Below are 141699 nucleotides of genomic sequence, written 5' to 3'. Positions count from 1 at the left end.
TGGGTTGTTTTGCCAGAATAAACCTAGAATAGTGAAGCCAACAGGAGTTGTTGCATCTGCTGTTGTCTCTTTTGTTGTGGCGTTGGCCCGTCTATGAGGATGAAAAGAGGCGGAATTATCCGCACAGGGGGGGTAGACAGATATGATTACAATCTTCCCCTTTTTAAATTATTAATTAAAATTTCCGTTTGTTGGGCAATGTGTCTTTTCTAGTTTTGGTATTTTATTTCACTCCCGTATTTTTCCCAGACCGAGGCGCGGACAGGTACGCAACTAAACCTTTCCACCTTCCCTCAACTCCTCGGTCTGCCATTTATCAACTCTCCGTGTACACGTGCTCCACGCAGACAAAGACAGAGCTATTTGATCAATGATTAGCCTGTAAAGTAATATGCTGGAAGTCAGCAAGATTTGTCCAATCTCTTTTGTGTTTTTCAACCTAATCTGTAAAATCCCGGCCTGCAGGGAGGAATGTTGCTAATGAGGGATAAAAGCTTAACATACGTTTGCACAATGGACTGGTCAAGCAGCGGTTGCTAGGCTACTGTGGCCAGAAGAATGGCTAGGACTCGGAGGGTCTCAAAGCCCTCGTTTTGTTTTGTTCAGTTCATATTTAATCTCCCAGAGAGCAGCGGTACTCTTTTATTGGCACAAACTGAGGGGGTTTCCCCTTTTACTTCGTTATTTTTCTCCATAGTTACCTTACCTCTCTTGGTCCTTTCTGTTCCCTCTTGCTCCTTGTTATTGTTCATGTCTACTTTTTGGCCTACGCAATTTTTGAAACTTAAAATACTTTTTTTTGTTGTCATGAATCGAGAAACTTCCCAAACACATTACAACCAACCTTGAATTTATCCTGCAAAGTATTGTCTGTAAAGCTGCAGCCTTTGTGCCATGGAGATCTATTATTATCCATGTTTACTTATACCGTTGTATTGATGTAGTGGCAAAGGTATTCATTAATAGGAGTATGGGAAATATAACTAGTTGTGTAAAAAAGAAAACAACAGCCATGACTCTTTCTGTGGCTCCAGGTGGGCGAGCTTAGAAGAATAAGATACACTTCAATGTAATGAATGAATGTGCTCCCTCTGTAGCATGTTAGCAGAGTCACATGCTGTGTGGATACATAAGTTATGAGGTCAGTAGGAAACATTTATTGGGGTATTCCTTCTTCTGTTAACCACCTTGTTCTCGTATCCATTTCAGTGACCTCTCCTTTTTTTCCATCGTACAACTTGGATTTAAACTTTTAGTCAACAAAGCTGTGGAAGTTTTCATAGAGCAAAAAAAAAAAACCCCCACTGAAACCTGGCCCTGAGCCAGCACGCAGAGCCCACATTAACTTTGCATCTTGATGCAAGGGACGGTATGCCTGGAATGTGTGCTTGAATGCCACTAAGACGGACTGAGTTCAGTGTGGAGCGCGTGCAGCAGCATTCTCCCATCAATCTTAAGCTATTGTTCAACTTCATCACGCTGGATCTGTGACCCCCCCCCCCCCACCCCCCACCCCCAACTCCCCACGCCGCTCCATCATCCTGTAGGTTTGACGTATAGCCGTTATGGGAAGGACTGTCCAGACTGGAAGTAGTTGACTTGCATGTGTTTATGTGGTGGTGGTGTTGTTTTCCTTAAATAGGCTTCTTAAAGATGGATGCACCTCTCACACATTTCCTGTCCTCAAACCCAATTAAGGGAATAGACGGACTCCGACTGACCAGTTCAATACCCGTGCTTAATTTAGTCTGTCTTCCTGCTGTTGGGTGTGAAAAGACTCAGGTTTATTTGAACAACCTCACGTCTGTGGGAACAGCAAAAGCGACCCCTTAAATCTTGTTTTTCATTACTGGGTGATAATAAACTCTTTTTAACAAGGGAGGTAGAGTTGTTTATCTCGCTCAATAATAATATAATATATCATTTTTTGCACGTGTAATTTTTCTATCATAATTAGGAACTCAGAGGAGTTAGCAAAGCTTGACTAGGTGTCGCAGGGACGCTTTTCTCAGGCCTCCCACAATTACCCCCGGTGACAAACGGACAGTTACTGCCTGTCTTTTCTGTGACGAGAGAATGGGCAGAGGGGAGAGAGGAGGAGTGGAGATGCTTTCACTGTTGTTTTTTTATGACCTCTCCCTGACTGCACCTATTGTTGGGTGGAAAGGGAAAGGGCCCACAGTCCGAGAAGAGCCGCTTTTCCCAGCCGACCAATCCCCACGCGGATGGATGCTGACACGGCAAAAGGTACGCCGCTGTACGCCGTTTTAACATTAGTCATGTTTTCAATCAAGCGCGGTTCTGGGTTAATTCAGGCTTACGGCGCACCCGGACCAGCGGAGGAAGGGGGGGGGGGACGGACAAAGAGCAAGTGGCCCCGGAGAGACGTGACCATGATGGATGGATTCAGCCAGCCATTAGACCCTGATCCTTTTCCCATCAACCAGAAAGCCTCGGGGGGGGGGCACTGTGGTTGCAGCCGGCAGAGACGGACCAGTCGGGGAATGTTTCGCGGCCATGTTTCTGCTTACGACAGGAAGCCCTCTTACTCTCGCGCTAAGTCTGTTGGCACAGTTACGAAAATACCGCCGCTGCAACTCCCCCAATATTTTTACAGCGACCGCGTTGCCTCGACGCGGAGTCCGGAAAGAGCCCTCAGGAATATGCTCAGGTGCTGTTTAATTGGAGACCTTTGTTGTAGTAGATGAGTGAACCCCTTTTTTAAAGTTGTGCCATGTAGAAGAGCGTTTTTTTAGACCCCGTTGTCCGTAAACAAAGAGCTTCACAAAGGGGGCTGGCTTTGCAAATGCATTGTTCAACACTGAAGACGTGCTCTTCTTGGATGTGCATATTTTATATAGAATGGAATACTTTAGGTATGGATTTAGCTACATATTTTTAAATCTGAAAAGTACAAATGATCCCAATTTAAACTTGGACTAAGCAATAGTGCCAAGTTTATTTTTTTTAAATCAATCACTGGTTTCTGAAACACCTGCTGCAGCTTTGCAGAGCGTTACACCTGGGGTATTTTAGTTTTGTTGAATAGAGAAGAAATGGTTTGCCGAAGACATTTTTTTTTTTTTGTACCTTAAGGGGGAAAAGGCGATGGGAAGGAGCGTGGGAGCCGCTTTGAAGGCAGGCAGCTCTGCTTCTGATCTGCCCACCGCTCCACCCTGAAGGATGTGTCCGCCTCAAGATCCACTGTTTGGGAAAGGGAATTAAAGGGGGGGGGGTTGGACTGAGGGCGGGGTCTGCCTGAGGGGCATATCCATCTCCAATTGCATTACGCTGCTCCTCTTCAAAACCTTTTCTTTTCAAAAGAGTAAGAAACTACACACCGAGATCTAAATGCATCACAATACTTTTTGCAATCTGCAAAAGAAAAATGTAGTTGATGCAATTTGGTAAACCTGATAATATAACCGCAATGATAAGATTATGGAGGACACAGCTTTTATTCCATTTTGGAGATACATTTTACTTTTGTGGATATAGTGGTTATATTATTTTAGAGAATTCTCTAGTATATCAACCAATTCAAAGTGCATTTACGGGGCCTATATTTAGACAGAATTCAAATCATGAGATGCATCAGTAATAATTAGCTTTATCTAATACCCCAACAGAACTTGTTTAACATATCTTCCAACAATACCCTTGACTGCATTACACCACTGTGAAGGCTCTAAAATGTGCCAACTTTAGGGCGGGGTTTGGCCTATAGTGCTTGACTTCTAGGATTTCCCAAAATAGAAGTTAACCAGAACATCTTGTTCCGCTTTTTGAATGTAATCCAGGTGTTGTTTCAAGAGGCCATTTGGTCACATGTAGATAGCGGAAACTGTTTTGATACAGAAGTAAGCTGTGAATGTTGTTGACTGGTGTCCGTGATGTCTCTAGGGGACGTTTCCATAATGTGACGAAAGATGCCGATTGTGAGAGTAAACATGTAAATAATAAACCACATTTACATAGGAGAATTCATGCATACAATGACACGCTATGTAGCCCTGTCAAAGACTTTTTACAATCCATTGACAAAAAAAACTCAGGTCAGGTTAAACAATATTCTAAGTAGTTGTAGTCGCAGCCCCAATTACGTGTCCCCTATTTTTTTTTTAGCTTTGATCAGAAACTTCTCTGGTTGACACTTGAAGACACACGGCGCTACAAAGGAAGTATTCTATCGGCCAATCGAAGCAGATTACTGTGGTTCCAGGTAACTAACCCATCATCCTATGCTGGGAGGAAACTGCGGAATCCCAGAGCGGGAACTTGACAACAGGAAGTAGAAGTATATCAACGGTCTGGTGAAACCTGTTTGTAATGGGTTTCCTATTGTTGCAGCCCGGGCAGAGGATCCCCTCCATGCCCGAGGGAGGTAATGGCACCGACACCCCTGTTATTAGTAGACACCCACAGGTGTCACACTACGCCTAAAACGCTGCTTGAAATCAGTTCACCCTCTGAAGATGTGTCTTCAGTGCAAGGGAAATGCCAAACAACCATTGTTTACTTCAACACATGTTTCTGTGTCCATTGAGGTCAGGTGAAATAGTTTATTTAGGTTGTACAAATTAAGCCGAACTTTGGGATCAGATGATGCCTGTAACCAATAAATACTCTGAAATAACTTAAATGTGCAACGTGTAATTCCCAGACAAAGATTTTGGATAATTTCCACTTTGTTACTGAGCTCATGGAAAAAGATTGGTCAAAATGTTGCACCTTTTTTTTTTTTTTAAACTGGTGAAACTGAGCTGCTGAACAGGGGCTACGTCCGCCAGCATGAGGCAAGGGGGGTAAAGGGGGGGGGGGGGGGGGGGTTCTTTTCATTGTTCATCTTTTGGATTTCATCCAATAAACAAACGTTCAAAATTCCCACAGATTATGGACGTACTTTTCTCTGGACTGTGTGCAGAACTCTGGAGCACAAAACATAAGGTTTTTTGATATGCTCGTTTATTTCTTTTAATTTTAGAGCGAATCTCACGCGTTGCTCCTTCCATCGACCAGTTTTCTGTCTACACCCGCCCTGCGTCTCAAACACGGTGGAATTGTAGCAGCTCGATTTAATGGATATGATTGAATTGACTCGATTAGAATGTGTGTATGAACATCTTAAAAGTCAAGATGCAGGCTTTAAGCCTCACTTGAGTATTGGTTGATACTACTGTGTGTGTGTGTGTGTGTGCGCGCGCTGCGATACGCGCCACAGTTTGTTTACCTTCCCACCTAAAGTGACTCTCGTCAAACCACTTTAAGTCAATCCACAGCTGATAGGACGTGTCCACACTGACCTAAATCGTGCAATGAGACGGCTTGCGATGCCAAACGCACATTTCGATAAATAACCGCGAGAGGAGGAGGAGGATCAAAGAGTGTTGACTTTGGCGGCTGCACCCCTTGATGGGAAATGTTGCGTCTTTTTGACAGTGAGCGGACTGTCCATCTGTTGCTGTGTCAGCGCATTTTGGCGAGCGCCTCGTTCGCCAGCTGGTGGAGGAAAGCCCGGTTCAACAAGCTTAGAGTGTGTTTTAATAATATCGGGACGTGTGTTAATCGCTGTTCGCTCTACTGAACTGTAAAGGACTTCCTGGCTGTTCAGTTTGTTTAATGATATTTCAGTGCCTTTTGTTATACTGTTATAATTCTTTTGGTTATGTTTCCTCACTCGGATGAAACAATTGAATAGAAAGTTAATCTGGGATTTATTTTCTGCTTATTGCCGTTATTAAAAGTTTTGAACTGCTGGTTGGACAAAACAAGACATTGAAAGATGTCTTTAGGACATTATTAATTGGACTTTCTGACTTTTTTTCCATATACCATCATATTAAAGCAAACTTTTTTTTAGTTGCACCAGGCCTCATGATTTGCAGTTAAAACTGGTTGAAAATGAAAACGTTTCTATTAGAACATTAAATTCACGTCCGTCACTAAATGGGTGAATAAACGAGACTTTGCACATCTGCGGATCGTGTCTTCACTGTGCCGGAGCTCCTAGCCCTAGTTTAGTGTTACATGCCAGTTTTGGTGGGGGGGGTTGGGTCTTTAATGTGTTGAACAGTAGTTCGGAGGGCAGGTGCTGTGTGGCGTTGTCGACCTTCTTCTGCAGGTCCCGTCACATCTGCTCCTTTCACCCCGGTCCCGTCTTTCCACAGTCCCCCACCCCCCTGCTCCCCCCTGCTCTCTTTTACGGCCCCTCCCTGACGAGTCCCTCTCTCTTCTCAGTTTTATTACTTGAAACGATCGAGAACGACGACATCGGAAGGAAGACCCTGAAGATCACAGATTTCGGCCTGGCGAGGGAGTGGCACAAAACCACCAAAATGTCGGCGGCGGGCACCTACTCGTGGATGGCCCCCGAGGTGATCAAGTCCTCTCTTTTCTCCAAAGGCAGCGACGTCTGGAGGTACGAACAAACACGGCGCCCCCCCCCCCCACCGACCGGTGGTGAGATGTGATTTGCTCAATGTGCTGCGTTGTCTGTGTGCTTTGGAACAACCAGCTACGGCGTGTTGCTGTGGGAGCTGCTGACGGGGGAGGTCCCGTACCGCGGGATAGACGGCCTGGCCGTGGCCTACGGGGTGGCTGTCAATAAGTTAACGCTGCCGATCCCCTCCACCTGCCCCGAACCCTTCGCCAAGCTCATGGAAGGTGAATGTGTAACTCAAGCTGCGGGATCCAGGGAAGCGTTTTAACAATAGCAAGCCATTTGTTTCTCTATGACTTGGGCAGTCAAACTAATTCAATTCCAAAAAGTTACTAAATGTTGATCCCGTGTGTGTGTGTGTGTGTGTCCCCAGAGTGCTGGGACCAGGACCCCCACGTGCGCCCCTCCTTCTCCTGCATCCTGGAGCAGCTGTCGGCCATCGAGGAGGCGGTGATGGCCACCATGCCGCAGGACTCGTTCCACAGCATGCAGGACGACTGGCGTGTGGAGATCCAGGAGATGTTTGACGAGCTCAGGACCAAAGAGAAGGTGGGACGCGGCGCGATGAGACGCACAGTTCACGTGGCGGACCTTCCATCCCTCTGGAACATTTCAATAGTTTGTTTTGTTACACGTTGACTAATCTATTGCTGAGATTTATCTAAGCTTGAGGCAGCTTTTTATGGACTTAATTGGTTACTTTCAGTGAAAAAGCTTAACGCGCGTTAGACAAAAAGTGTGATTAATGGCCGGGCGCTTCAGTGGGCTCCCCTTGTTAAAACCTTAATCTGCTTCCTGTTTAAGTCTCCCATTGCTGGCTTAAAGCAGGGGGGGGGGGGGTTTAATTAGTGTTTGTAGAGACTGCAGGATCAGCACAAAGAGCCGAGTCAACAAATGGTGAACAAAATGACACAGATACTAAAAAGACCTTTTTATTTGATAATCATATATTTTTAGTGTCATACATTCATTTGTTAGAAATGGTCAGTTATGTTAATCCAGCTTTATGTGTTATGTAACTAAAAATCATCCCAATTTATTACTTAAGGACTTAAAACGCCCTATAAAGCTTTTTTGTTGTGTAAACTTGAATTAATCATGAGAAGGGAGTGAGTGAGTATTCTCTCACGTCTACACATGGCATATTTCATTTGATTCCCCCTAAACGCCCCTCAGTAAAGCTACTTTATGCGAGTCATCCAGTAAGGATTATTATTACTCAACTGTGAGCAATTAAAGGGAAAATAGGGGGACATGACTGGTTAGCTTTGTAAAACGGCCTGAAACAGCAGGCAGTAATCTCCAGAAGGAAGCGTTATTCAATACACGCTGCTGCCCCCTTTCTTCTGTTTTTCCCACTTGTTATATAGGAATCATGAGACTCGTTACCACCTGATTTGCAATGCATTCTCAGGGGACATTTAAATCAATTTTAAAAAAAGTACAACCTGTCAATTAGAAAGGCGTGTCTGGGCGATCTAACGGCGCCCGGTTCTTCCAGGAGCTGCGCTCCAGAGAGGAGGAGCTGACGCGGGCCACGCTCCAGCAGAAGTCTCAGGAGGAGCTCCTGAAGCGCCGCGAGCAGCAGCTGGCCGAGCGGGAGATCAACGTGCTGGAGAGGGAGCTCAACATCCTCATCTTCCAGCTCAACAAAGACAAGCCCAACGTGAAGAAGAGGAAAGGCAAATTCAAGCGCTCCCGCCTTAAACTGAAGGACGGGAACCGCATCAGCCTGCCCTCAGGTGGTTTTTCTCCCAATTCCACCACATGACAAGTCCCACTGCAAGTTCCTCTTCAAATATCGATTTGTTGTATCCTGCACTTTGCAGACTTTCAGCATAAGATCACCGTGCAGGCCTCACCTTCCATGGACAAGAGGCGGAGCCTTCACAGCACCAGCTCCTCTCCTCCCAGCAGCCCCACGCTCATCCCCCGGCTCAGAGCCATTCAGCGTGAGTCCTGCTCCTTTTGTTCTCTCAAGTAGTCAGCAGTTCTGGTGTCCCAGTGAGCGAGAGCTCGCCGAGCCACCAGCAGCCAGTTGTTTGGACAGTTTGGTCACGCACCAACGCGCCGGCAGTAACAACTTCCTGCTGAGCGTCTACGCTTAAATGATGATATTCAGAGAGGAGGAATATAAACAAATGTGCACAAAACATGGAGTTAAATGAAAAGCAGATGTTTATTCTTACTACCAAGAAACCTTATCCCACTAAATGGATACATGCAATTTATTATAACAGTGTGTACTATACTATAAAAAAAAGCCCAAAATAGTATTTATATAAAAATATATTATTTTTATACTGGCATTGACTCTCAACTACATTTTAGTGGAATAAAAGCAGGTCCACTTGTCCACCGTTGGTCAGCGGTAACTCAACTTTATTTATAAAGCACTTTCAACCCCACAAGTGGAACCAAAGTGCTGTACAGAAGGTAAAACAAACAGTAAAAACCACAAAAAAACATTAAAAAATGAATACATAACATATGATATACAAACCTTACAAAGCATTATCAAATGCTAAAGAAAACAAGTTTTAAGTGCACTCTGAAAGACGCCCAATGAAGAGGAAGATGGACAGAGGAAGGTTCCAAAGCCTAAGAGCTGCAACAGAAAAGGCCCGATTTACATTTTAAACGGGTTCGCAGAACCACGAGAAGCAACTGATCATTTGAGCGTAGAGATCTACGGGATTGACACCTGCTGATTAAATCAGTAACGCACTCAGGATGCAGAGACTTAAAAACATACAACAGCGCTTTGTGTTGGATTCTGTATCTCTACGGGTAACCAATGTAGTTTAATTAACACCGGAGTCATGTGATCTCTCTTCTTAGTACCAGTGACTGGTATGCTTCCCTCCCCAGCCATGTCCCGCGTGCGGAGGGACAGTTTGTATGTTTACCAACAGGACGTCGATCTGAGCAGCGAGCTCGCGGCCTCGCGGGGCCTCGGGAACAAAGGCAAGCTGTCGGCTTCCCGCCCGCCCGCCCGCGCGCGCCGACACACACACACACACACACACACACACACACACACACACACACACACAGACCCAGGAGGGGGTTCGATGCCCAGCGGCGTCACATCTGTGGGGATTATGGCGGGTGATTGAGGTTTTTTTCTAATGCGGTGTGCTGGTTTTTCTTCACTGGTATTCTCGGAGGACTCCTACAAAATTTCGATATCAATCATATCAGGTTTAGGCCTTGTCTTTTTTCCGTCACAGCTTCCCAGACTAACCTACAGCTAGAAGAAGCTTCTGTAACAGCTTTGGGGGTTTGGTTTTATGCTTTTTAGGGGCTTTAATTTCCCTTTCAGAAATGAGTTTACCGTGGCAATATTTCCTAATTCAATGCAATTATTAAGGTAATTAAAAGTTAAAATCAATCCCGTTTTTATGAGAGAATACCCACAACTTATTTGCTTATTTAACATTTCTAAGTACTCTTTATAACTGTAATTACTGGGTTTTCACGGATGGCGCTGTACATGTAAAAGTAATCTCACTAACGTGTCTGCACTGGATTCTCTGGTCGGGGCTGTGGTTTCGCTGACAACATCCCTCTCGCCGCCTTTTGGTAACACTTGTGCCTGTTGCCGCGTGGACAGTAACCCAAGACGAGAGCAACCGCACGTGGGGCCGCAGCGCCCTCTTCAGGCCAGAAGAGTTCGATGATGTGAAAAAGGGAATCAAGAAGAAAGGCAGAACCTGGGGTCCCAGTTCGGTGCAGAACAAAGAAAGACCTGCTGCTGCAGAGAGGTAGATGGTACACACACACACACACACTAACAGGCACAGACACGCACACATCAAGCTGGTATTTTGTGTTTGACGTTTTCACACTCCTCTGTGTCTTCAGAGTGCGTCCCCTGTCGGACGGCAGTAACCCCTGGTCCACCAGCCTGGTCAAATCCCAGAAGTCTGTCCCCCTCTCGGCCCTGTTTGCCGAACAAAGTGAGCTGAGAATCCTCACGTTGTGATCTTCTGTATGCGTGTGTGTTTTCGCACTTATTCCGCGAATTCTGTTATTTTTGCTCGACACTTTTAAAAAATATATATTGTGTGCTCGTTTACTTGTCGGATTTGAAACAGGGTTTAGTAGCCCTCGTTTTGTCTGTCACACAAACACAATTCGGTATCTCTCCTTTTGCTTCTGCTGGGAAGGTGATCCGTTTGGTTGAGTTATTCCCTAATGGCTGATTTCCACCTGTGCGTCTTCAGCGGCGCCTAAAGACGAGGCCTCCTCCCCGGAATGTCCCGACAGCAGCTCCAAGCCAAAACCGCTCAAGTTCCCCAACCAGGTGTACATCGACCTACCTCTGTGGAGGGACGAGCAGCAGCCCCAGAGCCCGGGGGGGGCGGGGGACTCTGGGGTCGGGGGGGTGGCGGTGGCGGCGGGTCGGGGCGGCACCCCTGAGACCCCGGAAGACCCTTACACCACGACGTCCACCTCCTCCACTTCCACCACCCCGCAGGTCACCCCCACCAACAGCCTGAAGAGGGCGTCGGCCCGCCGCAAGACCGACTCGGCGCTGTACGGCTGCGGCTCGCTGCTGGCGTCGGTCGTGCTGGGCTACGACATCAGGGAGGCGCTCAGGAACTCCGGCCCCGGGGAGGAGTGCGAGCCGCAGCGCGAGGAGAAGGAGAAGAAGAAGAAGGAGGGCCTGTTTCAGCGGGCGACCCGCTTCCGCCGCAGCACCTCGCCGCCGGGCGGTCGCCCGCGGAAGGAGGAGGGCGCCGCCGCCGGCCAGCCGGTCAATCTCATCTCCATGTCGGCCATCGCGGAAGGCCACTCCAACAGGTGCCCCCCGCAGTCCGCGGAGGCGGCGTCGCCCCCCCCCAGGTCCGGGAAGGACGAGCTCGCCGACGCCAATCACCACGCGGAGTCGCCCGGACCCGCCAACGGGCGTGTCGACGGGGCCGCGGCGGACGCACGGACGCCGCTGCAGAGCGACCACAACACGGGAACCCGCCTCCGCAGGAAGAAATACGCCAACCACACGAGTGAGTGACAAAAAAAAGAAGTAAAGTATATCAAAAATATATATATATATATGTGTTCATGCTCCAAAAATGTGCTTCCAGCGAACGGCGCCCCCGCTCTGCCCCCTCCGGCCTCGCAGAGGAAGCACGAGAGGGAGCAGGGCGGCCCCCGGGGGGGCGGGGGGGAGGCCTGCCCCCGGCCGCGGCCCGCCTCCTTCCGGGCCAAGCCGCACACCTGGGCCCTGCTGCGAGGGCGCAACAAGAGCTACTCGCTGGGCCACTACTCCGGGGGGAAGGCGGCCCAGAACCTGAGCGTGGTGCTGACGGCCGACGGGACGGGCTGCTCGCTGCTGGACGTGGACACCGAGGGGCAGAAGAGGGACTGCACCGTGCCGCTGTGCCGCATCCAGAGCTCCCCGGGGAGGACCTCCGTCTTCGAGCTGGAGAAGGAGTTCCTCTCGTAGGAAAGCCAGAACCAACCAGTTTTCTTTTTTAAGAAAACACTCGCCCCCTCGTCCCGATTTCGAGAAACGCTTGCGAGCGCGGTTCACAGACCAAAGACCGGCGGCATGAAGACGGATTCGCTAAACTCCTTGAAGTGCGACCCCCCCCCCCCCCGCCCCGGTGGATTATTTTTAGCGTTACAGTGTTACAGGTGTCATAAGGTTTCCGGCCGCCGTGGTCTCTTTGGTCTGGACTGCCATGTCCGCACGGAACCAACGGCGCCCCCTCTGGTCACTCGACGCTCGCCCCCCCCACCCCTCATGTCTTTTTTTTGTTTTGTTACCTTCCTCCTCTGTCGGTGCAGCTAAACGTTGAACGCCGCTGCAGCTTTCGCAACACAATACCCTCACCTTTTTATTTATATATATATTTTTATAGGTAATTTAATATGAAGAGACTTAGCGACCAGCGGGACGACGGACGTTCTATGTCCGTTTTTGAAGTTTTAGATTTGTTTTTGGACCCGAGAATCATGCATGCGTGTACCCTTAAAATGTTGAACAAAAAAAAAAAAACCCAACCCGTGTTCTATTTGTAAATATTTCTTTTTATCCCGGTATCGGCCTAATGCTGATGGCATTTTTTTTTTTTTTTCCATTTGTGCTATTTTGTGTTTTAAAAGTCAGCGATGCTGCAGTACCGTTTGTGTTCCGGGGACAGGCTACGTACTGGAGCGTACGTTTGATCCCACCGAGTCCTCAAGCTGTTTAGAGAAGCAGGTAGAAAAAGAGCGACGAAGCCGACGTTGATCCGTTTTGGACAGTTGACCTTCGTATTCATGTGTTGAGTGTATTTATAGAACATCGTTTTTTTGGGGGGGGGGGGGTTGATGTTTGCTGTATTGCAGCAGAATGGCCACGAATATGTCAGAAAAACCTGCTCCAAATGAATGAATTTCTAATCCAATCCACAAGGACGCCGCACAATCCCAGATTAATATTGTGAAAGATCAATACGGAGCCTTTCGAACTCAGTGCATGAAATAGCAATACTTGTACCCTGAAACAGACCGAATGTGTCTTCAATGCTTCCTTTCTCACATTCTTTATCTCTCCAGTTTGTACAATTTGAGGTTCCTTTCTTTCTCAAAGCTGAATATTGACACGAGGGCTCTTCATCTCAGTGTAATTCATTTAATTGACCTAACTGGTTTTGGTTTGTTTTATGAAGCATTAAACAAACCCGTAGCCAATAGCCTTTTCATGAAGGTCAGGAAGGAGAACCGTTGTCATGTAAACCAGGTGAAGGACTTCCTTTGCTCCTCAGTACGCTGACTGCACAAAACCTTCCTCAGCCGAAAGGTCACGCTCTTAAAGTCCAACAAATGAACTTAACCGTGTAACTTTTGACGGATTCTATCCCTCGACTTTTTACTGCTGTCTCAGTTCAACTTGTTGAACTTTCCCACTATTTGAAGGACAAAACCAAGGTCGTTTACAGTGAGTTGTGAATATAATTGTAATGCTGACGTATCACTGGCATCTTGTGGTCCTTTAGGATGGGAAGTATCCCATGTTCTGTATTTTCAACACTGTAAAAGCCTTACTAATAATCAAGCTGTTAAAAGGGCAGTTTACAAGCCAAGATATCACTGGATTTACCTTTTTTTTTAATGAATTACGGTTATTTGTAAATACCATAATGCACTGGTGCTGTACCCCCCCCCCCCCCCCCTCTCAAAATGTTGTATTTCTGTTTGAAGCCGAGTTCTGCCGCTTGTCGTCAGGCGGCTTCGTCCGTCGAGGCCAACGACGCCTCGACGGAACATTCCAGTGCGGCGCGGCGCCTTCGGGCCTCGGACCAAATCTGTCTCCCCCAGCACTGCGGCCTCCGTGTCCTCGGGACCAAAACCACTAAAAAAAAAAGAACCAACACCTCGCTCAGAGGAGCTCAGAAGGACAGCGGGACGAGATCCGTGTCAGTGGAGGTTTTTAAGTGTCATTACAGTATTGGTTGTTTCACGCCTATTTTGAACAAGTTTATCAACATTTTGAATAAAGTCTAAATCAAGGCTAATGTTGACTTTTTTGTTTTTCTTTTGAAATAATTTGATTTTTTTTTTGGGGGGGGGGGGGGGGGATCACAATTTGATGCTGTTTTCTTCATTTTTGAAAGGATTTATGCAAAAGTATGACGGAAAAAAGGCATAAAAAATCCATGGTACAAAAAGTAACTAAAAATGATAGTTTAGCAGGTTGCAAAAAGTCACAAAGTCTTAGTTGTTACAACTGCTTTTAATCCTTTTAACAAAATATAGCACAGTATGTAAAGAAATTCTGACAGAATACAGTGATATTGTGGCTTTTATTTTTGACATGATACACAAATACACAATTCCATCTCCGTGTTGGAGTGCGGACAAAAAAGTACAAATAGTTTGAGGTCACTCAGCAAATTGTTAATGTTTTCCATTTAAATGAGACGGAGAACAGAAAATTGTTAAATGTGCGAATCAAATGAAAAAAATAATGATTTGTGCTTTTCTGTAGTCAGTCAACACAAACTGCTCTACTTCATTGTGCTTGTAGTGTGTTTGTAGTGAAAAATGAGCTGAGCTCCATGAAATCAACCAAAAAAAGTACATATATACAAAACTCAGGTTCCACTTGACACCATGTTATCATCATCATCATCAGGGAATTCACTGAGGGGAAAAAGCTGCACAGTGGACCTTGAGTTAAGATTAGCAACAATAACAATTTAACTAAACCTAAATAAATGTGAAGCGATGCAGTGTCAACTGACCAGGACGCTGAAAGTGACAGGTCATCAGGGCCTTGATGCTTTTCAAAATAAAGTGCAGCACTTGCATTCGGCGAGGTGGTTTATGGCTGCTGCTGTCGAGGTAGCGAAGGGCGATTGAAGCTGAACTGACGGATGAAACGTCCAGCGTTGTCTCGCGTGTCTGCAGCCAAGATGAATGAATGAAAGGCACAAATCAAAAGGACTTCCATCACCACAGCTCCACAAACCTGACAACAGTGCCACAGGTGTGTGTGTGTGTGTGTGTGTCTCCGTACCTGTGCTTGTCACAGCGTGGTGACGCACTTGACGGCGCCCCGGGCGCTGCTCTTGGCCTGCAGGGGGATCACGGTCTGCCCCTGCAGGCAGTACGTGGCGTTGTGCCTCAGCCTCTTCAGAGGCAGCTTGCTGGAGCAGCAGTCCATGAGGAACACCTCCTGCAGGAGGAGAGAAGGTCGGCGTGACGCAGCTCTTGCTCTTCTGCTTTTAACTCTTCTGCTTCCTCTTTGTAAGCATAATAGTGATAGTGTTTAAACAGTGTGCACACATTTCATTATCTTTATTGGTTTGCTACCCGTTAGTTGTGTGTGTGTGTGTGTGTGAGTGTGTACCTCCTGCCCCCCGGGGTGTGTGAGGTAGATCTCGTAGAGCAGACCTCGGTGCCTCTTGCGAACCGTCTGCCTGGGGGGCTTCACGCGGACCACGATCCCTCGCTCGTTGACGTTCAGCCTCAGGACCGGGGGGCTGATCTGGGCTGCGGGGGGGGGGGGGGGGGGCGGTAACACGAGGATTCAGTGTGACGACGACAGGAGGAGGAAGACGGGGGGGGAGGGAGGAAGAGGAGGGTGAACACTCACTGTCCCAGCGCGGGCTGAACCTCGGGGAGAGGGCCCAGGCCGACTGGCCCGAGGGCCGCGAGGAGGCGTGCACTCTGGCGTAGTACCACTCTCTGGGGTCAGAGGTCACGGCGCTGAGGTCGCAATGGGTCCTCTGGATGCGCTGACAGCCGGGCGCGTCCAACCACTGTGGCTCGCCGTAACTGAGGAGCAGAGAGCGCATTTAACTCTCCGCTCTGTGTGTGTGTGTGTGTGTGTGTGTGTGTGTGTGTGTGTGTGTGTGTGTGTGTGTGTGTGTGTGCGTCACGGCTCACATCTTCCACTGGACGTGGTACTGCAGGGAGCTGCTGTTGGTGGTGGGTGGAGTCCAGTGCACAACGTTCCTGTAGTCCACAGAGTCAAACCTCACCTTGGAGACGGGAGCGAGCATCGGGGGAGCTGAAGAAGTTACTGATGCCGAGATAAAACCATCAATTCGTTATTTTCATTTTCTTTTCTTTTTCTTCATTGATTGATTAGTTGTTTAGTAGAAGAACAACAGAAGTTATTAGAGAGCAATTCTTAAGTTAAGAAGAAAAACCAACATTTGGAATTAAGTAGAAGCAGCAGTATATAGGAGTCGATATGTATATGTATATATACAGTATATATATATACATATATATATATATACATGGCAGCATGGAGCCTCATGCACTCATGGCCCATCATGAGGTCACTTCTGAACCATAAGAACCCTGACAGTACGTCAAGCCCTGTTCTGTGGCTTCTCACATTGCTCTGTTATATTTATAAATAGCAAAGTATTATTCGTAGCTTACAATAAATAGTGTTATAATAGAGACCAATACAACTTAAAACCTGTGAAGTTAAAAGTGTTTAAAACTATTTATTTTTTTAAAACACCATCATCAAATCAGTAGGAAACAAATAACGATCCGTTACCTTGAGCTGTGACGCCCAGGTTTCCCAGCAGCACGACTCGGAGCAGAAGGTCCGTCATGGCGCCGACGGGTCCGAAGTCACTGGACTGATGCTGCAGAGGACGCGGGCCACCTTTCATTTAAGAAACGCCAACTTCCTGTTTTTAAATGCCATCGCGGGCCGTTTACGGCATGTGACCCAGAGGCCACGTGGAACGTTTCCACACAGAAGTACTTTAATCTCTTTAATTGGAAATAATGTAGAAGTAGGCATGAATGTTCTCATTTTTCACTTCAAACAGAAGAAAACGTATTCATCCCTCTTCCACTCAAATGTATATAAATAAACTCAAAAGGCCGTCGGCTCAACTCGTTTTATTATTGAATGAATGATTCCCATTAATGAATTCTTGATATGAGAGTTTACTGGAAACGTGTTTCATGACGATTCTCATTGAGCACAGAGCCACCTTATCTACTTCTTTTTTTTTTTGCACTTCGTGGTTCCACATCCATATATATGAAACAGGTATATAAATATCTACAGAAGCGGTCAGAGATTGTATAATTGTTGTTCTGAAAAAAAACCGCCAAATAAATCATGACCGTGCAAATGTGATATTCTGTACATCTCCTTCCAGCTGGACTCCGACCCGAGAAACGATGTATTCACACGGTTGTGAACACTTATATACTGTTAGTCAACAGTCAACATAATCCTTTTCAAATATTAGAAATGACCATTGGATTAAGAAAACACAAAGTAATGCAATAAACCAGCTGAGTCAGCAATCGATGGACCAGGTTCCCTACGTTTGTTATGTATCTACATGATTCGAGGCGAAAAGAGAGAGAGATTCAGAAAAGGTCTGTTATGTTTCCTTGAAGTGGTCATGCATGTGTCCAGGTGTGTACGTATTCTATAAATAAACATTACACCCGTAGAGAAGTTGAACTGCACACACCCTTTCACGTGCAAACCAGATACCAAACATGGTGTATGAGGATACACAGCAGAAAGTTACTGGAACAAAAGAGGTCTCCCTACTCCCACACACTGCCAGCAAAGAGGAAGGAAACATCCCTAACACACACACACACACACACACACACGCAGACACACAACAGGTCGCCCTTATCAGACTTCAGAAGAAGGAACGACGCGTTGCTGAAATGTCGTGACGTTTCGGCAGATTCACTGAACCGAAACAGCAACTTCCCTCCGTGAACAGTTTGTCTTTCAATGAACGTTTTCGGCGAAGCTTCCGAGAGAGAAAGAGTCGTCTGAGGTTTGCGTACAACGGCGTGGAGGAAGTGCTCAGATCCTTCAGTTGAGTAAAAAGGACACATGAGTATTATCAGCCACTGAAGGACTTATTCTGTTCACTCATTAGTTTCCTCCGTTATACGCTGCTGGCCAGTTTAATGTCGTCTGTAGCGTTTCCGTCTCTTTTCATCAGCTCAGAAAAACAAAACTGGTTTTCAGGTTTGTGATCATGCATTTGACAGCTGATCCAAAAAGGGTTTGTAACTATGGTTTAAAAAAAAACAAAAAAACAAGAGTATGTGTACGTAGTTTCCATCATTACAACAGGATACAAGCAGAAAAGCTCTGATAAAAACTGGGATCTTTATTAAAAGGTACGATACAACAAAAAGGACAGAAGACAAATAAATAGCGGTTTCAGAAAGAAAAGGAAAAAAAATGATGGACAATTGCCCGACAAAGGAACTGCTCGGTAGCTATTAGACAATTAAGAGCTTGAGTTTAATGAGCAGGTTGATTATGCAAATGAGTAGTAAGTAAAAGGAAAGCATTTCTCATGTTTCCTGGGTTCACCTCAGCCAGACTCACTGTGCATGTTTCAGCACATCCACTCTGTAACTAAACACAAAAAGGTTACATACAAAACATTAAGTGGCTCAAAAATAAAAATCCACTAAAACCCGGGAAAGAGGCACAACAGTAAGTGTGACACATCGTGTGCTGTTTTTAGAAAAAAAAAACTAAAGCTTCTTACATGGATTGAAAGGCTGCACGACACATAAAATACACTTTTCATCTCTTTGTCCCCCTGCGTCACATGTCTAAAATGTATTTCTTCCCACATTCGAACACATTGACTTCATTCAGGCGAGTTTTCGGGCTGCACGGTAAACCCCCCCCCCCCCCCCCACACACACACACACACACACACACCTCGTTCCTCCCATCCACCAGCAGGAGGCCAACGACCCTCCACAGATCTCCACCTCTCTGCACTTGCTGACACACACAATGACTTTTTTTTGAGCAGTCTATTCAAGTCAGGAAAGATACAAAAGAACAAACGCAAGATCCAGTTCACTCTGACTTTAAGATGCTGAAGGCCAAATGGAAAAACTAATCTATTGAGGAACACAAGTCCCAAGTGCGAGTAAGCAAAAAAGAAAATGCTCAGTGTTTGTAGATCCACACGTGGGTTAAAGCCCGTGTGTGGATCACATATCACACGCATGATAAACATGGTTCATCCGTGGTAAGAAACCAAATCAGATAAGTCCCTTTAAGTCACTGAGGAAGACTCTGCACATGATACAGCTAATGTGAGGGGGGGGGGGGCAGTTTAAAATACAGAAGTAATAAATGGACACTGGCGTCATCTTTGGGACACCAGCAGGATTGATCACAGCATTAAACCCAAAAAGCCTATTAAAACAAACAATACATGCACATCATTACTCTCAGATTGGTCTGATTTGGAAATATTTTGGATCCAGTACATAAGAAAACTTCCACAGGCTGCGAATGGAGAGATAAATGTAACTGACGTTAAATGTACTTATAATGGCACTTTTCTACAACATGTTTTGAAACTGCTTATTTGATGAAAATTGTACTTTCTTGTTACTTGTTCATTTGAGTTTGTATCTATGGTGGAAATGCACTTATTGGAAGTGGCTTTGGATAAAAGCGTCAGCTAAATGACATTTAATGTAACGTAAGGTGCAACAAGAAGGGAGAAGTCTCTTGATCCGCGTTCACTTCGCATTGTAATCAAGTCGCTGTTTGGTCTTATTCGACCTAATGTCGAGCATTCGATGCGGCGCACCGTGCTGTGAGCCCCCCCCCCCCCGGTACCGACTGAGGGTCAGCCACGGTAACCCTCAGTCAGTTCCCCTGGGGACAAATTATCCAGCACCGGCCGCTGCTCATAACCAGCGTAGCTGCTGCCGGAGTACGGCGCCTCGAACTTCTCGTCCTCCTCGTCCAGGTCTCTGCCCGCCATGTACCCGGATTCTCCATCCAAGCCCCCCCCCACGTCACCCATCAGCCCTTCGTCCCGCTCCGACACGCCGAGGGGCAGACGGAACTCGGGCTCCGTGAAGCGGGGGCCGAGGGGCGTCGGGTCCTCCTCCTCCTCTGCTTGCAGTAGAGGTGTGGGCGAGCCGGGCCCCACCTGAGGCACATTGAACGCTTCTTTAGGCATCGCGTGCGTCGCCTTGGGCGGTTTGTTGGGGTGTATCTTCATGGAAAAGACAAAGAGAGGGGTTCTTAGAGGAGGGTTTGGTTGGAGCTGCAATGCAGGCTTTTGTTGCTTTTGTTTATCTTGAGGGAAACACCGGGTCCACGGGGACATGCAGTTCCTACATTTCAACACAGGGTGGCACATCACCAGTGAAATGCACCCAAGTAAGTGCCTGCTAACGCGATCACATGTGGATGGAAGGAGACAGCTTTGTGTTGCAGGTCTCAACGTGTACTCTTATGCAACAAATGGAACATTAGCAGCACAGATGAAAATGACTAAATACACACACAGCTGGACGGTGAATTTTGGTTATTGCAGAACATTGAAAATGATTTAGGGCCTCAAAGGGGTGAGATCTTCAAAACCTGTTCCTTGAGTTTTATTCAAACCAAACACTTCCCATTTAAACAGTGAAACCAGAGTTGGGCGGATGAACGTACCAGAAAATTTGGTACAGCGATATTTGCAGCGGTCCCTTTTCGGTACAGCATGAGGACGACCAATCCGAGCGATAACACGGCCAGGCCGGCGCCGCAGACGCAGATGGGGAGGAAATCTAGATTGGGGAAAAAAATAAACAATAAACAATAACAAACTCGCACAAAAGAGACCAGTAGAAGCTCTGACACAGACTCTCAAAGGAGGGCGAGCGGATACTCGTGGTTTACAGGTGGAGATCCTGCTGATAATCGCACAATGGTTTTATCTGTAAGCCAAAGAGGGGGGAAACAAAGTGTTGGCGCCTTCCGGCAGTGAAAAAGTTGTCCTCATCCAGTGACCATTGCAAATCGATGTACATGCACATTCCCCAGTTTCTCCTGAATTCAGAGGCAGTGAATGATTTACATCCTTATGAGCAGTGTTTTCTAATATTAAATTCTGCATAAAAAAATTAAGATAAATGGGAAGATAAACACCTCAAAACATCACCTTTTGTATGGACTGGACTCAAAGATCAAAGCTTGGCAGTTGTGTTCAATCTTAACTGGGAATAAAACCTAAATATTTAAACTATTAAATCCATGTTGGTCAAAAAATGTCCCCACTTCATCATTTTATAAATAGTCATTGGGGCAAAATTGTTCGTCAGTGGGTGCCGAAAGCGTCTTTTGTGAGGTCACGTGACCTGTGATCCACGAAACGGATTCAGTTCAACTTGTTCAACTCGCACGCACAAAACAAACAAGTCAGGGGGAAAAAAAAGAGAGAAAAGCAAGAAGTGTTACTCAACAGCTCAGTGTTTCCTGCCGCAGGGCGCAGTACGCCTGCGTGGCTTGAACAGATATTTTCTGCAGCTCTCCGTGCATCTTCAGGCAGAGATCCTTCTGTGCAGCGTTCAGCAGCAGCTTCTGCTCACACACGCTCTCCTGACAGGAGAAATGGTGTTCCGTCTCCTGCACAAACAACCAGACAGAAGGTTAAATGTGTGCGATGCATCATGGGAGCACGACCCTTGGAACCCTAAAAACACATTACATTAATACATAATGAATAGATTATTATCCCCAGATAATGAAACGAAATCAACACATTTTCTGCTAAACCACCAGTCATTGTTTGACTAGTAATCATTACAGGAGGAAGCAGACTTTGGAAGGTGGAGAAGATTCCTCTCAGTCTCACCTGGTTGACGATCTGAACGCCGTATTTAAAAAGAGGGAGCGCTGCGCTTCTATTCTTCCGTGTTTTTTCCCTCGGTTTGCGTGGCGGCTTCTGGAAGTACAGCAGCCAGGGATGAGCGAAGCGGAACAGGAGGGAGCCGTTGTCTTGGGCGGTGACGTTGACTGATGGGAAGTCCACATTACCTGGAAACAAAACTGGGTTAAAGGTGACCTTAACTGGGTTAAAGGTAAAAAAAAAATCAAACTAAACCATTTTCTAAAAGATTCCTAAATACATTTTAGGATTTTTTATGAATTCATGTATTTTCAAATGATGTATTTATTAATTGTTTTATGTTGTTTAAGTAAATTTGCATATATAACTATTTATTCATAAACAAAATCATGAATGTATTAATTTGCTAATTATTTTTATAGCTCCTCTTTTTTGGAATGTCAGAGGGTTAATTTATTACAAAAATTATATTATGTATATAATATAATGAGAATAATTAAACTCTACTAACATTTCGGTAATTGTTTCCAAACAATGATTTAGAATAAGCGTAATTCCCTGATTTTTTGGTTTTGAGTTACATCAATACTCACATTTCTGCATTGCGAGAGAGTTCTGGAAATAACTGAAAATGATTGCATCGGGAGGAGCACAAGCCGACTCGTTCTGTCCAATCACAGCGTTTACGTCAACAAGGTAATCGTCCTCTGAATCGTTGAGAAATGACACGTCTAGATGTTGAGCCGGTGGCTCCACCCACTTCTCAGCTGGAGCACTGGGGAGAAGAACAGAACACGAGGAAATAATGAGCAAATAACAGAAAGACCAAAAGCACCTCTCAAGTTTCAGACACATCTTAAATATGTATCAGTCTTCAGTACATGTAAACTGTTGGTAACTTTACAATAATCCACATTTTGAAGTGTGTAGGATTTAGTAATAACTGAGGATATACCCCGACTTGGACATTTGTGTGCTACTCGGCGGACTCAGTGAGGAGCAGCGCTCACTCTAGCACAATAAAATGAATACACTGTTGGTTTGTCAGGTTAAAGCACAGATGATCTTAGACATCTCACGGGAAAGCACATTTATGGCAGGTCATGTGTGCACAGAAAACCACTAACTTCATCTGTGAGTAGATGTTGACTCTGAATCTGAGCCCTGGCGGGGGTGGGTCCTCGTAGCTCCACTTCAGAACGTTCTTCATGTTGTGGCAGTGCAGGGTCACGTTGGTCGGCGGCGCCACTGTGGAAACACAGACGCACAACGTCAGATATGGCAAGTCATTCAGAAGCCAAGTTGAACTTCAGAGACGGCCAAAGGGAAAGTAACATGGCTCGCTCTGGTCTTCCCACTAGAGGGCGCTGCGTGCAAACGGCCTCTTCTGACGTGGAGGAAGATCTCAACAGCGCACACTTAGTTCTTCAGAATGACAACAGCAGACACAACAGACAGCTCCCCCCCCCCCACCCCCCACCCGTTAAGAAACCCTCACATCAATGCCACGGATTTCATCTACTAACGGACTCTGGAATCCAGTTTGATTTCTATCCGGGGCATGTTTACACAAGCCTCGGCATTCATCTCACTTCCAGGAAGCAGCCGTGCTCGTGGGCAAGCACAGTTCCTGTTCTTACACACACACACACACACACACACACACACACACACACACACACACACACACACACACACACACACACACACACACACGCACACACGCACACACGCACTCCAACAACGTCTCTGTCAACATAAACAGTTTGGATAAAATGTCAAGAGGGTGTGCACCATATAATATAATATTCAGGAAGAAAAAGAGAGACGCAAAGGTTGATTTAAAAAATAGTAACGTTTTGGATTATTAATTGGTGGAGATTGACACTGGCGTTTAAAGTTTGCTGAACACACCTTCGAAAAAACCCTTTTTGAGCCACCGCTTAGCATGAACAATGAATAATGTAAATTTCACTTTCAGATCCTCTTGTGTGCTTGTCTGCACGTGACAACGCGCTGACGCGGCGCCTCAGACACAGATGGCGTGAGAAAGAAATCACAGAGGAAGGCACCCGTACTGTCAAAGAAGCGTTAACCGCACGCGTCACGTCGGTCGCTGGAGGAGGTCACCACAAGGAAGCTCGAGACCCACACAGGCCACACCGCACCGTCTCTGGGTTTTACTCGCTTACAGTTCAACAGTTTGTTAAAACGTGTCGTTTTGAAGGATACATTTGACCTGTTGAGTCCAGTCTGAGAAACAAATTATTAATACGGAGGTAAAACATTTCCTGATATGATTTACTGCACGTACACACACCCCTTTGCAAACTGCACAGAATATTACACAAATGTAGGCGAGTTAACAAGAATGCACATAAGAGTGACCTTGTGAGAGGATTTCTGCAAGCAAAGCAAAACCTCTTTGAGAAGCAGGAAATAGAGGATGCTACCCGATAATAATAAAAAAAAAGAGGTCCCTGGGGACAGAGGAAGTCCAACCATGAAGTGAAACAATCATGAAATTAAATGATTGTGTGCAGAAATATACAAGTACAAGACGGCTTTATAACCCCATGATATTGATACTTAATAATAACTTGCATATGTCCTCGTTTTTATTCATGCTTCATAATTGTTGGGACATTTGTTGTTGTGAAATGTACATCGCATATCCTCATTTATATGAACGAGTGCTTCCTCTAGCATCACATTAGAGGGTGCGCACCTTGCCACTTAATAACTTATCTACACCATGTTGCTTCTGTCTCTGTGTTGCAAACTTTATTACATTGTAGTTGTGCTGTCCTACATATTATAGCGGTGCCATTTGACCACTGTTCATAAAAGATAAGCATTAAGTGTGTAAAGTGCCCTCAGGCTGCAGAGGATCGATGTCTCGACGTCTGCTGGACGCCACTTTAAATGATGACAATGCAGATTCAGAAAGGGTTATGAATGTGCCCCCCCCGCCCCCATATCAATGACTACATTACATTACATGTCATTTAGCTGACACTTTTATCCAAAGCGACTTACAATAAGTGCATTTCAACCATATGGAGACAAATCCAACGAACAAGAAACTACAAAGTGCAATTTCATTAAATAAGCAGATTTACAACTTTTAATAGATAAGAGCTATTATAAGTACAATTTAAGTGCTACAATTTGTTAGTGTGTTTAGTCTAGGTGTAGTCTGAAGAGGTGTGTCTTTAGCGGAAGATGTCCTCAGAGAGCTTGTTCCGCCATTTCAGAGCCAGGGCAGAAAAGAGACTATTATTCAAGTACACTGGCCTGTGCACAACATCTGCTCAGAGAGGAGTGAGGTGATGTGAAGTGAATCTGCAGACTTCAAGTTGTATTGAATAAACGTCTTGCTAAGTCTATGCAAGTCTTCTAAATCTAAGTGGCCTCGGTTTCGAATCCTGCACTGTACACGCTCACTGGTACACTTCAATAGAACATTATTTATTAGTGTGAACTTTATCCAGGGTCTGTTTTTCACCCACCCTTTATTTCAACTTTTCTTTGGGACTTAACAGGGCAAATGAAGAACTTCTAATAAGTTAACATTCACTACAGCACGTATTCATCCAGTTATTTACATTTGGAGTGGCTTCTGCAGGGTTTGATTACTTCATATGATACTTTCCAGACCGCAGTTGCAGAAATACATTGCACAAACAAAGTGGCTTGGCTAATACTGAACAGGAAAAGAGGAAATAGACACTAAAAGAAGTGCAGCAACTCTGCAAACCTCACCAGGAGGTTTTGTTCAAGCTATCGGCCCATGTAGGAGAAGACAATGATGTTTTACGGTTGATTTACGATCGAGTGGCATAGTAGAAGTAAACAAAGGGTACATGGATCTCTGTCCCCCAGCTCCACTTCTCAGTGACGTCACTACAGTTATCAACGTCTGCCCCCCCACCATTGCGCGAGTAAAATATTGAGCAAAATTATATGGCCGAATCAAATATTTTACTTTAACCATACAAATGTCCTGCTGACACAGAACCGTGTTCCCGGCTGCTAGAGGAATGGATAACTTCACGTAAACGTTACTACATGTACAGTATGAGCTAGTAACGTCAAGCTAACCTAGCTAACGCTAGCCAAACGTAACTTACCGTCAGCTACCGAATACCGTAACCAGGCGAGGAGGAGGAGGAGGAAAGCGGCACGAAATGTGGTCAAATCCATCCTCAACTGGCGACACAACGCTCGTTGTCACTCCAAAGTAAGACCCGGGGCACTAACTAATCTCTCGGCTCATTGGGAAGCTCCCAATAAAACCACAACGGGCGACTCCCAAACTCTCGACTCAGGCATAAAGCGCATACTACGTTCCCTCTCCCTCGTTCCTGCGGCCTTTCCCAAACCTCGGAAATATGAGCTTCTTCCTACCAAATATTACACGTTTTGCGGTAGGTTGATTTAATAAATAAAGTGGCGTCAAGATGATTTAACAACACAAATAAAAGAGAGAAATGCATGTGATATTTGTTCTTTTTTGTGTGTGAAACACAATCAAAGATTTTAAAACTAACTAATTTTGAAGGAGAATAAAATTCACCGGTATTATACTTGACATAGCCTACAAAGCAAAATACTAGAATAAAAACAGTAACAGTAACAACAACAAAAAAACAAGAAATAGCTGCCATTAATTCGGACAAACAACAGTTCCAGTGGTGCTACATCCGACGGCACTTGAACGCATCAAGTCTATGTCACGTTGCCTGGAAATTTACCAACCATCTTTTTTCAGTTGTTCCAGTTGTTTTTCCTCCATGTTTGCCGTTGAAAAAGGCATTTATTCCAGATGGGAGCAAATAAATAAGCTGTGTTACGTATGTTAATGGGTATATCATTAAATAGGCCTTCCAAACAGTCAAAAAGTGTTTAAAAAAAATACAATTAAAAACAAATACTAACAAACTGAGTGAAACTGATCATACCTTGATCTACTAAATGTTATTGGTACATATCAAGGTACCTTTATGTCAATAGAGCGAGATACATTAACAACAGCCTAAGTGATGCTATGCTCGAAGCCTGTTGTGATAGGAACATTTCTTTGCAGTACTTGAGGCTTGCACTTGAAGTGAGTTAGAGCTTCCTCTGTGGGATTCTTCCCCTTGTCCTGACGTCAGCTGGATGTGGGGATTTTTATTCCCCATCCCAGCCTCAAAGTGACTCATTCACGGATCAGCGCCACAGCAGCAACTCAAAGTAAGTTACACACCAGAAAACTGGGAAACAAAAACATGATTGATTCGCATTGACGACCATTTAGTTTGGGCTTCTTTAGCAGCTGTTTGATGGTATGTTTGTGTTCTTAGTAGTTTGCCCGTGAAAGGAAGAGAAAGCCGAGGCTTGCTTTTAATATATTCTCATGTTACATTGCATTCCTATGGCGATGTTATGTAAGAGAAACATTCTCTCACATCTGGTGGGATGGGACGTTGTAAAATGTGTCCCAGATAATCAACGCCGTACTTATGGTGTCTCTGGGATGTGGTTTTTCATTCGGTAAACTTCTAGGTTTGTTATATAGTGAGAACAAAAAAGACAGAGGGCGTTGTTTTTAACGGGGCTGACTTCACCCCTGACCCACGAATCCGGCTCTTAATGTCTGGCTTTAAAGACCACCTCCGTTCCAAGTCTGGGATTCCAAAGCCAGGCATGTGGTCAGGCGCTAGTTCATTTTTATTCTGGTGCGCGGAAAGTCAGCCACGACTCACAGGAGGAATCCACTCGGGACAAAAGGAAGTGTGGAGTTAACATTTTTCGTTCCCGGGGGGGAAAAAAAAGCGAAGGCCGGCCTGAATCGCCATCTTCACGCATTCGCTCCCCCGGGCCGGGGGGGGCTGAGCCGTGTGGCCGTCCCAGTGAGGCCGTACTGGTGAACTGGGATCATGTCCCTGGCTGCCTTTTGGCTTTCAGCGTTAGTTGGCACAACAGCAAACCTTCATTTCCCCTCGGCAACAGATTTCTCTTCGGGGAAAAAAAAGAGTCTACACATTTTGAAGGAAGTTGTCAACTTTTTATAGGAAAAGCCAGACATTTGGGAAAATATGCTCATTTGCTTTCTTACCGAGATGTTGAGAATATCAATACCCCTTTCAAATCTGTCGAATCCACAGGCAGTAGCCAGTTAGCGTAGCTTAGCTTAGTTTTAAGGTGCTGGACACACTCCTGGCTGGTAGCCGTAAGTCTTTCCCTTCACGTCGAAACACACACAGTTTGTCCATTCCCACTGCACCTCTTTTGTTTATCCAATCACAATATTATATATCTCTGAAACCAAAAAAAGAAAGTATTCATTTTAAAACTTACCCAAGCTGAATTTGGCACTTTGACTCAAGTCTATTGATTCTTCGAGAAGATCTTTCAAAATGGGTGAAAATATTCCTGAAACAACGATGAATATTGAATTTGTTTGGGTATTTGTAATTTAGTGGGTATTTATGTGGCAGGATGGTGTCAGATACAGTGTCGTGTCGACGTTCATCGTACTAAAGAAACGTGTCATCATGTCTCAATAACTGTTGTACCACATAGTCGTCTATTGGCTACACAGACAATAATTGTCAGTGACATCAATTCATTGATGATCTGGTGTCCTCGTGGAACTGGTGGTGTGGCTGAACTAGAAAATGTCGAGGAAATCTGGCTAGATGAATTCCCTTGTGTTGATTTTGTCACATAAGGCCAAAGGAAGAATGTAGCGGTCAACTCAGAGGCAGATGGTCATATTACTGCCCTCATATTATCGCCTAACCACAAGATCTACCCAGATCTTTGCAAAGGCCAAGATTTCAAAACAATGTTTTCCCTGTGAAATCTTAAAGCAATCTCCACAGTTTTAATTTTTAAGGGTGTGTTATGTGAAATTCAATGTAGGTTGCCAAAGAATGTGTCCCTAAATGAAGTGCAGGAAGAACACGCCCACGTGTGTGTGTGTGTGTGTGTGTGTGTGTGACAAATTCCGGATCCAAACCAGCAGTCAGCATATCCACGTTTCTTGTTTTTCTTCCTGTCATGTTAAAAGTATACAATTAGAGACACACGGGGGCCTCAGCACGTATCCAATAACAATAATCTCCTGTATGAAAGTTGACGTCTACATGGCCTCAAGCATTTCATTTTCACGGAAACATTTCGATTTAACCCGCTTTTGCCGCAACAATGTCAAGTTTATTTCCTTATGTGTTGATGTTCAACAACCAGCTGCGAAAAGGTTCCCGGGCAGCTCTCTGAGGTTAGTCAGACGTTGGTGCTGTTGTGATCCACCACATCGTGACATCGAGGGGACAGATGTGTTATCGGATGATTGAATACATGAAAAGGATGCAACAAGCAGCCACGGAAAACCTTTTTGAGATCCTCAATTGAAAGAGGAACCCCACGTTCACCCCCCATGTAATGTTCTCCTTCCCGCAGGCTGGTGTGCATGCATCTGAACACCTGAACACCAAATCAAAATGCTGCCCGGCGCTCTCCCCCAGCAGTGATGCCCGCCGTCGGCCCCCCCGCACCCTTCCTCTGCGCGCTGCTCTACGCGGCGGTGGCCCTGCAGCGCTCCGACCCGCGGCTGGCCTACGTGACCCCCGGCGGCGTCTTCTACTACTCCTGCAGCCAGGACCCGCAGCCCTGCAGCGTCTCCTCGCTCTCGGACTGCAGATGCAAAGACGCGCACCACCCGCAGCCCCACCCGCCGCCCGCCTCCGGGACGAGGCCCCTGACCGTGTGGTTCACGTCGCCGCTGAACGCCGCGCGTCTGCTCAACAACTCCGAGGTGACGCACCTCACCCTGATCCGCTGCGGCGCCGGAGGGCCGGGGACGGCCTCCTCCTCCTCCTCCCCGGGGGGGCATTTCGCCGTGAGGCACCTAGAGAGGCTGACGGTGGTGGACGTGGACAAGACGCCGGTTCCCCACTGTCCAGCGGAGGCGAACGGGGCCTGGGACGCGCGCTCCAACAGCGGCGCCGACAGAGACAACGGCGTTCGCCCGGACACGAGTAAATACAAAAAGGACAAAGGCGCGAACCCGGACGCGGCGGCGAAGAAGGAGTCTGTGACTCTGTCCTCGCTCCAGTGCCAAGACATCTTCCTGGGAAGGGAGCTGGGAGCGACCAGGCTGGGAATCATCCACAGCTCCGTGCTGGAGTGGGGGGCGGAGGTCAAGGCCTACACCGTGCAGACGCGCATAGACGATCGCGGCGCGCTGCCGTTCCCCGATCTCCACCTGGCGAAGTTACCGGAGGCGTCCGTCATATACGTCAGCTTCGTGTACTGAGGAGCGGAGGAGCCGCAAACATCTTAAAGATTCAAACCCCGCGGTTTTCCCAGGCGGCCTAAAAATTTTGCACAGCTGTTCATCGGAATGAAAGAATATGAGCTAATCTGTGTCCGAGGGAGCAGAAGAGCCTGCCATCCCTCTCCAGATGACCCTTTGTTTTTCCACCATGAAGTGCATCCCACTGAAGCTCTGATTCCCACTGGATGTAGAGCTGGGTTTTTTTCGGATTTTTCTAAGACGTTTTATTTGTAGGTCAGAATGTCCTGATTAGAGGGAGGACATTGAGCTATTTTGAACTTTGTGCAACATCAATTTCACCAAACCCCGCTCTGGCATTTCCACAGCTGACCTATGACCTTCTGTGGGAGAAAGAATGGAGGGACGTTCTCCCTCTGGAATCAATGAATCATTCTAAATGTGGAACGCATGGTTGGTTCCAGGATTCAACCACGAGGTGGCAGCAGATACATTTGAGTGGAAGAGGAAGACGCAAATTGAAGCGTTCAAGGAGGACCAAGCCGGCCGATGGCAGGAGGAAACACGTTTTTATTTCTTCTTTGTTTTCTTAAAGAATCCAAACTTACACATTTACAAATGTGTCATGACGTGTCTCAGCACTTTACAAGCCTGTGGGGAATATTGTTTTTTTAAAAGACAGCAAGGCTATAATATTGATAAATTATGGCATGATATTTATTTGAAATCAGTAATGTCATCACCATTGAACAGAAATACATGATTTACTCGTCGCCGTTCACTGATACTGAAACCACGTCTTGTGATGCATTGTTATAATCTGATCTAATAATAATCTTGTTTTAAACATTTTTATTTCATCCCTTTGATATCTGTTTGACCTCAGTGATCGTTGCAGGGTGCATTCGTCAGCTCCCGTCCTTCCGCGTAACGAGCCCTATGCCCAATTCGCGCGCGTGGTGTTTGTGCGCGCGCGCGTGCGTGCGTGTGGAGTGTTTGCCGACACCTGCTAGAGAGCCCGCTCATTTGCATGATGAACGTGCGACGCGGCATCTTGTTCAGCGCCCCGTGAATGCAAACTGATGTCGCCTGTTGATCCCGCACCTGAGAGGTCAGCAGCCACCCAAACACACCCGCTGCGGGAGGGGTGGTAATTACCGGCCACGTCACCGGGCGCGCTCCCGGGGAACAGGCCGCTCTCCTCGTGGCGTCCCTGAAAGGTCGGCGCGAACCGTGACCTCCACTTTGGGCTCATCAAACGGCCGCGTGCACAAACACACCATGTGCTAAATGCAACATTGTCAATATTTATGTCCGTCTAAAAAAATGGTCAGCTCGGATTGATTTTTTTTTGGGAGGGGGGGGGGGGGGGGGCTGTCCCTGCTCTGCACCCCTCCAACCGAGTCTTTAACCACGCTGCCGCCGTCTCCTCACCGGCAGTTTAGCAGTAAAACATTTTTATAATCAGGCGTTATTGTTCGCCGCCTCCTTGCGGGAGATGCGCCCATGTTCCATTTTTTTTTTTAAAGGGCAAATCAGCCATAATTCAGTTCATAAACTGCGGCGCGCGGGGGAGAAATGCCGGGATGAATATTCATTAGGGACCGTCCGAACGGCCTCGCTCGGTGATTCATTGGGCATATGTAAATATCACTCACTTTAATTGCCACTAAACTGACTCAACATAATGTTGTCATTAGCAAATTATTACTTATTTGTGATACTAATGGTAAGGTATGGCGCCTCGTGCTGAAGCGCCACATATATGATTGCAATTACCGCTCTTTTTATTCGCAGGGTGACCGCGGAGTGTGTGTGTGCGTGTGTATGCAAAAACGTTTTAGCGTTTTTTTAATTTGTATTTTGTATGAAGGTTCTCTGTATCATCTGCCCCTTCCTTTCGAATTATTTCTCCCCTCAAACTTCATTATCATGAATGCTTTTTATTCAGAAATGTTATTATCATTAGGTAGTGATTGAAATAAATACAGCAACAAAAGAATAAATCCACAATAACAACATAGATATACATTGGTGCTCAGGCAATTAATCGCATCAGAAATGTGTTCAGAATAGAATTTTAATGTATATTAATTTCATAAATGAAAACGAATGAAATCCCAGATTTTTATATATTGTATTTTGGATACATCTGCATCTAAATTAATCAGAAGATTATGTTAGCAGATCAATCAAATTTAACTGGAATCATTAAAAACACAATTTTGATCATGCAGATATTAATTTGATGCTTTGATATTCGCAGTCATATCATGATCTCCATAGCTTGCTTTCCAGAATTATTTATTAAATACATAAGTTGGACAATTAATAACTTGTTAACAGAAAAAAACATTTAGCTTATAATAATACTGATATTACTGGCCTGAAATGTCCAAATTCAAACACATCTGCACTGTGAGCCATTGAAGAAACCAAGTTGACCAATACTCATGGGAGAAACCCTAAACAGGCTGTTTAACCATGTTTGCATTTTCCTAAAATCTCCTCAAAGGAACCTCTGATTTAGGGATTAATGATACTTTGCAGAACCACAGTTGTGAGATGTACTCATATAGACACAGGGACCTGTCAGCTCAACTTTGAATTTAAATATATTATTATCCTATCAAAATATATTTTGCATTTTTTTTAAAGAAAAAACCCTGCCTGCTGGTCACAGTCTGCAGAACACAACGCAACGTGGAGTCGTTTTATACAGACAGCAGCAGTTTGAAACGACGACCAGGCCAAAACAGGCCCACAAAACAGAGGGAGACAGAGAGAGAGGGACAGGGACAAATAATGATGTGTGTGTGTGTGTGTGAGACTGTGAGCAAGTGCTTCTGTGTGCATCTGTGAAAGAGTGTGAGGGAGCTAATAAAGTAATGTGATGGATGATCTCCTATCTCCCAGAGGGACCGGCACCATGTAAATTGGCCCACACAATGCATTATGGATAAGGCAGTTGAGATTATAGCTTGTTAATGTGTCCCTCCCTCCCATCTCTCCCCTCTGCTAGCACCTCTCTCTCTCTCTCTCTCTCCCTCTCTCCCTCTCTCTCCATCCCTCTGCTGGGGCTCGGGCAGAGACATGGTCACCTCATTGTTGGGGCGCACGGGTCTTTGAGGTGCAGATGGAGAGGAGCTGTGCTGCAGGCATCTGCCAGGCTCGGAGGAGTGAATCGTGTGTGGCGCATTTGTATATTTAAAAACAACTTATTGTGAGCGTGCGTGTGCGTTTAAGACGGACAGCGAGACAGGCCGCCAGCGGAGACGGTCTGTCGGCGGGGGCCAGGACTGTGGACATATGTCTTCTCCCTCCCTCCCTCCACTACGCAATACCCACACCAGTCCTCCTAAGGGGGGGGGGGGGGGTGCGAACCCCCCCCCCCTGCAACCGCCCTGCGTCCCCCTTTAACTCCCCCATCCTCCAACACTCCCCTCCCGCCTGCCCAGGGACCTGTCAGGCCATCTGTTGAAGCAGAACCAGAGAAGCCCTTCTACAGCGATACTGTAGCACGCCAATGCGGCTCGGCTTGGCTTTTGCCTACTAGCTGGGGTATTAAATGTGTGTGTGTGTGTGTGTCGCTGGGTGTGTGTCAAGGCGTCTTATTTGTCCAACAAAAACGAATTGTTGGGCATTTTGTCAGCCATGCGCAGTCGTAAAGCGCCAATGGCGTCAAAAAACGCTGAGCCTCCGTTAGTTATCAATGAGGAAACAGCCCATTACTTGTCTTTATTTAAGGAAGGCCGGATTCATAGGCAATTAAAGACAAATCTAAATGAAGGTTTTGTTGTCCCGTTCAGGCTTGCTCTCTTTGACGTTGATCCGACGCCAATTCAACTCGCCGGCCCGATGTGGGAATTAGCAAGTCTGAAGGAGAGAAAAGACCAAATGAACCTGTACATCCTTCTAACCACTCTGTAACAAACATAGTGTCTGAATAGCCTCACTTGACTGGAGTCTATTACAACATGTGGCCGTTATATCATTTTAGTACAGTGACCCAAAAATTTGCTCATGCCAGGTAATTTATCACAGTGAACATTTAGTTATATTTCATTTATTATTCTTGTCATTATTGTCATTTGGGGTTCGGCCTGAGCAACAAAAGTCAGGTCCTGAAAAAAAAGCAGCACTACCTTTTGGGAAACCTTTTGTACTAAGTTTCAACTCAAAGCATTCAGTGTGTAAATATCCACTCTGGATGCAAAACAATCTGAAATCACCATTCTAAGCCAGCTGCGTGGTCCTTTCTAATAAACGAGTGTACAGGAACCAGCAGGAAAAAGGCTGAACGATCCCACTGAGGGCTCAACACCTGCACACACTCAGCGCCCCAAAACAGCTGCTGTGATGGACTGGTGTTGTGGGGATCCGCTGGTCTTTGTGCACTCTTTGTGGTTTCAATAGTCTGTGGCGCTCAGAAATTTAGATGTTGCTTTCTATTAACAATATTTTAAAAAACGTTGTCACATGCCACATTGTCAAATGGGAATAAAGAGAATTTACACAGTCGCACACCTTGAGTTGCAACAACTACTCTAATTACAGTTGAATCAGTCAATAATTCCCCATCTTTAATACGTAAAAAAACTCATTCACAATATTTAAACTGCATGTTTTCTCTCAAAAATTCCATTTCATCCTCTCATTTCAGAAGCTGGAACCATGAGAACTTAACAACTGACCTATCGGATGACTAATCATTTAATCAACTAACTGTTTCAGCACCGGACAAGTCCATTCCCGACAAAGCAGGGTCCTGATTCCCCAGAACCTCAGAATGGATCATAATACAGGTTTGAATCATGTAGCGTGTTCCAGTGCGTCGTCTCATTCGGTCTGTTCTAGACTAAGCCAAGCGAGCTTAGTGAGGTCTGGTGTGTGTGTGTGTATCTTTGTGTGTCTTTGTGTGTGTGTGAGTGTGTGGACCCTCCGGGTCTGTGAGTGTGGGTGGTTGCCTCCACTCATTAGAACGGGTCATCTCTCTCTCATGGAGAGTTTTCACGGCTGTGGAGCGGATTAGGAGCAGGGAGGGAGGGAGGGAGGAGGAGAGATTATCGGGGGGGGGGAGAAGAAGGAGAGGATAGGGGTGACAACAAGAGAGCATTAGCATCTACACTTCAGCGTCTGTTTGTGGTCCGTGTAGCTGACACTCATCCCGAGTGCATCCGGATTTACAGTGAGAACAAATAGAGGAACAAGAGGCCTTTGGACAAAGAGGAGAGGAGGTCTGGAGTGAAGAGGGAGAGGACTTTGTTGGGATAAAGAGAGACTTTCCTTGTTATATTTACGTTTTTATGCCACAAAGAAAGAGGAGATACAGATTTACAATTGTTTCCATTCAACTGTTAGGTCAACTCTGTGGAAACATCTGTTTTGGGACCAAAAGCTGTGCTCAAGTTTTGCTTGTTTCTTGATGTGCTGCAGACCATCGTGTTCTGGCTCTCTGTCCACGATGTCTGCAGAGGTTACAGGGACACTTTCTCACATTGCACGCAATCTTCAAACTGCACATTGCACATTTTATAGTCACTATTTTTAACATTCCATACTTTTTTCAAAACCTGTTCATTGTAAATTTCAGAACTGTTATTGTACTACTAAACAACTCATCCGAAGCCTTAAACCCCACCTTTGAACACCATAAGATACGTTTCTAGTGTCTCCCATCTGAGGATGGTTGTAACAGAGTCATGACCTTTAGCTGTATGTTAACAAAGTGTGTTAAACACACATCAGAAAACACCTGTCAGCATGCCACGTCACACAGTCAGAGATGCTTTAATGAGACGATGTTAACTTTCTTTATGGAACGTCTACTTCACGTGATTCAAACTTAAGATGAAACAAACATTAAACCAGACAAAGTTTCTCATTTACAATTAGAGTTTCTTAACTGCTGTCTTCCTCATTGTCACAAGCGCACACACACACACACACACACACACAAGGCACACCAGTCACCAGTTGGTCTTAAAGAGGCAAATTCCTCCACGGCATTTCCTCAGCATCGTAAAGCGCCTGCCGTTAAAGCGACGTTTTCGATCCGTCTGCTCTCGCTGACACTTCCAGATGACGCCGCCGTTGGTTCGGGGGAATTTGCACACCATATGCTGCTGTGGCAAACACCTTCATTTAAGCCGGGTGTGGCTCTGCATTCCCTAATAGCAGCATCATCAAAGCTTGTTTATCTAATGCCCCTGTTAATGTTATTTATTGAGAGTCTGCCCGCTATCCAGTTCCTCCGTGCATGCTAAGGAGACAGACATAAGATATGCAAATGTTAACGTCGGCCCAACCTCACGGCAGTAAAACGGAGCATTTGCATTTGATGTAGCACATAATAAACGGGTTATTAGCATTTTAAATGCGTCAAACAAACTTGAAAAATGTGTCTTGTGCTGGTGTGGTTTTTTATCATTGCCGCGCGCGCGTGGTCAAAACACACACGTGCACGTGCCACACATGTCTTCAAACGGGGGGGGGGAAAAAGTGTGCAGAGCAGACACATAAATATGAAATTGCTGCACAGGAGCAAGCGGGTGTCACAAGGCGAAGCGTCACGGGACAGACGATGCGTTTGATGAAGTTGTTACTTCTGAAATATGCAGACCATTCATTCGATCGACGATTCATCCTCCTCCTGATGTGAGGGTTTTCGGGACAGCGGATGTCGCATGTGTGCAGACTGTAAAGTCCTCTGAGGCACATTGGTCATTTAGTTTTTTTCGGGCTGGACTAAATACAATGAATTGACTTGAATCCTGCAGGCCCCAGCGAAAGGAGGCCTGGCTTTCGGCTTCGAGGAAGACTTTAAAGTAGCCACTGCCGCTGATTTGATTGTGAACCTGAAGTCAGAGCCATGTTGACCTTTGAACCCGTTGAAACGAAAAGGTCAACCCCATGAAAAATGTACAGGAGAAGGTACGACTCATGCTGAAATGAGCTTCTAGAGGCTTTACACTCTGTAAAGAACCTCGATAAATGAATATGACGAGGTTAAGCTGTGTATGGAAAAGACAAACCTAGCGAAATGACACCATGAATGCTTTAAACATTATATCAGATGTTTGATTATTATTATGTCTAATACACACACACTCACAGCTTTTCAACAGGCCTTCTCATTGTGGAAACACATCTACGGCGTTCCTGTGGATTACCCGAGACGCGAATCGGAGCGAGTGCAGGAGGAGAGCTTTCTGAATTGGTTTTTCATTAGCAGTTAATGACGTGATAATCTGTGAGCAGGCCTCACACCTTGCCGGCTGCAACTCTCCTCTAATGGAGTGCGGGTGACTTTTTTGTTTGTTTTTTTGTGTCTGCAGTCCCGCGCGCATTGTTTATTTGCACGAGAGAACGGAATATGAGTACGTTACCACCCCGTGTGAGGGACGACGTTATGTTACTGATGGCGCATGATGAACACACGGCCACACACACACACAAACTTCTAACTACATGTATCCTCGCTCACACACCCTCGCCCCATCACCCCCATCCTAAATCCTACACGTTAATCTCTCTCCGCCTCTCTCCCCTCTTTCTCCAAAAAACGCGCACAAACATACTCGCTTTCATTCTCCGCTGGCGGAGACCCCTGCTTCATTTTCTGGTCATGTGCACCCATTGGGAGGGGGCGAAGCGGACACAAAGTGACACAGGGAGCAGCATGGGGAGGAGAGGAGGGGAGGGGAGGGGACGAAGGGGGGGGAGGCTGGAGCTTCAGTCTGAAAGGAGGCGATGGGAGGTGTGCAATTGTCCCGCGCTGAAAGGGACGGTTAAAAGGAGAACCTTGTTGCGAAAGCTGGTGGGCCGGGCTGCAGGCTAGTTAAGTGCTGGTGGTGTGTGCAACTGTGTGTGTGTCTTTGTCTGCTTGTGTCTGAGTGAGTCCAATGAGGAGGAGGAGGAGGAGGAGGAGGGTGACTGATGACCGAGGTGAGGTTCATACTGGAGATAATGATCAAAAATGTTAAAGGTAATATTTCGATACAGCTCTCATATCTGTCCGTTTAATGCGATAAAGCTGCTGCATTCAGCTGGTTAGCTTAGCTTAGCATCAAAAGATCAAAAGATAACAAACTGTGTCTCTAAAGCCCAATCTACACGTGTTATCTCCTGTGTTCGTTTCACATATAAACAGCAACAAATTAGTTAAGGACAACAACAATCCGTTATAAGATTTCGATGCGTTGAGCAGTTGCCAGGCAACCGCTGAAGAGTCCAGGAAGTTACCAGTCATAGCCGACACTACCTTCTGTAAAATAGTGAAAAAAACGTTTTTACACAAAACTAGTTATTTATACAGACTAAACAGATACAAGCTAGTTTTTTCCCCCAGTCTTTGTGCTAAGCTAACCTTTGGCGGAAATGTATGAAATCCGATGTGATCTCACCGAATTACGTAAACTGACTTAAACGCGTCTTCACAAATTCCTGTGTGATCAGGACGGTTTAATCTGACATTGAATCAGGATTTAAGAGCTCTTTTATTGAAAATGTGACCAAGAAAATATTCAAAACTCAAAAAGAGACATTTAAGCAGTGCATCCAGATGAAAACAACAAGACAGAGAAGTTGTTTCTGTTTGATGAAACTCATCATCAACATGCTTCAGAAAGCTTTGAGACGCCAAATTTGTATCAGAGCGTGTTCAGATAGAGACCAATAAGAACATGAAGGTATGTTTCTTCATTACGGAAATGTTAATTTGACTTGTTTTTGCCTAATTAACGGCAATTTCTTCCAAGAACAAAAAAAGCCCCACAAATAGTAATTAGAAATTCAATATTCATGTTGCTGGAGATGGTTGTGAGGTCTGTAATTAATGAGCTTTTAATTGTTTGATCGTCTCCTTAATTAAAGGCTTGGTATAATTTGAAGGTTTGTTTACTTTTCCCAAAACAAAAAGAATAAAAAAGACAGAAATCTTATTGATATTCTCTTTTAAACATAATTTACCCATGGAATGAAAAATAAGACTTTTAAAAATAAACCAAACATTTCTGATAGAGACAGAAGATCTCCTTACATTTCACCGCTTTAACTGGAAATAAATAAATCTCAAAGCTACTTTTGAAGAACGCTATAGGGTTTCACCTTCAGATCTCAACTCGTGTTGCTGTCCTCCATCTGCCGTTAGAACGCTTCAATCTTTGTGAAATCTCTTGTTGTGAAACTTCAAAGTGTGGTTTGATGGCATCTTCCACGGGGGCCAAATGAAAGAAGTACAATCAACTGTTACGCAAGCATTTGTCCGACTGCAGAACTGATGTGACAGATTCATAGAATCTTTAAAACAATAAACAGAACTTATAAACCACAAAAAAATCAAATATTCCCAATGGAGTAAAGTAATTCACGTACAATAAAACAAAGAATCACAGTGATATCATATATCTAATTGCTCCTAATTGGCAAAGAAAATCAAAAATTGAATTTCCCCAAGATTTTACAATAATTTTTCTAAAATACCCCCAAAAAAATGATTTCGCAATGAAAGCATCCATGACACCTTTCGGTCGCCACCTTGACCGCTGGAGGGACGTCTCCATTGACTGGTTACTGCCCTGAGCTGTCCAGAGGGGGTCTAGTGGCCCACCCAGGAGACAGAGACCGAGTGGGGATTGTTTTTTTGCAAAAGGCGTATACTTTTTCTAAAGTCTGTGGGTTGGGTGTTGTGGACTGAGTTACAAATAACATGAAGAAGAAGGTGCAAGATGGAGGAAGAAGGTGCAACACTTATTTGCAGTCGTGTTTGTCTACTAACTCTAATATTCAGTCCCTTTTAGCTCTGGTTTTAGTCTCCACCGACTAGGGAAGATTTTGTCCAGTTAGCTAAATGCTAAATGTTTACCATCTAGTCACCCAATGCAAGCCACAGAGAGTCAGGACCCACAGGTGGATTGCAGGTGCGCTAAAAAATTAGCTGAAATTCAATTTAAAGATGCTTTAAGCTGAAGGAAGGCAGCATAAAGACTTGGGGAGTTAATTTCAGGGTTAACCACACATCAATATTTATTCCTACAACTCAAAGTCTCATTCGGTAAAACAAACAATTGTATCTCGGAGGACTGAACCATAAAGTATAAAGCCTCTGCAGGGTGGATTACTTCTTGCTATGACTTATAAATGCTCATTCTGACTCTTCAGTGCCAAATATTAACACACAAAATTATCAATAGGCCAAATTAGCACCAATGCAAATCTTTACCTTGTTGTATTATAACAGTTGTACAACCATAATAAGAGTAAAACTGAGTCGAAACATTGCACCGTGTGATTTTCTTGGTACTGTGTAAAGTTAAACCCAGTTTTGACTCAGATCTTTACTTGCTGTCCTTTTTGCTGGCCAGGAAACTGATGTGAGAGGCCAGGGAGCCACTTGCATGAAAGAGAGAACGATTCGGATGGAGAAGAGAGAAGAAGCAAGCAGAAACCTGAGAGACGAGACAGTAAGCGAGAAAGAGCGTGAGAGGAGGTAGCGATCATTTTAGAAAAAAGACGCCAACAGAAGGAATAAAAGGGAAGCGAGGCGCTTATGGGCGTTGAAAAGAGCACATTAGGGACGGCCTGCTGCGACAGTAGTTTGGGGGAACGTTGAAAAACTGCCTCCACTTAGACCAGTGTCCTGGTTGTGTGGAGCCGGGGGCCTCGGACGGACTGACACTGCACAAAGAAAAATGAAAAGCAAAAGGAATGAGTTGAAAGGCATGTACTCCTGCACAAACAGATACCTGGCACACACTAAAATGCTCTCATACCTTCGCTGGGAGCTCCACTCTGTCCCTCTCATTCACACATTTCTCCACATTGGCCGGATTAGGAACACTTTCTCTTGGGTGTGCGAAGCTTCCCCGCGGACAAAGAAACACTTGGGGACAGGATTAGTAGGCTTACAGCGGATTCACATATGTCCAGTTCAAGCAATTGGTATTCAAAGCTTTACACTTTCAAATGCCACCAGGCGAGAGCAAAGCCGACCAACGCTTTCCTTTGCATTGGCAGCACCTTTATGAGAAGGGCTCTTTTGCAGGGCCAACAATGAGGCCGTGAATACACATTTTTACTGTTCTACCAGGGGGATCTCATTCGCCGAGGACAGAGCGGCGAGCAGAGTTTGAGCCAGACTTTGTTATCTGAGTTTGAAGTGCTGTGTGTGTGTGTGTGTGTGTTCAGGCGGATGGACGTGAGGACGGACAGATGGGTGGATGGAGGGATGATGAGGTGCTGGTCAGAGTGCTTCAGTAACTTCCAGATGTTATTGTCTGGCGACCTGTTCCTCCACTCCACCTCCACAAAAAAAGATCTGGAGGACTTCAGAGTGGTAGAAAGGGCTCAGCTCAACATACAAAGGCCAAAAAAACTTCTGTGTTGTTGTTTGCATGATTAATCAATAAAATATGTTTTATGGTAGATGAATATTTGTAATTGGTTTATTACGTTGTGAAAATACATTTAATTTTGTCTAAATAGATTGTTTAGAAGGGTTTGACCCCAAATACGAGTCATATATTTTCAAATAATACAAAATAAATAAATAAATAAATAATTGCTATAGCCTACACATTTAGGCATGTATACACATAGTCACACATAATATAATATTATTAATATATGGTATATATAATGACGAGGAAAGTAAATGAAGGGAGGTTCTTCCCAGCGATGAGAAGTTGCAGGAGGACAGACGTGAGGCCGCATGCTGCCATACGGACAGCAGAGGGCCGAGCGGGAACCTTACCGCGGTCCCAGCGGAGGCCGCGCGCCCCTGTGGCCGCGAGAGTGGCTGAAGAGGAAAGCAATTTCCCCTTCCCGTTCCTCTCGATTCCTCCCGATTCCTCCCCATTCCTCCCTATTCCCTCAGGCAACCAGCGGCCGAACTGAGACTTTGGATTAAGATCCGTCTGATAAGGACTCAAAATGAGCACTGTATGTTTTAAGTGCATCTTCCTTCCTCCCGATGGACAATTGTATTTATTTATGTATTATTTAATACGAAAAAAGTATTATTATTTATGTTTATATTATGAGCGTAAAATACAAAATACAACTACAAATACAAATTGCGCGGCCGAAAACACAACGCGATAACGATGCTCTCCAAATTACCTCTGGACGACACAATCATTGGTATAAAATAAGCAATTTTCAAACTGACCGGCTTGTCCCAGGAAGAGCAACCTTGTGGAGGAGGAGAGGAGAAGAGAAAGACCAGAAGGGGAGAAAGAAAAGAAAAGATGAGAAGAAGAAGAAGAAGAAGAGGCGCACTGTGGCCCCCAACGGTGTCCCGACAATGACAGTGAATGGTTGCGCGCCGCGGTCACTGGGACAGTCAAAGCACACCGCCCCCTTTCTGACGGGCACGTCATCCCGCGAACGAGGCGTTATGAATAGGAAAGCCGCTTTTGTTTGCCCGCGTGTATAAATAGCCTCTAGCGGTGTCCTCCTGACCGCAAAAGACGAAAGAGACGCGGGGAGAAGAGAGACAGAGAGGGGAAAGAGACACCGATGTGAGGGACAGAAGGGATACGGAAAACCTCAGGGGTCCACAGCGAGTAAAACGAGTGGGCAAAAGAGAGAGAGAGAGAGAGAGAGACAGAGAGAGAGAGAGAGAGAGAGAGGTAGAGAGAGAGAGGAGGGAGGGAGAGAGAGAGCGCGCGCGCGCGAGAGAGAGAGAGAGAGAGAGAGGGAGGAAGCCAGCAGCGACCTCCTACCCAACAACCTCGGAAGCAAACCCATAAAATGAATTCAGACTCGAGCCCAAGCAGCAGAGCCTCTTCGCCGGACATGGACGTCATGTCTCTGAGAGACCACCACCCACACCACCACCACCACCACCATCACCACGCCGCCTCCTCCGTGTCCTCGTCTACGCAGAGCGCAGAGTTGCGCCAGAAGCTGAGCGCCAGCGAGCTCCTGAGGTCCGGAGATCCCAAGTCAGTAGAGAGCAGCAGTAGCAGCAGCAGCAGCAGCAGCAGCAGCAAGTTCAAACTCAAGAAGCAAGTCACCGAGGAGGAAATGTACCACCTCCGTCTCAAGATCAACGGCCGCGAGCGGAAGCGCATGCACGACCTCAACCTCGCCATGGACGGCTTGCGCGAGGTGATGCCCTACGCGCACGGGCCGTCCGTGCGGAAGCTGTCCAAGATCGCCACTCTGCTCCTGGCCAGGAACTACATCCTGATGCTCAACAGCTCCCTGGACGAGATGAAGCGGCTGGTGGGGGACATTTACGGGGGGCACAACTCAGCTTTCCACTGCGGGCCCGTGGGGCACGCCGCCGGCGCAGGGGGACACTCCGGGGGCCCCGCCGCCGCCGCCGCAGCCGCCGCCGCCGCCGCCGCAGCCGCCGCGCACCAGGTGCACCCTCTCCTCGGGAGCGCGCTGACAACCTCCACGTCCTCCACGCTGTCGAGCGCGCTGCCGGGGCTCACGTCCATCCGAGCGCCCCACCCGCTGATGAAGGGCTCCACGGCGGCGCCCCCGACTCTGCAGCTGGGCCCCGGTTTCCAGCATTGGGCCGGACTGCCGTGTCCCTGCACCATCTGCCAGGTGCCCCCTCCTCCCCACATCCCCATCAGCACCGCCGGCCTCACGAGACTCACAGTGGAGGGCAAGGAGCTGATGAAATGATGTGCGACTGACGCGCGCGCACTGGACGGCGTTTGTACATAGAGAATTCAGGGCATGAGGGTGGATTCGGCATTACTTGTGCATGTTGTTGTTTAGTCTGTTTTTTCTGGTTGGGCGTATGAAAAGAAGACAAAAAAATACGCGTTATTTTTCTCCTTGTAACAAGGAATAGAAGAGTTTCCACTTGATGGTGAAAAGTTGTGTGTCGCGCAAGAAGATTTCACGATCTGACCGAGTTTGGGTTTAACGCCACAACGTGAAAAGGGGGAAGGAGACTGCATGAAGTGTTGATTTCGTTTGACCTCTGTTTTTTTTTTGTTTTGTATCAGGCGTTTTTTTGTGAAAACGAAGAATGCTCTCTGTGCCTTGTACCAAGGATGTTAAACTTGAGTTGTAGATGAAACATAATGACCTTCATGTGTTTGGCTAAAACTACAAATGCGAAAATTTGTTTTAAAATTCGTTAGATTCATTTTTCATTTTTATTTCGTGACTTACTGTATCTACATTTTTTCTCTTTTTTTTTGCATGATGGTATAATTATCACAGCATGATTGTTTTTGCTGAACTGAATTTGTTATGCCCAGAGACCCCGTGTCTTTATTTTTGTACATTGTTGATTGATGAAATATTTATTATCATCCAGCGTCCCTGGATGAAATTTCAATAAAACTGAAATTATGGATCATATCTTATCTCTGTTTCTCCTCTTTTTATAAATGTCACTCTTAAACACTCACGACAAGTTACATTTCCTGGAGTTAATTTCACTTGCTCGTTTACCTTCTCTTTAATAGGACCACAAAGACAGCTCTTATCCAAACAAATAATAATGGTTTATTTTTTTCAAAAGCAAACGTTTATCCCCAAAAATAGATTCCTTTATTTCAGCCGAAACATCTCACATTTTACTGTTGCACAAACAATTTGCATTTTTGTGTGTGTGTGATATTTTAAACCACATCAAGGCCTCAGTTAAACCAATTGTGTAAACTTTCAAAAACTCTCCACATTCTAATGACCTTTACCTGGAATAAAAGAAGATAATCCAGAACATAGTAGAATTTTACAAGAAGTGTGCAAATTTGTCAATTATTGAAAAAATATATAAGGGAGAGTTGGAAACTGACCTGTGTTTTTTTTTCTCCTTTAAATTATTCGAAGCAAAATAGAATATTGCATACATTTTAAGACGTGTGTCTATCTATTAGAATTAATATTTGGGCTTTAAAACATAAACACGGAAAGCTTTGCACGTTGATTCCCCGCAACACGAAGCCGCGTCAACACAATTTAAAATGAGTTGTTACGTCAACTTCTCATTTCATCTCACGTGATGAAGCCGACGAGTTAAAACGCACACACACACACACGCACACACACACACACACACACACACACACACACACACACACACACACACACACACACGGCCAGGCCGCGTTTATTTAGCATTTCCGTGGTGCAGCCACCACAACTGTTAAAGCGAGGGGGACACACACGGGGAGGAAACGAGGGGCCTTGGCTGCATCCTAAAGGAGCCCAGCTGAATAGTGAGGAGGCAGAAAGCGACGCGCCTCGGGCAGCGCGGGTCCCTCGGGTGTCTCCACGTCTCATCTCTGCAGCGACAGAATGTATGTTTGTGGAGATTACAAGTTAATTGTTCATGGGGGACCGAGGGGGGAGAGAAATCACATCACAGAAAGGCATCGGGATTACAGGCTACTAAATGCAAGACGATTATACATTCAGACCCCCCCACGACCCCCTCCTCCTCCTCCTCCTCCTCCTCAGCACATGCAAATGAGTGTGTGGATTAAACAAAAACAAAACAAATAAAGAAAGAAAGAGAGAAAAAGAAAAGCAGACGAAGAAGCCCTTTTGTAACTCATTCTGTGGCCATGTTGAGAGCGAGTGAAAGAGTTCTTGGTTTTTGTCTTTAGGAATGAGTGCGGCCTGTCTGTCGCTGCCAGATGGGATGTAAATAGCTGGGGAGCTGCAATGGCCTTTTAACCACACAACACTGAGGAGGATGTTGTCAAGGGAAGCTGGCGGTTTGCGAGTTAATAGTCATGGGTTGGGGTAATTACTTAAGGTTTATTATGCTCCCATTTCAAAGGAAATGGACTCTTCAATGGGCCGAGAAATACTTCTTAATTCTGGCTAATTAGGAGGCGAGCAAAGCAGAGACAACTGCTGCTGCCATAAAGCACAGTTACATTCATGTAGGGGATCATTAAGTAAAACACAACGTAATGCACAAAACACTCACACTCACATGCACATTACAGGCACAAGACAAATGCAAAGCATTGCAGGGGAACTTTGGAGAGACAAATCCAGGATTCTTCTGATTTCAGAGTGTAGACCTTGCAGTTTGGTCGATGCGCAGATGGTAACATGAGTATTTATTGCTATCTGAAATTGAAAGATTTTTCTACTGTAATTAAGTTTAAAGACCACAAGTAGATTTGACAAGTAATCAAACTCTCGCAAACAATGATTGAATTGTTGCCACTGTGTTTATTATAATGACGGGGATTATCTTCCAGGCATGGTTCACAAACATTATACTCATTAGTCCCTTTTTTTTTGCTTTCACCTAATCCTACTGAGATTCAGATTATTCTTTTTCAAACGGGATGCCAGACAGCAACAGAACGTTCATCATAATGATGCAACTTACCACAACGCAGCCTCTATTTCCTAAATTTTGTAAAAAAATATATAGTTTCACAGGTATTTGCTAACAGCATGAAGCTCGCATGTGTTTGGAAGTTCTAGATTGGTCTCTTGTCTTTTTCTTTCCACTTATTTTGCATCAAAACCTCAAAGATGGATCACAATTGAATACATGAATAATAAATAAGTAAAAATACATGAGTAGAGTTAACTTTATTGCCTCATGGGTGAGTTCATTGAACAAAAAGACAGCAAACTGATAACAAACCATCAGGCACATGGACACACTGAAACGCATGGATAGAAAAGGGTTTGCAATTGAAAAATAAAATATGCTAAACCCCATAAATAAATGTAAAAAGACAACCATACACTAAAAATACAATCATTTAAAGTTTCAGTGGTTAGACAGGCAAGCGGAATGAGCTTCTTTTAAACAACACTGACCAACGGACCGAATGAACCTGCCGACTAGTGGACATCAGCTCCTCCTTTCAGGAGGCCTGACAGACGACTGGTCCTCTTATTTTATGAGCACACACCTGTTACTGGGAGCCACTGGAGGATCATCGCATCATGCTTTCTGCATCCTCTACACACACACGCACACACGCGCACACAGCTCAGCTTTGCACACAGATGCTGACAAGGCATTAACACGCCGCCATCCTCTCTCTGTGTCCGTGTGACCCAGCGGCCTTTTTTCCTTCTTCTCCGAAACCTGAAGTCTGAGTTAAGTTAAGTTGATTGAAACACACACTGTCACGTTTTCCAGGCCCCGTCGCACCAGAGCCGTCTGCCAGCACGAGACCTCCAGTCACAAACATTAATGCTTTTATAACGACGAGTTTGTGTAAACGTCACATTTGGCGGGCGGTCGGCCTCATTGGATCTGAAGAGTCCCGCCTGAAGTGTGCGGTCGGTGAGCTGCTGGTTGGTGTGTGTTTGCTCGGCCGGAACCCCGAGGGCAGCAATTGAAAATAAATTTCTGTTGAATAAGGGGCCAGCGGCCGCATCAGGCCCGAGCTGCTGCTAGAACAAAAGCAGTTGAAGGGGATAAGTTATTGACGGGGGCTGACAGCCTGAACGAGGCTGATTATGACTGCCTGGCCGCGCTCTGCGTGTGTGTGTGTGTGTGTGTGTGTGTGTGTGTGTGTGCGTATGTGTGCGTGTTGTGGCTGCAGAGTCAGTGAAGCAGGTGCAGAGGCCATTCCCCAGCTCTCTCCATCCCTCCCTCTCTCCCTCTCTCCCTCTCTCTCTCTCTCTCTCTCTCCTTTGCTACCCTGAGGGAAGCCTCGGGGCCCGCTGCCCTCCTGTCCTCAGCTGATTCCGCGGAATAATGTTTAACCATACTGCCAAAACAGAAAGCATATTTCCATCATAAGAGCGCTTTGCCATCGCCATTAGCGACCGGGCTCATTTGCATGTTAATTGTGCATTTAGAGAGGTGCCGTTGACACTTCCCTTTGTCCAAACGGGGTCGCGGGAAGTGAGAGGGTGGGCCTGCAGAATGACTTCCATGTGCGTTATTGTTTGAGGCTGGTTGTATCATCTGTCATGATGGGACTCTCAACAATGGAAACCAAATTAAGTTGATTTAATAAGGTGTTATTCTTGCCGTACAATTTAAATAAAGCTCCCCATCTGTTAACGTTTTATATAAAGCATTTAGTTATTTCAGACTTAAAAAATCAAGCACATTTACCCAGCATACTCTGAATATATATGTATATATATATATATATATATATATATATATACACATAAATGCATGTCAGAGGTATACTTTTTTATTCTGATTAGTTATATTGCACCACCTCACAGTTTATAAAATCAGATTGAAAATACCTCATCAATCAACTGCACTGTGTTTATATTCTGCTGACACATTGCATGAATCAATAATAATTATATTAATAATCATACACTTGAATATGAATGGATCAGTTTATAGAATTTTTATTTACTACACTTTACATAACAATTATTATTGAATTTTATTCAATTTGTGATTGTATTGTCTCATCAAACAAACTGGAACAGCTGGGTCAGTTGAATGTCATTTTTGCTTTTTGTAATAATATTATTAACATAAAAACTAGTACTGGCAATATTAATGAGTTAAACGTGTAAACACCCTGTTTCTATTAATTTATTATCATGAAAACCTTTTCTTTTATTATCAGTATAATTAGCTTATAAATCTTTGAATGGAGGACTTTTACTTGTAATAAAGCAACTTTTACTGGTAAAACATCTGCATTCTTCCTTCACTAAGTCACCTCGTGAGCATGATCCCTGTCAACAATATGAACTATTCGCCTGCAAAGGGAAGAAAACACAACACGCAGACAACCTTCCTGACAAAACGGACGTGCTGTGCTTTCCCAGCAAGCAAAATGTGCACAAGAAGACAAAGTGCACGCACATGTATACACACACTCTCATTTGTCAACCCACACAAGCTAGTTTTAGTGTGAAATTTGTTGTAATAAACACAGATTCAGCCAGAAAGAAAGTGCCTACTTGTGTGTGCGCGCGTGTGTGTGTGTGTGTGTGTGTGTGTGTGTGTGTGTGTGTGTGTGCGTGTGTGTGTGTGTGAGAGAGAGCAGTAACATCCTCCCACAGTGACTGACAGATGGCGTTCAGGGTTTGGCCGTAAATGTGCTCTCTGAGTGTTTGTCCGCGTGCCAGTCGCCTGTAGTTTGGAGGCTCCCCGTGAGAGTCTGACTGTCCTGACACCGCTCGAAACCAACAGTCCTTGATTGTCGAAACCACGCAAAAGACCGGGGCAGTGTATGCACGTGTGTGTGTGTGTGTGTGTGGGGGCGTCGGGGTGCGTTTGCGGCGGCCGTGGGAGCAGATGTTAACAGGGGGGAGACGAGTCTCTCAGCGGGATGACGCGGGAAAAGCTGAGCGGGGGGAGAACCTTTTTCCTCTTAAATATATGGGAAACAGGAAGAAAAAGTGTGTGTGTGTGTGTGTGTGTGTGTGTGTGTATGAGACAGCCAGCTCAGGGCCTGGCACAGCGCTGTGCGACAGTCCCTTCTCAGCGGGGAGAGTCAGACGACAAAGTGAAACATGGTCGTGAGGAGAGAGAGAGCCTCGACTGAAGCCAAGAACAGACACCACAAATAGAGAGATCAGACCACCTCTCTGTGGGGTCCAGAACCAAGGAAAAAAAAGAAAAAAGAAATGGTGTTTGATTATATTCCCCCAATGACGATAAAATGAAAGTTGTGGAACAACGAGGGGGGGCTTTGGCTCTGAAGCCAGCGCGGCGTCCTCCCGCGGCCTTCCGGAGATCGACGGCCCATCGGGGGAGGCGATCGAGACTCGCTCCCTTTTGCCTTCCCCGGGGAAAATGACTCTCATCGTCGACACATTCAAACAAGCTGCGGCGCGGAAACACATACCTTACATACCTGCGAGACAACGGGGGGGCCCGCCTTGTCCCTCAAATATTCTCAGCATTGAAAGGGAACGACTGGCTGACGTGACCTTTTCTTTTGAGCTTTTTACTTTCTTTTGTGACCAAGCTGAAAAGGAGAGGGATTCGGGCGGGGCCTTCTGGGGAATCGCACTAACATCTCTGTTTGGCACCAGCTTAAAAACAGGAATGACACCCCTCTGACCGGAGGTACGTGGTTTGGCACCGGGCTCGCGTTCACACCCCGCTCTAACCTCCCCGTTCCACCGCGCCTCGACTTGGCAGCAGACGTGACGCGCGCATCAGGCCTCTCTGTCCAGATGTCACACTTGCACCTGCCAGCTTGACCCCGACGAAAGTCGGATCCGCAAGAGGTCGCCGGCAAAGAAACTCAATCGCCTTTAAGGCCTCCCTGAGGATTTCCAACCTCTTGATCACACTTCGCCCGGGTCCGTCTCTGAGCGTGTGTGTCTGGCAGGGACGGTAACCCAGGCGTTAGCCCGCTACCTAACCCCTCTCTGTGAGCTGGCGGCGACGCTAAAGCAGACATTAGCCTCCTCCCTCTGGCCCGGATTCAGTTGGCACGTCCGGACCTCATTGATGGCGCTGCCAGGCGGAATCCATCGCAGTCGGGGGGGGGGGGGGGGGTTTGATCGATATCCATGTGAACAACAGCGGGACAGCTTGTCGGAGAACAAACAAACATGTAAATAATGCTCCAACACGCTCCGACGTTCTGGACAAAGGCGGTTCACAGGCGGGAGGGCAAAGAGAGAGACACTCATTATTTAAAACAGATATTTGTGTTTGTCATTTACACGCCATGGTCTTCTGAAAAGAAATAGTGTCTCTATAGAATAACACCAGATAGACGATATATTTCAATTGGAGATATAAGCATTGACATAATTTAACAATTTATCTCCAGTAAACTGTGCTCAAAACTTGGTATAAAGTTTAAAAAAACAACCACTTAAAGCTCTCTTATTACATGATGACCTCATTTGTTTAATCCGCATAAAAAGAGAAATCGAGTTCATTGACGAAGACAATAAGTGTCCATCTGCACGTCCGGCATCGGCAAAGCATGTAGGCTACGCTAGGCCTTATGCTAAGCTAGGCTCTACGCTAAGCTAATGATCTCCTGACTTTATACTAAACAACAAAATAGTAGCTAAATAGATATTCTAACCTAAATAACCATATCATGACATAAATAACCATAACATTTAATTGAAAACTGTATGTTAAATGTTTTTAACATGAAACAAAATTCATTGCGACCACAATGGCCTAAAAGTTTAAATGGTTTTGATCGGCTGCGTTGATGAAGGCCCGGTGGCACCAGATAGTGTCACAACAACATTAACCTGCTTTTCGTTGTGAAATACTGGAGACGGTGAGTTACAGGAACAACTCACAGAACCAGCTGGCAAACTAGTGTAGCTTGTCAGTATTTATTCCCCTTTTCTCGGCGCTGTGCCATCACAACCAGGAATGTTCATGAACATTCTGGATTCTTTCACCCTGGAAACTTCCTCTTGGGTTTAGAGCGGACCGTCTCTCTCTCTCTAACACGTAATACCACACATTATTCAGTATTTAGTTTCTAGCTGTCCGAAAGTCAGGGATAACGGCTCAATTAAAGAATAGGAGGGCTGCAGCTTGAAAATCACCCGCAAAGAAAAAGCAAAAGCGGAAATTCAGGTGCACCCAAAAAAACATCTCAGCACAAAGATGGCTGAGAAGGAAGAACAGAAGATCTCAGCACGTCGCCGTCAGGCAAAGTGGTGGAAAGACACGAGGAAAGCGCGGCTCTAATTATGAACGGGCATTATCATGGGTGTGAAACCAGAAGTGACAGCAGCAGTGGGCAACCACGCACACAAGCAGACACGCAAGCACACACACACACACACACACACACACTGTCTGTATGGGCCAGATTCATCATATGGAAAAATCAAAACTGCTCTGGCTCAGTAATGTATGGCAGATGTTAACGCTTTGTACTTAATGACTCCCCCGAGACCTCACCCAATCAGACAGGACACAGTGATGGGCCTGGGGATGTGTGTGTGTGCGTGTGTGTGTGTGTGTGTGTTTGTGCGCACTGTGGGAGGTAGTTGTTTGCTGGAAGAAATGATCTTCAAATTCATAAATGTCATTAAACCTTGTTGAACATCTGCATTACTTGAATCTTGTTTTGTCTCGCATTAGTTGGAGGATTCAGATAAACCATTTAAATGTGTGATGGTGTGTGTGTGAACACGCACAAAACAGAGCGAGAGAGAGAGAGAGAGGAACCCTTCTGTTACCAGAGAGTAATTTCATGCTTGACTACGGCATATTTCAAAGAATAACTAGATTTTTACTGCGCATCACAACAAAGTTGTGTAAAATTAAATCAAACCAAACAAGACGAAACACAAACACATTTTAAATTCCACTCACAGATGATTAAAACAACATCAAGCTTGATTATTTCACAGGGGGACAAAAAAATGGGTTTACTTTTCTTTCTCAATGTTTTTTTTGAGAAAACTATCCCTGAACGGATGGGATCTTTAATTCTTATTCATTTCCCATGAATTAATTAACAGATTGTCGATGAACAGTAGCATGTATATGGTCCTTTTTTCCTTTCATGTTGATGGAATACCGCAAATATATATTGCGCTTCTTCACACTGCATCTCAGATTTAGATTAGTTTAATGACAATGTAATAGATCGAGCAAGGAGTGGATTCTAAAAAAAAGGTTTGAGGTTTGGATTGAGATTGAAAAGTAAGGACATCGAAAAAAAATCCAAAATTTTAAAAAGTATCAATAAAACATTCTCAATGCAACATTGATGTGAAATTTGTGGTTCAGTGTCATGAACCTAAAGCCACCGTTCTACATGTGGATCTAAATGATGCAGAACACTTTTTTAACAGCACATTCATGATGAATACATGTTAAACACAGACACTCACAGTCAAGCTCTGTAAAAAGAAAAGGTGAAAATAGCCTTTTGCAGATATTTTTCTCTCTAGTACGTAGCAGCACTGCTTTGATTTGCTAGATGGGAAACGTCAGCAGCAGCAGATGCTGTGTTAATATCCACTGGATGCTGCACTGGAATCTAGCAGCTGGTAACCATGACACTAACTACCACCAGGGAGGATGGCCAAGCCATCCACAACCCTGTTGCAGTCGAGGAGCAATACACAACACTTTCTTTTATTTTTTATCATGAATAAGAAACGCTTTAGTTTATTCTTGCTTAGCAAAATTGCTTGATGGAAAGTAGAGAAACAGCGTTTATTATCAGGGTGTCGACCAATATTCCTAATTCCAATTCATACATACATGTGTTTATATACTTTTATGATTCCACAACTCTCTATAAAACTTGGAACCGACAACAACAGTGCAATGTGACATAGAAAAGTGTGGTATGCTCATATAGCCTTGAAGAGTAATGCTAAAGCAATTAAGAAATTCAATATTGTAAAAGGTCACTTCTCTTTTGACCTGTTTTGTTAAGTTGGGTTACATAATTAAGAACTGCAAACATTTCAATATGTGTTTTATTTACATACTGTATGCAGTGATTAGTCCACCTACAGTATGCAGTGATTATTCTTCATACTGTATGATGTGATTTTTCTGTGATTATTTCTCATACTGTATGAGTGATTATTCCTCATACTGTATGCAGTGATTATTCCACATACTGTATGCTGTGATTATTCCCCATACTGTATACAGTGATTATTCCTCATACTGTATGCAGTGATTATTCCACATACTGTATGCAGTGATTATTCCCCATACTGTATACAGTGATTATTCCACATACTGTATGCAGTGATTATTCCCCATACTGTATACAGTGATTATTCCTCATACTGTATGCAGTGATTATTCCACATACTGTATGCAGTGATTATTCCCCATACTGTATACAGTGATTATTCCACATACTGTATGCAGTGATTATTCCCCATACTGTATACAGTGATTATTCCTCATACTGTATGCTGTGATTATTCCACATACTGTATACAGTGATTATTCCCCAGGAAAGAGTTTCCCTCGTCAAATACACATGAGCACTGTCGCTTTCTGGTGCCCCACCAAGACCTGTCACTCAGGCCCCAATCACCCCAGTCAATCACCACTTTTCTCCGTCTGTCCGTCAAACCCTCTTTCCCCCCTCCATCTGTTGTCATCTCCCCTTCTCCACAAGTGCTGGGGGGTCGGCGGTGGGAGGGGCGGTCCCCGGGGCCGGTCATCCCGTTAGAGGGCTATTAACAGTCCCCGGGCTCTCTGCTGGGTCCCACTGGAGAGAAATCCCTATCAATACCTATCTGTGATGCCCCCCCGCGGCTAGAAACAGCCAGGCTGCCTGCCTGGCACAGACCGCCCCGCATGGGCCTCCTGACGAGGCAGAGACAGGGGACTCAATGCGCGGAGCTCCTGTCAGTCCTCCTGTTGCACTGATGGACCTATATAGAATTGAAAAGGCACACTTCCTAGTTCTGTTGGTGTCTTTAGTACCTTCAGTTATCCCTATTGGGTCACATCTGGCCTGCAGAGAGTTTACAGCAGGCCACTTCCTCCAGCACACGGACAGAAAGGAGACTATGCGGAGGCAGAAAGAGAAAGTGTGTGAGGACAAAGACACACAAACACACAAACTGTGATGTTGAGTGAGTTTGTAACGCACTGATTTACATACGCCATCCAGAAACAATTAATGACATATACTATAGTTATTTAATCTCTCTTCCTCTGTCTCTCTTTCTATTCACCCTTTTTATTTTCATAGTCAGACCACTGTCAGACTATTTCTTATATTAGCTCTGGTTAAAACCTTTATCCTTCATGCTGCCTACTACGGCTCTAATGGCCTCAATAAAAAAGGAAGCCATCTAAATTGTGCCATAAGGCAGCTGGAAAAGACAAGGACAAATTTAGATCAAAACAAACCATGATATTGCTTTTTGAATGTGTGCAAATCAAAGCGTGCATAATTATTGATAACAGTAACTCCAACGCACCCAAATCCATCGACTCGGATCAATCGGAACCTTTCCGCCGTCTAATCGGTCAAATGTGTAGGAAGTTTAAAACCAACACGTCGTGTGCGTCCATCTGTCTTGATGTTAGCAGAGAATGGAGGTCTGTTTCCTCATTAGCAGCTTATTAACAGCCCCGGCCCAGCAGAGCGACGCTCCCTGGAGGAACGGGGGAGGGGGGGTGAGGGGTGGGATACATTCGAATGGCAGAGAGGGCTTTGTTTTTTGGGTCTGGCCTCCAAGACCGCCCTCCTGTCCGGGCCTGCCCAGGGGACGCTGTGTTATTCATGTAGAGGATAAGGAGAGCCAGAGGAGAGGGACGGGGAGAGAGGAGGAGATGGAAGGACGGAGAGCGGAGGAGATGGAGAAGGAGAGTTAGCTGGAGGTCATCCGTCAGACCTGCTGTCAATTTTTCTCCCTTCCTGCGGAGACCCAGAGAAAAAGGGAGAGAGAGAGAGAGAGAGAGAGAGAGAGAGAGAGAGAGAGAGATTTAACTAAAAACAGACAACTTAGAGTTAAATTGAAATTTTTAAAACTTTCATTTAAAAGGTAGAAATCTGCATATATGTATTCTTCATGTTTGCTTTGGCTTCTCCTTTAAATACATTCAAGCTTTATTTTATTGAGGTCCATTAATTGTCAAAATCAACCCCTTGACCGTTTTTTTCAAGGAAAAATTAGGACGGCAGAAAGTAAAAACGGCACATTGTGAACGGGGAATGTATTCCACTGATTTCATCCTTTTTAATAAACGCTAAATGTTCACAAGAGCTGCATTATATTTTCCTCAAAGGATTGAATACCCCCCCCCCCCCACCCATTACCAGTGGCGGCACTTTTAAACAGGGAACAAGGCTTTCTCATTTGATTGGCACAACACATCTGTTCGGTGTGTGTTTGTGCCAGCGCAGACATGTGTTGACCTCAGACCGAAGCGTGGTGTCTGCTGGCTCGGTGCTGGAGATCAGGACCGCGGTGTTCGTCTCTCCGTGGATCACACCCGCGCAGCGCCCATCTGTCCAGCGCGCCATTATGGCCCCCTACTTTAAGAGCGTCGCCGAATACACAAAGACGGATGTGTTCTCTCGCACACAAGTTGAGAAACACAAAACTGGCAAGCTTCCCAAAACGCACACACACCATAACAATGAAACAAAAACAAAAAAAATCCACATTCAACTAATTAACCGTTTAATTATACAGTGGCCCACGTATTTACAGTATCGCGGAAGTGAGAGGCAGAAGACAGAAGCTTGAGCGGGCTCCGTGAGGCAGCTGGTTAGCAGAGGGCCTCAGTAGGAGGAGGGACCTGGCGACAGCTGCTGGAATGAATGCGAGTAGTTGGAACACGAGTCCTCCCGGGGGGGGGGGGGGGGGGGGGGGGTTGATGTTCGGAGCGATCTCCTGAAGTTTGGTTCTCCTGCGTAACGGAGAGAACTAACACGGGTAGTTTGTAAAACAATCTGTGTGGAGCTGCCCGACAAAACGCGCTGTTGGGCGTTTCGCAGATGCCCGAAAGGGAGAGCGTCGCTTCGTGAACGACGTCACATGACTTCCACCTGTTGCTCTCGTCATCATGACCATCATGAGGTAAACAACCGCCTGGAAGAACCAGCCTCAGGTGACCGATTCTTTGGTGTTGCTGCTCCACTGATTCTTCATATTCGCTGCTGCTATTCCGGCCCCATCCTGAACCGCTCCCCCCCCCCTCCCCCCTCCCTTTTCCGGGAGGCCAACCTTTTTCCCTTCCCAGCCTGCTTTGCAGTCGCGAGGCGCCAGCCGCACCCGGTCCCCCCGCGCGGCCTCCCGCGGCCCCCGCTGAAGACCGTGCAAATCGGCATGATTAATAATTATAATTATTGGCAAACGTGCCAGCTGCTCTGTGGCAACGGGCACCTCTTGATTTATGGTTCTGTAAACGCAAACAGTCATTGTCCATATTCAGAGCAGAAAGGAGGGAGGACGGGAGGGAAGACGGGGGGAGTTTTTTTCTCGAAATATGTTTTTATCTTTGGACGCCAGAGGCCCCGTTCCTGGAAGCATTGTCCTCCCTCCCCTCCTCGCTTCCAACCATCCGTCTCCCGCCCCGCCCGTTCTCCTCACCTAGTCCGACCGCTTTTTTGATCTCAGCGGGCTTCAAAGCGGTTTCGGAGGCCCACGGGGGGGGGGGGGGGGTTCAAGCATTGTGGCTTTGTGCGCGGCCCGTCGTGAGCCTGTGTGTCTTTGCTGTCCACTAATGCAAGAAGAGTAGCTGTCCGTTTAGGATGAAACCATCAATTATTCGGGCATAATGGGATTTTTTCTGATCCAATGATAAGCTGGAGATCAACCAGGAGTCTGTCACAAACACTGACCTGGAAGTGTGCACTTCAAATCTGTGTTACCTGCACGTGTGTGTGTGTGTGCTCTGACTGATGGAGCTGCACAGTCTGTTCCTCGGGGCTCTGGGGATCCGCTGACGTGTCTGTCACTGACAGAACGAGACTATGGATTACCTCGCTCGTTAATCACCATCAACGTGGCGGCCCCTGCACGCACTCGCACCGGGCCTTCCGCGTCACACGCGCGTACGCGCAGCACCAGTGTTGGCTCGTTCGCACCCGCGCACACACACACACACACACACACCGATTAATCTCCCCGCGCACGGGCAGAGCAGTTGTGACAGCTACTGGCCACCAACCTGTCCGCACACTAATCTCATTAGGGCCCTTCTGGCATCTGGGCCGGTTCTGCTGAAGGGACGGCCTCTGATGGAGCGAAGAAGACAAGGCGTTCAAGCGTATAATGGACGTCTAAATATCCCGGGCCTCGGCCAGCGGGTCCCCTTGCTTGTGATGCTCTAGAGGTATGCAGGGGGGGGGGGAAACCATCTGAAGGGAGGGAGAAAAGAAGAAGATTTGTGCAATTCTGCGATGTTTATAGTCCCGCCGGTCAAACCGGGCAGTAACCACATTGCGGCGCGGTATTTAAACGTGGCAGTGGTCGGTGGTGACATCACACCTGTCTGCCGCAGGCCTTACCTGTCCTGTCTGGTCCTGGAGCGCAGTGTTGTACCTGTCAGTGTTTGCGCAGATGGGCTCCAGGTCCCACAGGTACCCGTGGGCTAAATACCCGTCATTAATCACCACATAAAGCCTCCCCCCAGCGGGAGATGCCCCAGGTTAGACCACATCAAGAAATAAATTGGCTAAAAAATGGCTCCGGACGAAAGCTGGGTCCCTGGAGAGGAGAGCGGGATCTGAAAGCGGCCTTCTGAAGCTCGCTAAGTGATCTGTCAGCGCGCTAAGCGACATCATCATTCACTTGGCCCCGATCGCGTTCCCGCCGCGCTGACAATCTCAGCTGTTTGCCTTCAGATTTGAACAAATTCATCTTCTTTGTTTTACAAAGTGGCTGCGCTTCGACGGGGGGGGCTGAGCTCGGAGTGTCGGAGCCTTTCGGACCCGGGAAACATTCGGGAAAGAGATGCGGAGACATAACGCAGACGGAAAAAAAAAAAAGATGACAGAATAGTAATGGGACAGGAAGTTCCCATCATTATTTTAGCTCCAAAGTCTTTGGTCTTTTTGTGTTTATTTGTTTGTTGAACTTTTCTTTTTTACTTTTTTTCTGACATGGGCCTCTTTTCACAACATAAAACATGGGTCACGACCCAATCTTAGAACAGATTAGACCTCACACTGATTTAGGTGTCAATAACATCAGAAAAGCTAAACTGGGACCTCTCCCATCAACGGAAGAAGTACCTGTCCTCGCTAAGCAGTTAATCAAACAATCAAATATCCACACTAGATGTTTGATCCCCCCCAAGATGCAGAAAAAATGACCATGAAAGGATGGACCAGTTCAAGGACATGTTGGGGTCCAGTGGGCCGCACCTGTCCACCTGTCCAATGATGCTGTCCAGTCCCATGATTAATGACCACTGGACCACTTCTCACTAGAGCTTCTCTGCAGCACCTCGGGTCCCCCCCCCCCTCCCCCGAGACTCCGATAGTGTACAGATCTCCTCCGATGTCCGACGGATTAAATGCAATGGGGTTCAGAGCCAAAGTGTTACCTTGTTCTTGATGAACTAATGGTTCCAGTGTTTAATGCCTGCTATTTTCTGCTCATTTGACAGATTATGTCATCATCAAAAATGTAACATGCTCTTTAAAAACTGTAGTGCAGTAACCAGCTACGTAAACTCTTGTTTAAAGACAGACATATTTCCAAAACATCTCAAGGGGGGGGCGGCAGTTAAATTTAAAACATGTCTCAGCACAACTCTTATACTGTCAGAGGTTAATAAACACATTAGCAAGAGCCCCCCCATAGAGGATACATTCTGCAGACCCTCCACACATTTCTGCAGCTTATTATCGTAGATGTTAAATGAAATCGATCTTGTCATTCTCTGAACTCCATTTCCACATGCAAATGATATGAATTAAAGCACCATTCTCCGACATAGATCACTAACTCACAGCTGAAACCTTTACCTCTCCATCTCTGCGCATCACGCTCCAACACAACACAACTCTCAACGCCCATTATGTATCGCAAAGAGAAGGCCATGGTGAGCGGCCAGGTTGCGCTCCTCTATTCTTCTTATTCTTCCCTCACCAGAGCGGTCGCTGTCAGTAGGAGACGGCGGGACAATGGAGGTGATCCCTCTGATCTCGGAGCTCCCATTGTGGCCCCCCCGTCATATTATTAATGTTCGTCTCTGAGAAAAGCCGCGGCCTCTGCGTCGCTCTGTCATTTTCTCTCTGCTGGACTCTCTCTCTCTCTCTCTCTCTCTCTCTTTCTCTCTCTCTCTCTCTCTCTCTCTCCCTCTCTGTTGGACTTTCATCTCCTCGCAGCTCTGCCGTCGGCGTGCGGTATTCAGGCGAAGGAAACTAAAGACTAAATTTATCCAGGGTCAGTTCCTGGAAGAAAAAAAAAAAACATCCTCGGAAAGGCAACTATTTGACACATCAGGCACACTGAGACTTCCCCCCCCCCCTCCACGATGAGCCTTTGCCCACAGACCCTTCATTCAGACACGACCCACTCATTCCCCGCGCACAACGTCTTTGTGCTCCTACAATTGTGCAGAAACGGGGGTGGGGGGGGGGGGCAACGAAGGTGTTTCAAAGGACACAAGCGAGAGGAGCCGCGGTGGCTGTCGTTCATTTATCACGGGGTGCCGCGGGGGCTGCATGCACGCCTTGCTGTGCCGCGCTCGGGGTCAGGCGTCCGTCACTGTGGGCCGGGAGTAATTATTAACCCTACTGGGATTGTCCCGCGGCCCTCTGGTCATCTGGGACCGCTGAGGGCCGATCGGCAAAGGTCACGTCAAGGCAACGCGGCGATGAAGAAGAAGCTGGGACGGGGGGGGGGGGGGGGAGGGAGACACACACGAGAGAGACCACTTCACTTTCACAGGAAGAGGCGTAAATCACTACACACTTCTTCTGTATTCTTGTGGAATAATGTGCTCAGTAGCAAAAGTAAAGTAACGAGTTGTGAAACCTATTTCTTAAATTACCTTTTCACCAGAGGGCTGCGCTCTCTTCGGTCCACATCTCCAATAACGACCCCGCGTCTGTGTGAGAAACTCTACACAACCACTCACACACGAGTCACACGCACACCAACAAGTGGCTAAAATATTCCCCTACAAATGCAGCAATTATTCCTGTTCGATTGAAATCTGTATTTTTGAACAGGGCTTTCTTTCTTAACTTTATCCAAGAGCGTAGTTTTGGATTTTGACAGCGTGAATTGTGGATTTCACCGTCAGATTTTTCCAACTATTTTTGTTAAATCTTTTGACAAACACTAAATCACAGATGCTTTATGCATTAATTCAAGCAGAAGGAGCCATCTTTCCCGACACTGGCTCAATGAAATGTGTCCGTGTAATCAGAATGTGATCAATGGAAAAGGATGACTATCAAATCATGTTTTAACGACACAACAGTTGAGAATATATTATATTGAGAAATTGATCATGAGTATGTTTTTAAATGATTACTAACCCATCTTAATGTTTCATATGTAAAGAATTAACCATCTAAAAAGGTCTGTTCATTACATTTACATATAAATGTTTACTTTATCAAATATTCATAGGTTTGTGGTAAACTTAATCTTTTCCACGCTACTTGGTGCTCGCCCCCCCTGCGTGGCGCGTAACCTGGGAAAAAAAAGGCCCTTTGCCTTGTTTCAAACGATGGGAGCTGCAGCAGAGTGCGGACGCTCTCCACATAAAACCCACCACCTCGGGCCGAAAGGTAATTTATGTTGCTGCTGCGGCATTGTTGCCCACGGAGCCCATTGTGAGGCCGTGCGACACAGCACATCTTCTAAAGATGTTTGCGTTTTGTGGGGTGTAAATTTCGCCGTGGGTCCGAGGCGTCCGGCTCTATATCATATTCGGCTGGCTTGTCGGTGCCAGTTGGGGGGGCGGGGCGGGGGGTGTGAATGGGCTGCCAGAGGCCCCCGGCCACAAGCGGGTGGTCTGACACGGAGAGGTTGAATGTGGTTCAGCCACGGACGCTCTCAAAGCGCCGTGCTGTTAGAAAAAAATAAGTTATGTGGGTCGTACGTCTTCGTGCAGTCAGCGGAAGTTGACAATGCTGCGGCGCAGTGATGCAGTGAGGCGGTGATGCGGGGAGGCCGTGAGGTTGTCCCGGGCCTGAACTTCATGCTTGACCGTCCAATTGGGGGAGAGGAAAAAAAAAAAAAAAAAGAGTCACAACATCACTTGTTTCTGGTGGGATTTATTGACGACTCATCAAAGCCGCGGCTGGACGAGATGTTGTGTAAAATGGACACAATGACCATGCGTGTATAATTCCTGTATTCACCCGGGAGTCCTTTGAACTCAACTTCAGTGACAAGAAAATGGAGGTAAACAAAGATGCTGCAGTTACTGAAAATAAATGGTTAAAACATTTGACAGAGTACAAGCATTAGGTGCCTTTGATAGGAGAAGAAATGCCCTGCACACACACTACTGTGGTGATCTATTGCCCTGCTTGTATGGCTAATTGATCATATATGTTGGCCTCGTATTAAAGGGTAAGTTGATTCAAATTTCAGAATAGCGTATCATAGCCTTATTTCGTAGGCAAGGTTATTTCGAGTTTAACCCTTTTATAGTGATCGCCACTGATACGGCTTGCGGAATGAAAGATTTCGGAATTCCGGGTTTCCACCAGCGTGAGGGGAAAATAATCATTATTCTTTAACCTCCCAGACGCAGGTCGGCGCCAAGTTGCTCATCTTCTCCTTCAGCACGTCGTCAAAATGTTCGTTCTGGGCCACTGGGAAGAAATTCTTCCAGTCACCTGCCACAGCTGTTCAGACACGGGGGGGGGGGGGGACACGCGTAGATGTACCCGACTGTGTTTGTTTTTCATGTCCGTAAATAGACATTTTAATAGAAGTTTTGGAACCTTTACCTATGGTTTCCCCCTCGTAGCGGTCGCTTTCCACCAAGTCCTTGTAGTTGGCCTTGGGGGTTGGTCTTCATGCTTTGAAAGGTGGACGCCTCCACAACGCGACCAACGGCTTCATCTGTCAAATCTCTTTCCAGGAAAGCACAGAGCTTCACGACTTCCCCTCTGAGGTCCTGTCAATCAAAAGAAGTAAGAATCTTTGGCATTGTGTCCAAAACAGAAAAGCCATTCAATCTGAAATCGGCCATTTGAACATCAGTGGCGTTACATGATGGCTGTTACATCCGTGTACTTATTTATGTATATTTTATCAAGGGCAAATGTTCCATAAATGAAATGCAATAGAAAAAAGAGGATTCCCCACCTTCAACATGTTCTCATATTGCACAAAATGGATGTTCAGCTGGTCTCGTTCTTTGTGATAATCTTGAATGTGATCAAACCACGACCCCATATAAACTGTTGGAGAAAAGATTTGTTTTGCCGCTGAAATTGAAAACAGTGACACTCGCTGGTGTTAATTGAAGTTAATCCTCATTTCAGGATTTCCTCGTTTCAACCTTAAAAATAAAATCGGACGACCCTGCACAGACGGATTCAAAAAACAGAAGTGTCTGTTTTTTTCTGTTCTGTATTCTTCCTCTGATACACTTTAAGAGACCCCCATGACATACTGAACCTACCATCGCCATCCAGGAACTGCTGAAAGAAACCCTCAAAGCTCTGAGGTGTTTCCAGCAAGACCCAACTGTGGGAAAAGTGATAGAGCGACACCAGGATATCCTTCGGGTTCCTCCAAACATACACAACCTAAAGCACAAAAAATACTACGCATTCGGTGAACTTTGCTGTAAAGGGATGCTCGAATTGGTGCTTGAATGTTGTGTAATGGAAATGACCTTGATTCGATCAGCTTTCACCCCCTGGGGTAACATGTCGGGGGGGAGATGCGAGCCAAAGATTCGGGGATTGGGCATTTCTCTGGAAGGGTTGTCCGCGGATCTCTCCTCCAGCCAAGGAACCAGTGTCCTGTTGGTAACGTCTTCTGCCCAGCCAGGCTGAGCAGCATCCATGATCTGGACCAGGATCTGCTGCATCCACACTGTCCCTGCACACTCAAGTTAAATGTGTGATGTTTCAAGTGCGACACGGGAAGGAGAACTTACCAAACAAAAAAGTTGTATCAAAGTGAATTAGGTTTAGTAAGAAAAAAATCTCAGAGCAGCCGACAGAATATAATAAAGTGTTTGGCCTGAAAAAAATGTTTTAAAAGGAAAATCAAGATATGTTGAGTCAAAGAATGTCACAGCAAAAAGGCCAAAAATATTTGGACGGAATATGTTTGTTTTTTAAATATTAGGTTGATCTTTTAGGAGGAGGAAAAGACAAAAACTGTGAGATCCAACATTTTTGGAAAATGGTAAGAAAATACTTTTTTTAAAACACGTTAGATCACAAATATTGCCATGGAAAAAAGTTAGGAAATATTTGGTCAAACTTTTTTGACTGAAAAGTCAAAATATGTTGACTCAATAGAATGTCACAGGAAAAAGCGAAAATATATTAGGTTGCGAAATGTTAATGAGGGGCGGGGCTTAGCAACGGTTGAAAACAGCTTGCCAACTAAAAGACACCAACTCATCTGGTAGCTGTTAATTAAATTCAAAAATAATTACTAAGGGTTTTTTATAACGCCTAGCTACTAATCCAGCCTGACCGTGAATGGTTGATCTGACGTGAACTTTCTCATTTGAAAACAGAAGGTACTGCAGCAAGCTGTGGTCAATTTAACTTCATCCAAAGGAGAAAATGGGTAAAAATTGCTTACTCTGGGATTCAGAATTTTTATCTTAATCTTAACGTAAATGAGAGTGAAATTCTAGAATTATACACGAAATCCCGTGTTAAATATATTTTCCTAGTACCTTCTCTACAGCAGGAGACACTGCTCCATCTTTCTTGCACTTAAGAAATGAGTGAGTCTGACATCGATCATTTAATAGGACTTGAACTTGTTGTTCTGAACAAGACCAAACAAGATGAAGGTATTTGCTGTGAGGTGGTGGGGGAAGAAGTTTAAATTACAGCTGTTTGGAACCAGTTCCAGACTTTGTTTTTGCAGTGTGTGCTGACTCAGATGTCAAATAACGTCGGCCCGTGCCAGCTGACGAGTACGTATTTGAATCTAGGAACTTTTGCCAGTGAAATGAGAAAGTCAAAGACAGTGATTGAACTTTCCACAGTGGACCGGGGTACGAGTGTGTGTGTCTGTGTGTGTGTGTGTGTGTCCAGCTGAGAGGGGTCCGCAGGATGTGAAGTAGCTTCAAAGCCCGGGGGAGGAGGGCCCTGGCCCCCCCCACTGCAGCCTTGTTCACATGAGAATCAATCTGGTGCGAGTGTTTGATGTAAAGGCGTGCGAAAAAGGAGCGTTTGAGACGACGCAAGGTCCGAAATGGGAGGCGAACCAAATCGGACCAACTGATTGACAGGAACATGCACGTGGGAGGACAATGTGCAAAAGGGGGCGGTGCTTAAGTCACCTCGCATCAGCACCACAATGCATCCTTCAGTGCATTCCTCCTCCTCAAGGAAGGACTGAAGGAAGGTGCAGGTAAACAGTTTTCATTCATGCGACGCTCGATGCCAACACAGTGTGTCGGGGTAAATCAGAAGCACCCCCCCCCCCTCCACCACCCCCCCCCGGTGTCACCCCTCTCAGTCGGTCGTCATGCTCAACATGGGTCAGTGTAGGAATGCAGTTTTATTTGTACCAAGTTGAACAGAAAAGTCGCAACTCTGTTACCACAAGCCGCACGGGCACAATGGGACGGGGGGAGGGGGTTGAGTGAAGGGGGGGGGAGGGGGGGCACAGCAGCTTTTGGACATTTTCGTGTTTTGATTATTTTAGTCGAAACAGGCTCCCGACATTGTTGTTCTTTCTGCTAATTAAGCTGTTAGGGAGAGGGGCTGGTCTGACAGGGCCCTGCTTGGCGGGGAGGCGCGGAGTCAATGGGCCGAAGCCGAACAGGAGACATTTGGGGGCTGCCATAAGCCTTTGTTTCCCCCCGCCGAGGATCTTTTCAGGCCGGGCCGCCTCTGTCTCGGTGACCTGTACAATGAGAAGAATGCCACTGCGAGAACCCAGAGCCGGTCACAAAGAGCAGCCCCCCCCCCCCCGCCAAATGAGGATTTCACGGCACTGGGCCGAATCCGGACGCTGCCAAGATTCCACGGATAGTTCTGGCTTCTCCTGATCAAACGGACGGCCGCGGAAGCGCGCGCGCGTGTGTTTATCTGACGGCGGCGCGCCGATTGCCTCGAAGCGTACACGTTTTGGTTTTTTTGCACGTATTCAGTGACACATTTCAACAAAAAAATGGGTGGCGTGGCTGGAGCGTCCTCAGTCAGCCCAGTTCGCAAAAAAAAAAAAAGTCTTCCCGCGATGACGCAGCCGAGACAAACTTCACATCAAATAACCTCTAAACGCGACGAAAAGTTTCTTTTTCCATCAAAGTATTTCCCCTTCGAAAGACATTAAAAAATGATATAATTATATCGGGTGTTTTAATCAACGTTTCCAGAACGGCCCGCTCCGAGCTTGTCCCGCAGCAGTTGTTTGAGCCACCTGTTCCCGTCACAGAAGCTGTCACCCCAGCCTTGCAGATTAAACAGGTGAGATTAAGGCAAAGCTCCGGGGCAGCTTGCAGAACATCCCCTAACACAGGCTACAAACACCCCTTCTGCGACTCCGTCCCATTTGATGGTCATCCAAGCGTCTCCGTGTGTTTACTTTGGACCGCGGATCCTTCCTCTCTCGCAGAGTCGCTGGCCCGGAGATTCGTTTGTGATCCGTTTCGTTTTTTTTCTCGAAAAACTTTCTTCTCCTCCCCCCCCCCCCCCCCCCCCCGCCGCCCTTTTCCTTCAAAACCGACCATTTGTGTGTCGACGCCACCTGCTTGTGTCTTATCAGTGTGCCAGCTTCTGCTCTTTTAGCAACTGCCACGTGTTGTCGTAAAATGTAACTCCATTTACCACAAAGTGTCAAACGGGCACTTTTCAGACCGGGCCAGCACCTCGCACAACAAAGCGGCCCAATTACGGAGCCGTTTATGTATTTGTCAGGGGCTTCAAATGGGAACTGGTTCCTCGGGGGTAGCCATATTGGCGAGGTCACGCGTGGCATCTGAGAAGGCAGCTTCATTACAAGAACAAGCCGTCCCGCTCTTAGATGAACGCCCAAGAAGAAAAATACATTTATAAAAATGACCACAAAAAAAAAAAGGAAAACGGGAAGAAATTAAAAATGACAACTTTGTTCTTTAGGGTTTGGCGCGAGGCGGCCTGTCTGGCTGCTCTGCGGAGCGCGCGGCAGCATGTGTTTCAGGGATTGTTCTGGAAGCGGGAGTGCAGAAACAGCAGGGAGCAGAAGACAAACAGGCAATTCGTGACTCATTAAACACGGCGACGGCGGCCAGCGCGGCGGTAGGGGTGTGAGGACCCCGCGTTCCAACCGGACGATAAACCCCCCTCCTCTCCCCCCCTCTCTCCCCCCTCTCCCCCTGCACCAGCTGGAGCAGGCATCTGTCGGCCGCACGCCGCCACGCCGCCGATTAACCGGCAGCCGAGGCCGCTGCCGCTCTCCGATCGCGCCTCCGCGCTCAGGTAGCGCCGCTGATTGGCTGGCGAGGAACCCGCGGGGGTGCACCTGTGGGGGGGGGGGGGGGGGGGAGGGGGGGGGAAACTGTTTCTCCCTCTCCTCTCCTCTACTCAGCGCATGTCACTGCTGTGGTCATTTCGTTATGACCAGCAGGTTGGCGGTTTGGTTCAGGAGTCCATCTGCTGACGGCAGCCCTCGACCACAAAGAGGGGCAAGAGGACACCGAACCCAGAATAGCCGCGGGGTCCAGGTAATTTTCACTTCAGACCGGGGGGCACGTGCAACGGAGAGCCGCTCGGCCATTTTGTTTCTGACCTTGAAGAACTACTTCATCAACTTCAACTACTTCATCATCTGTGCTTGTGCAACTCCCGACAGGCATGATAATGTGGAGAGAGGGTCTCAAGTTTCAAGTTTAGTTTATTTGTACAGCATATTTTTTTTAAAACAACAGTATATAATACGAGAAGGCGGCTCACTTCTGAGCCACTGAATCGTGTGCTACAGAAGCATTTGCTCTGACTTATTTACCACTTTCCCAATCGGGCGAGTGGGCTTCCTGGTTTTTTACAAACCCGACGTGACCTCTACAAGCAGGACTTATTGCTGAGCCCTAGTTAGTGAACATGGGGCAGCACTTAGCTGCTAATGAGCCAGATATTTCCCACTGGACTTGTTGTTGACAAAAAGCAGAATGACACTGAGTATTGAGCGTTTATTTATCTCGTCGGCTCAATGCGTGAATTTTGCCGAAAGGCTTAAAAGATGCTAATAGTGAGAATTGTGTCCACAGCATATTTCTGCTGCCCCCCCGAGCGGGCCAAACAATCCTTTATGTCCTACTTGATTATTGCTCAATTCTGGCCTGCTATAGAAAAGACTCCATTTTAATAAGTATTCATTCCTCCATCTGTCTCAATAAGAAGCAAAACAACGTCAGAGGAGAATATTCCCCCTGAAAGAAAACGATGTGATAAAACAACAAAGATGGCACCACTCAATGGCAACTTATGAGGATGCAAAGTAATCAAAAACCCTGCGTCGCCTGGAAAAGCTCAACATCAGCACAACTTTGCAACGAGGCAAAAGTTTGCTCTCGATAGAATTCAACCGAGCCGCTAACTGCCCAATTAAACGCCGAGAGCAGATGAAAAGCATGAAATATAGATAAGCTGGAGACGCCGCCTCCCAGCTTTACGCCCCGCGCTCGGGAAGACAGGGATGACCGGGGGGGGGGCCGAGTCCTCCACCTCGGCTGTGAATGTTTTATAAGAACGAGAAACTCAACACGCCGCGAATTGGACGGAAAACCACCCGTGCAAAAAAAAAAAACGCCTCCGAGTCTCGGTGAAAAGGGCCGTGTTAGTGTGATGCATCAGAAACCCGTGGCCCTTCCTAGGACCGAGGCACCGGGGGCTTTAACAGCGCTGGAGGTGGGACAGAAGGGGCCCTCTCCCTCTTCTCACCAGGCCGACCCGGGGTTGTAATTCTGACTTCTTTTACGATTCCCTCTCCTCATTCCTCCGGAATATGAAAACATCAGCATATGGCCGCCAACAGCACCGAGGCTAAGGAGTCAATTTCCCCCAAGTAACATTGGGACGGGGGTGACATTCACTTTCGATACTGTTGGATAAAAAGAAAAAAGAAAGAGGCCGACAGAGGTGGGACAGACAGAGAGAGAGAGAGAGAGAGACCGAGCTGCAGGGCGAGAGGAGACAGATGGTGAGACGCACAAGGACGGAGGAATTCAAAGGGGAAAGAAAGAGAAAAAACAAAGAGTAGTTTGACTCTCATTTTCCTGTGCCAGCAGGTCTCCGTCCCTTTCCCCGTCTTCAGTGTGCAGTTCACAGAGTTTCATGTGGCTACCAGGGACTGAAAACCTGTCCGTCAGCTGGCAAAGGTTCCAGCTCCGCTCCGTTCCTCTGAGCGCTCTTAAAAAACCCGCTGTTTCACACCCATGAATTACACTCTTTATGGCCACGGTTAAAATGGGCAGTTTCTGGGCATGCTGCATGTGTGCGCCTCTGTTTCTCTCCGTGTGTGTGTGTGTGTGTGTGTGTGTGCGCACATGGGTGTGCCATGTGGCAGATGGGAAGCAATATGGCGCACCTCTGCCCAGACAGATGTGCCACAGCACATTCCCAGTGAGCTGGGAGCGGGATCGGAAACCTCAGGAAACATCTGGACCCGCGGCAACCTTCAACCCTCAGCCAACCGGCCATCTTTACCCCCCCCCACCCCCCGTAGCTGCTAAGGACCCGGTACGAGAGGAGAGGGGAGGAGAGGACAGGAGAGGAGGAAACACCTCAGCATCCCTGACGCCGCATCCGCACCCCTTGTCTTCGCAGCATTTTGAGAGAGACAGACGAAGGAATCCCACCTCCCTCAGTGAGGGCTGTCAATCACTTGCTCTGCGGAGTGGAGCGCTGACGCCTGTCCCAACGTGGGCCGGTCACGGCCCGCTGCACAGGGGCACATTCCCACCACTCAGGGGGCCGCCCCAGCTTCTACGAGGGTTCGGGGGGGGGGGGGGGGGCAGCGGGAAATGGGGTGGAGTAAAAACCAGGGGACACATTTGCCACAAAGGGTTGTTTCTCGGGAAGAGACGAGTATATCCGTGCTACGGCGACGTGGTTTTTGGTGACGGGGGGGGTAAAGAATTTGCGGTGGCCGGTAATCGAGGTGTCCAGAACTCCCACGTGAAGGGAGCGAATCACCGACGCTGTTTTTCGGTGTTTTAGGAATTGTCATTTTTTTAAATCCGCTCTGTATCATGGCCATTTAAGTCCAGTTGACGTACAGGGCTGGAGGGTCAGTGACTTAATGTTTTCCACATTGACACAAGCGTCCCGCTGCAGCAAGACTGAGTCATGAGTCCAAGATGAATCTGGAAGGAATGACCTTAAGAACATTTGGAATATCTAACTGAATCTGTCATTGTATTCAAGGCAGAGACCCCGCCGCGGGGATTTGGGTCTTCTTGAATCGGGGGATAAACAAAAAAATGAAACTTTAGTAAGAATAAATATTTAATCATTCTCTTTCAAATCATATTACCGGGTCTGGATGTGATATTCGACCTTGTTCTAGCATATGCAACAAAATGACTTTTCCCCTTAATTCCCTTTTATTATGCTTTAGTGTATTGAAATAAAGCCAAGTCAGAGATGTAAGCGATTTTAGCTATGTAGCCATGTTAGCCATTTTATCTTCATATTAACAACACAATAATAGCTAATATAATATATGAACAACTATTGCACGGATTGTCATGAAGCTTTGCTTTTTTTTTACTTTGATATTCCGGTTTAAGACATTTTAGACTAAAACTGAATTACCATAAAATGTGGAAATGCAAAGTTTGTAAAAACTACGGAATGAGAAACAGTTTTTTGAATACTAGAGTCATTTTAAAGACAAGCTCCCCTCCTGCCAACGCTGTGATGAAAAGAAAGAAGAGTATTTAGTGCACTGTGTTTGACAGATTAGTCGACATTAGGCAGATCATAATAACACACTGAAGCTCAATTAGACGAACAATTTCACACTGCAGCAGACAAATAACAACAAACTGCAAAAAAAAGCAAACGCTTATATTTGGTCTGTTGTTTTCTGTAACGTTGGGCAGAGACAGGACAGCGGTGTGAGGAGGTCAACTGTTGTAATATTAGTAACTGTGTGTATTATTACACATCTGGCTGGTATGATGTGTGTCACTAGCATCAGCTCTTAGTTCTTCAGTGTGCAGTTGCAGAGTATTTCGTTGTAATGTCTTTTGATGAGGTTGACACTTAAGGAACATTTGAGCAGCAGTAGAATCTGATTTCTGGACATGCAAACGTGAAGTTATGGGTTTCATCCAGGTGTTTAAAGGAGGCTTGGAGGAATCTGAAAATGAATTCAGAATAACGGTACTAGCTAAAGACAAGAGGGGCACAAACTGTGGTTACTTGCTGTCTAAATCTCTCCAGGCTAGTTTGTATTCTGCTTCCCGCTCCGTTGGGAGGCTCCGGTGGGAATAAGAACAGGCATATGTTGGACAGAGGTGTGCTGGATGTCTCTAGACTGCAGCCCAGATGTCCTCCTCTTCACACAAAGCAGTCAATATGGAACACGTCCATCTCTCGCGCTTCAAAACAGAAGCGTCCCAAACTTAAAGGACCATTCCTCTGTGCTGCTCAGAAGAAAACAAAAATATAAGACAAAATGTCTTTTAATTTACAAAACTATTTTTGTTTCATGAGATATTGGTTTATGTCCCTCTGTGCTCCTTCTATTCATGAGGGGACACCCAGAGCACGTTTTATTTACACTATCGTAACTTTATTGATACATCATGTAGAGTCAATTACATCATATTTTTTTATATTTTCAGGGATTTATAGGGATTTTTGGACTATTTCAATAAAAAAAGGAATAACAATGAGTTGAAATAAAATCACTCCACTTGTTAATGACTGTATTATGTCTGGTTTTGTGTTTGCGTGGGTAAACAGTGAAGCAGTATTTGTTACGAGCCACGACTGAATTTGATTATCTTGTAAAGTCTCTGTAAGCGCCCGTGTCACCTTTATGTATTTCTGGGGTTCCCAGAGTCGACGGGACGCGAAATCCGACTTATGGCTTGCTTTGCGCTTCCATGCGTGCAGTTTGAGCACAAGGCTGCTGAACAAAAGTGCCGACGAAGCCAAACCGACCCGCGCCAACGGACCCTTTCCCTCCCCGGTCCCACACATCACAAAACAACCGGCGCACTCCCTCTCGGGCTCTTTGAATAATTAGTGATGTGTGTCAATATTGCGGCCCATAGTAACCATATGGTGGGTGCAGGCAGACAGGCCATTGTTTGGAGCTGTGAAATATTGTGTATCCCTGCGAGGGCTGGAGCCAGCAGAAGCAGGAAGTGTTGTCGGGACTGACAGGGACATTGTGCGCTTGAATGGGCGAGTCCTCGGTGGCAGGGAGCACCGCGGACCCAGACAGAAAGTCTTGACCCTGGCGAGAAAGGCTGATTAGGCATGGTGCAGCAAGGCCTCTCCTTCATCCACCCCCACCACCACCACTCCCCCCCCCTCCCCCCCCCACCCCCCCGCACCCGCTGGAAGCCGCTTGAGCCCGCGCAGAATACAACAAGGCCACTTAACTCAGCGGAGCCTTTTCACTGCACACATAAAAACACTCATATATTCATGTCAGGGGTTGGAGAGGAAAGGAGGAGAGGGGGTGTGGGGGGGGGGGGGGGGTCGGGCTTCTCCGTCGGTGTGTGTGAACCCCGGAATGATCTGAGCGTGTGTGATTTGTGGGAACGGCGGTGCGACATGAGAGAGTGTGAACCCCGACAACCGATCTAATGCCTCTTAGTTGAAACTGAATAGAAAGGAATGAAGTTGCTTTTGAGCTTTTTTTTCTCCTTTCTTTCTTTCTTTTCTTTTTTTCTCAGCACTTGTTAACATGCATCAAAAATAAATGATGTCGTTAGCGCGTTGTGCGGAGGACAGATTGGAAACGATGCTCGGCTTTTTTTTGTTTCGCAGGCCTCGTGTCGCCGCAGCGCATTCAGACAAACACATTAGTTGAGATGTAATCGAAGGAGGCCAACATTACGCCGCCACATTAGCAAGCTGTGGCACGTGGGCAAACCCGAGCAGAGAGTGCATCCTGACACTAGAGGAAGCCTTAAAGCACACACATAACCCCCCCCCAACGAGTATCCCAACCCTCGACTCCGCAAACATTTAAATTCAGGAAATACTTCAAAATGTCGAGGAGAGACGTTTAATCGCGACGCTTCACCGGTAAACAAACGAACATTTGGCTGGTTAATGAAGCGTTTGACGGATTGAATGTCAAAACTTTATGCTGCTCCGAAAAGAAAAAAAAACTTCCCACTGCTCGCGAGAGGAAACAAATACTAATCAATGTAGTGAAATATACTTTCCAGAATAGTTTGATACACTTTAAAGGATGCAAAACTGTATTCTGCAAAGAGATATTGGATCGTTTGTGGATCAGCTGGTTCGGTTCCCCTTCGTCTGCTCCATAACAACGCCATCAAACACGGCTCCATACACCACCCTTCTCCTCCTCGTCCCTCCATCTCCTCTTTCATCCCGTCCTCCTTTCCCCCTCTCTGCCAATTATCTCTCCGTCAGTCTGTCACACTTTGTAGTCTAATAAAGGCGTCCTAAATTGATGCCCATCCCGCCTTTATCCCCCTGATAAAGCACAACAATTAAGGCTCATGTCTCTTTGCTCAGGGCCTTTTGATGGCACACAAAGCTGCACCCAGAGAGAGGGAGAGGTGGTGGAGCTGCAGCTCTCTCTCTCTCTCTCTCCCCCCTCTCTCTCTCTCCCTCTCTCTCTCTCTTTCCCTCCCAATCATTGTATGCCACATAATACAGGTATATTGCACCAGAACAATCTTTAGAGGACTTGTGAATGCTGATGAATCTAAACACGCAACAGAAACACTTCCTGACTTCGACAGCACTAAACTCTCTGGAATACATTTGAACTTTGACCCTTTTGATTTTAAATAACCTGCCGTTCTTTAGCGGGCCTCTTTCTGTTAGCGTTCTCATGGAACCGATTAGACCGGGATGAACCATGGTGTTGACTTTTGACTTTTCCCACAAAAGCCGAAAGCTTAAAACGAATCGGTTTCAGTGAGGGATTAAAAACTATACATTAGATTTGATGCAATTCTTTTGGAAAATCAACCTCGTCCCAATGTCATTGGAAACATTTTTGTCTGAACTAGAAAAGTCCCTCAGACTCTTTCGTTTGAGGGCAGAACAAAAGTTTCAGTTCGACGCGGAAAAGAGAGTCTTGAAAGAGCAACATGTGATAAACAATCATCAAGCCGTGAGAATCAAAGCATAGATAATTGCTCAGTAAATGCCACAACATTTAGAACAAAAACGAGAACATTTAAAAAACACAGCGTGATTCCGGCAGAATGTTCAACATGTTCCCTCTTTGCTTATTGAGCTGCTGTTTTTTTTTTTTTTTTTTTTTTAATTTGAATTGTCAGTGGAAGTAAATGGAAAGGTGTGAAAGGAAGGAAAGCCGACTGGAAAGCGGTGTTGTGATGGCGCACAATCTGCACCCTGTTATTATACCGGAGACGGAGGGGAAATGAACACAAACTTCTAATCAAAGAAAAAACTATTTTTCTCTGAATGATTCAAATGTTGGAATACCTATTCGATTTTCTGTTGTAATATTGTTCTTCTAATATATACAGTATTCCATTTTATTTAACACTATTCTGAGCAATAATTAAATTAGTTTTTTTTCGTTTTTGTATTTCAGAGTTATTGTGACATTACACAGTTCAACTATACAGAAGATATGAATTTACGATCTTCTCCTTACTACTATATACATTTTTTATAGTTTAGCTTTTTTTTTCAAGATTCTCTGAACATTCATCTTCAAAGTGAATGTATTTAGGTTATTAGAAGAAAGGTCAAAAGGTTACATCTTTTGACAAAAGTTATTTTTGAAGATCAAATTTCCAACCTTAAAGTTAATAAACAACAAGCTTAATTTGCATAAAGTAGGTCCTTTAATTTGTGTCCACATGAATTAGTGTTAAATAATAATTATCTGCGACAGATGTGGTGCATGCGGTGGGTCCTTTTTGGTCCTTTTTCCCGACTGGAAGTGTTCATCCCTGAAAAGTGTGGAAAGGTTATTTTAGTCTGAAAATGTTTCATTATTTGGCATCGTGTGGTTGATCTCCGCTCCGTGCAGACTGCATGTGTACCGTCCCTCCCAGCAGCAGCAGCAGCAGCTCAGCAGTGCAGTTACCTGGGAGGCCGGGCCTCCAGAGCGAGCAATGCCGCTGAAACAAAAGGCCTGACAGCAGAAGTGTGGAGAGAGTGATGAGGCTCCCCGCTGGCGTGTTCGCTAGCCACGCCGCGGAGCCTCCTCCCCGGCTTTCCCTTTCACACCGCCGCCCCCGGAGGGCCGGGAGCCCTGGAGACACTGAGGGTCCCCGGAGGGGGCCCCGGGTCCCGGTTTGTCACCTCTTATCCAAGTGCTGGAGGCTTCTTGTGCTTGAATCCAAAATAACGACATTTAAAGCTGCCACAGAGGCATTTAAGAGGTGTTTTTAAATAAAACATTAGGTTGGGTTAGTAGCATTTGACATATGATGTGTAGTTCTTGATAACAGATCAAGATTTCACATACAGAATGATGATAATTATTTTATAGAATGATGCATTATAGATTGAACTTATCAAAAGCGTATCAAATAGTAAATGTTCTCCAGCTTAACAACAGTTGCTTTGAATCATCGATAGTGTTGCTTCATCCACTGAAAACATGCCATGAGATGTTTTTGTTTTGTTCGATGAGTTTGAGAAGACATAAAGAAACTTGCCAAATTATAGATAAAACAATACGTGACTTTTTTTACCTTAATAATAAAAAAAAACAATGAAACCTTTCTCTACTGCCTCCAAATGCTGAACTTCAAAAATAAGTTTCATCGCTAGCGTTTGGAGGATCCACGTGGTAATCGTCATGGCGACCACGTTGATGGGCTCTGAGGGATGTCTGGCTGTGACGGGGCGCGTGACGCGACGCTCGACAATCAGACGCCACGACAACCTGGCAGCAGGGCTGTGGATCCAGCAACCAGACTGTGTGAGGACGAGGACTGGAGAGGAACAACGGGACCTTAAGGAGGGAAAAGCAAAGCGTAAATGTTTAGAGGGTGGATTTCAAATGTGTGACTGCATCCGAATAAACAACCCCAAAAGTGCAGGGATCATGCAAGTAGGCCGACAGCAACTTCCTCAGATATGCTGATCTACGTTGAGTGCTCCATTTATGGACAACAGGACGGACAAGTGTTGTTCCATTGTTCAAATTTATGGTCCAGGCTGCCGGACTGAAGGACAGCAAACCGTCGTGGCCTCTTAGTGATCTCTGCAACGATCTAATAGAGAAACAAAAGATGGAAAATCCATTATTTGTCACAGTTTTCATCTTGGAAGAGGGAACATATACAAAGATCACGACAACTCTGACCCCGAAGACTTTGCTCAGAAACATGCAGAGTTGGACGAGACGGCATAAAGGCTTTTGATAGGATATATGTTTTCTGGTATAAAGTTGTCTGGGAAGAAAGTAGAATAAAGGAAAACACAAAGTATGAGATAAGGAATTAATACTAGTACCAATATACAATATGTATATCAGATTAACACTGCAGGCCTTTTAAAAACACAAGATGAGAGCCCACATGTCATTGCATTAAGGTGTATGTTGAGTCTAAAATCAAATCTGCCTGTAAAAATCTGAGAATATGAATAAGAAAATTCAGTAATAATGCTAAAGTTTACTGTAATTCTTTATATCTTCACATCAATTGTATCACATCCAATTGAAAATGATTATTCGGTGAAATAAAATATTTCAACAGTCTCAGCTATTCTCGTTCCAACAACTTGTATGAGTACGAACACACAAATGCTACGAACTATTTATTAAAAGGATTTTCAAACCACTTCACGCACAGTAGAATAAGAAAACGGTGAAAGATAAAAGGTTAATGGAATAGAATTAGAAAAAATATATAACGGACAAGCATCACAGTTATAGAGCGGTTACAGGTAAATAATAAACTGATGACACATGAGTTTGTGTATATTTCTTTGTAAGCTGAAGGCAGCTTCACCGCGTTGTTTCTGCTCACTTACACCCTCTGGGTCTCTTTCCATCAGACAGTTAAGAGATGTGTTTATTGCACCGGTCGTTATTTTATTCATGAGTCAGCATCACCACTAAAACCTGTTCTTTACCTTAACTGGAAGCCTGCGCAAAGATTTAAGAACAAGGAAGAACATATCTTGTTAAAATGTTCTGAAATAAAAAAGTTGTTATTTTTTGACAGGAGGCCGTTTCAATGATCCACAAAGCCGGAGATGGAGTCATGAATAATTCTTCTAGGACAGGAGGGATCAGATCCCTTATATGTTTGTGGTGTATGAAATGCACTGTAATTTAAACTTTAGCCTAAAGTCTAAAGGTCTTTACTCTCCTCCAGGCCAACGCTGCCACCATGTGGCCACAGTGGAAACCAGGAATGTATTTTTATTATCTATCGGTTTAATTCACTGGATTTATATTCTTCCTGATGATGCATCTTACCAAGTTACTCTCGCGTTCAGTGTAATGTAGTTCAAGAAGTTTAGAGTCATATGAGCATCTCGCAGAAAAATATGGATATTGATTTAAATCCAATGATCTAAAATAATGATGAGATCTGTGTTGTATTTTGATGCGATCAAAATACAACACAGTTGAATTGTTGTTTTTAGAGAAAAATGAGATTACCTTGAGCAATGTATCAAATGTAAACTTGAATGTCGTACATCACATATTTACTGCAAATAATGGCAAAAAATGGTTATATGATGTCTCCATTGTTCTATCTGATGGAGCCTCATGTCCTCCTTCAAGGAGTCAATCAGATCAGACACGCAGGGAGACGTCCTGATGTCCACCACTTTGAAGGAATCAATACTAGTACCAATATACAATATACATATCAGAATAACAATGCAGGCCTTTTAAAAACACCAAGATGAGAGCCCACATGTCATTGCATTAAGGTGTATGTTGAGTCTAAAATCAAATCTGTCTGTAAAAATCTGAGAATATGAATAGGAAAATTCAGTAATAATGCTAAAGTTTACTGTAATTCTTTATATCTTCACATCAATTGCATCACATCAAATTGAAAATGATTATTTGGGGAAATAAAATATTTCAACAGGTGCAAAGTGGGGAGCCTCCTCTTCACAAATACAGATGTTTCCAATGGGGGAGGGTAGAGGTGCCGGCCAACATCTGTCTCACGACCTTGACTCACCTAGAGGTCGATGTGGCCACGACGCAGAGGCTTCAATGTACGGCGGCTTTCTGTGACCTCGGTGGAAGGAAACGCCTCAAGATGAAGAGAAGAGTCCTCATTCATGGGAGGAAAGTCATTACTCATTAGAACTCCATCAAAACACAACACGTACAGAAACACTCAACCAAAGTGAGTTATTTTTCTGCATCTTGAATTATGCTGAATTTAAATGAACACCTTGGTACTAAAGGTCACACATTCAGAACTAAATTATCCACTTGTCTTGTATTTTGAAATATTGGTATCATATTTTGAAATATAAAACGAACAACATGGGGATCCTACTGTTATTATAGTCAATGTGTTCTGCTTGTTTTTAGATGAATTGGTTAATAGTTATAGTTGTGATCAGCAGGCCGAATGAAGTTCTTGCTTTATGAGCAGCACTAGAGGGAGCTCCTTACTCGGCCTCCACCTTCCCCTGAGTTAAAATAAACGTAGATGCAAACCCCACCCGGCAAACATCTGGAGCTCTGGGGGCTTCTGTCCCTGTTCTCTGACCCCCTCGCTCTAAATTTACCAGGACTTGTGTGTCATCACGTGTGTGTCTCTCATATTTCTGCTGGCCGATGGCACCGACCGGCTAAGAATAGGAGAGCACTGACACCGATTAACGTCTCTACCTCCCACTCTTTCTAAAACACTAATCATTTTCCATCGTTGTCGCTCTGACAACCAGGAACCTCTGTGTCTTGACCTCTATTTGAATAGTGACCTTGCGCGTTGCAGCGTGTTGAAGTACTGGGATGCGTGAAGTTCAAGGAAAGGGAACAAGCTGAGCTTTGAGGGGGGAGCTGTTGTCCTCTCAGTTTGGACCCTTTTTACCGGCAAAACCACTTTGATCTGTGACTCTTAGCAATGACAGGAGTGGCAAGAGAGACCGTTTGACTCATAAATGTCACATTTAATCCCGGGATGGAGCAGGATCTCCGGGATATGTGGGGTTGCCCCTCAGAGAGAGAGAGAGAGAGAGAGAGAGAGAGAGAGAGAGAGAGAGTGTTGACGGACCACCCAATCACAGCCAGCCACCTACGGCCTGATTGGCTGATGTGAGGAGTTACTTAAGACGAGCTTCGGATGTAAATATAAATTGACCCTGTTGATGGGAGTTTGTGTGTTGGAGTCTGGTGTTGGAAAAGTTCTTTACTTTTCGCTAAAAGCCCAAACAAACACACGCCCCGCTAATGCAAACAGACACATCATCTAGAGAAGTATTTCAGTCCATGTCCCCACCTGGTGTTGTTGTCATGTTTTCAGTCGTATCACAGCAAAAAAAAAAAATGCACCACACAAATATGTGTAGATGGTCGAATTTCGGTTTTTTAAAAAGCCGCCCCATTATGTAGGAATCTCTCAAATGACATCAGAATGTAATGCTGGACATGGCGAGCGGAGAACAACATATCTGCACTCGGTCCCAGGACATGAGTCTCATCTACACCAGTGAAAGCCAAATGGACCTTCATTGAGGTCCCAAGGGAGGAAGGGTTGTGCAGGAGACCACAAGGCTGATGGTTACCTGTGAGTTGGAGAAGGGATGAGTTCGTGTTAAAAACTACGTTAAACAAGTCATCCATGCTGTCAGGTGTTTGCCAGGTATAACATTACCGTGATTGCTGTTACAGAGTAAGCATGCTAACATTAGCTGATAGCCCAGAATAGAAAGCATGGGCTGTACACTTGTACAACCTGTCTGTGAAGGAGTATCAGGCTGTCCGTCATCTTCTATAACGGCAAATGTAGATGACGTTTAGCATTAAATAATCCAAACACTCCCCAAGATGAATAGATGAACTCATCAGATAAATCAAATTTCACTCACACTCAAAGTGTGTGTCTCAGACTATAAGTTGGTCAAATATACAATAAAAAGTTAGTCATAATAGTCCTCTATAAAAAGCATTTAGCAATAACAAGAATAAATGTTTATAAGTCAGACTTCTGTATGTTGTAAAAAATAATAAAGTAGTGCAAAGAGTTGTGTATATAAACTTTCCATATCATTTGAAACAGACAAGTCTCAACGCAAGGAAGTGTATTGCACGTGTATTGAAAATATCATCCTTTTTATACTTATTATATTTATTATATTATATTATAACAAGCGGAGTTCTAGTTCGGCTCTCTTGTTTTGCAGCGGCCTCGCGGCGGCAGACAGCGTGAGAGGGGAGGGGGGAAAAAAAGCTCCTGTGACGTCACACGCGTTTGAATTCAGTTGACCAAGATGGCGGAGGTGAGCGGTTTGAGGAGCAGAAGTGTCTTCGAGCCCAACTGCAAAAAGCGAAGCATTGACGAAGGTAACCCGGTGTTCGGTCTTGTCCAGCGGACGTGTGCCAATCGATTGAACGAGGAGTGTGAGAAGCAGGGGGGTTAACAGGTGGACTCGTTGTTTGCTTCGCCACTCTTTGTCTTTCTAAAAGGGGAAAACTCGCTTTCCCCCGTTAGCTTCTGTTTTGAGTTGGGGACCCCGCGGTGTCGCGGAAAATGTGGTGACCCCTTTCAGAACGTGCCGCCTCAAAAGGAAGTTCGCGAACATAGTGTTAACACGGGCAAGTTGGGTTTAAAATCACTTTGTGGTAGAAAACATGTTGCCAGCGTGTGCTTTTGCTTCGTCGTAACGGGTTTTCCCCTTGTTAACTTGAAACTGAAAACGTTTGCCTATCCAACTTGCCCGAGACTGAAATTATCCGCAACACCTGTCCGCTCGTTGCTCCGTCCCGGCCGCCAATTTCACCTGTGCCCCCCCCCCCCCCCCCGGCTTTCTCCCGTCTTCTGTTCAGTCCCAACTAAATCAGCGTTAAACGCAACACGTTAATCTCCTCCCGGGCACAATTAACTCGGGTATTTTTAAAAAGTCTATTATTAGTCTGTTCGGTTCCGCGAGGCCGGTGTCGCCTTCTGAACATAACTTAATACAACGTGAGGGAATTTTACTGGAATTATTAATCACAATAATTAAAAGCAAGTAACCCATGGTCATTGTTCTTCGAATCTTTATTAACTTTAAACATGCGTGTGATTTAAATATATATATGGATCGAGGTTTTGATCTGAAAACAGTGCTTTATTTGAATATGATTTATTGGGAGAAATCTTGTTTGAATGGAGTTGAGTGACGAAAAGTTGGCAAAAATAAACAGCAACGAGTTTGATGAGCTATTTAAACTGCTTTTATTTGTTGGTCGGATAAAATAACACATTTGAAAATATAACCATTGGATCTCAGAACTTGTGACCAGTGTTTTTTAACATTAACAAAGCTATTGTTTTGATTAAAAATAAATAAATCAAACAGTTACTCGATTGAGAAAATAATCCAATTGAGAGATTATGTTTTTCCCGCTAAACGAAAGAAACAATATCCCTTCCTTTTTGCCACAGCGATTTTACAGCACACCTGCTGTTATTGTAACGTTTCTCTCAACCTGGCAAAGACTCGTAAGCCAACGGTAGATTTTCAGTCTCCTCAAGGTTCATCGCTGAGATACGAACTGACCTTTATGTCTGCTTTCATACAGACCGGCTAACTCTGTGGAAACAACACTCACCGACTGCGGCTGCTCTTAAACCTGCACTTTGTCCTCGCTGACTTCCAATCGGCCTGTTGCGTTTGAACATTTGTTCCCCCCCCCCCCTCACCCCCCCTTTGACTCTTGTCCAGGGAGGCCGTGTCAGGTTGTCTGGCCGTGTGAATGGAAGTCAGTGTAACTGCATCCTAATAGACTGCGGTGGATAATTTGTCCGCTCTGCAGTGTTGTTGTCTTGACATATGATGATTGCAAGTGGTCACTTTAGAGATTTGTGTTCCAAATCATTTTAAAGTGTCGCCTGACTGAAAAGCGTGTGTTGAAACCCTGCCTCAGATGCTCTGGCATTAGAAATTAGTCTTTGCAACAGTTGAAAATTGTCAAACAGTCGTACAATCCAAATGTGAGATGTTATTCTTCTTTCCCAAAGGTTTGTTGTGGTCTTCATTCCTTTATCAAACCACACCTCCTTTTTAAAAACCTGGAGTTGATTCTCTTCGAGGACGTAGAAAGGCTCCCATTTCTCAAACGGTCGGTGCGGTGAAGTGGTCCGTGAACTTATCGGCGTGTCCTCAGACAGAGCTGATACCTGGGACTAGCTTGCACTCCACTCTCGCCATGCGCGGTTAAAGATAGACCCACACTTGTATACACGTGACGCACTACACAAAACCCCTCTTACCCCACAATAACTTTGTGTGTTTTAGTGCAAGCGCTGCAGATTAAAGGTGTATAGGCCCGTGTACATCTGCTCAGTCACAAGATAAGAGGTAATGCAGCTGAGTTTAGTTCTGCCCTTGTTTTTTCTGCGAGCCGAGGCGAAGGACGCTTCATGCTAGTGTTTATAAGGGCAAAGATAACAAGTTTTCACCAGCTTCACACGTTGTGCGGCACCACAGGGTCCTCCGCCGTGGTCCAGGCAGAATAGTGTCTTTGTGTGGGTCCCCTCTTCCACTTCGGCCCGCTGAGAGCTGCTCTGGACTCCATGTGTGAACATGGCTGCTTTTCGTTTGGGGATTTGCGGCGACACTCGGTAGATCTTGTGGATGCCCCATTTCCAGTTGTCCTCCTGCGGGAGGACCTCCTCCTCCGGTGCTGGTCCCTGGATTCAGAAATGCCATTACCACCACTTGTATATTTAAAATAAAATGTGTGTGTGGGGGGGGGGGAAACACATATTATAATAACTGAGATGTATATTCTACTCTGAAGTTTGGAAGAAAATCACACAGAATGAGTGTTGAAAAAGTCGACCTTGAACATCGGCACAATCCTGACGTTGGTTTAATATTTGAGGCAGCTGATAGGGAGTAAAAGTCAGATAGTGCTTTATTGATCTGTTTTTTTTCCACTGGTGACCGGGTCCTGGGACCGGCAGATGAAAATGACTTATCTCCTGAAGTACTTGACTACGGATAGCCACCTCAGGACTTTCATATTTAACTCTACCTTTTCGATAATTATCAACATTTAAGATGAAACAAATGGCTCGCTGATTGTAAAATGTTGAGGTAAGATGCTTCTCGTTGTCGTGTGCGATCGGAAACTTGAAGCTGTCTCCTTGGGTTTTATAGAATGAATCGAAGGGATGGGTTGTGCTCATTTGATTGTGGATGGCGAGCCATTTAAAATATTTGAATGAGCAACGACTAATGCTAGTGACCCTACCGGTTTGTTGTCGGGCATGTGGCCAATAGATCGTATTAATCCTACACCAGGGATTCATTTTCTACCTGCAACAGATGGGCAAAAATATTTACTTCAGCCTAAAGCAAATAATCAGGAAACTTTTAATAGTCATAATATAAATGTTTGTTCAAGCAAATTTATTTTTGGGGGTCTGAAAACTAAATGGTAAACAACCCTTTCATTGGATTAGATTATCCTTTGGAAATGCAGCCCTAGTCAGCTAAAGTATTTAGGGCTGTGAAAAGTAGACTGTTGTCATTTTACAGTGTGGAATACTGCCAATGGGAGCTACTCGTCTGCAGCCATCGCAGTTTGTGGTTCAGCACGCTTGCTTGTACTCCACGCTGTGACTTTCCCGTTGTGGAGGCAACATCAATCTAAAGGAAACGCTTTCAAAGAAACTGGCTCAGAAGAAGAATATGACAACGCTGCCCCACTAACTTTTTTTTTTTGCTGGCCCTTTTTCGATTTTCAGCACACGGCTATTTTTGAGCTTGACCTGGATGGGCAGACCCGAGTGGGTGAATGTATTTAGCCCAGAAGAGAATGCTGGAAAGATCTACAATATGGCCGCGTGTGGTGGGTTGAGTTCAGCTTCTCTTAAACCCCTCGTAACAAACTTATGAGGATCAAACCGGGGGCTTTTTTTGGATCCTACCACATAAACCTCTACATGCGGCGCCTCCTTCTCGCTTTGTGCCCGTTGTCTGCACGCAGCAGGATGTTATCTAACCAGTGGAATGTGACCTGTCTGTCTCCACTGTGTCCGGGTGTGTCTAAAGGCTTGAGTGGTGTGGAAGATGTCCCCCCTTTTCGGCACAACCTGAAGACCCCTCTGGCTAAGTCCGGGGGCCCGGAGGAGACCCCGCGTACCGCCCCCTCGAACCCGGGCAAAAATGCCCGCCTCACCCCCTCCTCTGATGAGTTTCTGGAAGGAGAGGTAAACTGTTGTTGTACTTCATGCCATTTTGTGTATTTTACATTTCAAAAGTTGTTGCATTCTAGCTGCTGCTGAATCAGACTCCTTTCTTCAGCCCCCCCCCCCCCCCCCCGCGGTCTGATTGCTGATCTCAGCTTTGGTTTTCTCAGTTCCCTGTTTCCTCTGCAAAAGCTGCTTGTTCGTCATTGTTACGACCTGAATGCTTTCCTCACTGATGGATCGCTAACTTGTGTCTTCAGACCGTGGAGGAGGAGAATGAGGTGGAGGTGAAAGATGAGGCGGCCAGGCCCATCCAGGTGGTCCTGGCCAACGAGGATGAGCACAGCTTTGAGCTGGACGCCGCGGCGCTGGAGAGGATCCTGCTGCAGGACCACGTGAAGGACCTGAACGTGGTGGTGGTGTCTGTGGCCGGCGCCTTCCGCAAGGGCAAGTCCTTCCTGCTGGACTTCATGCTGCGCTACATGCACAGTCAGGTGAGACCCAAGTCGTTCATAAACATCTTTAATTCATGCATGCACTGATCACAACTTTATAACAACCGGGATGGTCTTAAATATAATTTACACGCTGGAAAAGAGAAGTTGGATGAAAGTGGATCCAGTGAAGTATTAAAAAGGAAAATTTATTTAAATATGAACTTGGATTAGTTGCTCATGGTGTGTTCACAAGAACCAGTGAACATGAAACGCCTCAATATTCCCCTCGCTTTAATATTGTGTAAAGTTCACAGACAATAGGGCTTGTGAAAACAGGTCTGGGTGAGCGAGTACAACGGATACTGGTATGGGTGTCTCCAAGTGACGAGTGCGTCCTGTCGGGGCTCATCCCGAAGAAACTGACTCGCCCGGGTGACTAAGACGGCGCAGCAATTTGCATCAATGCGGGTAGCCTCCTGGGAAGGTTAATTTACCCGTACTTAGCTGATCGTTTGAGAACAAGAGAAAACAATAAAGAGTTTCAGTCCAATGTGCCTGATTTGCCTGCGTGGTTGCTGGCCATTGAAATGACATCCTTTAAAAAAAAGAAAAACACCATGAGGTTCAACACACACACACACACACACACACACTTGAGCTCATCAATCCAACAACTGTTTGTCTCAACAACAACTAGTCCTTGACGAGTGGCCGGGATCACCTTACACTCAACCGCACGCACACTAAGACGCACTTAAAGACGAGCCGGGGAGGTTTCTCTCCCAGCTGTTGTGAACGTGGTCATTCATGCGAGTCGGACCAGACGCTCACGTCTGGCCCTGAATGCTGCTATTGTTTCTCCAGACTGTGGTTCTTGATATTCAGTTACATCCAGAAGTTGTGTGTTGGTTAGTGTCTGTTGGCCTGCAGCTGAGTATATATGTAGCATATATTCATAACCTGCTCTGTCGAGAGATCTCTGCACATATCGTACACAATCTGTGTTCCTGCGTAGCTTGACTTGCAAATCAGTTATTTGCTTGTCAGATGAGGCTTGTTTAGGTGTTTCCTGTTTGTGGACCAGGGATCTCCGGAGCGTCAGCTGGAAAAAATAAATAAATAACAAGGTCCCCATGTGCAGCTTTCAACTTTATTTTGGATGAGCAACTTTTAGTGATCTGTAAAAAAAAAAAAAAACTAGTCTAAAGTTGGGCTGCACGGCATGGCCAAAAATCCATATCATGTTATTAAGAAACATTCTGCCGGTATTGTTTGTTGTAAACACATTAATTCATTGACCCCGAAAACGACCGCTACCCGAACAGCTGTTCGCCGCTCGCTGGCAAACGGACGCAGCTCCTCTCACAAGTTGTGTTGGTGCATCTCTGGTCTCTCGTCGTCCTCCTGTGTCGCTCTTTTACGTGTTTTCATGTAGCAACAGAGTTACTTTTTGTTGTGAGCTGTACCCAGCATGCAGTTTGGCGGGGTCATTTTATTAGTGTTACAGATTGTGTCGTGGTCTTTTACCTTGTTAAAGAGTTTGTTGTGGGTTATTCATTGTTTTTATAAAGTTATAACCATGACTCAATCTCAACACACGTAAGACAACTAGCTCCGACTGCCCGAACGTATGAAAAATAAAACCTGCCGCCTGCCGAAAAGCAATTTAACACCAGTATGAACGGTATGTGAGAAATTCATTCCACAGGGAGGTCTTGTACCGGTATACTGTGCAGCCCTAGTCTGAAGGATAAACATTACAGCAAATCCCATGTTTTCTTTTGGCCTTCATACTCCATTTGAGGCTTTGTGCTGTCACGTGGTCTTGTTTCAGTGAGAGACTCCTCTTAATCAGACCTTGAATCATGAGGACGGTGCAACTTCACGTGGATTAAATGATCCACTATCAAGAATAAACGGGAGAACAGACCTTTGCTCAAGTGTAATAATCTCCCTACTTTTCCGATAACGTTTCCGATAACAATTCTTTCCTTGCCGCTCCTCTTAAAAAAAGAAAAGGTGGTAATATGATCACAACGCATACCTCATGTCTCATCTAACCTCTTCAATCCATGTGGATTCTCCTCTTGCTCCCCCCTACCTCCCACCTATTTTATCTTTCCTCTCCTCCTTTCCTACCCTCGTCTCCTTTCCCTTCCTCCTTTCCCAGCAGGGCAAGTCGTGGATGGGAGGCGACGACGAGCCCCTGACCGGCTTCAGCTGGAGAGGAGGCTGCGAGAGGGAAACCACGGGAATTCAGATCTGGAGCGAAGTCTTTGTGGTCGACAAGCCCGATGGCAGCAAGGTAGGCGGCAAACGGCCCCCGATTGAAGCTCATGGTGTAAACATCTGTCACATCTGTAGCCCTCCGGTCGGGCGGCGCTTTACAGCTGGCGTATCTCTCAACAGGTTGCCGTGCTCCTCGTCGACACTCAGGGAGCGTTCGACAGCCAGTCCACCATCAAGGACTGTGCCACCGTGTTCGCCCTCAGCACCATGACCAGCTCTGTGCAAGTGAGGCTTCCGAGCATTCGTCTTGGCTGGTGGAGGACCCGCCGTTTGCTTCCTTTTTAATTGTCCCGACCATCATGCCTCACCTTGTGTTTGCAGGTGTACAACCTCTCCCAGAACATCCAGGAGGACGACCTGCAGCATCTGCAGGTTGGTGTCGCTCCTCCTTGTTGAGAAAAACCAGTACCAAAGGCTACAGAGGCTCCTTTTAGCTCATCATCATTTTGTTTCCCTCTTTAGCTTTTCACAGAATATGGCCGCCTGGCAATGGAAGAGATCTACCTGAAGCCTTTCCAGGTACTGATTGAACATGCATGTAGTCCTTGATGCTTTATAGTCTTAAACGTGCATCATGTTTGTAGAATCCTATTGAATTGTATAGTTGAGGAAACATATAGACCAGTCAAAATAGTAACGTAACCATGTGGTCAATGACCATTTCTGTTTCTCTGTGTTTGTGATGTCCGCCGCTCAGTCACTGATGTTTCTGATCCGGGACTGGTGTTATCCTTATGAACACGACTACGGACTGGAAGGAGGCAACGACTTCCTGGAGAAAAGACTACAGGTGAGAATCTTTGTGGCTACTGGAAGTATTTTACCACCCAGAAATTCCTGCACATAGTTTGAGAAATCGACGCAGCAGATCACTCGCTGCTCCTGCGAGATGCACCACAGCTCTTTCACAACCGCGTATCTCACCGCCTGGAAGCACACACGCTTTCCCTTTGAGTCAACTGTTGTCCGCCAAACTCAGGTGAAGCAGAACCAACACGAGGAGCTGCAGAACGTGAGGAAGCACGTCCACTCCTGCTTCTCCAACATCGGCTGCTTCCTGCTGCCCCACCCGGGCCTCAAGGTGGCCACCAACCCCTACTTTGACGGCCGGCTGAAAGGTGAGGAGACGGGAACGTTAAGGACTCAGAGGGCGGAAGCGCGCTGCAGTCAGAGGGCGGTCCGACATGTGTGTGTGTGTTGTGTGTTTTTCAGACATCAATGGGGATTTTAAGAAGGCTCTGGCCAAGCTGGTGCCTCTCCTCTTGGCCCCAGAACGCCTGGTGGTGAAGGAGATCGGAGGCAACAAAGTCACCTGCAGAGACCTCCTGGAGTACTTCAAGGTGCTGCATTTTATTTCATTTCAGTCCGGTGCTTTTCACACAGATAAAAGGAACAAAACAGTTTTTCTCCCTTCTTTCTTTAAAGACACTCTTGTCGTTTTTCTGCCCTCTAATATGAGCTCACAAAGCTTTAAAATTTATTTAGTAACTGAATGGACAGGTGACAGGTGTGTCCTGCTTGCATATAATTAAATATGGCTTCATATTACATGGAGGCAGTGGTGTGACTAACTTATGTTACCTTCCTTGCAGTCCTACATAAAGATCTACCAGGGGGAGGAGCTGCCTCACCCAAAGTCCATGCTGCAGGTTTGTCTCGTGAAGTATGGCTCCGCCCTCCTTTAGTTCTGATCTTGACTCTCACGGTTCGCTCCTGTCTGTCAGGCGACCGCAGAAGCCAACAACCTGACCGCTGTGGCGGGCGCCAAAGACATGTACGGCAAGAGCATGGAGCTGGTGAGGACGCGCCAGACTCCCGGCCATCGTGAATTCTTGCAAGATGACCCCTCGCTAACGCTCCCTCCCTCCCTCCCTCCCCCCCCTTCCCTCCTCTCAGGTCTGCGGCGGGGACCAGCCGTACATCGCCCCGGCCGACCTGGAGCGCTGCCACGAGGAGTTCCGCGAGCACTCGGTGGGTCACTTCCGCTCCGTGAAGAAGATGGGCGGCGAGGAGTTCTGCCAGCGCTACCAGAGCCAGCTGGAGGCGGAGCTGGACGAGGCCTACGGGAACTTCTCCAGGCACAACGACGGCAAGAACATCTTCCACACGGCGCGCACGCCCGCCACGCTCTTCGCCGTCATGTTCGTCACCTACGTGGCGTCCGGCGTGACGGGCTTCGTCGGCCTGAGCGCCTTGGCGTCGCTGGCCAACCTGGCCATGGGCGTGGCGCTGCTGTCGCTCTGCGCCTGGGCCTACGTGAAGTTCTCCGGAGAGTTCCGGGAGGTGGGGACGATGATCGATCTGGTGGCCGAGACGCTGTGGGAACAGGTGGGTCGTCGACAGGAAGTGGTTCGTTTGAAATGTTCAAACAGGAACAGAGGAAGCGTGTGCGTAACTGTGTATTTTGTGACAAGTCACAGCATTTAAACCCAGAAAAATTAGGATCCTTCCGTTTTTTTCCTTATGTTCACGATTGTCTTCACGCTCCATCGTCCCGTCTCACAAACCCTTAAACCACCTTCTTTTATTCGCCCCATCAGTTGTCCTGCGGCCTCGGCTCTGGGTTCCTCGTTTATTTGTAGTTTCATGTCTCCTTTGACCTCTTCCTCCTTCCTCCCTCTCTGCAGACAGGTTCCTTTCCTCTTCTGCCTGCTGGTCAACATTTCCATTCCGTACTTCCCAGTTTTCTTTTTCTTCGGTTCAACATCTACCCAGTTTTCTCATCTATTCTTTTTTTTAATTTAATTTTTTTTCTCTTAATTTCTTCCCCAAACATCTGGATTGGATTGACTCCTCCCCCTTTCAGTCTTCCCGTCTGTCACCTTCCCCGTTTTAACTCTCCCGTTCCTCCCTGCTGTCCTCTCAGGTGCTTTCCAAACTTTCGCCGCCTGTCAGTAGCCGCTCGGCTCGGCCCGTCTCGCTCGTCTCTTCGTCCCCGCTGGGACTCAGCGCTCTGTCTCCTCTCCACAACAACAACAAGAAGATGAACTAGCTGCCGACCGGGTTTACAGACTGTAGAACTTTTCCTTTACACAAAAGCTCCTGCAGTTTGCTGGCTTTTCGATGCTTGAGTTTCAGTCCAATGGTGCTGGATTGTTCTACTTCAACTCCTGGACCTCGAGCTTCAGTGAACGTACCTGGACCTCGAGGGACAGAACTGTCTCAGGATCTCAAAGATGCCCCAACGGTTGTTAATAATCTTGAATGCCAGATTCCATTTTTTCTTATTTTCTTTTTTCTTTATTTCCCTTGCGTTGTTTTCCCTGACCACTTTGAGTTCTGGTTTATTTAATTTACCTCCCTGACCTTCTTTATTTCAGTGTCTTCCCCCCCCCCTGTTTTATAGAGGCCTTAACACATGTTCTCATGTTCTCCCTCTTTGTGTCTCTTCTCGTGCAGATCTTGAAGCCACTAAGTGAACATTATATGGAAGACAAGGTCCGACAGACGGTGGTTAACTCCATCAAAGCCAGCTTGACAGAACAAGCTAAAGACTCCTACAAGTTAAAGACTCGCTGATGCCCCCCCCCCCCCCTCCTCATCCCCCCGTCATGTTCATCATGCTCCCCCCACCGCTCAATGTGTCCAATCCTAGAACTGTGGAACTAGTTCAACACCAAAGCTGACCCCCTTTTACCCCCACCCCACCTCATGGCTTCCTCCTCTGTTGGCTGTGGTGGAGCTGCCCTGCTCTTCATCGCCCCCCAGTGCCTCAAAGCAGCAGCAGCAGCAGGAGAGAAGCCAAAACTGGAGCTGAAGGACCTTCATCTTCAATGTGCCATGCTGTGATCTATTGTTGTAGGCTCACAAACACACACACACACACACACACACACACCTATGCTGTAAGCGGACTGCACTCGCTTCAGGATTGAGCTGCAATTCAGGGAAAACTGACACACACTTTCTGTGCATTTAACCTGTTTCGTCTTACGAGTGAGACGAGCTCGGTTTTCTTTCTCTTCAGGCCGTTTATTCACCTTTCCCCAAAAAGCACAAGTGACTCGTGGAGTAGTTCAGTAGTTTCAGCACAATCAGGGAATGAATTGGACGAGGTGATCGTCCCGGGGGAATCTGAACTGTAAAGAACCTTTCGACTTCCTACTAGATCTCCTTCCTGTCTCCAATCATTCATTCGGTTTGTCTCGGTGAGCGTTAGCCATGTGACTCGAGCCCACGCTGGGCTCCAGCTGCTTCCAGGCGTCTTTCTTCCCTTTAGTATTTTGTGATGGTAATTCTGAAGAGAACTGTAGGGAGCCTCGAGCTTCTCAGCTGATGTGTTTTTAAAGTTAGGGCTAATGTTTTACCCTCTGCATGGTGTTAAGAGCTACTGTGTCGTAGCATGAAAGTAGCTAGCAGCATTTTAGAGCCACGGTGTCTTTAGTTAAGTAGCCAGGGAGGCCCATCATCTTTGTCAAGCTGCTCCTGGTTCTGAAAGCCTTATTTCATTGAGATGTTCTGTTTCTAGGTTAAGCTCCTGTTACATCTTTAAAGGATTAGTTTAACTGGGAAAATATGCTAAACTGCTTTCTTGAGTCAGTTAAATGTATGCCGCTCATGAGATGAATATACAGAGATAGAAATGTGTGACTCACAAAAACCGACAAATTGACTTTTAAATTCACGAAGCATAGAGCAAAACATTCGGCACCTCTATGCTAAGCTACCTGGCTGCTGCTTCAAATTTAAGGGCCGAAAAGGAGTGCAGCACAAATCAGATTGCTCAAATGTTGAACTTTTTCTAGAGTTTGTTTCTATCCATTATTTCTCACCCCAAGCACCAGTCTCTTTCTGTGATCACGTAAACCAATCGAGCGCGTTGGATTAAATAAACTTTGTATACATTTCCTAGTGAATCAGCTGTTTTCTTGATCAACTTAACCATCTGTGGTCTGTTTTAAGAATAGCTGAAGGGTTTACACTAGTTCATGGATGGATGTTAATAGACACGTGGTGTGAATCTCTGGATTCTGATTGTGACGAGCCGGTCTGAGACATAGCTTGTTTGCCTTTATAAAAGGTATCTAATTTATTTTTGAATAAATCAATTCAATTACTTTGGCTCCTTTTGTCTCATTTCTAGGATTTACGCCTGCGGTGTTTGGACCCGATTTTTTCTCAGTTGCTCAATCTGCTGCATTGTGCAGCTGGGGAGCACATTCGCATTCCTGAAAAGAGCCGTTTTGCGTTCATGATTTCCTTTGTCCGCCGCTGAAATGAGTTAATTTCCATAAATGACCAACAGGAGGAGCTGGTTTCTTAAAAATAGTTTAATTTTACAATGGAAAAGTTTAAACTGCAAAAGCCACAAGCCCTGTACGCAGAACAGGTATTTAGTGTAAAACTCAAGCAAAAAAATATAACACTGACTGGCACAGAGTTTCATCTCCATATCAAGAACAAAACAAATCTTCTATGAAAATGTGTTCAAATGAGGAATTTGTCTCCTAATGTTATTTACAAATTAAGATTTTTTGTGCTTTCAATTATACATTGCCGCACATTTTTGGGACGACAAAATAAAAACTTCATGTTGGGGGAAAAAACAACATGATCTGTTCAAATAAACCATGCTGTTGCGACTTCATTCTAAATCTACCCTCCAAGATGTTCAGCAGTTCGGGGCCCAGATCACTGATTAAAACCTCGCCTTTTAGGATTCCTCCTACAATCACTGAATTTACACACACACACTGCTTATTAATTCCCTCCCTTCAAAGTGTTGCCTTAATGTTTTTGGCTTAATCAGAGCTGCAACAGTCAAAAGTGAAAAGATGAGTCCCTTTAAGGATCGGTAAACATTTACATGGTTATGTAGGCGAGTTCCTAAGTGCCTCATTTATGTAAAAAAAAAAAAACTACACACAAATGTATATTTTCCCATAACTACATTGTTCTATCATATGTTACTAATGAGGCTCCTGGTGGAAGACACGACGAGTTCTTTACACATTTGGTTTTTGGTCACCTGGTTGCATTCTGAACTCGGGATTAACGGCATCGAGTTTAAGCGGCGCTCGGAAGAATACTACTAAATATTGCGTAACATGTTTCAGGTTGTACTGTCTGGATGAGACGGGTCCTCCGATCTGCTGTCCCCACTGAAGTGAAGGCAGGCGTAGTGTTTTTAGGGCGGGGTTCTAATCTACATCTACCGGAGGAGGAGAGGGAGGGAGGGTCTGCTGGAGTCTTCAGATCATGGCCCGGAAAGCAAAGGAGATCCCGGCGCCCAGCGCCAAGCCGAGGGACAGGAAGAAGGCCATGATGGCCCCCGCCGTCTCCGCCTCATGCGCGGGCACCTTCCTGTACGGAGACAACGCAGGGACAAAACTCGTTAGGGAGCAGTGGTTCAAAGTTCAACACCAGTTTGCGTGTTCTTCGTTTATGGTGAGCAGGGCTCATCGATGCCAGAACCGCAATTACATTACCCAGAATGCCACTGTGAAACTAGACTTTTGAAATGGGGAAATCTAAAAAGGAGTTCCACTTCATGTGTACACGGCGCTTTTCCTCACTTGGGTCCGAAGCACATGCAGAGGCTGGCCAGGTATCCGTTGGAGAAGGCGAAGACGATCATGAAGATGATGTACCAGGCGTCGTGGGCAAACCACACGGGGAGGTAGTAACGAGGCTGGACGTTGCACAGCATGAAGAGGGGGACGAAGACTAGCCGCAGGCCCACCATGACAGGAAGCACCACGCTGTCTTTACCCGGCTGGGGGGGGGAGAGAACCATCAACCACGGGGACAGACTTTGATCCCTCGTTTGTAAATGAGTCATTTTGTGTTTAAAGAAATCTGGGCTGGGAACTTTCGACGAATCAAAGAGGGGGAAAAAAAAAAAAAAGTGAAGCCATGAGACCGTAGATTCACTGCAGCTTGACAACAGAAAATGCCCAGATGTTCAATAACCTTCAAAGTCCCCTCTGTCCCCAAATTCCTTTCTCTTACACACACACACACACACAGTTTTTTTCCAAAACAAACCCCTCATTTTAGGAGCAGCCTTTGTCTTGTTTATTTTCACTCCAGCCCCTCAGTGACTTATGTTTCCCCCCCCCCCTCCCGACTCAGTGATTTATTCCTGCGTAAACCTTTCGTGTGTCCGTTCATCGCAGCGCCGTCACATGACGGATCACAGTAAATATTTGGATGTACTCCTTTTAAAATGGACTCTGTGAGGCAAACGCGTTCTAAATAAATAATTGAGCCCCGAGTCCAGAGAGGAAGACCAGACCTCAGGAGGAGGAGGGAAAGCTCGAGTCACTCACCCACATGCAGACGGCCGTCAGGCTCCTGCCGGCCCAGTCCATCAGGTTGAAGAGGAGGAAACACGACACGGGGATGAAGTACGTTTCTGCAGAGAAAGAAGGACAAAAAGGTGCTACTAAGAAACGTCTCAAACTACTCTGTAGTTATCTTTTATTTTGTTACGAGAATTCAGATTTTTCACAGGCCGCTCTCATTGCTATTTAAAAAGAAATAACTGCACACAGGGTCCAACATCAGAAAAAGGGTGATTTCACGACATGGAAACTCACCCCATTTGCCCCCGTTAGCAACAGTCGACTTCACCTCCACGGTTACGGCCGGGAACGTCCCGATGGTGACGGTGAAGATGAAGCACACCGACAGGGCCATCACCCAGATCTGAATCGCACACAAACACAGCCGACATTAGGAAACCACCTCCATCGGGGTCGCATCTGGATCCAGTTGTTGATGTTTGGGATGGTGAGAATGTGCCTCGGGCCGCTTCACCTGTTTGAAGATGTTGATGACGGACACGGTGGGTCTGGCCTCGTCCTCCCCCAGACTCACCACCGGCCTCTTCTCTTCTCTTTCTGGAAAAAAACAGACCAACGCAACTAAGGCTACAAAGTGATCAGAGAAATCACAACGGGTACGTCCGGCACATAGTGACACAGCGTTTTCCATCCGATCAAACCGCTCCATAACCTACCAATGGGGTCTTTAAGTTTATGTTGAGGATCAAAAGCCCACTGTGTACCTTTTTGTAGTAAGTCCATATTGTTATCCTCGTCAGCGGGGGGTGCGGATCCGTGGCTCGCCATGTAGTACTGGAAGAACTCCTGTTAAGAGAAAGAAAAAAAACAACGACCGCAGTGAGGCGAGTCCACCGGGCCAAAACACCGAAGATAAAAGGATCGAAGGAGGCGTTGTCCAGCACCTCCACAAGCGGGGTTTGGACTGATACAGCATCACTTAAACCAACGGCAAATGAGTATTTTTTTTTTTTTTAAGTTATTGAGAGCAAACGCATTTGAAAGCGCTTCAAACGACAAATACGCAGCGATAAAAAGAACTAGAGAGAGAAATGAACACGGTGAAACCCGGTTGGATTGGGAGAAGAGGAGGTCTTACCATCCTGGGCAGAGCGAGGTAGGACATTATGGCCAGAAGAATGACGACGCAGGCTGTGATGAAGTAACCAAAAGCGCTGTCCGTCAGGGCCGATCCGGCTGAACACAACAAACAAAAATCAAGAGTTTCTTCACATCAGTATAGACAATTTCAGCTGTTTGATTATGTGAATGCACCATGGCTTTTCTCTATGGCTGACGACAGATAAGGAAGATCAACACAGCTGGAAGCAGCCAATCATTTGTAAACGAGCCACTTCTAATCAATAATCTCGATGACGGGAGAGGAGACGACTTACTGCCCAGAGCGCAGATCATGGAGAGAGCGGCGAAGGTGCCGGCCAGCCCCTGTCCGCTCATGATGGGGGTGGTGTAGGAGGCGGGCAGTATCCCTGCCAGGCCGAACAGGCTGCCCTGAAGGATCGCCCCGAACGCTGGGAACGAGAGCGTCAACTTTGAACAAAAAGCACATTTCGACAACGACACATCCTTTACTGAAAACATGGAACAAAAAAATAACAAAGACGGTGCTACAAACTTCAAAACATCGCACGGATTGTCGATGACTAAAGCCGCCATGTGGGAGCGCAGAGAGCAGAGATCACTGGAGGATGTTTGTGCAAACGTCAACATCAAAGCTCGAGGGTCAGAATGCCCTCCACTCTAAATCAAACAAGATGGGCCGTTTCTTTATGAGGAGCTGAGTGTTAAGACCGGCCCAACAGGGGTGAGGAGGAGGAGGAGGAGGAGGTTATCCACGTTGCAGTGAGTCTCTGTAAGTAAACCATACGCTATGTGTGTGTGGGTGTGTGTGTGTGCGCGAGCGAGCGAGAGAGAGAGAGAGAGACCATATGAGAGGGACTTTCCTTAAAAGCTGAACACAGATGTTGATCAAAGAAGACGACGCGTGGAAATGATCGTCTGCATGAGCTCGGTGTGGGTCGAAGGGTTTCAATGTTAACCTCATGACTCGGGCTTTTATTTCCCCCCCCCCCCCCCCCCGCTGTGACAACGGCAGGAAGATTCAACGGTCATCAGTTGGGTCTTTAAAAACTCACAGTTGATGAAGATAATTTTGACCATGGTGAGGGTGAAGAAGGGCAGCGGAGCCACGTCCACCTTGACGAGCACCGCCGTCAACAGGAAAACCACGAAGATGACGGCGAGGCTGCCGATGATCCGAAGCTTCTGAGGCACCCTGAGGGCGGAAAGCAACACGTCAACATGTCAACAACCATTAGCCATCTCGCACACTTTAGGAATTCATCTTTGAAACGTTCCCATTCAATTAAAAAACAGAAATGCTAAAAGTCAGTTTAAGAAAATAGGCAGCATGAGAATATATGGTTTGGCCTTGTTGAAGAACAGAATTTTCCGCTGACAGAGGGCGTGGTGCTGTGATGTTACCATGACAAGTTCATCAGGAAAAAAAGAGAGAAAAAACATCTGCAGCTATACAGTACATTGAGGGAGTAGGGGACAGCAGGAGAAAAAGCAGTAAGAAGAAGAAGATGACGGGAGGAGGGTCAGGGAACACAAATGTTTAGTGGCACGCTCTGTCGACCTCCCTCAATCCCACTTTAATGAGGAAAAACCACAGTGCAGCAATGCATTCCCATGACAGGGTGTCATCACCAAAGGGAGCGGCTCACGGCGAGCGGGAAGGAGAATACATCGCTTTGAGTTTTCCCTCAACGGTTTAACCGTTATGCCTCTTTGGATAAATTATTATCCTGAAGAAAATCAGCAGGAGGGGGGGGGGGGCCGGGTACCTCTGGTGGAGGAAGGAGTTGAGGCAGGTGAAGATGAGCAGCGGCACCATGGCGCACAGCGTCATCACGTTGTTGAACTTGGACTCCAGCACGTTGCGAGTGTCTCCGCCATCCGAGGTGTCGTTGTTGTTGCCCAGCGACGGGGGGGGGGTGGGGTCGGCGGACGGCTCCTTCAGCCTGCTGGTGAAGTACTGAGGAGAAAGGGGCGGTGCGGAGTCACAAGTCGGTGTCATATGAGTGTAGCTCGGGGCGATGCAAGCGCGTGCCCCCCCCCCCCCCCCCCCCCCGGACCTACAGCTTCACTTTCTGACTGGTCTCAAGCCGTCTGGCCAATGGTCACTTTAAAAAGGCCAGAACAGAAAAATGCCTGTTTCCTTAAAGCGAAGTGACCTTCCACCGAGTGAAGCCCGACCTTTTAAATCGAGTAATGACCCGCCACAAGGCCCCCCCGACCGGGCTCTTCCTTTACGTCGGCCCAGCTGCTTCCATGGTTAACGTTAATGAAATCCTATTAAGAATGTGTTGTTAACTTACCATAGTTGCGGTCATGAAGAAATTCCAGGGCAAGAGGGTTCCCAAACCCAGGATGAAGAAAATGATCCACACGGCATGGTATCTGGGAACGAGACAGAGGGGGGGTTCACATGGGACTACAACAGCGACGTCATATGAATAAATGTATGGACCGGGTCCCGTCCAGATTGGATTTGGCACACCCCAGGGACCATCTAGTTCCCTTTTCTTCTTTTCTTACTTGTCTCTCGGTGCGTTGATGACCGTCATGTTTGCCGTTAGACGGTTAGAGGCACGAGCTCAGTCGGGGTTTGATTAGGAAGGCACCAGGTCTGAAATACACAGATAACAAAACGTTTTTAAAAAGTAAACAGGCAGGCAGCACCTACATGTTTATCAGCAGCTTCCATAGCTCTCTCCATTCTATATTTATCTGGTTTTGATGAGCCAGACCCACATAATGGGTTGCAAAAAAAAACGTTAGTGAAAAATACAGTAAAACAAAAATAAAGTCAGTTAAGTTGTCTACAACTGGGCTGGCAACCTAACACTTTATAACACAAACACAGTAAAAACTAGTTTTTCTTTTATATCCGAGACAAAAAGAACAATAAGTGGAACAAAATTCCAAAAACGTCTCCCAAGTTCTCATCGGTCAGACACCTGTTTCCACTCACACCGCATTCCTCACATACGTGGTAACAAAAATTCCAAAATAAGTGCAGAGACAGAACTTGATTCTGCTCCCACCTCAACACTAAAAAGAAACCCAGCGTCTTGCATACTTACAGCAGCCAAATCAGGAACAAAAGTCTCCTCTGAGCAGATGACTCGAGGGCCAAACTGGCTCTGCACGCTTCTCTTTATAGCGTCCAGAGGTTTGGACCTGCCCCTCTCTGCATATCTGCAGCCATCCCTCCCACTGCTCCTCTCAGCAACCCTGGCTATGCATTTGTAGTAGTAGTTGTAATACTGTTAGTACTAGCAGTGTATGTAGATGAGGTAATAGTAGTTTTAGTATCAATAGCAGTAGAAAAACTAGTAATATCAGCTGTAGTACTATTCGTCATGGTAGTATTTGTAGTCAAATTCGTAGCAGTTGTAGTATTAATGGTAGTATAAATACTAGTAGTACTTTTTGTAATAGTAGAGTAGTAATATCAGCAACTATTATGCAAGTTGGTGATTTTGGAATACTTTATAAAACATCACTTTCTCTATGTATCTGCTTCTCCAATTCACCTTTATATCCTGAAATCACTCCTCTTCATCTTAAAGTCTACCCATCGTCCCATCAGACGATGGGTCACATGACCGGCCCCATGTTTGATCTGCCTGGTCATGAGTTAGGATGCAGGCCGTTTCAGTGTACATAATAGTCCATTGTAGTCCAGCATCATGCATCTAAAATATACTGATTGAATGTTCCAACAGGAAATAGCCAAAAAATAATAAAGAAATAAATCTCTATTGTCATTTATACAGTGTGCAGTTCTTAAAAATCCATATTTTCAGTCAATATCAAGGTTGGTCGCAAAAATCGAACACGGGACCAACCGTGATATTTACTTCTGACTTTTGGTTTATAGCCAAAAGTAGCTGCACTTAAGCCTAGTCGGCCTTATTGAGTTTAACAAGTCCTTCCACCTCTTTGTCTCATCCCTCCTCTGGTCAGAGAGAAACAGTCGCAGCGGCACTTTGCAGTCTGCAGAGTGGTACGAGACTCCAGTTTGGCACCGGGGGGGGGGGGGGGTGAAAATGTACCGTTCCCCTTCATCGACCTCCAACTCCAACAATCAGCTCGCCAATGGGGGAAGAGAGTCAGTTTCCTCCTCTGATGTCAAGGAGAAAACTGGTTCAAAGTCTTGCCAACGAGAGCCAGTCCGGACCAGTCCCATTGCCATGATCACAGGGTCGTGTGCAAAATTTTAATCATGCCATCTTGAAAACTGCGGTTTCGCTAAATTTAGATTTCCTGCGTGATAGCTCTACTTGCAAGACATCAAGACTTCCACAAACACATGCTGATGTCCTTATGATTGTTCTATTCTGAATCAACCAATGACAACGGCACAAAATGTTAGGTAATAGTATTGACCTTTTTCACAACTTACGTATTTGTAACCGGAAATACGTAATCGTCTTCCTGTCGGGTCAGGAGCAACGGGTGAGAAAAATGGCGTACCGGGCTGTTACGGTAAAAAGGTAAAAAGCAGCCACGTCATGTCGTTTTATTCCTTCCCTGTTGATGGTGACGTTGGAGGGTAATGGATTCAGGCTTTCCGGAGGGATGAAGGACCAAACTTTAGCATTAGAAAGGGGAAGCACTTATTTCTGCAGCAGACACTTTGCCTCAAGACGACTACGTCAAAGGAAAAAGGAGGCGGCGCCAAAAAAAAAGCAGCTGTTGACGTCTGCGTTCGGCTAATATTAATGATGCCGCTACACGCAAGACCATCCAGAACAAATTGATACCATAATGCTTCATTAAAAAGCACACTATACTGCTTCAGTAAGGTATTCAATATCCTCTATACTCGACATGCATCATGTCTAAGTGGACACGCCAATGATTTGTCATTCCAACTAACAGTTCAACACGTCGCTCTCACTTAAGTTACCTTGATACTGATGGAGAGATCCCTCATAAAAACTTGATTTGTTTTTGTTATTTTTTGTGACGGAGTTTTCCTCCACTAGTCTTGCAACGTCGGCGAATGTAATTGTATTGGATCCATTTTCTCCTGGTGCGTTGACGCTTGACAGGAAATCCACTTCCACATTGATTACGCGGTTCCGATTATTTGTGAACAAAGGTCTATAAAACAAGTTTAGTTATTATTTATTTTTCTCGACACTAAAGATCTCCAGAACATGAAAGGGGCTTCTGTAAATGACCAGAGCTATCGGCGCCAAGAAAGAAAATGTCAGCTTCTCTCGTAAAGGATCATTGTTTGTGGAGCTTCTGAACCCCAAAATGTTTGCAAGACGACTTGGAAATGTGATTAAAACAGAATTAAGCCGGGTTAGATGTGAAAAGGGCAAGAGGGCATTCGTCTCACCCGCGGACCTCTCTAACCGGGTCGCCTTCGTTTTCCAGGCTGACGCACACAACAGTTTGATGGTGGTCATGTGATTAGGCCAAAGAAGAATTACCTCTTCCCTCAAGGTTGTTTCCCAGTACTTATGGATGGGGAACACTTAGCAAAGTCATAATGTTTCCTCTGCATTAGACTGGAAGCCCACTGCAGGATTTAACCAGCGTCAACGGATAACAGGGGTATATTCATTTTAAATGAGTGAAACCTTCAAAGAGACATGACGACCTGATGCCAGTGGATGCTTGATCCTTAAATCCAAATCATAGGATGGTATTTGGCCCGAATAGAATACAGCATAGCTTACCATCAAGCACCAGCGTCCCAGTGACTCACTCAACAGTGCTGTTCGCTGTGTAAAGATCTGCTGGTTTCAGTTCTATGATACAATCGGGTTACGAGTCTGGTGTATGCAGCAGAAACCGGGTAAAGGTTTTACAGCACTCTCAAATTGAAAGATTCTGTACCGTTTCCCCTTCATCAATCTGTTGGCCAAAAATGAACAGGGCAGGATGCAGGATGCACAGCTAAACTGTAAACAACAACAACAACAAAGAAGCCAACTATGGCTCTGAATGGCAAGTAATTGGTCTTTGGTGCAGGTCTGAGTGACAACAAGTCATAGGGTCCTGGATCAGTCTTCGCCTGATTAATCTATAGCTTCAAATGCACAACTCACTCACAGTTCACTGGTGATTCAAGAGCCATGAAGCATTCTGGGTAATATGCATTGTCTTGATAAACTATGGATAGCTAAATGGCCATAAAATTGCCCAAATGGGGGAATTGTGGGGATCTATCCTTATGTTTTGCAACTTGTATCACAAAACTCTAATATTGCGTGAATGCAGAAGCAGAACTCTGCAACAAAAGAAGCCTCTCTCTGACCCGCCCTTAACCGAGGATACTCCTCCGGCGTTGCACCGCGGATCGCCCTCACCATGGCAACCATTCAGCAACCCGGAGGGGTCCGGCGCGTCTATCGCTCTTCTTTGCGCCAATGGTTGTTCTTCCTCGCATATTGATGCACGAGAAGCCATGGCAACCAAAGGACACACAAAGATTAGTGACGTTTCTGTGTAATACTTGGGAGTCTGATGTCCGCGTCCCACCTCATTGAAACGCAACACTAACATGCTGCACCACGACGGGGTTGCTTGCAACTCCCATGAACAGTTAATTCTTAACTCTAAATATTGTGTGCATGCAGATGTTGCACAGGCAGAAAGCAAAAGTAGCCCAAGTCCGACCTGCTGTTATCTACACCTACGCCTTTTCTACAAACAGCAGTACCTATTGGCCTTGAGATCTCGGCTGTATGGGAACACGCCTGCATGGAGGGTGGAGGGTACGAGCCCAGACCGCTCAGCCCGAAGAATCGTCTGGATCTCTTAAAGAAAATACTTTGCCATCACACAGATTTCCCAACCCCAACACTGTGGGCACAGTCATTTTCAAACTAACACCGTACCAGGAAGGACCAACACACACCGCACGCACGCACACCGCTTGCGCAACAGCTTGAGAACAGCTTGAAAACAGCCAGGAAAACATTACATCTTTGTGGCAGTACGTTGCCTTTTACAGCCTTGATTCCCGTTTCACGCTGCGTTTCTTGCAGCTTTTCTTTTAAGGACTGAAAATGTGAGATTCTCAAACATCACATCATGGAGAAACTCCACGGATCAAGAGCAACAAAACAGGGCGACGGAATAATTCTCAGCTTTATTTATTCTTCGATCTAGAATCCTCTGGTGAAGTAATCGATAAATAGTTTAGGATTAGGATTTAAACGTTTATTGTCCAGAAGAACTCGTTACCGAGTCCGTTATCTTTCTTCAAAACAGCAAAAGCGCCCTTACACGAACAAACACAAGTTTCAACTGTAAGTAGGCCATGCAGCGATTCACTAGAACTGCGTTGCACTATTTGCAGAAAAGGGGAGGGGGGGGAAACGGCGGGGACTGGGCCTGTGATCAGAGACCCAACCACAACATAATATTCAACTCTCATCAGCTCGCAGAGAGAAAGAAGGCACTGTTTTGACACGTTCCTGCTTCAAATAAATACAAACGACAGGGTTCATAGAGGGAAAAAGGATAGAGTGAGCTCAACAGCTGGACAGATGTTTTAATAATTCCTTTTCATATCAGAGAATATAACAAATGTAGTCTTTTTTTTTTTTATTGTCCGTGCACAAAGAGCGGGACCAACACAGCGGAGGTGGTGGTGGTGGGGGGGGGGGGGGGGTCATAAAAGACTCCCTTCGTTTATTTTTACCCCGACACTCAGGCGAGAGAAAGGAAAAGTGACTACACAGCCGATCTAGATGATCTTTGCTGTGATGAATCACTTTAGCCAGTTCGTCACACAAGGGGGTTCCCGCCAGACAACGCCTCGAACACATGGGCCACAATGAATAATCTCAGTATCCGGGCCCCCTCCGGGAAACAGGTGGAAAACTAGGGGGGGGGTCCGAGAGGATTCCTGGTCCTGGAGTAAGAAGGTGATACATTTGTGAAGATTTCCTGCTAAATGTTTCCCTAAAAATAGCATCAAACCCTAATAACAAAGAAGGTTATTAAACACATTATGTGTCATATGACTGACGTCACTGTTGATTCCTACAGGGAGCGTTTAAGCAGCTAACAATACATTTTCATGACAGGTGTGACATTGACTTACCTCTGGGCGTGTTTTTTTTTTTTTGGGGGGGGGGGGGGGGGGGGGTGTCATGCATCAATGACTGATCCTCTGAGTCTGTATAGTCCCGTCATAATGCCATTGCCCCGCGTGAGATCATTGCTTTGGGAATGAACGTGCAGTTTGAAAATGACCGTGAAGTCGTGGGGATGACGTGACGCTGCGCGCGGCAGGGAGAGCCACGCTCGAAGTTGGCGCTAAATTCAACTTCCACGCCGCATTCACCAAACGCGCGCACGCTGCCTCGCCTCGCGAAACAAAAGCACCGGTAGCATTCTTTTTAAAGTCCGAACGGGAAGGGTTGAATGGGTTAAAGTAAAAAAACAAGCCTCGGGTTCGTAAAAAAGGACCAAAATACACCTCGAGGAGAAGAGCTGCTATCGAAAAAGCGCGACGTTTTCCGTTGTTTGATATGCAAACTAGACCTTTTCTTAAATTCATCCAACCACTTGTGTTCTTTGATAACAGTTATAACCGTCAGACAGCAGTATTTAGGAAGCAGACACCGTCTTTAAAGCGCACACCGGGACGTCTTACCTTAGCATGCCAGCCGGCGTGTTGTGTCTGGTGCAGTCTGTGCCCTCGCGCAACTCCACCGCCGCTGAAGTAGCGTTGCGTTCAGGGACCGCCCCTACGTTTCACCACTCAGTCGAAATACTGGAACAGCTAAAAGCTTTTGGACGACATTAGCGTCAAATGTAAGGATGAACGTTCTAAAATAGTTAACCCTTAACCATTATCCATTAACTCCATACATAACCCATCCATGCAGTAATACTTTTTAGGTGATTCAAACATCGGTTTTATCGGATACAGAATTTCCGGTTATCCCTGAATCCACCATCTCTACGTCACTCAGATGGGCGTTTCGATTGTATTTGGATAGGCGGAGCTGAAGCGACCGCACAACCATATACACCGTATATATAGTCATATATATATCTATCTCCAAAGTTGCATGATACATTTAGTGATGACTGGTTCAATGACACAGCAAGAAATAATGTGTGAACAGAGCAGTTTATAAAACTGCACCATGAATTGTATCATAATAATATAACATAATTTACCCTTCACCACAGAGTTTTTACAAACACAGAGACAGCACTTGTATCTAGGCCGAAGGGCATTGCTGACAGTGTTAAACAATGTGTCAAGTCATGGACCACAACTTTAGGACCGGAAAGACAGGGTACGCCTGATTGAACTTATTACTCTTGTGTAAACTCTAGTGGAAGCTCTGAAGTTGCTGACAGCAATTAGTCTTTTACTTGAAGGATGAGACAACTTTACATCTAGAATGAATTGCATTGAACTCAACTGTGCAACGCAAGTCCTGTCGCCAACCACTTTGGACAGAAAAGGACAAAGTAAACGCTTGAATTGCTCTTTACAGCTTGTTCTCTCGAGGGCCCGACGTCCATGTACAATTTCATCACCACGCTTCCACCTGTCTGAAACCGCCGTGGCGAGGCGTTGTTTTTGTGCTGTAGTTACGCAGTCACCCGCACCCTGTCTTGCCACCCCCATGTCTAAAAAAAAAAAAGCCTGCTGTGGTTAAGAACGGAATCCATGTGGGAGGGAGTCTGGCTGCACTTTGTTTACCCCCAAACCCTTGAGGAGGTGCTGGGACGCCGAGGAATGAAGGAGTCTACTGTCGCTCTCTCCGCTGTTGTAAAAGACACAAACATGCACTTTATTTCCTCATTTTGAAACGTGTCTCCTTTCAAAATCGCTCCCCTCTCTCTGCGCTGGTTGTCCAAAAAGCCGTTGTCGAAAGGCAGCCTTTCGACCGGGGCGAGAAAAAACCAGAGATGGGTTTCTACAACAACAACAAAAAAACATCCAACCTCCAAGGAATAAGAAACCCAGTGCGAGAAAGCAACAGTGGCAACACACTCAACTGCAGCTCAACAGCTGCATGCGGTCGAAGTCTTTGCCACTAACGGATTACTCTGAGGCACCTGTGTGACGACGCGTCTGCAGCACGCGAACAATGAGCGCCTGGGTCAACTGGATCAGGAGCCACCTGCTTGCGAAACATTGTCAAGAAGAATCCGGAGGAACATGCCGTGGCCCCCTTTGTGTCGCACCCGCTGTTTGCGTTTCTAAAAAAAAAAAAAAACTCCATCACTTCCTGCAACAGTCTACAAAAAGCTATTTTCAGAACACAGATTTATGAGCAAATAAACATCACACGTGTCTAATTCGAGAAGATCCTGTGAAGTCTGTGGCGTCAGAGGCGAGCTGGGGGGGGGAGAGGAGGAGGGCATGATGTTAATGGGCTGGAAGTGGCTTTCTGACCTCATCCTGAGACAGTGGTGGGGATATGAATTCCAATGTCTGGCCACTTCCACCCCCCCCCCACCCCCCTGAATGGCTCGGGACCCGCAGGAGAGAGTGAAGTAAATCCCATTTGGGATTAAAGAATTCGTATGGCCTGGCTCCTCTTTCGGGGGTTAAGGCTTCGTAAACTGAAGCAAAGAAGACAGGCAAACAAACAAAAGACGTCCCCCCCCCCCCGTTGAAATCACCTTCAAATTCCACGACGGAGGGTGAGTGGTCCACGAGGGTCACGCTAAAGCATGAAATGACTGTCCTCTTAATGCAGAGGTGCATTTAAAGAGGTGAGGCTGAGAGCGTCCATTGTAGGAGGCGCCTCCTTAGTTTCAATCCAGCAACTTGAAAATGGGTAAAAGTCCCGAGATTCTGCACTGCAATAGGAATCGGGATGAATAATCACAAACATCTTCACGTTCCTCGTCTATCAATAATTTATAAAGCTTTGGGCAATTACACATTTTAGTAATTATAATCATAAGTATACGTTCAGAGTCTGTTGTGCGTATGCGAAGGAGGATTGAGCGCGCATTCCTTTCACCTGCACATTCCTTTGAAGGTTCTTCTTGAAACAAACATGTGAGGCAACAGTGTTGTCATAGTATGTCAAATACAACATACCGAAAATATCACAATCTCTTATGGTACTTGCTCCTCTGCCTTCTGCACACAACATACTTTGCAGCTGCACTCATAAGTTTATTGCATCATAGTTCCTCAGATAATCTGCTTGTAGTCATGCAAAGACATTTTTATTCTTCTTTCCTAAGCTTCTATTATTCATATGTTTGCGGAGAATGTCCACCTTATTAGTAACACATACAATGTTATAGAAGGATTCTATAGAATGCATTTACTGGTTAAAAACCGCTTGTGTTCAATAGCAACATTTCCACATTTCACTGGTTGTTTTCATCCTGGTACAGTGTGCAACAGCCTTGTCGTTCCTGCGCGTCCGCTCATTCCTTTGCGTGGACGTGCAATTGTGGGATTCACCCCCCGGACGTAAATAAAATAAATAAATCAATTCAGGATATTTGAATCCCCTGCTGACGTTCCCAGTACTTTTGGCCCTGCGTACGTTTTTGCTCGATGGCTCTACTCTTGTTTTACTGATTTCTCTCTTTGGGACTCTACACAAACACCAGCCTTCACCCAGGCCCATCCTTTTCTATCCTATCAGCGGCTATCAGCCATCCTGTCCTGATTGGAGAAATGATCAAACAGAGGTAACTGAGGGCAAGGACGTGTTTCTTTTGAAGACTTTTGGAGTGCTTCCATTACCATGTGTGTGTGTGTGTGTGTGTGTGTGTGTGTGTGTGCTAGTGTCCATTAAGCATCCTGCTTTCCCATTTGAAATCCATTACGCAATTGTTCTCTGGGTTGCTTTCTTTACGATTCTTCTAGCTGTCGGGGGTCAATTAGTCCAGAGGATGTGACCTTGTGGAATAACAGTCACAGTCATTTGATTCTCATCCTCCCGCTGAACTAAAAAGGGGAGAGGGAGGAACAGGACGTTTGACCTCACGCTCCCGAGGAAAAGGTCCGATCAGCTAAAGTGTGTGACACAGAGACGTTGGTGTAAAGCTCTGAATTCCAAGAAGGTTCTTTCCTACCTATCGTTCCTTTACAGGGTGATACGGAGATGAAGTATTTTCAGAAGCTGTCACCAGACCCCCACAGCTGCACGCTAAGACAGCATGGCAGTGTGACACCAACGTGATCAAGTGAAGTGAATCTGCTGCGCGCAGGTCGACAAATGTGTGACACGCCGCAGTGACGGGGCTCACGGCTCGGCAGGAGGGGGGGGGATCAGTTCCACGTTCCTACTGAGCTACATGATCACACTGCTGTTAAGGACATCTTTCCGTCAACACTGACGCTACCGCGTTCTCGCTTTTAATTGTGCACCGTGTGTGTGGCATGAAAGGGGGAAAAAGGCTCAGATTCAAGTCGTCAAGTGTTTGCAGACCACAAACAGAATGGCCGGCGGAGGTTTATCAATGTAGATTAAAAGGCGCAGTGAGCAGATCCGCAGCCGAAGAGTTGATGAATTCAACATTTTTGGAAGGCCTGGAGGTTACTTGTGGTCATTTTCTAACAATGAAAACTACACAAAGCACCGTGGCTTTGGCACACAACTGGAAATGAAGTGATCAGGAAACTTGTCAATATGTTTTGGATTATATAAAATGTATAAGTCTTTGCATTTTGTTTCTGTCTGACAATCCAAAAGCCCAAAAGAATACAATCAATAATTTCAACAGTTAATAATTGAGGCAGATGAATGTTATATTTATTGCCCAATCAGTTATCCGTTGTTCCGCCCTGCGTGTAAAAACATATTTTTGTGGGTAAATTGACTATATAATCAAACACTAAGCCACAGCATGAGGAAACGTTTACCTCATAACATCACTTAGACTAAAGACAAGTATATATAGTTTCTAAACATAGCGAGGGCAGAAAGCCGTCCTCCAGCAGCGTAAGTCAGCTGACTAAATGATCCTGAAGGAAAGCTGTGGTTTTCGAGGGGGAAAGTTGTCTAGACCGGTACAAGTAACGTTGCCATCATCAAACAACCACAAAGCCAAATCAAATTGTGAATGTCTTGTGTATTCTTAAAAAGGTTGGATCTCAAGACACTAAAAATTCAGTGGAACTCTCCTCAAATGTTGAACCATGACTGTGTCCTATTCACTGGAACACTTCTCCAACGCACATTAAGGTCAAAGGTCTCAGCACACTCACCGCTACTTCACAACACACAAAGTATTGCAACAGCAAGGAAGCCGTAGCACCGAGAGGACCAGTCACAGCCCCAGAGAAGGAACAAGGCGTCTTTTATTAGTTTGGGTTTTTACGGAAAATATGTATGTCAACATGTCATTCCTGAGTCACGTCATCATTTTTTTTTTTCAGTGCCAATGAAGCAAATCGAAAGTATGGAAAATGTGTGAAATTGTTTTCCCGGAATCTGAGATTCAACAGGGACTATTACTTTTAAAACTCGTAGGAACATTTGAAGGCTTACATGTGCTATCCATTACAAATACAGTTTACCAGAACCAACACAGGGAAGTTATGTAATCTCATGTGCTGATGAAAAATAGCTCTCTTAACCTTTCTAACAGTGTGATGAAAACCATTTTATCTGTGTGAAAATATGCTCATAGAAAATCAAACTGACCCCACTTTGCCTCCTGTGTGTGTGTGTGTACATACAATTTGTATTGAAGAAAAAAAAAGAAGCTTATTGACCTATGGGGAAGTTAATGAAGCAACATTCCAAGGACTTATAACTAAACTGATTCGTAGCAAGACATATTTTCAGAACAAACCACTAACTACATTTCTCCCTCAATCCTATTGGCTTTTTCCTGTGAGAGAATGTGGTAAACAAACAAATGAATGTGGTAAACAAACAAATCATCAGGTCAGACCACACATAATCAAGCAAAAAACACAAACGATTCAGTTCCTTTGATTTAATTATTGGCGCTTAAGGGAGAGCTAGGGGATTATGAAATGATTGATCATACTGTATGTATGATTGAAGAAACCTTCAAGTATCAGTTGAGATATTTTCATCTGGGTGAAAGTGGTTGACTGGCCGACATTCTTAGCAATCCATGCCTGCGAAACAAGACACCATTACTCCTTCCAGCCTGTGAAATGTGAGGATGTCTTACTGCTTTATCCTATATGTCTCTAATAATTGACCCTTCGCTAAGCAGAAGAAGCACACATCAACTTCTTCCGGTAACAAGTAACTCTTTTAAACAACGTTTGAACACAACAAGCTCCAAATCCACAAAACCAGCCTGAAACGATGGCCTAAGAGTCTGTGGAGCGAACCCAGACTCTTGGCGAAGCTTTGCTATGATTAGTCATGACTATTTATTCTTTGGCAAGACCAAAAAAGCCATTTGAAGACGTCCTCTTGAGCTCTACAAAGCTGTGGAGTACATTTTTTTTGGTTGTAATTTGACATTTCATGCAATAATCAACCAAATCATTGAAAACAAATGACAAATTAATATACACTCCGCTTTTGTATTCTTCTCAGCACTGGCTTTGCAAAAATCTAATCTGGCAGATGTAGTTTCATTATTCACGACCTTGTGTATCAGAGGGCGTCTGGTTGTTGGGCCATTGAATGAGTAACCTGGCTACGCTCCACCGCGTCATATTACCCTCCTCTGCTGCCCCCCCCCCCCCCCCCCCCCCTCCCTTTCAGATGGAGCTTTTCTAATTATAGCCCCCTGGTTGTTTGGGCACACAGGGGAGTGGTGGGTCGGAGCTGCTGAAAAAGAGTCTGTAACTTATGTCAAGGTGCAGCTGAAGGCTGATTGGCTGAAGGCTGGCGGCCTAATTTTAGCCTGTAACCCAAACTATAAGACTTCTTCTGCTTCTTCTGCTGCTGCTTGAGGCGACTTTGACATAAACATCAGAGATGTCCCGTTAGTTTCAGTATCAATTAATCTGTTTAATTCCTTTAAATAATTCATTGACGGCCGGCTAAAAGAAGCATAGGACTTGTTTGCGCTTTGTCAAGTAAAATAAACCTCCATGATGTCATTGTGATGTCACAAGGGTGTTTCAAAAAGAGAAGTCTCACAGCAGACTGGAGGTTGAGAGATTACAAGGCTTGGACATCCACTTATCATCATATCAGTGTGAGAATAGCAGTTTTCTCAGAGCAGCGGAAATGCTGAGGAGAAAGCAATCCAACAGACGCTCTGTCAACACCAAGAAGTGTGTGTGTGTGTGTGTGTGTGCTCTCAGTGAAAACAACAGCTCAACTCAGTACAACTCAGTACAACAACATAGTACCAAGTGTTCACATGGTACAGTAGTGGTTTAAACTCAACGCAGTCTATTCTCAGAGCTCTTTCATGCTGACCCCCACTGTGAAGCATGTGTGTGTGGGGGGGGGGGGGTTTATTGATTTATACTCTTCCCACTGTCGCCTCAACTCTGACTGCGTACAAATCTCCACCTCTGGCCCCAAACAACTTTGAGTCAGCTTTCAACTTCCTCTGCAGCTGTCACAACACGCACGCACGAGATCTTCCACGTTTTGATAAAGAGCACACGTGCATTTAGTGTTTCTGACGCCGCACATCGAACACAGGCATCAGCCGATCAGCTGTTTGGGATGCGCCGCAGCGCACTGCGACTCTGCGACCATTTGACCCTGTCACCGTTTCGCCTGGAGCTCCAGCCGCCGTACAGAGTCGCGTGTAAAGTCTGAACACCGCGCTTTTACGCACGAGAAGCTGCACTTACCCGATTACCGAGCGACCAGTGATGACGTCACATTGGAGACGCTCCTTCGCCCCGTGCGCACACAATGTTCACGAGTCCGTTTTTTTTCTCGCCTCTCTTTCGGCAGCAAAACTCACCTACACGCCACCAGAATATGACATCAATGCAAAATATGCATTAGAGCCCAAATAGGGAGGCCGGTACTGGTTCAGAGAGAGAAATTGATTAGTTATACAACTAGGTTCTCACTGGCTGTGTCGCATCTCCGTCACTGCAGACCCGATAGCAGGAGAGGTTACTCAGCAGGGGCGTAGCAATGAGGAGCCCGAAGCAGCGAAGGGGGCCTCCTTTGGGGCCAAGGTGGGACTGCATTAAACCTGCATCTACCTTCAGATGGCCGGCAGGGGGCAAGTCTTTTGTATAGAAAGATGTCTATGAGAATATGAATCTTCTCACGCGATGTGTTACCACCTTGTAAACATGAGTCAATCTTTGTTTCAACTCTTTTTTTAATTACGCCTCCCTTTTGGGTGGGGCTTGTGATTGACAGGTTACCAACAACCGTTTCCTATGAATGGGAAAACGTAAGCGGGCTTCCTGAGGATAAAGTTGCGTTCTTTAGTTTTTCAGATCTGGATGTTCAGGCAGCTTGGAGCTGTCCCTCCATCATCTTTACAGTGTTTGGTGCTATACGCTCCACCTGATGGGATGGGGTGTCTGACGGGTTAATCATTACACACAAGCTTTTATCTTTTCTATTGAATCAGTACAGTTGGGTAGTGAAATGTTCGTGTTAAAAAAAACACAAGTATATCTTTCCAATAACCTTGAAGAATGTTATAACTGTAGATGTTCCATCACCCTGTCTGACAGCTTCTTCTCCCAATATCTCACCTTAACACGGATGTGTTTCACATTCCCGATACTGTGCTTGTTGGTCTGTTAACATGCACATGTTTTAGTTTCTGGAGGATGTCAAGCAGATGTTGGCTGTCCTCCTCCTGCATCACAACAAACCACGAGGACAAACCACTTTGGGCTCACTTGCAGAGACCTCCCTGGGCGAGTAAATCTTTGACCCAGTTATGCAACCTATGGCCAGAAGAATTCCTCATGATCACGGAGAGCTATTGAAATTCTTTGGAACAGCTCGTGGGTGCAAAATTTCACTTTGCCAATGTAACCCTTCTTCTCCGGTGTTAATCTGAAACACAGCCTTACCCACATAAGGGGGAAAGTAAGTTTCACATAATTTCACTTCAGTATGACATGTGGCTTGGTGTGCGCCGTAGCAGCGGTTTAGCCTCATTGTGCTCTAATCCTCTGATTCAATTTGAGTCATAAAAGCCTCATGAAGAGGAGACGTGGTCCAACTTGTGGGACCGTTCCCTAGGATCAGAGTGTTTGCTGGTGATCCTTTGTGTGTGGAAGGAGTTGCATAAGAAGATTATTGTAGATGGTTTCGGGTTTCAGGGTCGCTGAGGCCCGGCTAGCTCTTAGCTTCAGAATCTGAATCGCCTGAAGCAGGTTCTCACACACACAGATCACTGAATGAGCTCCTGTTCTGTGAGAGATTTGGAGGTCGCCTGAGCTATTCAGAACGTCGGGGTCATTTAGACCAGAGTCACAGATTGTGGATAAATGGCTTACAATCTGGTGACTGTTGTGAGTTTAATTTATGTTTTTTAATTGGAAAATAAGTAGCAGTTTAAATCAACCCTGAGTGATTTAGAGCTTTGCCCAAAAGATGAGTCAGCAACTGATTCATCAGATGAGCAGAATGTGTCAAAAGACATATATAACTTAATAGATGCATAATTAATACATATTTAAGAGTTAAAACCTGTAAACTCCACTGAGCCTTCCCTGACGGTGGATGGATAATTGAAGACTCCTGCAGTGCCACCTACTGGTGAAATAAATATATTTGTCAACAACTCCTAAGGGCATTATAAAGACTATTATTTGTTTTCATTCAAACTGCCAGATATAAATTAACCAACTGGAAGTTTGTACACACGCTTTGGTTTAAACTACATCAAGTTTTAAAGTTGGGCCTAGAATTTGGTCAAATTTGGTTATAAAAAATACATTTGCATTGTTTTCAGATTATTCTGTGCTCGAGGAAACCCCCGCTTGATTGTAAACAGAAAGATTTGTGACATTATCAATAAATCTATTGCTTTTTTCATGTTACAGGAACCTTCAATGTGAGTGTTTCCTCGTGTGTAGTTATATCCAAGGCACTGCCTCAGAACCTATGAGCAATACACTAAGCAGTTAAAGAAAGCTTTGCCTCGAATAGAAGATTAGAATAGAACCGAATCAAATCTGAGGCTGATAGCAGCTGTGGTATTTTTTAATATGAATCAGAGAAGCTGCTACTAAGTGATGCCTGATTAAAATATTATCAAATAAATATATACATCATTCCAAATCCGATAAAATAAATATATATGACAAAGACACACTGATGTTAATGGTAATGAGAATAGTGACTCTTCCTGTTGTTGGGGAGTTGCAACCAGAACACAGGTTACGTTAAAAGTGACGACAGATTAGATATTAAACCTTTTGCTCTTCCTCGCAAGTATGGTTCTTCCTTATATTTCAATTTAAGCCATCTTAAGGGGAAATAAAAGAAATGACACAAAAAATAAATAAATAGAAACATACATTATGGCACACACAGTATAAAATTGTCTGTCACTGTTTGCCTATTCCCAGTCAGATATATCATGTGACCCCCTTGAGAGCTGATCTTTTACACATTGCTGTAAAGTTGATCGTTTTGATAGAATCAGCTCCAGGTGGATACCAAAGTCAGTATTTCTGAGCGTGAGTCCCTAGGTGGTATTTCAGGTGTGCGCTCTGTAGAAACCCTTTGCCGCACAGGTCACACCTGTGCGGTCTCTCCCCCGTGTGGCTTCTCATGTGCTTCTTCAGATGTCCGCTGTGGGTGAAACTTTTGTCACAGTAAGAGCAGCAGAAAGGCTTCTCGCCCGTGTGAATCCTCGTGTGTATCTTCAAATCGGCTTTCCGGCTGCACTCCTTCCCACAAACGTGACAGCGGTGCAGCTTCACGCCGGCGTGGCCGGCCATGTGCTCAGTCAGCGCCGTGGTGGTTTTGCACTGTTTGCCACACATTTGGCAACATTTGGAGCCCTTGTGCGAATGTAGGTGCACGTTGAGGCTCGCGGAGGACTCCAGGGCTCTACCGCACACGGCACACACGGCGTCCGCGTCTTTCGAGTGCATGCGAAAAGCGTGGTTTGTCAAGTGATGATTGGAGGAAAATGTTTTGTCGCACACATAGCAACGATAGTCGGGCACAACTAAATTCGAGGGAGACAAATCTGGGGATTCCCTGGATGCGACGAAGGAGCTCTGGCTCCGGTCCGCCTGCGGTCCGGGTCTTTCGCTCTCCCTGCCATCTTGGACCCTTTCCTTTTGGATCGGAGCTTGTGAAGACGGAGCTGAGGCGAGAGGCGACACGAAATGCAAAACTTTAGTTGCCTCCTGAAATTGCTCCTCACTATCCCTTGTTTGAGTCTGAGGTTGCAATGGCAGTTTTGTTTCCTCCTGCCCATTATTCCCCCAGACAGATGAATGAGGCAGGCATGAGAAACCGGCGTCTTTAAACTCTTGATCTTCTTCTAGCTGCCGATTGGGCCAGAGTTCACGAGGTTCCTCTTTTATGCGTCGAGGCTCCGGGTCCCTTTGATGGACGCTGACCTCGTGTTCACAGTGGTGCTGCTCCGGGGGATTTTCCTCTTTACAAGTGGAAGAAAAGTCTAGAAAAAAAGAAAAAGGTTAACATTTAAAAGTTCTGCATCTCCCATTCTTATTTCTTTAATAGTTGTGTCACCTGGAATTTTTCTTTAGGCTTCAAGAAACGTTTCCAAGGTGAACTAAAACCTGATTATCCCTGCGAATAGTAATTATCTTCATTAAAACGTGATTGTTAATTTCTTGATTGTCCAGAAAGAATCCAAAACTAGTGAACATTCCCCATTATGATTTCTTACAGCTGAATGTGTCACACAATGGTAAGATCATGCATGACAAAGTACTCACATTTGATTGGCTGGATAAAAAAAGAATGTCCATTCACGATTATGTGAATAGGCCTACTAGTTGCATTGCGGCTTGTTCATGTTAAGATACATATTTACATTTTTGTATGTCGTAAAGTGATTGTACTATTTTTTTGCTCCATTAACCTCCCAATGGTCAGTTCATACATTTTTAGAATGCCACTAACAATACAATTTAGATTTCCCTTTGACAAAAACTCTCTGCTCACTACTCGGTACTGACAGGTGAAAAATAACTATATGAATAAAAAAAGAGAACAGACCTGTTTTGTGGGTTGACACAAACTCCTGCAGCAGACCTCTGAGACGCTCGATCTCCTGCTTTGAGCTGGAAGCGTCTTCTTCATATTTTGTTACCGTTCGCTCAAAAACCAGAAATATCTCCTCGGCAGCAGCTGTCAGTCGCTCGTTAACAAAAGCCTTCAGAAGCAGCGGAGTCGTCATTTTAAGGATAAATGTTTTATGTGAACGCGGACGACCGCGGGAGGAGGTTTTAATATCTTGTGCTGTTAGCTTGTTGTTAGCCTACATGCTACGGAAGTAACACTAAAAGCTGTTGGCGCATGTGCAGAAAGTTGCTGCCCCCTGGAGGGCAACAGCGTCATTACCTCTGACGGTGGAAACAAGATGATTTAATTCACCTTTATTCATCCGAAGTTGTGTAATTCAGCACAAGAATAGAAATAAATACAAAATAAATATAGAAATAAAAAATGTATTAATGACAAAAGCATCAAGTAGTACTTTCTGCTGGTAATAAGCCTGCTGAGATAATTTTACTTTACAGGTACGGTTTTAGAATCCAGAATCTTAAAAAGGTTCTGGAAACTTAATCCACCGCAGTACATTTTCACAGGTAAATATTACACCTATTACTCCCATACATTACATGTAGACTACTAGATTGGTGGATGTTAAGAGGGAAGCCAAAATTAACCAGGGAATTCAAGGGGGTGGGGTTAAAGGGGGGGAGAAATAAGCACAACAAATGACACCTGTTTAGAATCAAACAATAAGAAATGGGACACACTTTGCTGCTGGCCTTTGAAGAAACATTCAAATAGATTCATGGATGAAGACATAAAACTTGATATTTCCATACTTATTTCCTTTGACCGACACTATTTTCATAAACCTTTGGGAATGACATGGGTTTGTTCACAAAAGGCCCTTTCTAAAAAGGATGCTGAGCCGTGACCTGCTCCCATGTGCTCTCTCTTGTTCCCCCACTTGAGCATCTGTCCCACACTGAGCTCGAAGGCGAAGAAAAGACAGTCGTGATGCGAGCTGTATCTGGCACTGTGCTCCTCCATCGGCAGCAGGTACAAACAGGCAAACGAGAACAGCAAATCTGCAAAACAGCTCCTGCGTCCGGCTGTCCTGAGAAAGAATGTATGCATTCATTTGTTCACAATATTTCAGCAGATATATATTGTTTGTGGTGCTTTTTGTTTTAATGTCCTCTCTCAACGGGGAGCAGCCGTTATGGAAGGAGATGAAATTAAACTGGCTCAGGTTTAGGTGCCGCACCGTGTGCACATAATGCTCCATTATCTGAGCAGTTTCACACTTGCATTTGTGTGCATTTCATCACCACCAGAGGGAACTAAATAATTCAAGATGCAACACTTTTTAAAACAGTTCAAATAGTGCAGTGTTCCATATTATAATGTAGAATTGTCCAAGTGTATCAATTGTGACACACTTACATATTAAAATAAATCTTTATATTTGGCTTGTTTGACTTTACTTTGTTTCTTTAATGTGACTTTAGGTCTTTCGAACCAGCAACAGTTGTTTGTGTAAGCTAGTAAGGGTTCAACTAAAGAATATTGACTTAAATACAAAAATGTACCTTGTGAATGAAAATAACCAAATCTAATATTAATAATTTGGTATTACATTTTGTATTCATATTGTGTGAAAACGGGATAATTAGAAACAGAGAGGACTTTCATTTTTAAAAAGTATAGATTTAAAACGATGAGGATTAAAGATGGAGAAAAAAACGATGTTCATTCATTTATTCATAAAATATAAAATGTTTTCATCAAAGCATTTTTGACAATAAAACATTACTAAAAAAAGACCTCACATCACACAAGAGCCCGAAAGCCGTTCAAATCAGAGAGTAAAAAATATTCACACTTAAACGTAGCATTCATACTTTTTAGACACATTTACGCTATTTACCCTCAACTTGTTTTGACGTTGTCATGGTGACGCGACATGTTGCAGCAAAGCGCCGTCCCATTCAAATGTACACAGGCTTTCACGCCACCGCGTACCAGGTGACGTCAGAGGGACTCATTGTGGGACCGGGCCGGCAACCGTCACGTCAGACACGTTGTACGCATGTGCGGGGCGTGTTGCTTCCTCGCGTCTAACGTTGCCGTGGAGTGAAGCTCCTCCGGTCCTCCCAGGCGTTATTTCGGCGCAGCACAGCATCGGTGCGGACAGCCGACATGTCAGAAAGTGGGAGCCAGGAAAACGGCGGGGCCGCGAACGGCAACAGCGACGGCCCGACGAGACGAGCCCCCGGACCGCACGTTGGCAACCAAGTGACCGTGGTGCTCGGGGCTCAGTGGGGCGACGAGGGGAAAGGGAAAGTTGTGGACCTGCTGGCACAAGACGCGGATATGGTGTGCAGATGTCAGGTTGGTTTCTCCCCCCCCCCCCACCACCTCCCTCGTACATGCTGCACTTACTTATTTAACTTGTGCCTCCGTTCGCGGCGTTAGCTAACGTTACCGTTGGTCACCGGAAACCCCGCGGGTACCGTTAAACGTTTGGCGTTAGCTTACTCCGGTGGGTGCCAGTTGCACGGCGAGCTAACGGCAATTGGCGAGCTGACCAACGTCTCATTCGGCAACGGGTGTGTTCTCGCAGTTCCGCTAATGTCACCTTGAATCGCGGCTAGCTGCATGCCGAGCTCCTCGGACACGTTTTAATGTCTGTGATGAATTGACTCCGGTCGTGTCACGTGACAAAAAAAGCCGAACGCTCCGGTAGCCAGAGTGACGTCAGGTGAGGCAGTTCGTGCCGGGCTCTCGTGGTGCGTTTGAGGTAGTCGGTTAGCTAGCCAAAAGGTGCCGTTGATTGTAGCCAGAACGTAACAATTGTATTCATGACTCAATTGTATTGTTAGAAGTCTCAATACAACATGTTGCCATCATCTCGTTTCATGTAACATGTTGGCAAACTGTGGTCTTACCCTGATCATGCAGATTACACTTATAACACTATATAAAAATAACTTTTACTTATCATTTCACAGATGCTGGGCGGGGAAATTATGCAAACATGCATGGTGTGTTGATAACATAATAACTACTGGTATAGCTAAGGGCGTAATCATGGTTTAGACATTTGGGGAGGGGGGGGGGGGGGGTCCAAATGAATAACCTTCCCCATCATTTTTTTAAAGCCGGTTTTGGGCTGGTGTGGGCAGGTGTGGTGTAACAGTGATCCTGCGTGTTCTCCTCTCTGGTTGGGCATGTAATATACAGTTTGTACCCCCCCAATGGCTGCGTGGTTACGCCTATGGGTATAGCAGAATTTACAAACTGGTGCTGCATCGACAGCCAATCAGGATTTGGAGCTAATGGCAAGTTGGTATTCCACTTTAGTTCTTAACCACTTCAAAGGCCTGTTATTATTTATCTTATCAAGGTGTATTTATAGTAACATCCGTGTGACTCCCTCACTTGCTCTTCATCTGGATCGGGTCAGCACGTTGGGCCAGTGGCACTTGGTGTTCACTGCAAATACTCCTATGCAAAACTGGTGGATTGTAAAATCTGAAATGCTATGTGTTGTTGTCTTGGGCGTGTTGGCACGGCAACCAGGGCTCTCAGCTTGTTGCCCCGCTGTGTACAGGGGAGATTCCTGTACCTGATCTCTCTCAGCAATAAAGCTCATTATTTGTTTTTGACAGTTTTCCAGCAATACATATTATAGTCAAAGAGTTTCAGAGATGGACATCAAATTTGTTTACAAAGACTAAAGCTCTTCATTCTGCCCCCCCCCCCCTTCCCCCGCAGTTCTTTTTTTTGTTTTGTTTGTTTTTTCTGCGCTCTTTGATGGAAAAACTCTAATGGAGACACTTAGTTATCTTTTGCCTTTCTAACTCATGGGCTGACATCTACGATGAGCTAAATTTGTAACTACATACTTGACACCAGTTTCCTCAGCCTCCAATATAGACCTCAACTTGCAAATCTTCTGGCCGCTTATACCAACTCTGCACGATTAGTTGTCCACGTCGATAAGAAGTTGACACAAGCAGGATTCTTCGGAGCCTCGCACCTTCCTTGTCTCGGCGGTCCTGTCGAGGCAGGAGAGGTGTAAAAATAAACCGCTCTCTGGGAGTGGCCCTGCACAGTGTCCCCTCCACACATCAGGGTGTGCGTGTTTATTGGAGGCCGCCGGAGTCAACAGCGTTGATCTTTTCATAAAATAAGCTTCCGCAGCAGTCTTGCTTGGTGTTCCTTACAGTCCAGACCTCTTTGGTCCGAGAAGTCTTAGTTGGGAAAACAGAGGGTGTGTAGCTGTGGGGGCTGGATACGAGCAAAACACATCCCTGGAGACTGAGTGCAGGAGAGTCGTGGTCCCGTATCATGCTTCACCGACTGAATGGTAGAAATATTTCCTCCTTAACTTCCTTTGTGTCTTAACATGTAAAATAATTAAATTCCAGGTTGTGTTTTGCTGCACTGCTTTAAGAAAAAGTATTGGAATGCCAGAAAGGAAAATATAGCATACCGGTTTTGCATGCTTGTTAAATTATTTTACTAGCTATACAAAAGAGTGAGTGAGAACTGGTTCATCCAGTTAAACAGTTGTGTGTGTGTGTCAATTGAAGACACACTATTTGTACCTCAATGCACACATTGTCTTTTTGTCTCTTTCACTAGACATTTTGGGAAATGGCGGTTGTATACAAAACATTTTTCATCACTTGAGAGGGTTGATTCATAGTGTTTGATACACATGGTTAAAGCAATGAAATAAAATTAATTCATATTCTCTTCACAGAAATAAGTCACAAAGTGCCAGAGGTGGGATCAAGTCACTGTTAGGCAAGTCACAAGCAAGTCTCAAGTCATTGCCCTCGAGTCCCGAGTCAAGTCGAGTCAAAGACGAAGCAAGTCTCAAGTCGAGTCACAAGTCGTGCCATTTTAGTTTCGAGTCATTTCGAGTCCTTTTATTATAGTGGGGACGGGGAACCCTGGGTGATGGTGCGCTGCCTCACAGACCTAGACTACGAAGGGAAGGGTAATGGTGGATCGACTGTGACTGTGTTATAGTACTGTAACGCTCACCCCAATGCTGCAGCGTAAATAAGGAGGCGATGACTGGCTTGCAACTCCGCTGCATTTATTTATATAAAACAACTCAACTTCGGTCACTGTTGGCCGTCACCACGCCGAACGAACACTTCCGCATACACGGCCCCCCAAAACTCGGGTTGTCTCGCGTAACTACAGCTGGTAACGGAGCATAACGTGAACACATGCAACATCTGCATAACTGATTAACTAATAACTTTAACTCAGCTCATTACACTACTTTAAAACGAACGTTGACATAATGTTGGCGAGGATTTCCATCGGAGTCTGAATCCGGGTTCAAAAATCCCGATTTTTGTAACCATGAACGAGCTGTCTCGTTGATACGGTCAAATGGACTGCAGTGATTGGATGTTGTGCAGGCAGCGCGCGCTCTCTGCATACAGGTGGCGCACATTTTTTTGACAGATGCAGATAAACAGAGCGGCGCGTTGGTGTGAAAATGTTATCCCCCAGTTTTGATGGGAAGTAGCAAGTCTTCTCGAGTCAAAAGTCCAAGTCAAGTCACGAGTCATCGGTGTTCAAGTCCAAGTCGAGTTGCAAGTCTTTGTACGTTTTGTCGAGTCGAGTCTCAAGTCATCAAATTCATGACTCGAGTCTGACTCGAGTCCAAGTCACATGACTCGAGTCCACACCTCTGCAAAGTGCTTAATAGAATTATTTCAGAACAGGAGGGAAACGTTTTTAACACACGGGCCACTAATCAAAGTCACTTTTTAAGATACAAAATGGACAGAATTTGTCAGGGGGGGCTAGGGCCACAAGGACCTGGAATTAAAAGCAGACTTGACACACGGTAGTTAAGAGCAATTCTTGTATTTAATCCAGGCAGAGGTTCGGTACACGGGTAATCAGACAGAGGAGGCAGATAAATCCAAGTCGGCATGCAAAGGGTTGCGGGTGGACAGAAAAGGTTCGAAACACGGGCAGGCACACTGGAGGAAATTGCTGGTAAGCTCATGGGAGACAAGAGACAAACTGGCACAGAACAATTCGTTGACAAGGGCTAAATACACAGGGGAACGAGACACAGGTGTAAACAATAAGGGTGGGGCTTGTAATCACGGGGGCGGCGGCACACAGGTAGGCGGTGTCTGAAACGAGAGGGAAGGGTGATTGACAGAAGACACACAGAATCACTTTGTGGCCAAAATCCCCAGTCTGGGTGTTACAGAAATGCACACTCACCAGTAAAATACACTATAAAGACATTTTTCCATTTACTTGAATGAGGTTTTGGCGTTAAAAGAGATAAAACAAACACACCATAAAATGTACAAAAATAATGTGAAGTTTAACCTGCTTGTCTGAACAGGTCTGTAAGGGAGGTAAAATGAAATATGGTTGACCTTAGAGTGCAGGCTGGTAAATAAGGGTGTAGTAGCTCCACCACATATGTAAGATGTTTTATACACTTGTTTAGACACAAATCTCAAAAGCTGTGTAAAAATGTCCAAATCCCATTTTCTCTTTTTATGGCTTAACGGAAATACATCACTCATGCAACTAAATTATATGAACAACTAAATAATAAGTTGTGTCTTGACACAGAATAATATATGATGTTCTCACAGTTTGATGCAACGTTAAAGGTTTTGTTTTCAGTCTGCTACTGAAGTTTATGCAACAACATAAGCTTTACAATAAAACTATATTCACCATCAAAACAAGTAGATTTCTTAGCTGACGATGATGGACGTTCTTGTCAATATGCAACTGCAGATTCCCCCCCAAAAAGTTGCTATGAATCTTTGTTGAGCAAAAGGGAGAACTGCACCGAGGGTTTTATTTTCGACACCGCTCCCATTCAAGCAGTCTTGTGATGGGGTTATTTATGTGGACTTTTAGCCACAGTAGGAAGCCATGTCTTCTCTTTCCTACCAAAGCAAAAGGGTGTGAGGCACATCTTAATCCCCGGTGAAGAGCAGGGTCACACGTGCAGATCAGGTAACGCCCATTAACACCCACAGCCACATCGACAAGATCCCCGAAGAGAATCCTTCCAATGTCGAACCGAACTTCGTCAGGTCAGGTGAGAGGATTCGCCGCGTGATGGGAGCAAGAGATTTATCGGACTGTGAGATGACCACAGTTAAAAGAAGAGCCCCTCTCCCTCCACACACACACACACACACACACACACACCTGTTCCCCCATCTCCACCTTAAGGGTGCTGCTGGGGCCAGAAATGTCACCATGTAGCACATGCTGGGCTTGATTTACCTCCACAGGCTACATCGTTAACAACACGTCCCCGTCACGAGGCGAACCAATCGGAATGGACGCCTCGGGTAGTGAATGGTTCTGCAGCCGTGTTTTTTTTTTCAGCACACAGAGACAATGCTTTCCTCTACTCATCAATGCTTCATTTTTAGTTATTTTTTTCCGTCCCTCCCTGAGCTGCGGAGTGCAACGCCTCAGGGTGCGAAACGTAGAAGCAGAGAGCAGCCAAGAGGGTCAGACTGTGTCGTCCTCCGTCAAGGACTTGCTGTTCTCCTTCTGGGCTCAACTCGTGCATTTTTATCTCCACGGTTAGCTGTGCTTAATCATGCGCAGGCCCGTGTGAAGCGATTTAATAGGCCGATTAATATCCGGAAAGTATGTCCTATTTGACAGTTAAGAAAATAATTGCTATTGAATAATCCGAGGGGTACCGCACTGCTTGTACTTGCAAGTGCATACTTGTTTATCAGCTGGTTGACTTCATGCGAGAACCACTCTCAGCGACATGTTTGTCAGTGAGAGTGGTTCATGTCGAGAATCCCAAAGTGTTGCAGGAATCTCATCAACTCTCGGAGCTTCGGTTCGCTTGTGGCCTTGGTTTTGTCATCCGACTTGTTGTGTGCCAGAGAAAGGCAGAGTGGTTTATCAGAACGCTGCAAATACGACAATTCAATAAGAGGATTGATCGTCTTTCAGTGGAATCTTAACACCAGATGGCCTCGTCTTTATGGATTATATCCAGCACAAATTTAAATGCAGTTTTGTCACTTCAATACGATTCATCAAACATATGTAGTGAGATATATTAATACAATTTAAAGTAGTTCTATTATTTTGGCCATGTTGCTCAGCTCTCGTTCTAAAACAACATGTTTTTATGCAGCGTTGGATTGTCCCAGATTTACATTCCGTGCAATCCGTGGTAAATACAAGACTTTACTTCTCTACAAACAGGTTTGTTAGTGAGTTAGTGCTTCATTGAGATCCTTTTTGAGATGTGAGTGAACTTTTGGACACTCAACAGATGGGTTACGTGGGATGCTTGTCACTGCTCGACAAAGCATTGAGCCCGCCTTCCCGCTCTAACTAACAGAAGTTGCAGAGCCCCCATTGTGTGTGTGTGGGTTTGTGTTTGTCTCCTCACTGCTGCCCGTCTCCTCCCCGCAGGGCGGCAACAACGCGGGACACACGGTGGTGGTGGACTCGGTGGAATACGACTTTCACCTCCTCCCCAGCGGCATCATCAACCCCAAGGTCACCGCCTTCATCGGTGCGTACCTCCCCAAGTCTGAGTAACACATTTCACACTTGACATTTGTGCCACAGAAACACACACACACACACACACACACACACACACACACACACACACACACACATTTACGCAATGGTGCAGAAGCTCATTCCAAGGAATTATTTTCCTCGCTGCTTTATGATCCGGCCTCCATTTTGCCGACCGCTTGACTCAGCGCCACTCTGCATCCCATTTACCCGTCTGCAGTAACTTCATTAGCTAATGGCACATTACCTTTTTTCTTTCTGGCTTCCACATCAGCACTTTGCCTTGTAGCCTTGATGCTAAATCACATCTATGCTTTTACCTCTTTGATAGAGTTTCAGAGCTGGCCACACCCGCCCAAGCTAGTCAAATAGGACAAAGGTTGCAGGAAGCTGTACTTCTTAACCATTAACATCAGAAGTGTGCAACGTTTTCCCAGTAATACATTCAACTCTTGGAAGCTTTCACCCAGCTGTACTATAATTGTATACTTTAGTGCTGTCCTATTCTCTCAGCTTAATTCAAACTCTGCGACTCGAACCTCCCAAAACCCTGAAAATGCACGGAGTGAGCTGAGGGGATCGTTTCTGTGTCCCTGCGTCGATGTGTTACGACTCTTTTCATTTTCCTTTCACTGCAGTAAAAACTGCGTCTGGATTATCTTGCAGTAAATGGATGGAAAATTGGAACTAGAGATCTAGCACCTCATTCCTAACGATGCTGTTTTTTTGACTTTCGTAGCCGCGGGTGTGATTGTATGCATGTGATCTTCAGTCAGTCAGTTTTTCCATGGCTGTCCCTGACTGAAATATTGTAGCAGCAGGATTGCGGATCAGGCATTCATAGTCTCCAGATGATGCACCCTCAAGATCTAAAGGATCGCCTGGCATTGAAACCTTAACCTTGAGTAAAGCTCTTACTGCTGTCTTAACTTGGCGCTCTAATCACTTATTGGGACATCTCGTCATTTTGAACAGATAATCTACATTTAAAGCTAAACATTTTGTGTCATTGGTGTTGTTGTGTCTCACGGTTGCACAGAAGGACAAACATTGATAATTCATAGTTGTTTCATTGTGGAAAACATGTTGCTGTTTATTACGCCGTCATTGTCATCTTTGTGTGTAATTAAACTTAATTCATTGTAATTAAAAGCACATTCATGGCCTCCAGCAGTCGGAGCAAATCTGTATTCAGGTCTTTTGTTCCCTTTGAGCCGCAAATACTTTTATCTCTCACATTTATTCCTACAGTGCCTCTAAAACAGTTTGTTGAGGTTGTTTTTTGCCATTTCCCACAATTCTCGCATTTAATTTGTCAAAAGCACTTAACAAACCTCCTTCAGTTAATCCAACCCAATGAAAGCGTTAACCAGGGTGAGCTGTTGAGCTGTTTGACTCCTCCTGTGAGGACACGGAACTTCAGATCCACCATTAAAGGCCTTTTAGACTGTGTTAGCAACAACAATCATGACCGTTTATTTCACCCAAACACCGTGTGCAAAATGCAGTGCTGGAAATTAATTTGCGTTTACTCAAGTACTGTACTTTGAAGATACTTCACTTGAGTATTTAACCTTTACATCTAGTTTTTCCGGTGGGGTGGATGGGACGTGAAACTTTAAAAAGTAATTCATGAAGAATAAAGATCTTCCTCTGATTTAACTTTTGTTCCATAACTCATTGATTTGTGTGTACAACCAGTGAGGAGAGTTCTATCATGACTTTGTATGAAGAAGTGTATCTTTGCACACATCTATCAAACCGTGTCTGATTCCTAGGAAACTTTAACCTTAAACAGCAGCTGTGACTCAGGAGTTAGTCACGAGGTGTGCGCTTCACACCCCCTCTTTGAAGTGTCCTTGAGTAGCGGCAAACAAGTTTGTCCCGTGAGGGAGGAAGTGACTTTGTGAAGTCTGGTAAATATTTTTATAAATTTTTTTTCACCTCAGGCAACGGTGTTGTGATCCATCTGCCGGGCCTGTTTGAAGAGGCAGAGAAGAACGAACGCAAAGGAAAAGGTGAGATGTTTCAAACACGTATAGCAGAACACAAAGGAGGAATGTGGTTAAAATAAATATAAAACAAAGACATAATATAAACTCAAAGTTTATGTGTGTGTAGGTCTTATTGAGTGGGAGAAGAGGTTGGTCATCTCAGACAGAGCACATATTGGTAAGTCCTGTGTGTGTGTGTGTGTGTGTGTGTGTGTGTGTGTGTGTGTGTGTGTGTGTGTGTGTGTTAGGGGGTCTGTGTCTGTGTGTGACACAGAGTGGTGTGTGTGTGTCCCCTCTCTTCCTCCTCTGCAGTGTTTGACTTCCACCAGGCAGTTGATGGTGTTCAGGAACAGCAGAGAAAAGAGCAAGCAGGCAAAAAGTAAGAAACCTGTTCCCCTCACTTCATCGGTTCCTCCGCTTTGATCAGGGATCACAAAAAACACCATCTAATCAATACTTTTATAATAACAATGCATCAAATGTGACTTTCACTGCTCTAAAAATCTGATTTCATTAAAAAAAACAGCCACAGAAGACACAGTTGGACAATATGTCGTCTTCTTTATAACGATGAAACCAGAAGTCGAATTTTCCTTTTTATTTTGCACATCATTTCATTGTCTCTTTCCTCATGTAAAGAAATGTCTTTCGACGGTGACGCCCAAGCTTTTAATCCCCCCCGGAGGCCTCCTCTGGGAGGAGGGTGTAGCAACAGGTGGGGTTTATGAGCAGGGTGTCAGAGAGAGGAGCGTTGCTCCATCAGCTCCCTGTTCAGGGCTTTACTTTGAAGTATTTCATCTAGTTAATCCAGGTATTCATGTTCTATTCAACACCCTTCTGATACGATCATATTCAAGTAACAAATTAGGCCGAGCAGTGACCCACACCGGCGTATGTGAGGAATGTTGAGCCGAGTCTGTGGTGCATTCACAATGTTAAGAGAGATCCGGTGTGCTCCTCCCCCAAAGTGCCTCAGCCACAAAAATACCTGAATACCCAAAGTGAGTGAGTGAGAGAGTGAGTGAGTGAGTGAGAGGGCTCCTGATCTGTTTTCTTAAAAACTAGAAACACTGATGAAGGAAATATACTGTAGTTTCTTCTCTTTTTTTTAAAGTAAGATGCTGAACTATTTAACCATCAGCAAAGAGAAAAGCAGCAGTCTGATTTCCACAGTTAAAACAAATTAACAGGACACTGCAGCTTTAGTCTTATGCTGATGTAGAAAATGCTCATTTTAATGCAAAGTAAAGCATTTATTAAATTGATCGTCATTTAGCTTGATATCTGTGTCCCCGCCCTCTTCCTGTCTCTCTTGGTCCTGTGCAGCCTGGGCACAACAAAGAAGGGGATCGGCCCTGTGTATTCAGCCAAAGCAGCGCGCAACGGCCTCAGGATATGCGACCTGTTGGCTGACTTTACTCAGTTCTCTGAAAGGTCTGTGCACGTAGTACGGGATCATGTTCCCAATCGACCTTCAGGTCACAAAGTAACTCAACGCTTGCAAGTTGTTGTTTTTTTAACTGGGCCCTCGGGTTAATTGCAGCTGATTACTCGTGCTTGTTGCAGGTATAAAAGTTTGGCCCAGCAGTACATGTCCATGTACCCGACTCTAAGGATTGACACAGAAGGAGAGCTTGACCGGTTAAAGGTAGTTCAGGTTCAACACTTTTAATTAAAAAAAAAAACCTACAATGACTGCTGGCTTTGGTGCAGTGACACGCTGTGTGATTTGCAGGACTATGGGGAGCGGATCAAGCCCATGGTGAGAGACGGCGTGCACTTCATGTACGAGGCTCTTCACGGCCCTCCTAAAAAGATCCTGGTCGAAGGCGCCAACGCCGCGCTGCTGGACATCGACTTCGGTCTGTACATCACAATTAAGCCTCCTTTACTCCCAACAGAAACGTTTGAAAATACGCCGCCACCCTCGTGCTATCTCTCTCTCTCCTCTGGGACACAAATGTCATTTCTAATTACCAAGCGCTGCCCGACCTCTCTCTGTCTGACTGGTCTTATCTACACTTCAATAAAAAATGTGGCCACAGCGGCATCAATCTTTATCTGGATCACCACCAATCGAACGTAGGCGCTCTCGGATTTTGGCCGCTTGCAGGAAGTCAGTGTTTAGCCAAAGAGCACTTGGGCGGAACGACAGACACGCGAGCCGCTGGACCGGTTCTTCTGTGATTAAGCAACAATGTGGGAAGCACCCAGCTTCCAAAGGAGGGAACCCGGGATCCTTGCTTTCAGCACAGAGCAGTGAGAGACGGTTTCCTAAGGGCACCATTATTTCAATCTCTGTCTGTGAGAGTTTTAAAGAGTTCAAGTCATTCAATGTGATATTTTTCTCTCCTTTCCATGGAATCCTGGGGAAATCACAGCTCGTAATATACAATTATGTCATCCGAGTTCTTATTGCACGCACAGGCAGAATAAAAAGGATTTACCGTTTGACTATTCATTGATCTACTAGAAAATATGCTATGTTGTGATATTTTTGTTTTTGGCAAAATCTTCCATCCGTTGTGGTCGGTTCCATGTGAACACGGATGAGTTGACGCTCAATCACCGCGATGAATCTGTCATGAGTCACCCTGCAGAATGAGTAATGGTCGGCATGCTGTCGTTTGCAGGGACGTACCCTTTCGTGACCTCGTCTAACTGCACGGTGGGCGGAGTGTGTACGGGCCTCGGGATGCCGCCTCGCAACGTGGGGAACGTTTACGGGGTGGTGAAGGCGTACACCACCAGGGTCGGCATCGGGGCCTTCCCTTCAGAGCAGAGGAACGTAAGAGGACACGCAGCGGGAACCCGTGACCGCCGATGTGCAAACGGGACCCTTTTGCTACGCAGACAAATAGTTTATCACAGGAAAAGTGGTGGATAAACTCTGACCTCTTTTAAATCTGCACTGCTGTGTTTGTGTGAAATAACGCCGTGTGATGATTTTATGGTTAATATAAGACGCCGTGAACTAAAACGCGACCGTCACTCGCGTGCCATAGAACCATGTGAGGTGCTCTAATCATTTTCGCACTCGTCTGCCCTCGCCTTCAGGAGGTCGGCGAGCTCCTTCAGACCCGAGGGAAGGAGGTGGGCGTGACCACGGGCAGGAAGAGACGATGCGGTTGGCTGGATCTGGTGCTCATCAAATATGCCCACATGATTAATGGCTTCACCGCGTGAGTTCAGCGTGGCCGTGTGTGGTCTCCATTGATTTGTTTATGATGAATTTGTTGCGGTACAAAGTTTATCTTGAGTGTTTATGAGAGGGCATTTAGTAGAATAGATCATTATGGGAGGGGGGAGATGAGCGAGGTGGTTGTTTTGTTATATGTGTGACTATATATATTTTCAGAGTGAGTTATGCATCCAGTCGTATAACCTTCCTGTCGTAACCTTTTGTGACCCCCAGATTAGCGCTCACCAAGTTGGACATACTCGACGTGCTGGCAGAGATCAAAGTGGGCATTTCGTACAAAGTCGACAACAAAACTATACCTTATTTTCCAGGTAATGAGTAGTTCTTATATTCCAGCTCACGTTCTTTCCAACAGTTGCTCAGGATTCAGGTACACGAGCTGGTTTAACAACTTGGATCTCAAGTAATTTAAAGACCACCTTAATCGTTCACGTAACCAAGCGTGTTTCCCAAAGGTGACACGATGTCTTGAGACTTGTCTTGAGTTTTCTCAGCGATGCGTCTCTGCCTTCAGTGGATAAAATGTCAAAACTCTCGCTTCCTCTTCTTCCAGTCTTCACAGTTATTTATAGAGAGCTCCATTTCTAGGAGAAAACCTATTGATCTGTTGTCATAGCTGTTTGATTGTGGTCTCCTGTAAAACTGATGGTGTGATGTTACCCACCCCCCCCCCCCTCCTCCCCTGGCATTGATTCTGAGCCAGCCAATCAGGAGGTGCTGCAGCACGTGGAGGTCCAGTATGAGACGCTGCCCGGCTGGAACAGCGACACCTCGGCTGTGAGAAGCTTTGAGGAGCTGCCCGAGAACGCTCAGAAATATGTCCGCTACATCGAGGAGAAAGTGGGAGTGCCTGGTACGCACACACACACACACACACACACACACACACGCGCATTGATAGAATACCTTTACAGATTTACATTAGGATTTTATCCGTCAGACCTGATCAAAAACACGTTCAACTTCACTTTCTGAGAATCCAAGTACGTTATATGTGATCTTTTCTTGCAGTTTTGTATCGTCATATTTCATTTCTTTTACTTTTAATTTCTAGCTAAAGTCTTTAAAAAAAAGAAAAGAAAAAAAAAAGGAGCAAGTTTAGTTCAGGCTGCCGGTGAATATCAAGAGCGCCATCTGGTGGACCACGAGGCCAACCACAACAAAAGCTCTGCTGTCACTTTTACAAATCATTTATTTCTATTTTCCAATAAATTTGTGACCGTCTTGATTTAATAGTTTAAACGTTCAAATCATCTCAGACATCAAAAGCAGCTGAAAAGAAATGCGTTTTTCTCTTATTGAAATGATTCCATTCACACGTGTAGACGTCCAAGGTCGGAAGTGGAGACGTGCTGCTCGCTGCTCACCTCTGCTTCTGTTTCCTCAGTCAAGTGGATCGGAGTGGGCAAGTCCCGGGAGTCCATGATCCAGCTGTTCTAGACGAAGGGAGGACCACACCGAGCAAAGAGGATGCACATCAGCGACTGCTCCTCAACTGTCCTCCTTCTAAACCTCCCTACCACCCCCCCGCTCCACACACACACATATATACACACACGCTCCGACACACACAGCCTACCTACCTGGACATGCCATGTCTGCTCTCAACGCTTTAACACTGCATCTTCAGACTGACACCTCTCCGGATCAGACTGACCTCCGTTGGGATTTTTTTTTAACAGTTTTAAAAAGTCATCGCAGCCTTTTATCCCCGCCGCCCGTCAGGCCTGACAGCGGCCTCCAGAGAGACGGACTCAGACGCAGACGCTCGGGTCAAGCTGTTCCAGCGTGTTTTTCTTAACCGATGCGCTGTGCCGGTCTGGCGTGAATCAGTTTTAACCTCTGCACTTTAAATGCTCTGGACTGCACCTGCTTTATGTTTAATTCTGCCAGGTGTACAACAACCGACGCGATAAAGGGATCTATTTAATATTTTTAATGTGTTATTGTCTCACCAGACTCCTCGTCATTCAGCCAAAAGATTCGTAGCTAGCGACTGTGTGGAAAGTTTCCCATGAACATATACAGAAATATAACAGGTGTATAACCAATCAATGCAGTCAGCCGACATACTTAACAATCATTTGATTATTTATTCGGGGCATTTCTTTGCCCTTTCAATACAATAAGTGTACAAGAAGGCAATGGCAACTTTAAAAAAAAGAAACGTGTATCAGTTGATCGATAAATACTCTTTAACGATGTTGGTCATCTTTCTTTTTTTTTTTTGGTCCAGGATTCTGGCGTTTGTCATAATGCACATCTTCACAAAAAGGAAAAACAAAGGTTTAGGGTTGCATTTTGTCTTCAAAAGCAAGTTTCACTGATGATGAGGCATCATGCAAATAAAAGACCTGCTGGAAAGGACGGGGGCGGGGGGAACCTCCCATCCCTACGTGTTGGTAGTGTTTGTGCAGATCATTTAAAAAAAAGCCTTATGTAGCTACTTATGTGCTTTTTTTGGAGCAGTTCAACAAATGAAAACATGTACACGTAAACTGTAAAAGTGGGTGAATCAAATATCGTTATTATTTAGATGACACTGCCAGCAATCGGATCACAATAACTTGGTAATAATGAGTTGTGGTTAATTCCAACATTGCAATAATGTGCATCTAACAACATATCCGCTCATTATGGACTTAAAAAACAGCATGTGGCGGCCTTGAGTTTGATGAGACTGAAACTGACTTTGATATTGCACATGAATGTGGCATTAGACTTGGGGAAGTTCTCCACAGAAGACCTGCAGCTGCCTCCTGGAGATGAGTTCACTGACCTCTTGTGCAACTTTTAGTAAAACCAACAAGCTTTTGTGGAATAAATGTCCGATGTTTGCACACAGCTGTCGTGCCAAGTTTAACGAAAGAAAGCTATTGTTGTGAGGAAGCAGCTAAATCATCACACATGTATTTGTTTTCTGTTTTCATTCTAACACACAATTCAGAATAAAGGGATGACGGAAGCGTTTCTTTCAGTATTTTGAAAGAAGTCGGTGGATTTAGTCAAATCTGGAAAAAAAGTCGCCTCCGCTGAGCGAAACCCGACCACTCGGACTGACTCATTCTTCTCAGGATATTGATTAAAAAGTGTTTTAACTATGCTGTTTTTGTCTTGAGCTTGTGTGTAAAAGCAGTGGGACACGCTCTCAGCAACCTTTAATGTTAGAAGTCCCTGAAAGTCTGTCACGTAATTCACAAACTTTCGGTCAGGATGGACAGTTTTTTTTGGTGTGACCTTGTCTGCAGCAGGATGTTCTCTCTCTGATGTGTTGTAATGCACATTTTTCCCTTTAAGCGCTCACACTGCCAACTCGTCACTGAATCCTCTTTACTACCTGAAGATCTGTCTTTATCTGCCTTTCTTTACTTTTTTTATTTTCCCTCACTGTTCAGCCCATTTTAATTTGAAGGGCGGACTTCAATCTTGACACCAGGTTCTGACTAAATGAATGTTTTAGTCTTTATATGCAGCATATTTACACAGAAATCCTCATGTTAACTCTTCTGTTCTGTCAAAACCGTGACATGCAGTTATTGCCTTTTTTGTTTTGCCAGTTAAGTCATTTTCAGGTTGGGGGAAAAAAAAAAGTTTCCTGACGATGTCTCCTGTCGAGATGTTTTTTTGTGTCTTTGGAAACTTTGGGATCACCGCTTTGAATTTGAATTAAAGCTCTGTGGTTTGGAACAATGTTTGGCTGCAAAGTAGGAGTTTGTCAAATGGGTGGGGCTTAATTATTATTAACAGGCTCATATCTTTTATATATATATATACAGTATATCAATCAAAAGCCATTAAAAACCAGAATGCCGACATTGACATGTTGAACAGTGGTGTGTCTAGAAACAAATATCTCGCTTTTCCTTTTTGGATGTCTATGAAATGCTGTGGTAAAATGCTTGTTTACTTTAGTTTGTCAGTATTTGATTTTTCTTTTTATTAATAATGTGACATACAGAGACCAGCTCTCTTCATGAGCACCAGAGGGAGCCGTTTCCCCATAAATGAAGGCTCAACGCTGGTTCATTAAAGAGTTTCTCTCCTTAGGAACCTTTCATGGAAGATCGAGATCATGAAACAACATACAAAGAAGCTTTATTTACAATATGAATGCAATGAGAGGTCCGACAAACAAACAGCTGAAACCCCCCCCCCCCCCACCTCTCGGTTAGTGTTTGCTATTAAAACCGTGACTGCGGTTTGGCTTGGACCACAGCCTCACCTGCAGCTCATTTCCCTGCCGTCACCGAGCTTCCTCTCCTCATTTGACTGCATCTGAGTGCAGCAACAACCTCCGAAAACCCACAATCACAAAGAATTTGATGCTTTCCGCCCGCCTTCAGAACCTGAACGAGCACAAAAGCACCCCCCCCCCCCCAACCCAACCCAACCGTGTTTTACGTAAACTGGACACTCTCTGCCAAATGACCCGGAAGAGTGAGGACGTCCCATTGGACAAACTGTGTCACCTTGAAGCGCACACACACACACACACACACGCGGTGGCACCTGGCATGACGCCTGGCCTTCCTCTGGACTGTGTGACCGCTTTGAAGAGAGGCCGGTGCGGCGCCGTGATTTCGGGGTCGGGCTGATTCTGTGACCATCCGCCCCCCCTCCTTCCTCTTTTACCCCCCTCAACATCTATCACCCCCCCCCCCCCCCTTCCCTTGCACCTCCCTCCCCACCCCTGCTTGTACCGCTCATTCAAATCCTCTCAACCTCTGCACCCCAACAGCCAACCCCTTCATCCTTTCTATGCACGGCTCCCCCCTCCTCCCTCCTTCATTTGAATTCCACAGTGAGGCCTCTTTGTCCAATGGCTGCCGCTGCATTGTGCTGCAAAGGGAAGCAGAGTAAATGGACAAGCAAATGAGTTTTCTCCTTCAGCCAAAACTCTCTCACACGCTCACACACACACACTCTCACCTACATGCAACTACACACAAACCTGTACGCAGCTTCTTGCTTTTCTTGGGTTGAACTTCTTTGCTCTGTGTGTACGTGACCTTTTGACCATGAAATGAAAGGCCTCTAACTAAGGAGAGTGTTCACAAATCAACACGTCCATCATGTCCCTCATTAATCCCTGAGCCCTGCTGCTGCTGCTTTTTAATATGATCGAACTCATTCCAGGAAACAGTTCTTGTAAACCTGCATTATTAGATTATTTTATTTATTATCACCTTGAGATTAATACTTAAAGTGGTATGCTAATTATGTAAGCAAATAATGACCTCATTTGCACACTCGGCAGACACGGAGCAACATAAGCCTTTATGGCGGTTAGAGTGAACCAAAAACAGGGATGTTTTGAGCCGTAAGCAACCAAAGCAACGAGCTGGAAGGCCTTAGGGAGGTACGTCGCTACGACTGAGACCTTTCACATCAACGCTGAATAACCTGAATAAAACGATAAAATGTAGATTAGTGAAACCTTAATAATCCACGAGGGTCTCGATGTGATTTAACATCTTCAGTCAGTTACATAGAAAGTAACAACATGATATTAGAAGCACAGAAGAAAGATGTCAAATCTCACAAAGTGGAGTCGTTTAATGTGTTAAAAGAAAAAAATCATTCTGCGAATAGAGGAAAAACAATGTTGGTCACGGCATCCCTCGGTAGATTCACAGATGCTGATTCATTGATTGAAACACTACGATATTTAACACGTTGACTTTCTTTTACATTTGATCACCTTTGTCCAAAGTAGCATAGTGGTATCCATCTTTGCATCTGATTCTGAACAATACATTCAATTAGTGTCAAACTACCTATAAACAGAACAGATACAACTGGTTTCCTCCAGCCGCCCCCCCCCCCCCACCCTCCCCCCTCCCCTCAGGTGCGCTAAAGACACACCTGTCTAGGTCCGCGAGGCGAGGACGAGCTCCGATAAGGACACTCAGGTAGACGTTACTCCTCCATATGTTTCTATCGATGCTCTGAATGTTCACACTCGCCCGCAGGTGGAAATATTGATTTCACGAGGTTCTCCTCAAACTCCTGTTTTCTCCTCTCGGGTTGACAAGATCTGACCTTTGTGTGCAAAAAGGTCAAAAGGCTTCTAGCAGTTAGGTCACATTCTCACATTTAAAAAGGGACGTTCTACCCCGAAGCAAGTTGAAAGTAAATGTTATATTATCTATAACTTTTGGCCCAGGGTCACAACTCCTGCAAAATGAATAGAAGATCACCATTATTTCAGCACTGTCCTCATCTCCCATGTGATGGCAAGCACTACCAAAACCACTAAAATTAGAATGCTGGGTGCTTTGAGGGGGGGTTTTGCACCACTGCCGCGGTGCTCTTGAGCAACCCGGAGCCTCCCTTCCTGCTGCCGACCCTTGCCTGTAACCTCTCTGTGGAATGTGTGGCTGTAAAAAGCCTGTAAAGTAGCTTTTACTCAATATCTCTCGTGACCCTCCTTCACCTGCTTCAATTCTTCTCCCCCTCCCCATCTCTCCCCCCCCCCCCCCCCTGCCCCCCCCCACCCTCTCCTGAACTCTGGGCGCTCCAACCGCAGCAGATGTGTGTCGGCCGTCGCTGTTAACAGCTGTCGGCTCTTATATCAGGCCCTGCTTTACCATCCCCGCCCCCCCCCCCCCCCCCCCCCTCACACACACACACCAAGCCTCAGTACGCGCGCCGCTCACCGCCGTCACACGCCGTCACGCGCCGTTGTGCTACAAACCCAAAGGGTGAAATCCAACCTGCCCGCATTGATATAACAATCAATATCGGTAACATCTGGGGCTGCACACATGTTCAGCCTGACAACCAATCATTCTGCTCTCCGTTCTGACTAAGTTTCTTGACTTTATTCAAATTCACAGCGGGACTGATGATTTGGAATCTATCAGGGTGTATTAGTGCCATGTGGTCATAGTGACCTTTCAAAGCGATAATGATCGACCCCTATTGATTCATCGGCACTTTTAGCGATCTATTATTTATTTTTGTTGCCTTCTAGTTCTCATGTCATTGTTCCCATAATTGTGCGTTATGTGCATCATGCCCCGAGGTTTGACACGGCCTCCACGCACAACCTTTTGTGACCCGCACGCCCACCTGCAGCGGCCATTGATCAGGTGTGTGTGTGTGTGTGTGTGTGTCTGTGGCAGAGAAGCTCTCTATTGTTCTGCCTGCTCTTCTCTCAGCACCACTGTATACACGTTTGTGGATGTGGACTTTCCCCAAAGCGCGCACGGTTATCTCCACTTCTTCTCTATGACGCCAGTGGGAACCGTGGGGCGGTGGGGGCGGGGGGGGGGGGGGAGTGAACACTTTGAAATGTCTCCAAAGGACACTAACATGATTGTCCGGCCTAAACTCCACTTTATCTAACCTCATTGTTCCTTTCTGGCATCCATCCCCTGCTCAGCATCTGGCCGCAGTCCAAGGGCCTCGCTGTCCGTCTCTGGCAGCTCCGTCCCGCGCCTGTTGTCCCCCCCCCCGCCCCCCCCCCCCCCCCACCCGCTGCTACACCCTTCCCTCAGCTGAAAACACACTTAAAGTCCAGCGCTTTATTGGGGCCCCCACGCACCGTTCCTCCCGATCCCGGGGGCCTGTAAGCTCCCGACCCCCCCCACCCCCCACCCCTCCGACCTCCAATCCCACCCGAGGGGGCCCCCCCCAGCCTCTGCCCCCCCCCCCGAGCTCTTACCTCTCTCCCCGTCCCAGCTGCTGCCGCCGTCCCAGCAGTCCGGCCCCAGCATGAGAAGCCGAGCAGCTGTTGATCGATGGGCAGCCGGGGCCAACGCCGGCCTGCCCCCTCCCCTGACCTCCTACCCTCACACGCACACACAGCCACACACACACACACACACGCACACAGATGCACGCACACACTCCCCGGGGAGGCAACAGATGGGGGGGGGGGGTGGGGGTCAGCCAGAGGAAAGGGGCGTGGCTAACAACAGGGCTGGGTTAGGTGCGCCGTTGTGTGCGTCTGGGTCCGTATCTGTGTGTCACATATCTTATTCCACAATTAGACGGACAGGTCCAGGCATGTTTTCTGCATGTGTGCGCGTGCGTGTGTGTGTGTGTGTGTGTGTGCGTTTGAGGGGCTGTGGGTGGACATTTGCTCGCCGCGTGTCTCCAGTATGGACAGGTGTTGGCGTCAGCAGTGTCCAGACTCGTTTCGGCAGCTGCTGCCACCCCTCTTCTCTCCCAGTTCTCTCCTCTCATCTCTCCCTCCCTCCCCCCCACCCACCCTGACAGATGTAGCCACACCACCACCACCACCTCTCGGCTTTTTATGGGTCCGGCCTGTTTTGACTTTAAATATTTGCCCAGGAGGCGCATGTCGTGGGGGTGAGGGGGGGGGGGGGGGGGGGGGGGGGTGTTGGAGAAGAGCAGGAAAAGGCAGATGAACCCGAATCATTTGATCTGTGAATAAGTTCACCTGTGGACATGTATGCACACACCTGTCCTATCCTGTACCAGGGTAAAAGCATCTTAAGGCAAACTAACACATGGAGAGAATACAGTCCACCAACTGAACTGTGCCCCCCCCCCACTCCAGGGCCGAGGATCAGCTGTCCACTGGAACAACACCAGCAGGGGACAGCTGAGAACAAATGGATCTTCAGAGAATTGGGATTTTCCTCTGGCACCTCGAAGAATTGTCACCTGTAGAAACCAAAACGGCTCCAATGGGAACGGTTTCAGATGCTCGACCGAAGTCCGCCAGTCTCCGTGCGTCCAGATGAGATATTTAACATCGGTCGACATTTCCATCCACAAGGAGCACCTTTCAGCTCTTCTCCTACCCACTACAACAGCACACAGACTAAATAGTGAAATGGATTATTAGCCAGATCAATAACACCACTTTAAATGATGTTTCACCAGTTGCAGTAAGGTTATGGTTGCAGTTTTTTAACTGTTTGAATAAATCAAGTAACTATTACGTATAGTTTCTGACGGAATAATGGAGCATTTGGCTCAGTTGTCGTCACGTGAACGTCTCATGCATGAAAACTGAAATGTGCACATCCCTGTATACATATTTAAGTACGTAACAGTGCGTCGGTAAATCTCCCCCCAGATTCTGTATCTCCAAATAATCTGCACAGCAGGAACGGAGCGAATAAGATTCGACTGAGGCTGCACCTGTAATCAACATTTTACACAAGAACGACTGCCGAAGCACCAATTGGCTGTAACTGTGCATCAACAAATGCTAATCTCAAGGTGACACGCGACTGTGTGAAGTCTTTTTTTTTTTTCTTCACAGAATCTCCAAGGAGCGACTGAAGCTCTTGTGATCCACCAGAAAGAGAACGAGGGGGGAGTCAGACAGGGATGTGGACATAAAAGGATGATGTGCGTTCTGGGTTTGGAGTTGAAAGATAATTAGAACAGCAGTGAAAGATTCTGCTGCTGATCCCAGAAAAAAACACCTCCGCCAGCTGGGTTCAAAGTCCAGGAGGGAGAAAAGATGGAGACAGAGAGAGAGAGAGAGAGAGGGGAGGGAGGGGGGGGGGAAGAAAGAAAGGGAGGGGAGGGCCACAGGAACGTCGAGATTTCGGGGATCTAGCAGAAGAGTGGTGGAGCGCACCTTGTTGTGCCATCTGGGCCGACTCCCCCACCACAAACAAACACACACACACACACACACACCTCCTTCCTGTGCTCCTCCTCCTCCTCTTCCTCCTCTTCTTCCCAGCCCATTAGGACAGAGGATTAAGGTGGTGGCAATTACAAGACGCAGCCGACAGGAGTGTACCTGGCAATACATTCAACTGTCCAAGGGAGGGAAACGGGAGGGGGAGAGAGAGAGAGAGAGAGGAGCGCAGCGGAGCGAGGGGGGGTGGAGGGAGGGGGGCGGCGAAGGAGGAGGAGGAGCAACTAATAAGATGGGAGGGAGAGGGGGAGATCATTAGAACAAAAGACGAGACACCGGCGTGTTGTGATAACAGAAACTTTCTTCATCAGCCAGCTCGGCCCGACCCTGCCCTTCACCCCCTGCAGCCAGGGGGGGTGGGGGGGGAGGGGGGGGAGGGTGTGTGCGTGTGTTTGTGTGTGTGTGCGTGGGAGGGGGGGGGGGGGGGGGGGGTTACGGCTATGGATGGCGTCCATATGGCTGCAGCTGATGGGGGTGATTGTCGGCATTGTTCACTTTGTCAGCGATCCTGTGGATGCGCGGGAGAGCTAATGATAATGCACAGTGCAGATGTGCTCCGGAGCAGCCCAGTCGTTAGGCAACAACAGCTTGTGTTGTCTGTGTGTGTGTGTGTGTGTGTGAGCGAGAGAAAGTGAGGGTGCACGCGTGGATTCCTTAGTTTGTGTGTGTGTGTGTGTGTGTCTGCGAGAGAAAGAGTTACAACCACAGCTGCTTCCCAGCCTGTCTGCCTTTTAGAGAAGACCTTCTGGAGGACCTACTGCAGTACATGCACACACACGCAAACGCACAACCATACATGTCCCTTTCTCTCTCACACACACACACACACACACAGCTGTTGGGTATTCCTATGTCGATCCAACGTTCACATTTCGAGTTGCAGCAAAAGCTCTTTGAGGGACCTGCGCCCACTTCTGTCCACTCGAAGCACCCTGAGGGGGCAGCGACCCGATAATGTCGCCCACTGGATCCACCGGCTTCCTCGAGGGATCCAGTGTCGGCCCACGACGTGAGCGTGTCCCGTGTCCTGTGACACGGCACGGCCTCCCCCCCCCGTCCTCCCGTTACCTCGCTTTAAAAGACAACATCAATTAAATCCAAGACTGGAGTTAAGGGCAGAGAACAGGCTCCGTGGGCCGATCTCTTCCTGCAGTCCACAGACTGGTTGGACGCGCTGGAGACACACAGGCGTGGGTGTGAATGGCTGGTCTGTGTTGGTTTGAGCCCCGTGATGGGCCGCTGGGGGGGGGGGGGGGGGGGGGAGAAGCTCCGATGAGGAGGCTCTGTGTGTGAGTGCACCGAGCGCCGCGCGTCTCGTGCCCTGATTCGCTGTAATTGCCTCGACGTCGGAAGGGGAGGAAGTGGGCCGAGGAGAAGATTCCTCGGGTTACCTCCGAGACGTCCTCCATTGTGACACTCAGCAACAGGATCCGACCCTGACCTCTGACCTCTGACCTTCCCCCCCGTGAGAATTACCTCGCCAGACTTACACGTACGACATTTAATCGTGTTCCGATTCGGATCAGTTTGGTTCTGTGTGAGAGTTTAGCAACAAAAGGTAAAGATGGAAAGTTAAAGGATCACCAAAGAGATTCATCCTGCGTTTAACTGCATTATTCAATATTCAAGAAGATGAATTCTGGGAATCATGAATGTCTGTACAATGCCAATCCATCTGGTAAATGTTGACTTAATTAAACTATAGATCTATAAACATTTATAGATCTTAAGTTCTGTTTTGACATCATGATTCCTTTTTTCTTTCCTAGTCCACATTGAGAGGGTGTCCCTGACCCCTCACGTGGGTGCCACTGTCCCCCCGAGAAGAAGGAAGCAGACCCGGGACAACATTCAGTGTTGCCGCGGCGACGCAGCTGCAGCGGCGCGTTTCAGTTCTGTTGAATTTGTTGTCGCCGACGCAAAAGTCAAGAAACAATTAGAAAGTCGCAGAAAGAAAGACGGCGTCTCCTCTGACATCATTTTTTATTTTTTTTTGTCTCCTCTCCTCCTTCTGCACTTCTTCCCCACCACCATACAGATGGTCCCAAGCTGCCTTCAATAATCCAATGCACAGCCATGCCAGTACACCCCGGGCTACACCCCTGATGCTACGCTACACACACACACACACACACGCGCGCACACACACACGCGCAGAGACAGTGCCAGTTCCCTAGGCAGGACCCCTGTCTCTCTAGCCCAGATTGGAGCAGTTTGTCTCAGCGCGGAGCAGTAACACGGGGCCTTGGGGCCCTACACGGGCCCGCAGGGTCCCACGCTGGCCTCAAGTAGCTGGGCCCTCGGTTGTGTTATCTTTTGACGACGACAATTGTTATTATTGCACGAGCTGGTGTGGCCACATGTTGTCGTTTTCATCGCTTTAAACCAGGCCGTCTGACAGTAAAAAACAGAACGAGAGAGAGAGGGAGGTGAGAGGAAAGCAGCGAAAGGAGGATAAGGAAGCGGACTTCTTGAGAGTAAAAAAAAAAAAAGAGGGCAGTTTGCCGTTTTGCAGGACGGACAAAAAAGGGAGGAACGGGGCGAGGGGGGGGGAGCGGCGGAAAGAGAAACAGGAGGGATGGAAAAGAAAGATGGGTGCGCAGAGGGAGGGATGGATGCGGCGGATGGGGGAGGGAGGGAGGGATGGAAGACAGGGATGGAAGGAGGAATGTGACAGATGGGTCGTGCCTGGCCAGAGCTGGGAGGGAGCGGGGAGAGGTTGGCAACACAGGGTGAGAGAACACACACACAAACGCGCACAACACACACCGTGAACCGCACGCGTGCGCGCACGTGCGGCGGATAACTCCTCACGTGCGCGCCCGCCGCTGTCACCACAGTGTTTTTTTTTTTCTTTTTTTTTTTTCGATGTCTCTCCTTGTGTCAAGAAAATGTCGGCATATGATAAATAGACAAATAGATGGCGCAGCGGACATCTTTCGACATATTGTTCGCATAAATTGATGTTGTTCTGAGACACGGGAGTCAAACGGGGGGGGGTTTTAGAATGGGAGAGTTGATCAAGGTTCATCAACGTGGGCCTTCGTGAAGTAGAGCGGCCAGTCGAGGGAGATAAACTTATTTCTGGTTTAGGATGAAGTAAAATGCACATCACACATTACTAGTTTGTATGTGTCCTGAAACCAATGGTTTTTATCCTTCTTTTTTTTAGATTGAATCATTTTGGTCTCTTTTGTGAATGTCTTTTCAGCCGTGTTATGTGCACGTGGTTTGTGTCGCAATCAAATCATCTTATCACAAGTCTCTGTG

General features: G+C 45.9%; 9 protein-coding genes across 13 annotated transcripts in view; 5 read left to right on the top strand and 4 right to left on the bottom strand.

Moving 5' to 3' along the window:
• The window catches only part of map3k21 (mitogen-activated protein kinase kinase kinase 21), a 17436-nt gene extending 3627 nt beyond the window's left edge, over positions 1-13809 (top strand). Inside the window, exons 2-11 of one of the 2 annotated variants that reach the window (XM_062566513.1) lie at positions 6238-6418; positions 6515-6663; positions 6813-6988; positions 7941-8181; positions 8269-8391; positions 9311-9406; positions 10056-10206; positions 10307-10401; positions 10669-11451; positions 11533-13809. In XM_062566513.1, coding sequence (XP_062422497.1) covers positions 6238-6418; positions 6515-6663; positions 6813-6988; positions 7941-8181; positions 8269-8391; positions 9311-9406; positions 10056-10206; positions 10307-10401; positions 10669-11451; positions 11533-11894 — 2357 coding nt within the window. In that variant the 3' untranslated portion in view covers positions 11895-13809. The remainder of the gene's footprint in view (positions 1-6237; positions 6419-6514; positions 6664-6812; positions 6989-7940; positions 8182-8268; positions 8392-9310; positions 9407-10055; positions 10207-10306; positions 10402-10668; positions 11452-11532) is intronic. The other variant, XM_062566514.1, reaches the window with a different exon arrangement.
• Positions 13810-14236: 427 nt separating this feature from the next.
• On the bottom strand, positions 14237-16563 carry il22ra2 (interleukin 22 receptor, alpha 2). Its single transcript, XM_037465985.2, has 6 exons — positions 16458-16563; positions 15827-15962; positions 15534-15715; positions 15288-15430; positions 14955-15113; positions 14237-14839 (listed from the first exon to the last, which is right to left on the bottom strand). Exons 1-5 carry the CDS (start codon positions 16513-16515, stop codon positions 14964-14966), a joined length of 669 nt encoding a protein of 222 aa, XP_037321882.2. The 5' UTR covers positions 16516-16563; the 3' UTR covers positions 14237-14839; positions 14955-14963.
• A 1483-nt stretch (positions 16564-18046) lies between these two features.
• Positions 18047-25935, bottom strand: ifngr1l (interferon gamma receptor 1-like). Its single transcript, XM_037465821.2, has 7 exons — positions 25698-25935; positions 22692-22812; positions 22158-22339; positions 21571-21752; positions 21179-21341; positions 20388-20503; positions 18047-19941 (listed from the first exon to the last, which is right to left on the bottom strand). Exons 1-7 carry the CDS (start codon positions 25768-25770, stop codon positions 19567-19569), a joined length of 1212 nt encoding a protein of 403 aa, XP_037321718.2. The 5' UTR covers positions 25771-25935; the 3' UTR covers positions 18047-19566.
• A 734-nt stretch (positions 25936-26669) lies between these two features.
• Positions 26670-30698, top strand: si:ch73-52p7.1 (uncharacterized protein LOC100321084 homolog). The gene is made up of 2 exons (XM_037465822.2): positions 26670-26802; positions 29017-30698. The coding sequence occupies exon 2, from the start codon at positions 29087-29089 to the stop codon at positions 29870-29872; it is 786 nt and encodes a 261-aa protein (XP_037321719.2). The 5' UTR covers positions 26670-26802; positions 29017-29086; the 3' UTR covers positions 29873-30698.
• Positions 30699-42531: 11833 nt separating this feature from the next.
• On the top strand, positions 42532-44146 carry olig3 (oligodendrocyte transcription factor 3). Its single transcript, XM_037465901.2, has one exon. It carries the CDS (start codon positions 42605-42607, stop codon positions 43493-43495), a length of 891 nt encoding a protein of 296 aa, XP_037321798.2. The 5' UTR covers positions 42532-42604; the 3' UTR covers positions 43496-44146.
• A 35716-nt stretch (positions 44147-79862) lies between these two features.
• atl2 (atlastin GTPase 2) lies at positions 79863-92427 on the top strand. 2 transcript variants are annotated; one of them, XM_037465084.2, is made up of 14 exons: positions 79863-80002; positions 83704-83861; positions 84101-84334; positions 86451-86582; positions 86687-86791; positions 86888-86938; positions 87029-87085; positions 87264-87356; positions 87546-87684; positions 87779-87906; positions 88159-88215; positions 88291-88362; positions 88463-88894; positions 89966-92427. In XM_037465084.2, the coding sequence occupies exons 1-14, from the start codon at positions 79930-79932 to the stop codon at positions 90083-90085; spliced, it is 1851 nt and encodes a 616-aa protein (XP_037320981.2). In that variant the 5' UTR covers positions 79863-79929; the 3' UTR covers positions 90086-92427. The 2 variants fall into 2 exon arrangements, with proteins under 2 accessions (XP_037320981.2, XP_037320980.2); XM_037465083.2 differs by having other exon boundaries at positions 86448-86582.
• LOC119213884 (equilibrative nucleoside transporter 1-like) lies at positions 92413-110934 on the bottom strand. Of its 3 annotated transcripts, XM_062566418.1 has the most exons (14): positions 110897-110934; positions 110669-110784; positions 97477-97567; positions 97257-97338; positions 96723-96913; positions 96009-96148; positions 95250-95384; positions 94952-95049; positions 94578-94659; positions 94328-94410; positions 94108-94216; positions 93838-93923; positions 93082-93281; positions 92413-92869 (listed from the first exon to the last, which is right to left on the bottom strand). In XM_062566418.1, the coding sequence occupies exons 3-14, from the start codon at positions 97503-97505 to the stop codon at positions 92758-92760; spliced, it is 1347 nt and encodes a 448-aa protein (XP_062422402.1). In that variant the 5' UTR covers positions 97506-97567; positions 110669-110784; positions 110897-110934; the 3' UTR covers positions 92413-92757. The 3 variants fall into 3 exon arrangements, with proteins under 3 accessions (XP_062422402.1, XP_037320982.1, XP_037320983.1); XM_037465085.2 differs by lacking the exons at positions 110669-110784; positions 110897-110934 and adding an exon at positions 103574-103709; XM_037465086.2 differs by lacking the exons at positions 110669-110784; positions 110897-110934 and adding an exon at positions 98025-98106.
• Positions 110935-112311: 1377 nt separating this feature from the next.
• Positions 112312-115310, bottom strand: LOC119213846 (zinc finger protein 62 homolog). Its single transcript, XM_037465009.2, has 2 exons — positions 115008-115310; positions 112312-114441 (listed from the first exon to the last, which is right to left on the bottom strand). Exons 1-2 carry the CDS (start codon positions 115186-115188, stop codon positions 113471-113473), a joined length of 1152 nt encoding a protein of 383 aa, XP_037320906.2. The 5' UTR covers positions 115189-115310; the 3' UTR covers positions 112312-113470.
• A 1899-nt stretch (positions 115311-117209) lies between these two features.
• On the top strand, positions 117210-132487 carry adss2 (adenylosuccinate synthase 2). Its single transcript, XM_037465007.2, has 13 exons — positions 117210-117401; positions 123486-123588; positions 125549-125617; positions 125721-125771; positions 125906-125972; positions 126920-127027; positions 127160-127241; positions 127329-127455; positions 128227-128381; positions 128651-128775; positions 129009-129106; positions 129499-129648; positions 130183-132487. The coding sequence occupies exons 1-13, from the start codon at positions 117210-117212 to the stop codon at positions 130233-130235; spliced, it is 1380 nt and encodes a 459-aa protein (XP_037320904.2). The 3' UTR covers positions 130236-132487.
• The last annotated feature ends 9212 nt before the right edge of the window (positions 132488-141699 follow it).

The sequence above is a fragment of the Pungitius pungitius genome, chromosome 13 (assembly GCF_949316345.1).
Source record: "Pungitius pungitius chromosome 13, fPunPun2.1, whole genome shotgun sequence".
Classification (NCBI taxonomy): Eukaryota; Metazoa; Chordata; class Actinopteri; order Perciformes; family Gasterosteidae; genus Pungitius; species Pungitius pungitius.
This window is presented reverse-complemented; position numbering and strand designations above follow the sequence as displayed.

Coding starts and splice junctions, on each gene's coding strand:
- il22ra2 (XM_037465985.2), bottom strand. CDS start 16,515: ATGACGGACCTTCTGCTCCGAGTCGTGCTGCTGGGAAACCTGGGCGTC. Junction 15,963..16,457: donor CCTGGGCGTCACAGCTCAAG/GTAACGGATCGT, acceptor TCTCGGCATCAG/TAACTTCTTCAGCTCCCCCG. Junction 15,716..15,826: donor TACCACGTCCAGTGGAAGAT/GTGAGCCGTGAC, acceptor TCTGCTCCTCAG/TTACGGCGAGCCACAGTGGT.
- LOC119213884 (XM_062566418.1), bottom strand. CDS start 97,505: ATGACGGTCATCAACGCACCGAGAGACAA. Junction 97,339..97,476: donor ATCAACGCACCGAGAGACAA/GTAAGAAAAGAA, acceptor TCTCGTTCCCAG/ATACCATGCCGTGTGGATCA. Junction 92,870..93,081: donor TGCATGTGCTTCGGACCCAA/GTGAGGAAAAGC, acceptor GTCTCCGTACAG/GAAGGTGCCCGCGCATGAGG.
- atl2 (XM_037465083.2), top strand. CDS start 79,930: ATGGCGGAGGTGAGCGGTTTGAGGAGCAGAAGTGTCTTCGAGCCCAAC. Junction 83,862..84,100: donor ATGAGTTTCTGGAAGGAGAG/GTAAACTGTTGT, acceptor TTGTGTCTTCAG/ACCGTGGAGGAGGAGAATGA. Junction 84,335..86,447: donor TGCGCTACATGCACAGTCAG/GTGAGACCCAAG, acceptor CTCCTTTCCCAG/CAGGGCAAGTCGTGGATGGG.
- si:ch73-52p7.1 (XM_037465822.2), top strand. CDS start 29,087: ATGCCCGCCGTCGGCCCCCCCGCACCCTTCCTCTGCGCGCTGCTCTAC.
- olig3 (XM_037465901.2), top strand. CDS start 42,605: ATGAATTCAGACTCGAGCCCAAGCAGCAGAGCCTCTTCGCCGGACATG.
- LOC119213846 (XM_037465009.2), bottom strand. CDS start 115,188: ATGACGACTCCGCTGCTTCTGAAGGCTTTTGTTAACGAGCGACTGACA. Junction 114,442..115,007: donor TGTGTCAACCCACAAAACAG/GTCTGTTCTCTT, acceptor CTTTTTTTCTAG/ACTTTTCTTCCACTTGTAAA.
- adss2 (XM_037465007.2), top strand. CDS start 117,210: ATGTCAGAAAGTGGGAGCCAGGAAAACGGCGGGGCCGCGAACGGCAAC. Junction 127,242..127,328: donor GAGAGCTTGACCGGTTAAAG/GTAGTTCAGGTT, acceptor TGTGATTTGCAG/GACTATGGGGAGCGGATCAA. Junction 129,649..130,182: donor GGAGAAAGTGGGAGTGCCTG/GTACGCACACAC, acceptor CTGTTTCCTCAG/TCAAGTGGATCGGAGTGGGC.
- ifngr1l (XM_037465821.2), bottom strand. CDS start 25,770: ATGGATTTGACCACATTTCGTGCCGCTTTCCTCCTCCTCCTCCTCGCC. Junction 21,342..21,570: donor GCGTTCAGATCGTCAACCAG/GTGAGACTGAGA, acceptor TTGTTTGTGCAG/GAGACGGAACACCATTTCTC. Junction 19,942..20,387: donor TCGCTGTACCAAATTTTCTG/GTACGTTCATCC, acceptor TTTTCCATGAAG/ATACACCCCAACAAACCGCC.